The sequence below is a fragment of the Mesoplodon bidens genome (genome assembly GCF_964165515.1).
Source record: "Mesoplodon bidens genome assembly, contig: HAP1_SCAFFOLD_523, whole genome shotgun sequence".
In the NCBI taxonomy this organism is placed as follows: domain Eukaryota; kingdom Metazoa; phylum Chordata; class Mammalia; order Artiodactyla; family Ziphiidae; genus Mesoplodon; species Mesoplodon bidens.
In genome coordinates this window covers 49,066-176,828 of record NW_027672342.1, presented here as the reverse complement: position 1 = coordinate 176,828, position 127,763 = coordinate 49,066, and the positions used below count along the sequence as shown (strand labels likewise).

The 127,763-nt window shown below is 42.0% G+C and overlaps 2 protein-coding genes across 2 annotated transcripts; both read right to left on the bottom strand.

Annotated features, from left to right (window-relative positions):
* Nucleotides 1-11,659: 11,659 nt before the first annotated feature.
* Nucleotides 11,660-73,112, bottom strand: LOC308610337 (putative helicase senataxin). Its single transcript, XM_081259511.1, has 24 exons — nucleotides 72,678-73,112; nucleotides 71,233-71,443; nucleotides 69,152-69,261; nucleotides 65,417-65,636; nucleotides 64,524-64,643; nucleotides 61,691-61,862; nucleotides 61,469-61,556; nucleotides 57,808-60,972; nucleotides 48,193-48,292; nucleotides 41,287-41,460; nucleotides 38,737-38,969; nucleotides 37,509-37,676; nucleotides 36,676-36,826; nucleotides 31,404-31,505; nucleotides 31,099-31,214; nucleotides 29,829-29,900; nucleotides 27,981-28,130; nucleotides 26,698-26,805; nucleotides 23,247-23,434; nucleotides 22,533-22,625; nucleotides 20,681-20,845; nucleotides 17,125-17,223; nucleotides 16,433-16,520; nucleotides 11,660-12,436 (listed from the first exon to the last, which is right to left on the bottom strand). Exons 1-24 carry the CDS (start codon nucleotides 72,852-72,854, stop codon nucleotides 11,684-11,686), a joined length of 7,023 nt encoding a protein of 2,340 aa, XP_081115637.1. The 5' UTR covers nucleotides 72,855-73,112; the 3' UTR covers nucleotides 11,660-11,683.
* A 9,480-nt stretch (nucleotides 73,113-82,592) lies between these two features.
* LOC308610338 (transcription termination factor 1-like) lies at nucleotides 82,593-118,400 on the bottom strand (the record flags this gene model as incomplete). The annotated part of the gene is given in 16 exon segments (XM_081259512.1): nucleotides 82,593-82,857; nucleotides 83,028-83,067; nucleotides 90,171-90,320; nucleotides 91,202-91,287; nucleotides 95,505-95,570; nucleotides 97,164-97,253; nucleotides 99,983-100,215; nucleotides 103,277-103,406; nucleotides 106,690-106,768; nucleotides 107,705-107,890; nucleotides 109,004-109,049; nucleotides 109,053-109,230; nucleotides 110,560-111,068; nucleotides 111,070-111,233; nucleotides 115,558-115,762; nucleotides 118,230-118,400. Coding segments are annotated over 16 exon segments (2,598 nt in total).
* Between the last annotated feature and the right edge of the window lie 9,363 nt (nucleotides 118,401-127,763).

The following is a 127,763-nucleotide window of genomic DNA, read 5'->3' as shown; positions in this document are numbered from 1 at the left end:
CTGCAAAGTCACGCCAGATTTGGACACCACAGGCCAGACCTGCATCCATATGCCTCCATCCCCACGGCCTGAGAGAGGCAGAGCTACTGAATCAGTGGCTCCTTTAACCCTGTCCTGTCTGAGCAAAGAACAGACACCCTCAGGCAAGCTACATGCAGAGGCAGGGCCAAATTCATAGTGGAAACACAGGAGCTGTGCGAGCAAAGAAGAGAAAGGGGGCTTCTCTGGTGGCACAATCATTGAGAATCCGCCTGCTAATGCAGGTAACACGGGTTCGAGCCCTGGTCTGGGAAGATCCCACATGCCACGTGGAGCAACTAGGCCCGTGAGCCACAACTACTGACCCTGCACGTCTGGAGCCTATGCTCCACAACAAGAGAGGACACGACAGTGAGAGGCCTGCACACTGTAATGAAGAGTGGCCACTGCTTGCCAAAACTAGATAAAGCCCTCACACAGAAATGAAAACCCAGTACAGTTAAAAATAAATAAATAAATGAAAGTACACTTAATTAAAAAATATATTTTTAAAAGATATTTCACACCAGGGTCAAAAACAAAAACAAACAACAAAACACAGACAACAAAAACAAAAAAAGATAAAGGGAGATCTCTCCCAGCAGCCTCAGGAGCAGCGGACTAATTCTCCACAATCAACTTCATGTACCCTGCATCAGTGGAATACCTGAATAGACAATGGTTCATCCCATATTGACGGGTGGACTTTGTGAGCAAGATATATTATTTATTCCTCTTTTCCTCTTTTTGTGAGTGTGTATGTGTATGCTTCTGTGTGAGATTTTGTTTGTATAGCTTTGCTTTCACAATTTGTCCTATGGTTCTGTCTGTCAATTTTTTTTTTTTTTTTTTTTTTTTTTTTTTTTTTGCGGTAGGCGGGCCTCTCACTGTTGTGGCCTCTCCCCTTGCAGAGCACAGGCTCCGGATGCGCAGGCCCAGCAGCCATGGCTCACGGGCCTAGCCGCTCTGCGGCATGTGGGATCTTCCCAGACCGGGGCACGAACCCGTGTCCCCTGCATCGGCAGGCGGACTCTCAACCACTGCGCCACCAGGGAAGCCCTGTCAATTTTTTTTTTACTTATAAAATATTTCTTTCCTTAATAATTATTTTCTATTTTTGTTTTAATAACTTTTTAAATTTTATCTATCTTTTCTTTTTTCTTGCTTTCTTTCCTTCCTTCCTTCTTTCTTTCCTTCTTTCTACTTTTTCTCCCTTTTATTCTGAGCCATGTGGATGAAAGGCTCTTGGTGCTCCAGCCAGGAGTCAGTGCTGTGCCTCTGAGGTGGGGAAGCCAAATTCAGGACACTGGCCCACAAGAGACCTCCCAGCTGCACATAATATCAAATGGTGAAAATCTCCCAGAGATCTCCGTCTCAATGTCAAGACCCAGCTTCACTCAACAACCAACAAGCTATGGTGTTGGACACCATATGCCAAACAACTAGCAAGACAGGAACACAACACCACCCATTAGCAGAGAGGCTGCCTGAAATCATAATAAGGCCACAGACACCCTAGAACACAACACTAGACCTGGAAGTTTTCACCAGAAAGACAAGATCCAACTGCATCCACCAGAACACAGGCACCAGAGTCCCCTCCACCAGGAAGCCTACACAACCCATTGAATGAACTTTAGCCACTGGAGACAGACACCAAAAACAATGGGAACTACGGACCTGCAGCCTGCAAAAAGGAGACCCCAAACACAGAAAGATGAGCAAAATGAGAAGACAGAAAAACACACAGCAGATGACGGAGCAAGGTAAAAACCCACCAGACCTAATAAATGAAGAGCAAATAGGCAGTCTACCTGAAAAAGAATTCAGAATAATGATAGTGAAGATGATCCAAAATCTGTGAAATAGAATAGAGAAAATGCAAGAAACATTTCACAAGACCTAGAACAAGTAAAGAAGAAACAAGTAATGATGAACAGCACAATAAATGAAACTAAAAATACTGTAGAATGGATCAGCAGCAGAATAACTGAGGCAGAAAAAATGGATAAGTGACCTGGAAGTAAAATAATGGAAATAAAACTGCAGAGCAGAATAAGGAGAAAAGAATGAAAAGAACTGCAGACAGTCTCACATACCTCTTGGACAATATTAAATGAACCACATTCGAATCATATGTGTCCCAGAAGAAGAAGAGAAAACGAAAGGGACTGAGAAAATATTTGAAGAGATTATAGTTCAAAATATCCGTAATATGGGAAAGGAAAAATTTAATCAAATCCAGGAAGCACAGAGTCCCATGCAGGATAAATCCAAGGAGAAACACGCCAAGACACATATTAATCAAACTATCAAAAATTAAATACAAAGAAAACATATTAAAAGCAGCAGGGGAAAACAAACAAACAAACAAACAACACAAAAGAGATTCCCCATAAGGTTAACGGTGGATCTTTCAGCAGAAACCCTGCAAGCCAGAAGGGAGTGGCAGGACATATTTAAAGTGATGAAGGAGAAAAATCTACAACCCAGATTACACTACCCAACAAGGATCTCATTCACATTTGATGGGGAAATTAAAAACTTTAACGACAAGCAAAAGCTGAGAGACTTCAGCACCACCAAACTAACTTTACAGCAAATGCTAAAGGAACTTTTCTAGGCAAGAAACACAAGAGAAGAAAAAGATCTACAAAAACAAATACAAAATAATTAAGAAGTGGGAAGGGGAACATACATATTGATAATTACTTTAAAGGTAAATGGGTTAAATGCTCCGACCAAAAGACACAGACGAGCTGAATGGATACAAATCCAAGACCCATATATATGCTGTGTACAAGAGACCCACTTCAGACCGAGGGACACATACAGAATGAAAGTGAGGGGATGGAAAATGGTATTCCATGCAAATGGAATTCAAAAGAAAGCTGGGGTAGAAATTCTCATATCAGAAAAAAATAGAATTTAAAATAAAGACTATTACAAGAGACAAAGAAGGACACTACATAATGATCAAGGGATCGATCCAAGAGGAAGATATGACAATTGTAAATATTTATGCACCCAACATAGGGGCACCTCAGTACATAAAACAAATACTAACAGCCATAAAAGGGGAAATCGACAATAACATATTCATAGTAGGGGACTTTAACACCCCACTTTCACCAATGGACAGATCATCCAAAATGAAAATAAATAAGGAAACACAAGCTTTATGTGATACATTAAAAAAGGTGGACCTAATTGATATTTATAGGGCATTCCATCCAAAAACAACAGAATACACATTTTTCTCAAATGCACATGGAACGTTCTCCAAGATAGATCATATCTTGGGTCACAAATCAAGCCTTGGTAAATTTAAGAAAATTGAAACTCTATCAAGTATCTTTTCCGACCACAATGCTATGAGACTAGATAGCAATTTCAGGAAAAGATCTGTAAAAAAATACAAACGCATGGAGGCTAAACACTACACTACTTAATAACGAAGTGATCACTGAAGAAATCAAAGAGGAAATCAAAAAATACCTAGCAACACATGACAATGGAGACATGACGACCAAAAACCTATGGGATGTAGCAAAAGCAGTTCTAAGAGGGAAGTTTATAGCAATACAATCCTACCTTAAGGAACAGGAAACATCTCAAATAAACAACCTAACCTTGCACCTAAAGCAATAAGAGAAAGAAGAACAAAAAACCCCCAAGGTTCGCAGAAGGAAAGAAATCAAAAACATCAGATGAGTAATAAATGAAAAAGAAATGAAGGAAACAACAGCAAATATCAAGAAAACCAAAAGCTGGTTCTTTGGGAAGATAAACAAAATTGATAAACCATTAGCCAGATTCATCAAGAAAAAAAGGGAGAAGACTCAAATCAATAGAATTAGAAATGAAAAAGGAGAAGTAACAACTGACACTGCAGAAATACAAAAGATCATGAGAGATTGCTACAAGCAACTCTATGCCAATAAATTGGACAATCTGGAAGAAATGGAAAACTTCTTAGAAATGCACAACCTGCCAAGACTGAATCAGGAAGAAATAGAAAATATGAACAGACCAATCACAAGCACTGAAATCGAAACTGTGATTAAACGTCTTCCAACAAACAAAGCCCAAGACGAGACGGCTTCACAGGCGAACTCTATCAAACAACTAGTGAAGAGCTAACACCTATTCTTTTCAAAGTCTTCCAAAATATAGCAGAGGGAGGAACACTCCCAAACACATTTTAGGAGGCCAACATCACCGTGATACCAAAACCAGACAAGGATGTCACAAAGAAAGAAAACTACAGGCCAATGTCACTGATGAACATAGATGCAAAAATCCTCCACAAAATACTAGCAAAGAGAATGCAACAGCACATTAAAAGGATTCATTTAACCATTGATAAACAATGACATAGTTAATGACTATGCCTTGCATATTTTAGGTAAATATTAATACAGTGAACAAGGGAGTGCAAATATCTCAGTAAAGTAACTAATTTCATTTCCTTCAAATATGTATATTCAGAAATGGAATTGCTAGGTTATATGGTGGTACTGTTTTTACTATTTTGAGGAACATCCAAATTATTTTCCATAGTGGTTGTACTAAGTTACATTCCCACCAACAGTCTGTAAGTGTTCTCTTTTTTTCTACATGCTTGACTACACTTTTATGTCTTGTCTTTTTCATAATGACCACTATAAAATGTGTGAGTCGATATCTTTTGGTGGTTTTATGTTGCATTTCTCTTACTAGTACAGAACTTGAGCAAATTTTCATGTGTCTGTTGGTCATTCATAGGTCTCCTATGAGAGGAATATATCTGCTAAAGTGTTCAGCCAACTTTTTAATTAGATTATTCAGCTTTTGTTTTAATTGTGTCCTTTTATGTTTGGACATTAGTCCCTTAGCTGTCATGTAGTTGGCAAATCTTTTCTCCCATTCCATAGAATTCCTATGCTTCCTGTTCCATTGCCTCTTTACTCTGTTCAAATATACGCACACACACACACATATATACACGTATACAGAAAAAAAAAACTATAACCCCCACCTAACCATAACATTGTGGACAGTTCCCAGCTACCGGGATCTATTTACATCTGGCGCTGAAACTCTGCCCCAGAGAGGTGGGTGTAATTCCAACATCGCTAGGACCACAGGATGTGTCTCTAGACCCCTAACTACCTTAGATTGCTAGGTAAGGAATACTCCAATCAAGGCACTTATGTTACTAAGAATGGAACCCACAAAGTCTGGCTCCTGTGACCAAGGGGTTTACTGGTGGGATAAGGGGATTATGATGCAAAGGGCGGGGCTCCAATCAGTCCCCATCTGGCATGCAGTCCTCCTGGCTTGCTTCCTGGGGAAGGGAGCATCTGACCGTGCTGCTGTCTGGAGCTCTGATGTCACAGCCTCAAGCCCAGAAACATCCACGTCTGGGTGCTCTGGAGTGCCTTCCTGTCCTGTGTCCCTACGTGACAAAGGTCTGAGCACTGCCTGGGAAAACTCTTCTACGTGGGTACCAGAGGAATGTGACAGGAAAAGCAGTAACAACCCCAAAGTCCATCAGAGTAGAACGGGCTAACTGGGGTGTGTTCCTAAAATGGAATACTACCCTCCACCCAAAAAGAGTGGATAACGGCTAGTCATCTCAGAAATATAAGGATGAGGGGGAGAAAAGTCAGCTCCAGAATACCCATTGTATATAACACATAAACTTCAAAATTAAGTAAATATAATTTGGGGGTGTGCAGTGAAACTTTATACAAACTACAGAATTCAGAATTCGGGTTACAACTAGGTGGAAGGGGGTGGTGGGGCGGAGTGTCTGGAAGAAACATGGAGTGACCTTTCCAGGTGTCAGCAGTGCCGTTACTTACGATGGGGTGTGGGGTACACGAGTGTCTATTTTATTATGTCTTTCCTTTTACATCACTTATATACACTCTGATGTGTATGATTTATTTCACAAAAGTTTTAAGAGCCAGGTCTGTGCCAATCAGTGGTCTGAGAATCACTGTGGACATACACCATTCCCAGGTCACATATTTGTTTTTTAACTTGCTTGGGATGCCAACCTTAATTCACGCAGGAAGATAAAAACTTCCCTTAGTGGCTGCTTTCTAACTTTGTAAAGACTGAAAATTAAATCTGAGATGATGTAGTAAATTAAAACGATAGTGATGTTTTTAGATCAAATTGTATGTGTTAAAGTGTATTTGATGGCTCGTTTTTAACATTGAAGAGAATTTGGCATATTCATCTCAGATTAGTTTTGTTATTTCAATTAGAAACCTACTAAATAACTCAGTTTAGGATTAAATGGAAAATTTAAGAACATTGTATTAAATGATATTTATTTGTTTTATTATTATTATTTTTTGATGTGAGGAAAAGAAACCTCAGGTTTTCTGGTTTCTTTTTTTATATTGTGAATTTTATTTTACTTTTTTATACAGCAGGTTCTTATTAGTTATCCATTTTATACATATTAGTGTACGTATGTAAATGGTATTTTTAAAAGAACTAGAGATTCACCGTGTTTATGAGTTTATTAGATTCACTAGATCAGGTTAAATATTAGAAGAGGTGGCAATTAAAGGGCTTAAAAAGAAAATTAGGGAACAGTTCTCAGAGCTTTCTGAGATGCTCTTCCTGGGTTAGAATCCTCAAATTCGGCTCAAATAAAATTTTCTAATTTTTTCTTTAAAAAAGTTTAATTTAAAAAAATAAAAGATTTAATTTATAAATGCACTTAAAAAAAACAGTGATGCCCTTATGCCTTTTTATGGCAGTAGACTATAAAGAAAAGATCAGAATTAACTATTTCAGATACTTGCAATGACCAGGGTGGGTATTTGGTAAAGGAAGCAGCAGCAATGTTTTGTAGTTTTCTGGAGGACCAGGAAAAGAGGCCCGTGTGAGCGGGGACTGTGGGAAAATCCTCACAGAAAACCCATCCCTCTGACCAGAGGAACCCAAATAAGATGTCCCTGTGACCTGAATGGTGGCAGTGTGGTTTTTGTTTTGTGTTTTTTTAAATAATTTTTATGGGAGTATAGTTGATTTTAAATGTTGTGTTAGTTTTTGCTGTACAGCAAAACAAATCAGTTATACATCCACATTTATCCATTCTTTTTTAGATTCTTTTCCCATAGAGGCCGTTACAGACTAACAAGAAGCGTTCCCTGTGCTATACAGTAGGTCCTTACTAGTTACCTATTTTATACATAGTAGTGTGTACATGTCAATCCCAATCTCCCAATTTATCCCTCCTCCTCCCCTTCCCACCGGTAACCATGTTTGTTTTCTACATCTATGACTCTATTTCTGTTTTGTAAATAAGTTCATTGGTACCATTTTTTTAGATTCCACATATAAGTGACATCATATGATATTTGTCTCTGACTTACTTCACTCAGTATGACCATCTCTAGGTCCACGCATGTTGCTGCAAATGGCATTATTTTGTTCTTTTTTATGGCCGAGTAATATCCCATTGTATATATGTACCACATCTTCTTTATCCATTCCTCTGGGGATGGACATTTAGGTTGCTTGGCTATCGTAAATAGTGCTGCAATAAACATCAGGGTGCACGTATCTTTTCAAATTATGGTTTTCTCTGGATACATTCCCCGACCTCCTTCCCCAGCCCCACTCTGCAGCCCTTGGGAATCTCCTTCTGAACAAAAGCAGAGATGGCCAGATGGTTTTTGGTGGCGGGCCTCGCCCCACTCAGGGCCCGTGGGGGGACCATTACTGAGGAAGGCACACGTGACCCCGATGGGCCCCAAGGCTGCTCCCCCTCCCTCCTGAACCCTTAGGAGCCAGGCCGCAAGGCTGGCCACTCGACGGAAACACCTGAGAGTGAGTTTAAGCTTAAGTTTAAAAAAGGAAAAGGCGACAAGTACTTGCCCCCAGACCCATGAAATCAGGAATTCTACAGTAGGGCCCGGGAGTGGGAATTTTTCTGAAGTTCCCCCAGGTGACTCCAAAGTGCACCTCCCAGGCTGAAAACTACTAACAATTTGATTTGCAGCAATACTCCTTAGACCAAAGGCAACAGTGTCCACCAGCACGGCTGGGCCCAAGCTCTAATGAAGAGAGCACAAAGGCAGCTCCTGTGGTTCCGAGCACCTTCCAACTGCAGACACCATTTATGCCATTTGACTTGGCAAATGCCTTCTGTACAGCAGGACAGGGTGATGATAACTCAGGTCCTTTCAGAGTTATGGAGGGACCCCCTGTGTACAGAACCAGCCTTCACGGTGCTGCAGAACATTGGGAATTCTATTTAAGCTGAAGCTAAATTTTAGTTTCCTCCCTGAATTATTTATTCCTCAAAAAATAAATGGTGAACCCCAGGAGATGGTGGTGACAGTGCGTGTTGCTCAGGAGGGACTTTAAAAATCACTGCTCCAGCTGCTGCAGTAACAAATTCCACAAATAAAATGGCCATCGCAGAGCGCTCACCTCCCATCAGGTCACTTGGCAAGCTGACCTCGCCCCAGAACACGTATGTCACTTTACGCTCGTGGGTGGTTGGTGCCTCCATCCGGAATGAGTGGGAGGCACAGCGAAGCTGATGGTGCCCATGTCCTGGCGGAGCACAGCACATCTGACTGCACCCCCTGAAGCCACTGCTTTTATAAAACGAGTTGTACTTTTGTAACCAGCAGTGGTGACCCCCAACTTGGCCATCTATTCCCTGCGCCCCCATTGGCGCCCCGGGAGCTCCTTTCGTGGGTCACTGTTCATCCATCCCTCCTCTCTCACCCGCTCCCCAATCTTAGCCTGGAGGTGAGCGTGCGTTTCTGGACCAAACGTCAACGTGTAACTGACACCACAACTAGCCACAGTGCACCCTGCAACCTTACGGGTAAGATTCCAAGAACAGCTGAGAAGCAAGGAGAGCTGGGGTTGTGGACTGGATGAGAAACCTGAATAAAACAAATCCCCACCAGATAACTGTGGCATAAAATAAATCTAATGGCAGACTAAATGGAGTATCTGGGAAGTACCTTGAACCTTCATTCAAAAACACATAACTCCTAAACCACGTCAGTTTTCTTGTTTCCACTTTTAATTCTGCCATTTTCCCTTAATGTTCAGGTTTTAACAAAGACAACAGGGCTATTGCTTGCCAAATCCCAGCTAGGAATTCAGAGCATAGAACAAATCAAAACTACAGCAAAAAAATTATCAATCTGTACAACTAACTTTAGAAAATAGTTTAGTACAATTTTGTTGTAAAACTCATTTGCAGGAGGTTAATCACATGTACTTATCAAATTTCCTCCTGATAATACATGAAAACAAAAACTCAATAAACTATGCATAGTAAATCCAAAGCAAATTATATAAAAAGAAGCAAAACAAATTTTTAAGTACAATATATGCATGTTCAAAGAACTAAGACTGAAAGAAGGCCACTTTCTTTAACGCCAGGGCAAGGACGAAACTAACAGCTGCATTTTTCATCTGCAGTAAGGTTAACCACCAATCAACAACACTGCTATGACAGCCACATCAGGAAAGGCCACACTGTACATATGAAATGCTTCATGCAAATACATACATCAACAGGAACCACCAATCGATTCCAATGCAATGTCAGGTATGACTGTTTCCTGCTGGGAGAGGCTGTCAGGACACAGGCTTGCTCATTACCAGAGATGATGCACTAATTCTCACGTTGCCAGACCAGGTGGAAGGTGGACCAAAAGTGAACACAACGTGTGAGAACAGGCACCAAACTTAACTGGAAATAACATCGTTTGGGTGGGGCAGCAAAGTACGTACGGTGGGGAGCACTTACTTCACGTGTTGTGTGAGCGGAGTGGGAGAAGTTCCTGACCCCAGCTCTTTCCAGCATGCCTCTTCTCTAAGCTTACAGGTTTTAGATTCTCTACATTGTCACTGCAAGTGTCTGCTAAATGAAGCATTTTACCAAGATAGCAGGAAAGTAAACTTAAAGAAACAATGAGCTTTCTTGCCAAAGGCCAGGCAGGAAGCTTACGAAGCCCCTACCCAGAGTGGGGCTCAGCCCGCCTCTGTCAACAGGGAGCAGGGGCTAACTGTGGGGACAGAGCACGTGCTCCCCGAGTGACAGGAGTGTTCAATCCCATCAGCAGAGGTCTGGAAACCAGAGGGAGGGACAAGGGTAACAAAGAAGTAGCATGCTTAAACCTTTGGCAACCAAATGTTTTTTTTTGAAAGCTCTTAATAACCTGCTTCAGTAGAATTCCTGATGAACACAAAGCCCTTTTTGCTTAAAAAGCAGATGACTGAAAAAGTTTCAAATGCTGCACATTCGTCTTCAGGAATGCATGCTTTCTCCCCCAAATTAACTAGGGCTGCAAAGCATTCACTACAAACCGCTAGTTCAAACAATGGTCAACTGTTACTAACACAGATTCTCAGTCTGTGATACCTCAACATCAGTGTGTGTGCGCTTGGAAAACTGGACTTTGACATTAGGCAGCCCTGCCCTCCATCAAGTCTCTCAAATCACCACCCACCATGGCCACCTCCTTTCACAGAAGCACAACCCCTCTAACCAGATCTTCCACCACAGCGGTGTATTTGTGTCACTTACGATGGTTTCCAAGGATGACAGGCAATCTGTCAACTCTCTCCCTGTTCTCAACTCCCAAGCATTTGCACTCCTCTCCCATCCTTCGCTTTTTAGAGGATGTTTCTCTCCTGCCTAAAATATTGTATCTGGTCTGCCCTAACTGGTTCTCAAGCTGCCTGGTGACCAGTATCCCTTGGGAAGATGTTAAACATCCAGATTTTCATGAGTTGGATTCTCTTGGTGATCCCCAGGCTTCCACAAGCCACCCCAGCACTGCTCCAATACTTGGCAACCACTGGATTTGTAACCCACCAGTTGCAGGAAATTCACAATATGCTGGGGGGATCTGAATGACATTTCAAGAATTATTCTTTCATTTCACATTCTTCTATCTCACGAAGAATGAGAATTTTAGCTAGAGAACTACGTGCTGACTACAATGGGCAGACAAACTCATCACAGAAATGTAACATCCTGTGCCAAGGTGCCTCGTCTAAAAAGGTGCATGAGTGGAACTTCACCTAACAGAGCTCTGCTTCCCAGGGTCTTGCCCAGGACACTCCAGTTGGTTTAACAGGACTCTGACCCAACGCATTGACTCACTTCTCTCAGGCCACCTGGGCTGTTAAAAACGTCTGTTTGCTACAACAATCTCTGAAAGGAACTGCCCTGCTCCCATCTTTTTTTTTTTTAAATATAAGGTTGGTTCCGTTGAAAATGATTAACATTTTAAGCAGGGGAAAGAAAAGCTGTCTACCAGATTAAATTTTAAGAGGATTCTGTTATTTGCTATACAAATATACATTCCAACTTTTACAGCATCCTCTTAAAATCCTCCAGTCTGACCTTTCCTACAGAAGAACAAGAGATCAACATTTTAAGTCTTCGACTTCAAGGACATTATTACTGATACACAAATGCCTTCTGAAAGCTTTTGCAACTGACAAAATGTACTGAAGATGACCAAGAGGCCCATGTGTTAGGATACATTTTCTGTTTTCCAACAGCACACAAACTCCTTTAAGGAAAAAAAAATAATCTTATCTGGACAGTCCTACTAGCTGGTCATCTGAAATGTGCAGTAATGCTTGTGGCTGACAGTCTCATTTGGCTCCACTACAAAAGCTTCCTCTTCTTCAAGCTACTGTCCTCCTCCTCCAGTCCCCTCTCGTCCCAGCCTGAGTTCCTCTTTGTGTGGTGGCTCAGAGAGCCACGCCTCTCCTGATCCCCCTTGGTGAAGGCCCTGGTCTCCCTCCTGTGGCTGAGTGCCTCCCCTTCCTGGGCACATCTTCTCTCACTCGTGGAAGTATTGGTACTAGCAGCTGGAGGATCACACTGCATATGAGGTCTGTGGTTGTTCACAGCAGCTCCCTTGGCGGGGGCCTGCTGCCTGATACTGGTCACATCCTGGTGACTTCCGGGGGAGCCTGGCTCTCCAGAGGGAGGCGTTGCTCCAGGATACCGGGGGCTCGAGGGCTGCAGCTCACAGAGGCACTTCCCTTTGGCTTCACAGCCCAAGCCCATCCTCCTAAGCAGTCGTGGGTCCCGAAGCCAGTCCTGAAGGGGTGGCCTTTCAGGGTCCTTTGCAGTAACAGTGACAGTGGCTTCTTTGGACTCAGAGGGTGAGGGGTACAGGGAAGAAGCAAGAGACATCTTGGCAAATTCACTGTCTAGCTTGTTGCTGGGCACTCTGCCCTGGGGTCTGGACACCTCTGGGGTGATAGCAGGAGGGTGAGTCAGACTTCTCTGCAGTACGGGCCTGCGTTTCAGAATCTTCATTGCATCGTGTCTATAGTTTTTGTTGCAAGTCTTAATAATGGCACCACGCTTCTGCGCATCCTGAATCAGGTGGTTCCAATGCTGGTTTTCCTTGAAACAAAGAGAAGGAAGAAAATTACATCCCAAAGAAACACTCATATGCTTGGGAAGCAGAGGTTCCAGCTTTCACTTCTGAACAAATAGTAAGTATACTTTCGTGAACAGATTCTCAAGAATCCATTACTTTTCAGACAAGGCTGAAAGGAAAAATAAGGTCGAATACAAAACTATAAAGCCATGCTGCTAGAACAGAACACTGGGAACCACTTCTAAGAAAGTACTTCCATCATTTTACCACTGATACTCAGGCCACGTGGTGAATTAGCTGTCATGCAAATCTGTACCAACTGCCAGTAGCCTCATGTAGCTCTTTAATCTTCAATTAAATAAAATTAAAAATTCATTTCCTCAGTTGCACCAGCCACATTTCAAGTGCTCAGCAGACACATGTGACTAGGTTTAGTATCCTGGACAACACAGACACAGAAGGGCTCCGTCATCCCACCAAGTTCCCTTTGACACTGCTGACCCTAGAGTCTTGCCTGTCTCCGGCCAAGGCTAACATTCTGGAAGAGGAAGGCTTGGTTTCAGAAAGCTCTAACTCTTGAGTGCATGCTGACTGTTCTAGAAAGAGGACCACAGCTTGCATCAAATTCCCAAAGGCTTCCCAAACTCCCAAGGGCTAAACCATCTTAATCTGCTGAGATAACTATTCCAAAGATGTCGTCTCACTTGTGTCTCTTTTCTAGAAGAGCTTAAATTATGAAAAGCACATCTAAACGGAAAAACAAAACAAAAACCCAACTCACGCATCTCTCCTCTCTTCCTTTTAGAGTTTCCTCAGCAATAAATTGCTTCTTTACAACCATCAGAACTTGGGCCTCTTTAGACAGAAGAAAGAGAGAGTATGAGGGAAGAAAAAAAGACAGAGACTGAAGGAAAGAGAAGGAAAGGATAGCTCCCCTCATGGGGGCTCCTGCACTATTCATGAAGGTGGGTAAGGGTATAGCAGTGAAGCTGCATACATAGTACTGACCTGCTGTGTGACCTTGGTCAAATCACTTGACCTCTCTGAGCCTGTTTCCTCACTGTAAGGTATGAATAGTATTTTATTTAAATGACTCTAAAATGTGCGTTGAAATAAAATAAAATAAATAAAATGCACTTTATTTTCACATTTTACCATTTCTGACTTTAGGGTGCCTCTAGGCCAGACAGCAGTTTCCATGTATGTAATCCTGGAGGAATTCATGGCTGGGCGACTACAACCGCTTGACTTTTAGTCAACAAACCACTTCTACAAAGAATGAGTCCTGGCTCTTGCCTGAAAAATCTTTCCACAGACATCCTCTGATAAGACAAGAAAGTACCAGCACTACAACTTGGAGAATGGAGATCAGAAGTTGGAAAAAACCCCGGGACCACAGTGGGGCCCTCTCATGACATGCCTCTGACTGCACAGGGAATGGTTCGAGCATCAGCAAGGGTACATGGGATGGTGAATGGGGACGACCAGAGTGTTAGTCTGAGAGTGAGATGCTTTCAGGGGTATCTTAGTCTACCTATTTTGCTGTTTTTCCTAGGTATGAACAAGAGTGATATGACACTGGGTTGGCCAAAAAGTTCATTCAGATGCTACAGAAAAGAAACAAATGAACCTTCTGGCCAACCCAATAAAAATCTGTCTAAAGTCTAAAAGAGTTCTTTCAGTCACTATAAGACAAAAATTCTAAGTGAAAATAAAGTGTCACAGTTCAATAGTGGAGCATAAAATAATGACGCACATTATATAACTATTGGCTTCTTGGATTTGATAAACTATGGTGGCAATGCAGACCTCACAGGGCCTTTTAAAGTAAGTCACGTAAATCAAGTGCACGGTACGGTGACCGCATGCATCAGGAAGGTGCGTGTAAGCACCAGGCTCAGATCTCCCTGACTCAGGAGAGCTCTTGAGAGTCCTACCCTGTGGCTGGAAAGCAGATGTAAAGCAGATGGCCTTGCTGCTATTTCTGCCAATTCTACTGCACCTAAACTTGCTGTTTAATCCAATCCCTAGATCACAAAAACAGTTCTGAGAAGGGGCTATTAGTCTTGATTTCTCAGAGGAAACCGAGTGCCTTAATCACTGATTCTATCTCCATAAGGGAAACTTGGCTGAAAAACCAAAAAAAAAAAAAAAAAGAGGCTAGGGAAGGGGGAAGCCCAAGGACAAATACGCAAGTTGGATTGCGAAGTCCAAATGATAAACTGGAAGTTTTTCTACTCTGTTCTGTCGGTCTCTTTTTGCCACACTGGCTTCCCAGAGTGAAGATAATAACGTCTATACTGCAGCTAGACGTCAGTGGTCTTCAAATCTGCGTGACGGTGACTCTGGGGCTCACAGAGACTTACTCGGGGGGATGTGAGCACGTTTTCTGGGAATCAATTTCCAAACCTCAGCTTCCAAACCCCAGTTCCCTATGTCCTCCTGGGGCTTTTCTGCCCTTCCACTCCATCCTTCACAACCACAAGTCTCACCTGTCCCAAATCTGACCACAGGGCACACAGCTAGGGGAGGTAAACACGCCTGGGTGTCAAATAGAGGGGGTGGTAAACAGAGGGGTGCCCATGAAGGCTCCTGCAATCAGGGCATCTAAGAGACACAACTCTATAAACATTTTACTTTTCGGGTTTGAACATTATCAAAATTCAACTGTGTGAAAAGAGTAATTGTTAATATGTTACTCAACTGACAAGATATCATTTGTTAATACTCAGATCCTTATGGTCACAGGAAAAATATATTTTTTTAAAAAAACTCTTCGAGGTAACTATACATTCATAGGAAGTTACCAAAACAGTCCAGAGGTTCCACACACCCTTCACACAGTTTCCCCAAATCGTTATGAAAACCAATTCTTTAAATTTTCAAATTTACATGTAAAGTTTTTGTGGCAGAAAAGCCTAATAGTCATATTAACAGAAAGCCTTTTAATTATGAAAATATATAAACTACCCCCACTGAATTTTATCCTAAACAGTATAAATGGCAATTCAATTTTAAAGAGCAGAAAGAATAGCACTGCTCTCTATTCCACTGGATATATTTAAGAGTGGCATAATGGATTTATTTTTAATAGCTTTCTTTTAAAATGTCAAATATTTACAATACATTAGAAACAAAATCTTTATCAACACTTAACGATGAAACATTTTCAATATAAACTTAAAAGCGGAGGATACACAGCTTTTAAACATTCTTTCAAGGGGGTACACAAACAACAAAGGTTGAAGACCACAAATCTAGGTAAGAGCTGAATGAGAAAGACTGTATTTGGGCGCCCTCTGGTGGAACTAACCAAAACAGGGGAAAATCCTACTGAGTTGGCACCTCTCCTGAGATAAAACAATGACTCTGTTAAATACAGAAATTAGAGAAACTGAGTTATTACACCTAATGAGGCAGGCAAATACATGCTTTATCTAGCTGTGGTTCACCAAATTAAGCTGTACTATTACTATTTGTCGACTACACATGTAAACTTGCCCCTCCTTCTACAGGAGTATCTGTACGCATGGATGAGCTCTGATGCCACTCACCCCTCAAGGGAAACAGCAAGCAGTGCTGCTCTAAGTGCCAAGACAGAAATGAAGATCCAAGCACTTTCCTGCAAATTCCCCCTCTCTCTGGCATTAAGCTAGGCTAATAGCCACATTTACTGAGTGTTTACTAAGTGCTAACCAATCTTCTAGCACTTTACATATATGGGTTTACATGTCTTCTTAACAATTCTACGATGTAGATACAATTTTTTTAAAGCTCATCTTGAGAGTACACTACGGATACCTGGGTCTTGGGCTAAGAAAGGGTGAGCGGTTTAGGCATTATAAAAGCTCCCAGGAAGAAGCTGCTGGAGGACAAAACAACCAGTGGGAAGAGGCTCATTATTGTTTGTAGCCTCAAAATCATTTCCACTTTGATGAAAAATAAAAACAAAACCTCAACCCGGTATCAGTCATCATGAGCAAACTCTGGAGTTCCCCGGTCCTCTAGAATGTACCTACCATCAGGGTCCTCAAATGTCCCAGGATGAAGAGGCTGTACTTGGCTCGTGTGATGGTGACATTCAATCTCTGCAAACTTGCCAGAAACCTAAGCAATAGAAGGAAAAAAAAAGAGTTACTTCTTTCTTCAGAAAGACTCGGCATGTCAGTGTAGGTGAGACACAGGCATTTCAGACAGCTTTTCTTGGGCTCCTGCTTTAAGCTCGTGGTGCAGGATCCGACACAGAAGCAATTCCCATTAAGGACAGCAAACAAACAAGAGGCCCAGTGCTTTCCTTCAAAGTGATGCATCTGTCTGTCGATTTCCTATTTTGACTTGGATGAGATATTGGAAATTTTAATGGTATGATTTTTAAGCCTTCAAAGATCCTAAAAATATGATAGTAGATCAATTATGACACATACCATGGAGAGGAGCATGCCCCTGCAAAATATACTGGATTCAATAATCTGTTTCACTCTTATCAAGTGAAACAACAGATTCACACTGTGACATGGGTTAATACACAAGGTACCAAGAGAAGCAGACCTAACAGTGGATCAACTTCACAACTTAAAAAAGAAACCTTCATGATATTACTCAATTTTTTATATAAGAAAATAGAGCAAACGATGGTATTCTCTAACAGTGATTAAAAAGATCTAACTCTGGATCATAAACAAGCAAAGAATCAATGATGACAGTTACCCACCCAATTGAGCCTTGCATGGCATTTGCTCTGACACATGTAACAATAATACAGTCTTTCTCACGACCCTGGAAGGCATCCACGGTATCTACTTCTGCTGGCCTATTTACGAAGAGAGAAACATATTTGCTGAAAAAAGATAATTATTAAATATACATATTTATACAGTAGTATTTCTTACTTTTGTAGTGCTATCTTTTAAAACTGGAGTAGAATTCACATAACACAGAATTCACCATTTTAAAGCACACCATTTGGTGGTGTTGAGTCCATTCACTACAGTGTGCAGTCATCACCGCTATCTAATTTCATAGCATGTCCATCACCCAGGAGAGAAGCCCTGTGCCTATCAGCCATCAGTCTCTATCTCCCCCTCCCCAGGCCCTGGCAACCACTAATCTACTGTCTGTCTCTATGGACTTTTCTACATGGGAAATTTCATATAAATGGAATCATAAAATATGGGACCTTTTGTGTTGGGCTTCCTTCACCTAGCATAATGTTTTCAAGGTTCATCCGTGTCGTAGACTGGTAACAGTACTTCATTCCTTCCACGACTGACTATTCGCTTGTACAGATACACAATTTACTTCTTACCTATGTACCATTTTGGGACATTTGGGTTGTTTCCACTTTTTGACTATCATGAATAATGCTGCTACGAACATTCATGTACAAGCTTTTGTGTGAACCCTTTCTCAATTCTTTCAGGTATGTACCTAGGAGTGGAATTGCTGGGTCACGTGGTAATTCTATGTTCAACTTTAGGAGGAACTGCCAAACTGTTTTCTGCAGTTTCTCATCAGCAATGTGTAAGTATTCTAATTTCTCCACATCCCTTCCAAAACTTGTTATTGTTTTTTTTTTTTTTTTTTGTAATGATAGTCATCTTGGTGGGTGTGAAATGATATCTCCTCACTGTGGTTTTGATCTGCATTTCCCTCATGACAAATGATGTGGAGCAGCTTTTCATGTGCCTGTTGGATTTCTGTTTATCTTCTTTTGAGAAATGCTCTTCACATCCGTTGCCCGCTTAAAAAGTTAGATTATCATTTTATTAAGTTGTATGAGTTCTTTATATATGCTGGATATGACTTGTCAGATAAATATTTTGCAAGTATTTTCTCCCACTCTGTGTGTTGTCTTTTCACTCTTTTGATAGTGTGTCCTTTGAAACACATAAGTTTTTAATTTTTATGAAGGCCAATTTACTTCTCCTTTGGTTACTGGTGCCTGGGTATCATATCTAAGAATCTGTTGCCTAATCTGAGGTCATATAAATTTACCTTTGTTTCCTTGTAAGTTTTATAGTTTTGTCTCTTAGACTCAGAGCACTCATTCATTTTGAGTTAATTACTCTATACAGTGTGAGACAGGGGTCTAAATTCATTCTTTTGCGGGTGGATATCCAGTTATTCCAGCACCATTTGTTGAAAAACTATTATTTCCCCAATGAGTAGGCTTGGCACCCTTGTTGAGTATCAACTGGCCATGAATGTATGGACTGATTTCTGGAATCTCACTTCTATTCTATTGGTCTATATATGTCTACCCTTATGACAGTACCAGTGTTGATAGCTTTGTAGTAAATTTTGAAAGAGGGAAGTGTGAGCCCTCCAACACTGTTCTCTGTCAAGCTATTTAGGGTCTCTTGCACTTCCATGTGAATTTTAGAATAAGCTTGTCCATTTCTGTAAAAGAAGGTAGCTGGAATTTTGACAGAGGTAACAATGAATCTGTAGATCAACCTGGGGAATGGTGCCATCTTAACAATATTAAGTCTTCCGATCCATGGACATGAAATGCCTTTACATTTATCTAGTACTTTAAATTCTTTCAACAACGTTTTGTCCTTCTGTGTATGAGCTCACACTTCTTTGGTTACATTTACTCCGAAGTATTTTGTTCTTTATGATGCTAGTGTAAATGGAATTTTAAGAAATTTTCCTTTTCAGACTTCTCTAGAGTGTAAAGAAATACAACTGATTTTTGTATACTGATCTTGTACCTTACAACTCTGCTGAACTTGTTTATAAGGACCAGTAGTTTGCATAGATTTTTTTAGGTTTTTCTAGATGTAAGAGTATGCCGTTTGTTTTTTGTTGTTATTGTTGTTAGCTTTTTGCGTGTGTTTTTTTGTTTGTTTGTTTGTTTTTGGATTTTTTGTGGCCACACAGCATGCAGGATCTTAGTTCCCTGACCAGGGATCAAACCCATGCCCCCTGCGGTGGAAGCATGGTGTCTTAAGCACTGGACCACCAGGCAAGTCCCAGATTATGCCATTTGTTAAGAGACACTTTTACTTCTTCTTTTCCAATATGGATGCCATTTATTTCCTTTTCTTGCTTAATTGCTCTGCATAGAACTTCTAATACAGTGCTGCACAGAAGTAGTGCAAGTAGAGAGAGTAGAGAGTGGCATCCTTCCTCATCATAGGGGGAAAGCTTTCAATCTTAGCATCAAGTATGATGTGTTAGCTGTGGGTTTTTCATAGATGCTCTTTATTAGGTTGAGGAAGTTCCCTTCTCTTCCTAGTTTGTTGAGTATCTTTATCATGAAAGGTTGCTGCATTCAGTCACATGTCTTTTCCACATTTATTCAGATGATCACCATCATGTGGGGTTTCCCCCTTTAATACGGTATATCACACTGACTGATTTTCATATGTTGAACCAACCTTGCATTCCTGAGATAAATTCCACTTGGCTGTGGTAAATAATCCTTTTAATATGCTGCTGAGTTCAGCTGCCATTATTTTGTTGAGAACTTCTGCATCCATATTCATAAAGGATATTGGTCCATAGTTTTCTTTTCTGGTGATGTCTCCATGGCTTTGGTATCAGGGTAATAATGGCCCCATAAAATGAGTTAGAAAGTGTTCCCTTCTATTTTTTGGAAGCATTTGCATAGGACAGGTGCTAATTCTTAATGTTGGACAGAATTCACCTGTGAAGCCTGATCCTCTGTTTTTCTCTGTTGGAAAGTGATTACTAACTCACTCTTTTTACATTTAATAGGTCTATCCAAAGTTTCTGGCTTTTCCTAGAGTCAATTTTGGTACTTTGTGTGCTTCTAGGTGCAGAAACTTTTGAGTTAATGGATTTCTAATATTTAATTTTTTTATTTTACTGTTGAGGTATAAAGGAGACAAAAACATGATCTTCACCCTATACATGAAGGCACTAAAAGGGTTAAATAATTTATTGTAAGGGAAAATGTGAATACATGATTCTCAGTAGAGTTAGAATTCAGATAACAAGTCATCCAACTAAAGGTAAAGGCCTGAAGAATTTCTCAGTCACTTCCATTGTCAAGTGTAACGGTGATGACATTTGAACTGGCAGGAGGCACTCCATCTGCAGGGGCGACACGTGTAACCACACTCCCTCCCAGCACAAGTCTATGGAGCCAGGGTCCTAGTCTCCTTGTTCTATACTACCAGGGTCTAAGACCACTCCCTAGAGTTAAGTTTCCTTTGCTTCTTTCCTTCTATCCCCTCTTTCTTCTTTTTAATTCAACAGAAAAACTCAAAATCTCTGTAAAAATAGAGATGCCTCACCCTTTTCTATCAAACTCTTTGTCCAAATCCTTCTGAATCATCGTCTTCTGAGCCTTGTAATGGGTTATTATGCCAATGTTTCGGAAAGTAACATCCCTTCTTCTGTCTTTCATAAGTTTAATTATTTCCATTACCAGTTTTATTTCTTGAACATTTACATATGAGCTAAATAAGATGAAAACAAAAAAATACAACACATCAAAACTAATAGCAGCCCAATTGCTAAGTTAAGTTCCACTTTGTTTTCCACTACAGTAAAGGGTACATAGGTAGGTTTCATCTTTATTCAGTCAGCAGTGATTCAAAGAGGCTGTTATAATGACCATTAATATTGTACATATGAATAAATATAAAAATAACTGCCCAGTGAAACACAAAGTTGTAGGAGAGAAAAGTGGTTCGAGTTACGTGATGTTAAGGCACCAGTTTCTTCACTTATTAAAACAGGGATAGCCACAGTGAGAACGAAAGTATTCATAATAATAATGAAGATATGACTAATGAATAGCTAACATTAAGGATTGACTATCTTCCCCACACTGAGAAAAGTGCTTCAGATGTACTACCTTCCTGCATTCCCCACCACAGGTCATGCAGATCATGCACCACATGACCGAGAGGATGGCAGCCACACGGACTAAATGTGACCCGGCTCCCAGAGATGAACAAACATGGGGCCCTACAGCAGGATCACGTCCTCTGTCCTTGCTGGCCTCATCCTGCACTCCCAACTCATCTCCTGAACTACAATGCGTTCCCTCATCACCATACCAAATGCAACATGTGTGCACACTGGGGGATGCCCTGCACGCGCAACTTTATTCCCGAGGCTACCTTATCTGTCTCACTTTAAAGCCTTAAATATTCACTATTCTAATTTCAAGACTTACTATACGGACAAGCCAGTCAGCTAGCTTTCTTTTCCATACCTGAAAGCTTTATTTGGTCACCTCTCAGGCCAACTCTCTTCCCGTGACCATCCATCTCCATAATACTTATGCGGTAAACTCTCAATCCCCTGCTCCATTCCAACAGACCCCACTACAACTTCCACAGTCCCTCTGGAATAGCAACCCCCCAGCCAACTGCTCCGTATTTCTGACTTCTTCACTGAGGGGCCCCTCCTTCCACCACTATTAACTAATATCTTATTCTCATGGAGGACACCACTTGCTTTGCAGCTCTCTCTTGACACAGAGGTGGAATTTCTATTTCTTCATATGTCATGATGCAGGGGTGGCATTTCTATCTGTGCTAACAAATGCAGCCTCCGGGCTCCTCCTCCTTTATTCTCTCACCAGAAGCCCCGGCTCCTCTGAGATGCTTGCTAATTAGCAACCACTGCTCCTTTTGTGCTGTCATTCACAAACCACCTGATTCACAATCCAACATGCTGGAAGTATTGTCCACCCTCTGCCTCACACCTTGATTCAACTGTATCTGTACTTATCCGTCACAATACTTAACCCAACTGGAACCATTAATCACCACGGTGATGGCCTGGTTAATGTCTGTCTCGCCTGTTGGACCACAGCAGCCTTGCACTGGGGCCACGTCTGTTTTACTCACAGCTGGGATCTCAGCATGGATCTACTGAAGTGCTGACCGCATTTTAGGTAACATAACCCCCATTACCCAGTTAAGAAAAAAAAAATCAAGACTGAAATATATAAAGACATCAGTAATTTATGATTGAAAAGGTGAAGTTATCAACCCAGCTAAAAGAAAATGATTGTGCACTGGCACTAGGCAGAGAGATTTATATGGAAAGTATTTTGAATTTAAATATGAACAGAAACAATACAAAAATTCTGGGACCATCAGTGGGGACTGAAGAAAAAGGAGAACTTACTCATTATCCCGCTTTTCTGAACCATCTTCAACATCAAACACGAGGTAGGGTTGAAATGGCCAGTCAGATGAACACCGAATGGTCTCTGTCATTCTACAAAAGAGCAGCCACCATTTAGAATGCAAGTCAAATTACAAGAGAAAATGTTTTAGAATTATTATTACTATTTGTTCTTTCTGTGGAAGAGAGCAAGGGAAAGTTAAGAGGACAAGAAGGACCTTCTTTTTAAGTAAAATTAAATACTTGTAAATAACATATTTTAGTGAGAGGTAGCAGGTGAATTTCATTTCTATTCTAGTACTAGGGAGAATGACCCATGTAAATTAAAATATAACAATCATGATTGGAAAGTTACTCATAATACAGTAAGTGAAAAATGCATGCTACAGTATACTATGTAGAGCATGGTGTGCTTTTTTCCTCCAAAAAAAGGAGAAAAAGTAAAAAAAAAAAGATGTGCATAGTACAAGGACTGGAAGTAGATATAACAAAATGTTACCAGTGATTACTTCTGGGTAGTATCAATAGGGGTTGGGTTTATCCCTTTCTTTTCATTTATCTGCATTTGCTACAATCAATAGGACTTTTGTAATTAAAATTATTAAACCTTTGTGTTTTTAATAACAAGACCTAAAAGCACAACAAAAGAGCTATTCTTCCTAAGCAGCCAAACCTACAAATAAAACAGGTGAACATGCAATGAACAGAGCTCACCTATTTGTTTTCAAGTTCCTGTTATAAATGTAATTAGAAGGGAAGAGACATATGTCTGGGTGCATCCTGTACTGAATGGTGAGCTGTAAGACAGGCAGCCTGCCAATCACGTTGTGCTCCACGTTCTCTTCCAGAAGGTTGTAGAAGCGGGCCATCATCGACTGGTCATAGCCATACTCCTGGGCCTTCTGAAAGGAGGAAAACAAAACAATAATCTGCAAGAATTCATGTGTACTTTTCCCACTATTAAAAAACAAAACAAAACAATCACTGAGCTCTCAAATGTACAAGGTATTACCAACAACCAAAGATTCAGAGAGAGAAGATATTTCCGACTCCAGCCCTAGAAAAGCCATGTAGCTTGACTACAAAAGTTAAGGTATTTTCCCCTTATTTAGAAAACCCACATACTGCTTATGAACGAGATGTGATCTTGTGAATGACCACAACTGTCGCTATTTTATAGGTGCTAACAGGGGTCACCTGAAAGAATCAATGATAAAAGCAGCAAAGAACTGTAACCCAGATTTTAACAATTATTTCTGGGCTATGCTATCACAACTAGAAATAATGAATGCCATTGTAAATAAGCCTCTGAAAGACCACTTTCTTCATCCATCCATCATATACCAAGCAGCTAAAATTTGGGGTGCTGACAGTCTACAGTGAAGATCAAATGTCACAGAGCTTACATTCTAGTGGAGGACACAGGCAACTAAGTTGATTTCATAAATCCAAGAAAGGGTTACAAACCTGTGATCTGAAACACAGTGACTTAATTGACAAACGAAGAAAACTGTCTTAATGTTATCACGGTCGTGCCTTGGGATATACTTTTCAATGGTAGCATCATATCAAGATTCAAAAAGTATTACGTCTTAAATAATCTAGAAGCAAAAAATGTGCTCTGGAAAACCCACTAGGATGATGCAATCTTTATGAGTGACGTTGACAATATGAGCGTTGAAGATGTATGTGCAAAGTTTTAATAAACCTGTTTCACAAACTAGCAGAGTGGAGAAAACAGGCGTTACTTCTTATTTATACTAGTTATATATGTGATTATTTACATATGTGATATTAAATAGGTTTGTATAATTAAAGAGAATATTTTTAGTAGACATTTGGCAATTTCATCTATACCCCCCAAAGTTTATCTATTCAAGTTAGCTAAAAAACCTCATTTATTTCACTCTGTGAAAAAAGAAAGAGGTTTATATGAGGTAACACATCTACTTCCAGAAAAAAAAACTGAGTCCATCCTACAAAATGATGGAGATTTTTATGTTTTGACATGAACATATATCCCTGATCTATTTACTGACTGGAAAAAAAGGTAATTTGGTACAGACTGATTCTTCCACCTTTAAACAAGGTCAAAACCTACATACAGGGCTTCCCTGGTGGCACAGTGGTTGAGAGTCTGCCTGCCAATGCAGGACCCAAGGGTTCGAGCCCTGGTCTGGGAAGATCCCACATGCCACGGAGCAGCTGGCCCCATGAGCCACAATTACTGAGCCTGCGCGTCTGGAGCCTGTGCTCCGCAACAAGAGAGGCCGCGATAGTGAAAGGCCCGCGCACCGTGATGTGGAGTGGCCCACACTTGCCACAACTAGAGAAAGCCCTCACACAGAAACGAAGATCCAACACAGCCATAAATTAAAAAAAAAAACCTACATACATATACACAAATTTATACATTCCCTATAGCCATCTGACATTCTGAATCTAGTAACTTATTTACTGTCTGTTACCCACTAGAATGTCAGCTTCATGAGGGCGAGGATTTTTTTTCTCTTTGTGGTATGCGGGCCTCTCACTGTTGTGGCCTCTCCCGCTGCGGAGCACAGGCTCCGCACACGCAGCCTCAGCAGTCATGGCTCAGCCGCTCCGTGGCTTGTGGGATCTTCCCGGACTGGGACACGAACCCGTGTCCCCTGCATCGGCAGGCGGACTCTCAACCACTGTGCCACCAGGGAAGCCAGAGGTCAGGGATTTTTGTCAATTTTCGTCACTGTCATGACGCCAGAACTTAAAAACAGTGCTTGAATTAGCCTGGCACTCAATGAACACAGACTGAAAAAAAGTCAACACACACATGCCCACAAACTGTTCAAATACTCACTAAACTGTTCATAGTACTTATCCCTAGGGTTAGAAAGGCATGCTGAGAAAATTAACTTTGTAATTATTTTCTGAATCTTCTCAATAAGCCTCTATTATTTTTGCAACAATAAGAAAAGCCCAAATGGATTTTTCTCATTTCTGCTGTTTTTAATCAATCACCAAAGGAGACAGTGAAGTTGAGGCCTATCGACAACCCTTTTCACTAACCACGTGCTAAGGCCCTTCAGGAAGTTAAATCAGTAGGTTTCTGAAATACTGCAACTATTCAAGGAATGCAGGGCAGAGCTGGCTCCTCCTAGGTCTCCACAAGCAGAACCCCCCACAGCAGCTCTGTCCTATGGACAAGGTTTTCACTCAGGGACATGGGCGCTCCTAGGCTACTCCCTTGAACAGTCACGCACGAGTGTTCAGACGTCAAAGAACTGCACTATCATTTTGATGATTCCAAAGTCAAAAACAATACTAACCAAAAAAACCTGCTTTCTTTCCATAACGTAACAGAAATGCTGTGAAAATGGTCTGTTCTCTGGGACAGTTTATGCAGCCACTACTCTATATTTGTACAAATAATCTATGTATCAGTAAAATGCTCAAATTTCATTAAACTTCAAAACCGTCATCTAGACCTATGAAGATTACCCAAAACATCTGAATCCTGATTCTGCTGTGCATTTCTAGGAGCCATCTTTAGTGAGATTTAAGAAACGAAGTGAAGGGAACCACAACTTTGGTGCTCATCTTCCCACAAGCACAGCCCACAACCTCTTTCCTTTCACCACCTTCCCTTTCAGAGGATGTGAGGGACACCGGCATTTTCCTGTGCTATAGGATACAGAATCCTAAAATTGAAAACGTTACTGTAAGAATAATTTCTCTTTATACTGTTTTCCTCAAATTTGCACATATTGAAAGATAAATCAGGAGGTTGGATTCTATTCCCTGCTTTTAAAGTTTTTCTATTATTATTGTTTTGGTGTTTATGTTACTAAAATAAATCAGATACAGCCCTTAGAACAGCTGCACACTGCCTTTCCCAAAGGAACAGCCCACTGCACATGGGACATCCTCCTCCTAAACTTCTGGTCTGTGACACTCACACTGCTCCTGTCACACACACATAAGCACATTATGAACAAAGGAACATTTCCGGAGACTTTCACTATGAAGGCTCTCAACAGTGGTTCTCTTTTCTCAGCCATTCCCTATTTATCCTTGCAAATAAGAGATGATGATCCAAGAAAGACCGCCCCGCCGCCCAAAAAAAAAAAAAAAACCCAAACAAGCCCCTACCACTTTAAAGCAACACGAATGTGAAAAAACATACCATAGAAATGACTGTGGGAGGGAGCTGCTTAGGATCTCCTACAAGGATGAGCTTGTTGCAACGATGTATGAGTGGAGTAAGAGTTTCAACTTCACAAGACTGTCCGGCCTTGGTAAGAGAGTACAGAATGGAGACATAATCAGAATTATCTCTATTATTTATTTATCCATATACAGTCTATCCAATTCACAAGTGTCCTAACCATTCAGAAACATACACTTTCTCCTTCTGCACCAAAGATCAAAAATAAGAACTTCCTTTGGTTAGAAAACAAAACAACAAAAACATTCTAAATGCCGAAGCGGGGGAAAAAGACCCACACACGTTTTGAAGTCAGCCACCACTCAGGTGCCACTACCACCTGGGAAGCAGCCCATAAGCAAGAAGGGCCATGTCATGTCCCCAGTTTGTCTTCTTTGTCCCTGCTGGGCACATGCCTGGGGGGGCTGTGTGTCTGTGTGCCCCACCCCCTCTCTCTTCCTTGCTCCTCAGTAGGCCGCTTCAGTTGCAAGACTCAAGCTTCTTTTCAATTCAATGGCATTTCCTTCAATTATTTCATCACTTCCACCTTTTCTATTCCTTCGTTTTGGTGAATACTGGATCTTGGATCTCCTGGATGGGTTCTCTGTACCTCATTTTCCATCTCTTTTGTCTTCTGGCTCTACATTCTGGCAAACAGTAGGTACCCAATAAATGTTTGCTCAATGAATGAAGTAGAAATAAAGATGTTAGCTGAAAATACGGTGGCTCAGAGCTGTCCAGAGTTATATTAAAAATGCTTCAAAAGGTCACCAGAGGGCTTCCCTGGTGGCGCAGTGGTTGAGAGTCCGCCTGCCGATGCAGGGGACACGGGCTCGTGCCCTGGTCCGGGAAGATCCCACATGCCGCGGAGCAGCTGGGCCCATGAGCCATGGCCGCTGAGCCTGTGCGTCCAGAGACTGTGCACCACAACGGGAGAGGCCACAACAGTGAGAGGGCCACGTACCACAAAAAAAAAAAAAAAAAAAGGTAACCAGAGATATCCCAAGCAGGAGCTAGAATAATCCTTGGGAGGGATTTTATGAAGAACAATCAGGAATCTCTAAGACTACAGTCCCGATACTGAAAAAGCAATTTTCATCGTGGTGGGTCATTAGCAGCGTATTTCAACATAAGAGAATACATATGTAATGGCAGGTCAAAATCAGATGCAAAGACCACTTTGTCAACATCTCGGCAGCCACTCTTCATCTAAGACTTACTCCTTACTCCTAGCAAAGCTGTATGGCCGACTGCTTACTGACCTCATCAACAATGACACAACTAAAGGGGACACCCCCTTGCCCACGGAAAGCAGCCTCGAGCAGCAAACCACCACTCGTGCTCAGTGTGCAGCAGATGATGTGGGACTCTAAGATGATGATGTTCTGTGTCTTTTGTGGGCATCCTTGAACCTAAGAGAATAAAAGTTCATCAACATTCAGTTGTATATAAATTCTTAACTACACTTATTATGTGGCAGAATAATGTCTAGTAAATGTTAGGTAGGAACCTCAAGCCTAGAAAAGAGAAGAAACATTCAAGATAATCAGAAGCCACCAGAAAGAACACTTTGCAGTGGAGTCTAATCTCAGAACATGAGTTAATAATAAGCACATTAAGAAAAATTTATTCAGGTTTAATTTGGTCGAAGTGGATTACAATTCTTACAGCCTGACGTATGAGGGAAGGTATCAGAATAAGCAAAGATTAAGTAATTCTACTGAGTTGTGAAGCAATTATCTGAGTAAAACCAGGATCAGAACTAAGCCTGAACATACACTTTGCTGTTAGTTTTTAAGTATGTAATATTGTTCTTTTATAAGGGATAGTACCAACAAAAACGCCTGTGAAACTGACAAGCATTCTAGTTCCACAGTGGAATCCAACAACCTTGGTCCAGACTATAATGGAATAAACTGTGATGGAGACTAACAGTATGAATGACACCTCACAATGCATATCATTCAGTGTTCAAATTAATAAACTAGTACTCTCATCATAGATTCAGGTAGCCTATCTCCCCTCCTGAAAAAGCTGTCGTGAATCATCCCTGAACATGTGATAGATTCAACCATGGAGGCCAAGGCATGTATGTGAAGAGAGGGTGGCAACTGTGGCCTTCTGGTGCTCACATGTTAACTGTCACATACCTCTCCTCTCAGCTATCTAATGAGTAAAACTGCCAAGGACAATTAATTTAATGGCCCACAGAACAATGTGATCAGCGGCAAAAACCATAATACAGGTAAACATGGACTTCATCCTTAAATGTGGGAAGATTAATTTTGGGCTCAGCTTAAAGTTTTAATAAAAAGCTTTCCACATAACTTTTGATTTAAATAAACAAACTGCTAGTGGAAATACACATTAAGTTCAATTATATTTATTTAGCCACACAGAGAAGGTCAATAATACATTCAAGAGGAAAACCACAGCTCAAAAATACAAATACCATTACCGGTTGAGTATTACCCTCTCTTTCCCTGACCGCCAATTCATTTCATTAAGGGCTGCATGCTGGTGATGGGGTACACACCTGGCTCATTCTAGCTTTGACCAATATAAATGTTAGTTGATATTTTTATATCCAAAGAAAACTGGGAAAAGTTATACATGTTATAGAAGGATTTTTTGTGATCAGAAACAAGTAAAAGGAGTGTATGCTTTCAGCCAAAAACTGAGAAAAAAGGTGCTTATATTTCTTGGGCCACATCCCAGCCACTGTCACTCTACCTGAATTCAGATGTGTATTTTTTTTTTCCTGTATCTTCAAATAGTTACTTATTTATTTATTTATTTGGCTACGCTGGGTCTTAGTTGTGGCATGTGGGATCTTCCCGGCAGCGTGTGGGATCTTTTAGTTGCAGCATGAGGGATCTTTTAGTTGTAGCATGCGGGCTCTTAGTTGCAGCACATGGGATCTAGTTCCCTGACCAGGAATCACACCCACACCCCCTGCAATGGAAGCAGAGTCCTAACCACTGGACAGCCAGGGAATTCCCCCAAATTTTTAAATGTAATTGAGAAAAGACCACAGGTTGTCTGAACTATTTCATAATTTTAAAAAAGAAAAAGTAATACCAGTAAAGTGCTACACGTGAACAACTTACCTCTTTAATTTTAGAAGAAAGCTCCTGCCTTTCTTGTGAAACTTTGGCCATTTTTTCATCTAATTCTTGCCTCTGGAAAAAATCAGAATGCCATCATTAAAATTAAATTAAGCATTTTAAAATGCTTTCCAATGGACTGCCTCACATTTCAAAAGGGTGAGCCAGTACTTTACCAATGAAAAACTGATTCACCCAGTGTGTTTTCTCTATACCAGTCTTTCTGTATTGCTGTGTGTCAGAGTTTAGCTAAGCTACTCCATGGTACTGATGCCCTGGCATCCATTTTGTTTGGCCAAGCAGCCTGCAGAGACCCCAAACTAACACTAGGCCCCTTCACACACATGCACGCCCTAGATGGCAGCCCGTGGAGTCACCGGCCCACCAGCCAACATAAGCTCTTGTGATCAACAGTCTCCTCTGCCATCCAGTGCCTTCCCCTTATATGCCCTTTAGATAAGAGACCCTCTAAGCTACTTACCAAAACCCTGCTCTTTCAGTTAAAATTGGCCAATCCAGCCCTAGCCTGGGAACCCCAAAGTACTCCACGCATGGACTCTGATCATGACATGTGCGCCAGGGCCTGCCTCTCTCTGTCTGCACTCTCCCTTGACCTGCCTGTCATGCCCCACGAGACATGCCTTATACCTCCCTCAAGACCTGTGAAAATAAACTTCTCTATTTCGCTTTCTCTTGTGGTCTGTTTTTAAACATCAGCTCATTGTCCAGCAACCCGACAACCAGCACCCCATGCTTCAATCAGTAGGTGCTAATTTGATAAATTCTTTTATTTTTTGTGGCCACCCTGTGCAGCATGAGGGATGCTCATGAGGAACTAGGGTTCCCTGAGCAGGGATCGAACCTGAGCTCCCTTCAGTGTAAGTGCAGATTCTTAACCACTGGACCACCAGGGAAGTCCAATAAATTCTTAATAGTGTGTATGATTCAGTTCTGTTCAGAGTACTGCAGGTACGCTTTCTGCTTAAGCAGGCCAACCCTTGGGGCATCACTTACGTGTTATCTACTCTGCCTTCATGCTATTAACAGTGGCGTTCAGTGGCTAAAACAGACTGCACGTGGCCTGCAAAGTCTGAAATATTTACTATCTTGTTCTTTTAAAAAAAGTTTAACCCCTAATGTAAGGCATACCATCTCTGTGTACATTTTTGTACACAAATTATGCTATTCCACAATGAAAGAATGGCATCAAATACTCACCAACTAGTTTATCTATGAGCTTTTAAAAAACACTGATCAAGACATGTTTAGATACCTGTAGTTCCCTTCCACCTCGGCATAAAGCACGCTGGCGAGAAAGTTCAGCTAGTTGATGATCTAGAAATTCCTTTCTTCTGTGAATCTCATGAATATGAGAAGGTAAGTCTTTTTCTTTAAAAAAAAGATAAAAAGCTGTTGATTCTAACAAATACACACATATGCATACAAATGAGAAGAAAAACTAGCTTTCAAAACTAGACTACTTCTAGGGTCTCCAAATTACCTTTAATGCCCATGCCATTTTCTACCATACAAAAAGAAACAGAAATCAATTTATATATACCTTTATTCAGTACTTACTCATTCTGTGGTTAACTTGGCTCTCCAAACTGAATTTTAGGACCTCAGTATTAATACACTTTTCTGGACCTAGACGTACTAAATTTATATCTCCACAGTTTCCTGTTGATAGAAGTCACACGTAGAGGTTAATAAGAATGCTGTCAATTTCTGTGCATAATAATTATTTCTAAGCAAATATATTAACAATCAGAGAAAGGAGCTAACATGAACTATTAATCAACCAAATACCTGGAACTGCGCTAGAGGTTCCACACACATTCTTTTAGATTTGCTTCATAAGAATCCTATAAGGCAAGAATTTATTTCCACCTAATAAAAGCTACTGAGGTTGCACAAGCAGTACACTGCAGAGTTGAGATTCTATTACACTAATGCTTCTCAAACTATGTTCTATACATCACTCCATGGTAAAATGTATTTGGGAAATGGCGAGTGAAAATAAAACAAATTTCTTGACCATAGGATATTTCGAAGATGAAGACTTTTCTCTATTAATGCAGGTCTGAATTCCCCAAACAGAATCTTACAGGACCATCAAATGCTTTTCTGCAGAATACTGAGAACCACGGTTTTGAAACACTGTTCCACATCACAATGCCACTCCAGGATCTAAGGGACACAAGATGCTGGAAATTCTGGAATATGGTAATTCCAAAAACTGTCAGCATCATTTAACTGGTTTATTAACCACATTTTAATTTTAGGTTAGCACATTTCAGATATTATTTAATCTAAAAGTCTCCCACTGCTTCACTGAACTACTAAACTATAGCAATCATGCAGCGTTTATTAGCACTTATCCCAATCTGACACATCACATACTTGTTTGCTATCTCCTTCCACTGAATCCAAGTCCCATAAGAACCAGGTTTTGTTTTGGTCACAGCCTAGAACCGCAGCTGGCACGTAAGTACAATAAACATACACTGAATGAATAAATGAACTCATTATACAGCTGTTCACACATATTTTTGTTCCTAGTTCAGCTCATTCTTCTAAAATTTGAAGCCATCTTCTCTGACCAACATTTACTTGAAGGTGTCAAAATTGCTAACTTGTGTTTCTACCAGAAAGGTGGATGAGATTTATAGCCACTATAAGCATCTAAAAATGCTCCAGAAATTAAAACAGACATCCTTTAAATTGCAGGGTGAGCTCAGAAGGATGTAAGAGAAATTCCTAGGGGCCAAAAACAAAGAGAAAGGTGAAAAACAGAGGTGAAAGCCCCTGAGCTGCTGTGGCTTCCCTGGAGGGAACAGGGTGAGGGCTGGTCACTCTCTAGATGCTTAGGTGTTTGTTTTTTCATTTACATACAATCAAATGCAGAGATTTAAAAATCCTTAGTTCTACAGAGTTTGACAAATATCTACATCAGCAAAACTACCATTCCAATCAACATATAGAAATTGTATAATGGGGGCTTGGATTTTAACGTCCACTAGAAAGCAAGAGGGCATGGAAGAGGTGGAGGGATGAAAACGACATGAATCTATCTTGGCCTGGGCTTAGCTGGGAAAAAAAACTCTCTTCTAGGACTTTCCAACTATAGGCCCATGCCACATGTGGACTTAGAGCCTAAACACATAATACAGAGAATGACAAAGGTGACCCAACCAAAATACAGTTGAGATTTTAAAAATGAGAATACAGTGAACAATGTTATACCAATATATTTGAAAACCTAAGGTGAAGTGGAGATTTTTCTTGAATAATATGAATTAGCAAAACTCACTCAAATGTAGAAAACTTGAATAAACCAACAATTAAAGACATTCAGCACACAGAAACTTACCCATCTGTCAAAAAACAGACAAAAAACAAACAAACAAGAAGCCCCCCAAAAAACAACACTAAAAACAAATTAACCTTCAAGTAACAGGTAATTCCCTGTCATATATGAAACATCCCAAATAAATGTCTGTATAAATTCTTTTTTTTTTTTTTTTTTTTTTTTTGTGGTTCACGGGCCTCTTACTGCTCTGGCCTCTCCCATTGTGGAGCACAGGCTCCAGACGCACAGGCTCAGCCGCCATGGCTTATGGGCCCAGCCTCTCTGTGGCACGTGGGATCCTCCCGGACCAGGGCACGAACACATGTCCTCTGCATCGGCAGGCAGACTCTCAACCACTACGGCACCAGGGAAGCCCTGTATAACTTCATTTTTAAAGTCTGTATAACTTCAATACTAAAACCAAAGATATGACAAAGAAAAATTATAGGCTGCCGTCAGTTAAAAAAATCAATAGCAATCCAGCAATGTGGTAAAAAAATAATAGTACACAACCAAGCAGACCTTATTCTAGGAATCAAAGGTATTTTCAAATTAGTAAAGCATTGTAGGGAATTCCCTGGCAGTCCAGTGGTTAGGACTCGGCACTTTCACTGCCATGGGCCTGGTTTCAAACCCTGGTCGGGGAACTCAGATCCCTTAAGCCTCGGGGTATGGAAAGAAAGAAGAAAAGAAAGAAAAGAAAAGGGGCTTCCCTGGTTGCGCAGTGGTTGAGAGTCTGCCTGCCGATGCAGGGGACAGAGGTTTGTGCCCCAGTCCGGGAAGATCCCATATGCCGTGGAGCGGCTAGGCCCGGGAGCCATGGCCACTGAGCCTGCGCGTCCAGACCCTGTGCTCCGCAACGGGAGAGGCCACAACAGTGAGAGGCCAGCGTACCACACACAAAAAAAAAAAAAAGGAAAGGAAAAGAAAGAAAAGAAAGAATGAAAGAAAGAAAGAAAAGAAAAGCAGAATTCCCTGGTTAGGACTCTGTGCTTGCACTGCCATATGGTGAGAGGGAGGGGTATATGAAGGAAAAAATACTGCATGCAGTAAAATTCAACACCCATTCATTAAAAAACTCTAATTAGGTGGGGACTTTTTTAACCTGACAAAAGCGTATATACCAAACCCCAGGAACAAACATCACACTTAATGGTGAGATGTCCAAGGTATTTCTGTAAAGGACACCCAGGACCACTGGACATAGTGAAAAGAAGCAAAAATGAAAGTACTGAATAAGAAGAAAAAAGCCGTCTTTACTGACAAGAGATGTCATTTTCTCTCTAACAAAAATATTAAAAATCCAACCTAGACACTACACTTGTGCCACCTTCGTCCCAGCCTTCTCGTGTTGTCAGCCCACACCTGAAAAAGGGCTTATTACCCTCCCTCAGGGAAAGGAAAGTGAAAACCACACGGGAACTGTTCTCGGTTGTATAATTTGATACAACTACTTTGGAGCAGAACCGGGCACTATCTAGAATCAGCACAAATCCTTCAACCCAGCATTCTCATTTCTAGGTATATATACACTAGACCAGTGTTTTTATAAACTCTTTTGACCGTGATCTATAGTATGAGGTACACTTCACATTGAAAGCCAGTACACTCATACCTCACCAATAAAACAGGTTTCACAAAACAATACTTTACCCCTCACTACCTACACTCTAATCTTTTCTGTTCTCTTCTGTTCTATCTTATCTTGTGTAAGTATGCTGGTTCTGATCTCCCTAAACTGATTTCACAATCCACTAACTGGTCACAAGCCACAGTGTGAAAGCACTGCCCTAGCAGCCTGTATGAATACTCAGGAGACGTGAGTAAGAACACAGTACTCCAGTGTACTCCCTTCAGCTGCTGTACAGTACAACACAATACAACTCAGTCACGGCAGTAAACGTTTTCATCCTGCACTGGAGAAACAGGCACAAGTACAGGAATTAAGTTTGAAATAACAAAAAAAAAAAAGGGAAAGAACTTACATTTCTATCAATGGATAACGAATGAACTGTGCACTCATAGATGAGACACCCTATAGCAGTTAACATGAATGACCGTATCCATATACAGCGATACATAAAGTCATAGTTCTCACAAACATAATGGTGAGTAGAAAAGTTGCCGTTCACAATGCATTTTCAGTTTTAAAGGCAAATGACCTCTAGATGTAGCTAATACATGTGCAATAAAAGGGGAAATATGTGTGATCCCTGCGAAGACAGACGACACATCCTGGCTGCTCCTGCAGCTGGTGTGGCCACGGGACTGAGTTCTGGCCAAAAGGAAATAAGCAGAGGTGCTACTGGCAGCGTCTCAGAACTTTCCTTAAAGCACAGCTAGTATATCTGTCCCTTTTTCCTTGCACTTGCTAGATGGGACTACTGGTGCTGGAGCAGCTGTTTCTGACCATGAGGTGCACTAAGGAGTGGGGGGGTCCCACGTAGTGCAGCAACAAGGTAGAAAGACCCTAGGTCTCTGAAGACTCGGAAGTAGAGTCATCACGCCAGTATCATCCCTCAGCTGCCCATCTCTGGGCTTCTGAGTAAGCAGGAAATAAACTTCTATCATAGTTAAGCCACTGTAGTTGGAGTGTCTATTATTTGAAGCCTAATTGAATCTTAACTGATTTAGGTCACTGCCAGGTAACATCAAGGAAAATAAAATTTGCTTAGGGAAGACGAGATACATGTGCTTAGAAGAGCAGCCCGACCCAGAGCCATAACCACGCCACTCAGGATGGCTGGTGTGAGAGGAGGTGTTAAGGTTAAGGGCACAGAAATGACTTTACACATTCGCTCAAGCATTCCGAATCCTCGGTGGCAATGCTCTTCAATCTGTCAACTGTACTGAAAAGACTTGTCCCTGTGGTATACTTTACATCTCAACTCCTCAGCTTCTCCGCCTATAAAATGTAGATAGGTTATTTATTGCATGGCTCAGAGGATTACTCTGAGTACTGACACATAGTGAGCACTCGGTAACCATAAGTGATGACTGCTCTAGCTTTTGTGTCACTAAACATCTACTAAGTCCCAACTGAGTGCCAGGCACTGTTCCAGGCACGGGGGTTACTACAATGAACACATTTTTAAAAGCCCTTGCCTTGGTGGACCTCGTTATATTCTAGCTAGACTGAACCATCCACGGTTCTCTGGCTTCTGGTCCTTTTTATGTACAGTAAGTTCCACCAGAGTCCTCTCCCCACTTCACTTCCTCATTGCTCTTCCAAGTTTCATCTTAGATATCATTTCCTCTAAAAGTCTTCCCTAACCCCTACACAACTGAATCAAGGGCTGCTCTAAGGTGTTTCAAACGGCACAGGGCCTGGCACAGAATAAATGCTCCAAAATATTCAGTAAACAAAGCAGTAAGTACACATGGGCCACAGCCTCAAGTAGAAAAAATGACCAGAACTGGCTTGCTCTTTGTCATTCAAAGTTACCACACTAAACACTGAAAACAAAAACAAATGAAAAGCCCACATAAGTATCATACCTAAAGGATTCTTCTTGTCTTTACACTTCTCGTTGAATTCAAGCATAATTTTTTTCGTAAGTTCATCAACAGCTGTATTGGAAGGTGCACACACAAGGACACGGTTTTGTTTGATTTTGGCATTGGAGTTCTCATCTGAATGCCCCCTCTTCTGGTTCGACAATTTGCAACAAATAAACAAACAAACAAAAAAAAAACAAACAATACTGATAAGCTCTATTGTGCAGTGTTATAGTTCTTCTCTACTGTCACATATATTTGAAAGTTCCCCTAATAAATAGTTAAAAGTAAATAAAAGCACCTACATCTTACACTGATGTTAAAAAATTACTCTGGCCGGGAATTCCCTGGCCAACGAGTGGTTAGGACGCAGTGCTCTTACTGCCAAGGGCCCAGGTTTGATCCCTGGTCGGGGAACTAAGATCCCACATGCCGCATGGTGTGCCCGAAAAAAAAAAAAAAATTACTCTGGCATAAAATCTAACTTCTCTGAGCCTTACCTTACTATCCACTTATTTTATTCAATGTTCAATCCAAAATGTAACCCAGGAATACATTCAAGATTGTCTCCTGGGATTAGCCGTGACCTATAATAAAGCCCGAAGACCACTATTCTAGCCCATAGAATTAGTTTCACACAAGATAACATTTTCTGTTCCTTTTATTTCTTATAACCTTCTCTACCTCTGCTACCGCTTTATCTGATATAGTTCCACACAGTATCAAAAAGATACACAGAAGTGAAGGGAAAAACACACTTTAGTACTTATTTACACGTTAAAGTAAAACAACATACTCAATTAAGGGCACAGATGCCCTCGTGCACACTCTACCTCTGTCAGTAGGCGGTACAGGAGGCCCACAATGGTTTTTGATTTTCCTGTCCCGGGTGGTCCATGAATCAGACAGATCTTGGCAACTGCTGGGGAGTGTTTCACCATGGCATATGCAGTTTCTATCGCTTTCTTTTGGTCTTCATTGAAATCTTTTAGGTAGGCAATCTATACAAAAGACACTAGTGAGAACGAGCGGTTCTTCCTGGGATGGCACAGGAGAGCGAGAGAGTGGAAGACATCTGTTTGAACTGCTGCTGACCTTTGTCAGACAGAAGCTTTGGTGATGATCAGGCAAAACCCCAAAATGACCCTTAATCTAAGAACCACTTTCACTACTGGAAAGAGCTACTGATGAGTCTACAGGCCTCAGTCCACCTACAACCACAACAACTATATTTTTATTTGTGATTCTTATAAAGATGATCACAATAAACTGTTTTGTACTTTTCTTCTTTTTATTCCGTGGTTCTTCCCATTTTAGTCAATCCTCTCTTTAGACAGTAAAAACATTCCAAGACTTCCTTTCCTAACACAAGTGATACAGTCAAAACAACAGGGATTTGGGGTCAGATCTGAGTCTACACCTCAGTTTCACTCAAACGCTAGGTCTCTAAACTCCTAACCTCTCTGGGCTTCAGGCTTTGACAATCATTAAATCTGGGATTCCTTAGAGGGTGGGAACTGACTGAGAAAATGCATATGAAAGTCCTAACACAAGACAGGGGTTCAAATAACATTCCTTTCCTTCCGCCTGTCTCTGTGTTAATTTCCTGGAACTTACACCCAACTCTTACAACAATGAGAAATATGTGTTCACACAAAAATCACAACTTCGTCGTCACACTGACAACAGTACCAGTCAATGCTCCACTGATCATTCAAATGCAAAAGTCATTCCATTAAACCTCCTCTTACTCCTGTATTTAATTACCTAACAAACAGTTAAGTAGGATGTTCACCTCACATTTTAATGCTGCTCTGCAAGCATGTTTTCAATTCCTTTTTGGACTCTACCTTTTTTCCTGAGGTAAGCTGACTAACTTAACGCAAAGAACTACTTTGCAATATTAAAGAAAACTAAGCACTAAAAACGTCACTGGGCACACATGGTGACTATGTCTTTGTTGTAGACAACAGGGAATGTGTGACAGATAAAAATAACATGCTTTAACATCTTGACATGAAATGTTCTGACTTTCCCTGTTATCAAATGACTGTCACTCACAATTCTCTCAGATGCTGTAGTTAGTAAATCTTTTGTACAGAAGTCCATGGGGTTTGGATTCAGAACGGCTCTGGCCAGTTGGTTCCGACCACTCAGCAAAGACATGGCTTTCAACTTCCTCTGTGTAGTCACCAGAGAGCTGATTACAAGACATTTCACGAATTCATTTAAATTGACTGGTAAATTATGTTGAGTCTGGATGGAAAGGGAACACTCAGATTTCCCATTACGCACTATTATCAAGATGGAGAAAAAGCAATTTCAGTTACCAGTGAATAACAGTGTCCAGTTAAAAAGGTTATTCAGAACAAGGTGTTTTGTAACTTTTTTTTTTGTGGTATGCAGCCCTCTCTCAATGTTGTGGCCTCTCCCGTTGCAGAGCACAGGCTCCGGACACGCAGGCTCAGCGGCCATGGCTCACGGGCCTAGCCGCTCTGTGGCACGTGGGGTCTTCTCAGACCGGGGCACGAACCCACGTCCCCTGCATCGGCAGGCGGACTCTCAACTGCTGCGCCACCAGGGAAGCCCTGTAACATGTTTTTTATACATCATTTAAATAATTTTCTCAGTAAGTATCTACTGACTGCCTCCTAAGAACCAGGCAACATTCCTGTCCTCTGGAGGCTTATTTTTTAGAAGAAGGGGGCAGATAAGCAAATAAACATGTCAGGTGATGGTAAGTGCTAGGAAGAAAGCCGAGAAGGGGGATGAGGAAGTGATGAGGGTTGTGAGGGAGTGTTGTTGTAGACAGGAGAGTCAGGGGAGGTTTTCCTGATATGATATTTGAGCAGAGCCATGGCATTAAGTGAGTGAGCCATGCCCGTAACCGGGGAAAGTGGGTTACAGGCAGAGAATCAGCAACTGCAAAGACAATGGGGCAGCAAGGTGCCTGGATTATTTTCACAACAGGGAGAAGTCCAGAATGGCTAGAAGGAAAAGCAGGGAGAAGCGAGCTAGAAGACCAAGATGGTAAATGCAGCTACACTTCAGAGGGCTCTGCAGTTAACCACTCTGAACATGACTCTGAGTCAGGTCAAGAGCACGGGACAGCTCCGCGCAGGTAAGTGACACACGCTAAGTCACACATTAAAAGAATCACTTATCGCGAATGAAGAATAAACTGCAATGGAAAAAGCACAAGAAGACAACTTAAGAGGCTAAAATCTAGGTAAAAGTGAATGGTCACGTGGGCCAGGAGGCAGCAGGAGAGGTGGCACTTGGATGTAGGATATATGGCCAAGGAAGATCCGACAGGACTTCCTGATGCATTAGATGGAGCGTGCGAGGGAAAGCAGGACTCGAGGATGACTCTGAGGTTTTGGGCTGAGCAACTGGAAGAATGGGATGGAGGTCCCACATGCTGAGTGGGGAAAAACCAGAGCAACAGCAGATGTCAGGCAGTAAATCAAGTGCTTCCTTTTGGAGTAGGTTTGAAATGTCTAATAATCTCCAAATGGAGATGTCAGGTAGTTGGATGCATGAGGAGTTCCGGGAAGGAGACAGAAACCATTGCTAAATCTTAGAAACAGAACTTTGGCAAATGTAACCACTTGTAAGAGTTGAAAGCACAGATGAAGCTAGATATCCCTGGTGCTCAACGCATCTTGCACAAAGAACTGAGCTCTGACCACACAATAGTGGACATGGCACACCAGTTAGGATGCGGCACAATGTTAAACTCTAAGAGCTTTGTTGCTATTTTTAAGGTATGATACAAAAAGGGGAAGGAATAATGATCACATATTCTCTTCCCGTAACAGAGACTAAGAGAGCAGCAATGTCAAAAAGGCAGCTTGGCATATATCAAGCATGTGGACTTCGTAGTCAAACAAAATTAGGTTTCAATTCTGGACCGAGTGTTTAATAGTAAGGATGCCTTTGGATATGTTACTTAACATCCCTGAACTCTGATTTCCCAATGAGCAGGGAACAAACCATTCTGCTTTGCAGGGCTCTGGGAAAAGATGATAAATGTGTACAGGAAGGACAGGGCACACTGGCTGGCACACAGTCAGTAGTCCTTAAATTCAAGCTAACATTATTTTTGTTATGCTACCTTAGGGAGAGAAGTCCCTACACCACAATGGATGGGAGTGATGAAACAGTAAACCCCTCCAGTTGCCTTACAATTAGTTCTGTGTTTGGTCTGCTCATCAATAATTAGCCCCCAAACCAAGGCTGGAATGTGATTTAACAAACAGATGGTTTGCAAACTGTCTGTTTTATAACAAACACACTGACAGATGAAGGAATTTACTAGAAGGAGAAGACATTACAAAAGAAAGCTTTAAAATCCTAAGTCTAAAGCAATACGTGCTGGGCCTTTTCCAGCTGAGTCTAGAAAAACTAAAAGAGGACTCTGAATGGTAAGTAATCAACCTAGCAAATACAGTCTGGTAAACATAGAGCAAACATACATCTGGTAAATGGACAGCAAATAGAGGGCTGGTAAATGTATAGCAAATACATGGCTAGTAAAGCCTAATTTAGAGGGAGATGAAAAGATGAGCTGCTGACAGATTTCTCTTCCATGTCTCATTAGGTACTTACTGACTGAAGTGCGGCGGAACGTATGAACATAGCCACAGTAATGTTCACGGGGAACTTGCAGGCGATGTCTCTCTATATCCTTCTTCTCTCCATTTACTCTTTCAGGAACCAAAAACACCAAATCATTTTCCTTTGGATGAAGCTGTTTAGCTAGTTCACATTCCTCAAGATAAACTATAACACAAGAAGAAGCCAGCATTTATTCTAACAGAATTATTTTACATGAGATTAAAGGATATTAAACGCTTGTACTAAGTTCAAGCAAGTATACAGCACTAGCGGACTTTGTACATACTTCAAAATGATAGTCTAAGCTAGTCAGCATTGACAAATATTGATCACATAGCATTATAAAAGTCTTCTTAAAACCTGCTACAAAGCCAAAATAGATGAAGTCATAATATTCAAAAGTAGCTAATACATTTCTTTTCCTTGAAGTTTACCTTAGTTTTTAATCAAGGAATTTTCACTTTTGTGCCCTGCTTTCAAAATCCCGAGAGAAAATCTGGAAACAGATCCATGTACACGTAAGAATTTTGAGCCTACTAGTGGCATTTCAAACAAGGGGGAAAGGACAGTAGTAAAATAAATGGGGCTGGGAAAACAGAGCAAGCTCTAAAATTAAAAAAAGTTCAGTACCAACTGCCAAATCCAGCAGCAACATACTGAACCAAAGCACGAAGTACTAGGATTAAGTAGACTGAACTACTAAGTCAAAAAAGAATTTTAAAAATGCATCATGTAAGAAATGTCTATTTGAAGGCATCAGAGAGCAAATACAACAATGAAGAATCACTCTGTTGAGATCCAGAAGAAGGTGGAGATCCGTAAGGGTCAGCCCAGTATTTTCCCTAGAAACATCTGAACTCTTCAGGGAGTGGCAGCCAGGAATTTGAGCAGTACCTGGGATAGCCTTGTACAAAAAAAAGAGACAAAAACTGGAGTCCAGGGCCTGCATAGATAAAGTAGGCATCCTGGTAGCCCTCAAGCTTCAGGTAGGGACCATGAAGGACTACACCCAACAATGAAGGCAGCTTCAATTCACCCGAGTACTTCAGGAAAGCTCAATCCTTTAAGCCGGATTAAGATGATCCCACATTGCTAGTACTCCCAGAATCCTGGCAGAAGCAAAGAAAAATCCTCTCTGGAAGAGGACATCCTATCATCCTAGGCCCCTGATTATTTTTTAAATAGCTTTCCAAAGACAATGACCAACATATTAGAAATAAGCAAAGCACCAGGAGAGAATACATGAACTACTAGAATCAACAAACAAACAAAAAAGGGCTGCACAAGGCACTACACAGAGTACAGTCCTTGAATTGGTTCTAGGACACCCGCAGGCACCAAAACCCTCAGATGCTCATGTCCCTTATGTAAAACGGCATAGTATTTGCATATAACCCACGCACATCCTCCAGTACACTTTAAATCATCTCTAGATTACTTATAATACCTAATCCAATGCAAACGCTATGGACATAGTTGTAAATCCAACATAAGTGGTATGTAAATAGGTGCTGGTGCATAGCAAACATGTTTTTCTGGAATTTTTTTTCCCTGAATATTTTCAATCCACGCTTGAATCCGATGACGCAAATCCCGCAAATACAGAGGACCAACTGTATGTATAACACAGTTTAAAATATAGAGTTAAAATACGTAACAATAATAATATACAAAGTGGAACAGATAAACAGGGTTAAAGTTTTTTAAGATTTTGCCTTATCTATGGAGACACTTAAAGTATCAATGAAATCTGTAAACTTTGAATCATGTACGCTCTAAGTTTTCACCTAAACTACTAAATGGCAAAAGAGGTACAAGTTGACGTATAATTTCCAAACTAAAAGAAAAGAAAAAATGAATGGTTCAAAGGTCTCACATATATGTAAAGAGTACACTCTAGTTCTATCAGTTTTTTCTTTATATATGTTATTAGGTATTCAAAATGGTCCTATCTTCTGTTCACTGAACTTGCTATCATTGTGAAATACTCGCTTTTAATCTCAAATAATGCTCTTCTGCCGTAAAGTCTATTTAGTCTGGTATTAACAGAGCAAAACAAGTTTCTTTTAGTTGGGTTTGCATGAGTAGCTTTCTCCAATCTTCCTCTTCTAACCTTTCTGTATCCTTATGTTTACATGTATTACTTGTAAACAGCATATAACATGCCAATACTGATCTTGAAATAACTTTTTCTACCCAAAGATACTACGGCTACTTAGAAAATTGAAAGCTCACATACAGGATAAAACATATAGATGGTATCGGTTATATCAGGTAGCAAGAAAGCTCTCAAAGACTAGCCTGTCTAAAGGGCTCAGGAGCCAACTTGAAGAAACCAATTACAAAGACTTGAAACAAGTGTATTTAAGTCCATGTGTTCATAACGAGAAAACATTTTTTTAAAGTTCACTGGTCAACCCAGCACTTGCAGAGAATTAAGTCATTAGTTTGAAAACTGGTCAGGAGTCAAGTATCAATACTTATTCTACCCTTCTTTATAAAGTATACTACTGAGTAATCAAATAAAATGGAGCACTTTTTCTTTACAGAACTACAATAGCAAATAAATGAAGAAATGATCAAATAAAAATATCACCATTTTGTATCCTTTAGTAAAATAATTAATCTAGGCATTAAGGATCAACGGTTATAAGTATTACAAAAAGAGAAATTAGAGATCAAGCACCTCCTGATAAAGGAACACACCAACCTCAGCTATGAACTAGTTTTGCCAAAAATATTAGGTCAAATGAAACTGATCAAGCCTCTAGATCCAACTATCAATTTACAAAAAGTACAAAGGACTGAAAAACATACTAAACACCACCAGGGGGATGCTATCAGCAAGACACAGACACAGACCCTGTAATTCTACAGGGTCAACAACACAATTTCTTCAAAAAATAAATTACAAAGCGGGAGGGATCCATGAAGGAGACAATTGTAATTGAAGAAGACATATTAACAATGTCAGTGAGTGGACCTAACTTGGATCTTAATTCAAGCAGGCTGAAATAAATTGTTCTTTATGAGGAAACGGAAAACTTGAACACTGTCTAGCTATCTAATATTAAGAAATCATGGTTCATACTTTAGCAACAAAATAATGAATTATCAGCAAAAATACTATGAATTTTTAGGTCCATCTCTATTAGAGATAGTCACTTAAATAATTATGACACCAAAAGAAAAAAAATCTAACCAATGATGATCTGCAAAACCTCTCCCTAGAAAACTGTAAAACATTACTGAAAGTAAACCTAAATAACTGACAGTATGTATCGTATTCAAATCAGTATTAGAAAGATGTCAATTCTTAACAAATGTCCACATCTTTTTTTTCTCTAAAACTTACATGGTAATGCAAAGGGACAAGAATAGCCAACGTACTCTTAAGGCCAAACAAGGTAAGCAGACTTGCTCATTAATGTTTATAATAAAGCTTAATTAAGTAAAATTAAGCAATGTGATATGGGCAGAAAGGTAGGCAAATGATCCAACAAAGAAGAAAGGAGTCCAGAAAAAGGCGAGTGCATTAAATGGACATTAGATTTGTAACAAATATGACACTGCAGACCATGGAGAAAGGATAATCTTTTCAATAAACACTACTGGGGTAATTACATCTCCATTAGGGAAAAAAAAAATGAAACATGGCCCCTACATCTTACTCGTGTACAAAATCCATTCCAGGTCGGCAAAACAGTGAAGCCTCTAGAAAAGGGATTGGCAAACTTTCTGTAAAGAGCCAGATTTTTCTTTGCAGGCTACACATGGTGTCTGTTGCATATTCATCATCATCTTTTCTTCAAAAGCTTAAAAAAATGTAAGAACCTTACTCTTGGGCAGTATAAAAACAGGATACAGGGTAGATCTGCAAGCTGTGGTTTGCTGACACCTGTTCTAGATGTTAAGATAATATATTTATGACCTGCAGCAGGGAAAGGTCTCTTAAACCTTTGGCACAGACCATTAACCATAAAAAATACACAGATGCATTTGTTATGTTAAAAAATAAAGTCTAAACAAGAATAAAATAAGAATTTTAAAGACATCACTAAGAGAGACATAATGCAAGCCAAAGTGGGAGGATGGTTTATATCCAGATTGCATAAAGAACTTGCTACAAATCAGTAAGGAAAAGACAACTAACAGAAAATGAACAAGAGTCTTTAATAGGTGCTTCCCTAGAGAGGTTACTTGAGCATCTACTAAATATATGAGAAGGTGCTCAATCTCACTGATAGCCAGGATATTACAAAATAAAACCACAAATGGCCATCAATACACACACACTACAATGGCTAAAATGAACAGCACAATCAACACAAATGTGTTGGCAGAGACATGGAGCAACGTGACTTCCATACGCTGGTGGGGTGTGTCATTCTGCATGACTAGCTTGGCATTATCTACTCATGTTAAGCTCATGCATAATACCCTGAGACTCTGAGACCCACTTCAGGAGACAGACTCCACAAAAATGCCCTCGCATAACACGAAGAGACACATGAATGACCATAGTAGCATTATTCATAAAATGCTGTGTGTAGAAGAAGGCCTGAGGCTGCTCTCATTACAAAGGCCTGCTTACAAGGTTGGCCCCCTTGGAATCTGGGAACTTGGTTTTCCAGACAGCTCTCATCATTTGCTGATGACAATGGCTCACTGTACCTTACCTGTTTGCCAATTTTTTTCTCTACAGCTTATGTCAAACACCCACTTTACTTGTGAAAGTCATGAATGTGGGCTAGGCAGAGGGTGTTTTAGGCACTGGGTCTCTAAGCTTCCCTGGTAGATAATGTGTCACATGGGTTGTCGCAGCCCACTACTGGGAAAATTAAGTGTGTCCTGTGTGACTTCGCTGGGAAATGACTCTTGGAAACTTGCTCCTGGTTTCCTTTTTCCCTTTGCTGATTTTGCTTTGTATCCTTTTGCCATAGTAAGTCACAGCCATGAGCATGAATATAATTCCTGTGAGTCCTCCTAGCGAATCACTGAACTTGGGCATGGACTTGGAGAGCCCTGACACACAGGCCTAAACTGCTGAAAAAATGTCCATTAACGGGAGTTCTCTGGCGATCCAGTGGTTAGGACTCGGCGCTTTCACTGCTGTGGCCCGGGTTCAATCCCTGGTCGGGGAACTAAGATCCCACAAGCTGCATGGCACTGACAAAAAAAACTTCTTTAAAATAATAATCATAAAAATGTCCATCAACAGTAAAATTGTGACACAGTCACATATTGAAATACCACCACAGCAATGAAAAAAATACCAAAGATGCACACAAAATTGATGAATTACGAAGACATGTTACGTGAAAGAAGTCAGACACAAGAGTAAATGCTATGTGATTCTATCATACCATCAAGATAAATGGATGATAAACCAGTGATTTAAATATTAGAAAGAAATATAAAACTACTACAAGAAAATATGGAAGTATTTATCTGATTTCTAAAACCAACTGAACAGTAAAGAAATAAATACGGTATTTTTGAACATGTGAAGATAAAAATTGTCTGCCTCAAAAAGTGCATGTGAAACTGAACAGCAAATAATGAAATTGAAAAAAAATTAACAATGCATACAAGTAAGAAAATAACCTCCCTAAGAGATAAAAAAAGGACAAAAGGCATGAACAGACAATTATCCGCCCCCCCCCAAGAATATAAAAGACCAATAAAGATTTGAGGACAAAAACTACAACTTCAAATGAGATACATGTTCCATATAAAACTGAGGGATAAGTTTAAACTAGCAAATGAGAAGAGATACATTCTTACATTCTTATGTCAGAAGTGAAAATGGTATTCTTTTTGGTAGACAGAGGCAATATGAACCGAAAGTCTTAAAATGCACACACTGTTTGATCTAGCAAAGGGATTTATTCAGTGTAACAGTAAAAAATCATAAGTAATGTACATGTCTAACTAGAAATTACTGGTTAAAGAGAACTATGGAATACACTTACAATGGAATAACTACAAACACTAAACATGCTCTTATTATTTATCTCTGAAAAGACATTTATAATAGACTAAATGAAAATAAGTCAAATGTAAGCTTCACGAAGGTGGAATTTTATGTTTTCATCACAGCTACATACCTAGCATCTAGAATCATACACTATCAGGTAGTATAAAGTCAGTAAATATTTGCTGAATAAATACATGAAAAAAGTCACTTAGGTAAAATAACCCTACCCACCCACCCTTCACTCAGATGAATAGGAAGTCTAGCAGTAAGATATACAATACTATGTTCATAAGATGATCTCTGAATGATGGGAACTGTGAGTGATGTTTATTTTACTATTGGCTAATATTATCTGAATAATCTACAGTGAACATATAATACCTTCCCCCCCAAATATATGTACACGCTTTTTTTCTTAAGTGAATCTATGGAGTGGGATGGACTGCAAGGGGGAAGGAGACAGACGGAGAATTTATACTTTTTATTTTAAAGGGTTCTAAATGCTTGGTTTATTTATAACTAAGACATAACTGTGACACCTGCTCCAGACAACTCATGAAGTGAGAGCAGAGACGGCAGAGAGATTTACTCAGAATCTGTACGCACGATCATGTCAACACCCCCTCCGCCCCCGCCAATCAAACTCCCTCACTCACCTTCTCTCTCCCTTGCCCAGCATCTAGGGACACTTTGGCCTGTGGTATTCTGCTAGCACAATGGTTAAAACCATGAATTTTATAACTGTCCCAGTAATTATCCTCATTAAGTAAAGACTTTAAACATACTCTTTGTAAGAGCTTACAAATTCACCTCAGGAAACCTATATCCCAGAAAATGCAAGCACTTATTATGTTCCCTCAAATAGCAATCTCCAATTATTATATGATAGAGCCCAAGTTACATAAGAAAGAACTCACCCACAAACTCCCAGTATTTTTTATAATCAGCAGGAAATTTTCGTAAATGCAACTGATGGAATTTCTCTTTGTTTGGAGAGCTGTTCCATTCCTGTGCCACCTACGCAAAGCAAAAAAAGCAACTTAAGAAAGCAAAAACATCTGAAAAGCCAATGTTAAACGGCAAAATTTTCCAAAGTAAGCAACCATAAAATCCAGAACCTAGAACTCCTGTGTGACACAAACATTAAAAATTAATTTGGGACTTCTGGTTTCCAGCTTGGCATGTAAGGAACTTAGAAGTCGCCACTCCATCCTAACAAGTAAAAAGAGACAAAAAGGTGGATACAGAAAATCACAACTTGCCAGCGCAGAAAACTCTTAAGTAGAAACCTCCATGCCAGGAGGAAATCCTGAACTGGATGCGACAAACTGTTGGAGGCTCAGCATGACCTCTCTTAAAAACTCTAGGGGGACCCAGTCATAAAAGGGACTCCACACTTTGGTGAGTCTTACCTCTAGGAGCTCGAACAGGCCCTCACAGTGAACACTGGAGAAAATTCCCTGTGTGCTTCCAGCGGGGGTGGGGGGTTGGTGGGGACTGGGGTAAAGGAACCATTGTGTAATACACCAGAGCATTCCTGACCTTCTTAACAAGGCCTGATCTATGAGATGCTATTTTACCGGAGTCAAAGTTGCTGGGATTTTATCAGAGCTTAAACTACTTGAGGGAAGAAAACCAGCTCCAGCCCATTCTAACCATCCTGTCGCACCCAAGGAGGTGGGGGGAAACTAAGAAGCATGTGGTGTAAAGTTCTTAGTCCAGAGGCAAAGGCTCACTAAAAGAGTGACACCTTATCATAGGACTATGGAATGGTCTTCCTTCCCCCATACCTCATTTCTATATCACTAAAGGCCTATTTACTGCTGTTCCTTTTATTTAGTAGATTACGTCTGCCTTGCAACAAAAAATTACAAGGCATACTCAAAGGCAAAAAACACAGTTTGCACAGAATAAAGAAGCACTAAAACCTGTCAGATATGGCAGGAATACTGGAATTATCAGACCAGGATTTTTTTTTTTTAAACTATAGTTAATATACTAAGAGTTTAATGAAAAAAGGAGGCCATGAAATAATAGATGGGTAATGTAATGAATGAGATGTAAAGTAGAAAGAATCAAAAGGTAATGCCAGAGATCAAAAACACTGTAACAGAAATGAAGGATGCCTCTGATGGCCTCATTACTACACTGGACATTGCTGAGGAAACAATCTCTGAGCTTGAGGCTACAGCAATAGAAGCTACCAAAGCTGAAAAGCAAGGAGAAAAAAATGGGTAAAAAAAAACACACCCCAGAATATCCAAGACTGTGAGATAATGACAAAAGATGCAGCATACACATAATGGAGATACGAGAAGAAGAGAGAGCGAAAAAGAAGCAGTATTTGAGGTATAATGACCCAGAGTTTTCCAAAATTAACATCAGACACCAAACCACAGATCCAGGAAGCTCCAAGACCAAGCAGAATAAATGCCAGAAACTACACCTAGGCATATCATATTCAACCTTCAGGAATATGAAATATCAAAGATAAAGGAAAAAAAAATCATGAAAGAAGCCTGTGGGAATAAACACCTTATTTATAGAGGAGGAAGGATAAGAATTACATCTAACTTCTCCTCAGAAACCATGCAAGCAAGGAGAGAGTAGTGAAATATTTAGACTGTTGAAAGAAAAAATCCTACCAATCTAGAATTCGGAATGCTGAAAAATTATCCTTTAAAAGTGAAGGAGAAGGGCTTCTCTGGTGGCACAGTGGTTAAGAATCTGCCTGCCAACACAGGGGACACAGGTTCGATCCCTGGTCCAGGAAGATCTCACATGCCACAGAGCAACTAAGCCCGTGAGCCACAACTACTGAGCCCGCATGCCACAACCACTGAAGCCCACATGCCTAGAGCCCGTGCTCCATAACAAGAGAAGCCACTGCAATGAGAAGCCCGCACACCGCAAAGAGTAGCCCCTGCTCGCTGCAACTAGAGGAAGCCTGTGCACAGCAATGAAGACCCAATGCAGCCAAAAATAAATAAACTAAATTTATTTAAAAAAGAAAAAAATAACTCAACAGTAAGAAAACAGACAACCTGATGAAAAAGATGTGCAAAAGGCCTGGACAGACACCTCACAAAAGTAGATATACAGACCGTAAATTAGTATATGAAAAAATGCTCCATATCTTATGTCATCAAAGGAATGCAAATTAAAACAACAAGATACTATTACACACGTATTAGAATGGCCAAAATCTGGAGCACTGACAGGACCAAATGCTGACGGGGATGTGGAACAGTAGGAACTCTCATTTATTGCTCGTGGGAATGTAATGGCACCATCACCTTTTTTTTTTTTTCTTTTTTTTTGCTGAGCCACGTGGCTTGTGGGATTTAGTTCCCTGACCGGGGATCGAACCTGTGCCCCCTGCAAGTGGAAGTGCAGAGTCCTAACCACTGGACCACCAGGAAATTCCCAAGATGGTACCACCACTTTGGAAGACTGTTCGGTGGTTTCCTATGAAACTAAACATATTCTTACTGTAGGATCCAGCAATAGTGCCCTCACTATTTATCCAAATGAACTGAAAACTTATATTTACGTTAAAAACCTGCACATGGATATTTATAGCAGCTTTATTCATAACTGCCTAAACTTGGAAGCAACCAAGATGCCCTTCAGTGGGTGAACGGATAAACCAACTATGGTACAACCAGACAATGGAATATTATTTAGTGCTAAAAAGAAATGAGCTATGAAGCCATGAAAAGACACAGAAGGACCTGAAATGCACATTACTAAGTGAAAGAAGACAATCTGGAAAGGCTACATACTGTGTGATTCCAACTATTTGACATGCTGGAGAAAGCAAACTATGGAGACAGTAAAAGGATGAGTGATTGCCAGGGTTGAGACTGTGGAGGGGTGAACAGGCAGAGCAGAGAGGATTTTTAGGGCAGTGAAAGTACGCTGATATTAAAGGACTGATACATGTCATTATACGTTTGTCCAAACCCTTAGAATATACAAATCAAGCGTGAACCCTAATGAAAACTATGGACTCTGGGTGGTAATGACGTGTCAATGTAGGTTCATCAGTTGTACAAATGTACTACATTGGTAGGGGATGTTGATAATGGGGGATGCTATGCAGAGGTTCTCTAGCTCGCTGCAACTAGAGAAAGCCTGTGTGCATCAACCAAGACCCAACCCAGCCAAAAATGAATCACATAAATTTCTATATATATTTAAAAAAGATAAGTACTGAGTACTATCTCCAAAATTTACGCCCAATGAATTCACTTCTCTTTATTTCCATAGCTACCACCTAGATCAAGCTACCATCATCTTTCTCCTGGGCTATTATAATAGCCCCCGACAGGTCTACTGCATCTATGCTTACCTTTCTACAGTTATTCTCTAATGAGCAACTAAGAATGTTTTCTTTAAAACAAAAAAGTAAACTATTACATATTGCTACTCCCCCAGCCTAAACACCAACCAACTAAAAATCCTCCAACATCTTCTCACTGTACTGAGAATGAAACCCCAACCTGCACTTACAGGGTTGTATACCATCCAGCTCTTGACTGATTTCTGCAATCTTACTTCATTTCCCTTTACCTCTAAGTTACCTCACTCCAGTCACATCAGCCTAATCTCTTTGCTCACATATGCTCAGTTAGGCCTACTTCAAAGCATTATAGTCTTGACCCTCCCCCCTCCTCTGCACAAAACCCTCCTCTCCTGGCTCTCAGCCCGATCTCAAAAGCAGCCTCCCAATGTCGCTCATCATATCAACCTGTTTTGTTTCCTTCACAGAACAAATTATAACAGGAAATTAGCTAAAAATGGTGCACTCTCCCTATAAGGGGTGTGGGCACTAAGAATCACAGCTGGTACTCCAGAAGGGCCCCCTTTCTGCCTGCTCCTTGTCTACACAACCTAAAAAGCAGCTGCCAATTACACTCTGCATACACGTGCACGCACACACAGGTAACCGAAGGGGACTGCAGACAGAGCCAGCAAACCAAAACTTTAAGAAAATAGAGTATTTGCCAAAACTGACCAAAACAATTGGTCCCTGTCAAAATAGTGCACATTTATCTAATATTTTTGTGTGTTAAACGTAAGGATTAAAAACTAATATATCCTCTATCAGTCACATCAGTGCACAAAAGACTCATATTTCTTTTTTCCCCCCACACACTGTATTTTATTTTTACAAGAGATAAATAAACTGACACCAAGCATTGCAAATGGATGACCACAACAAAAGCAACAATGATTGCAATTACCAAACACGAAACAGACTCATACTATGTCATAATATTGACATTCAGTCCAGGAATCCTCCACTGTAACAGCTCCTTTACTTTGCTGTGAAAATTGACTTGTATACTTTTTGCCTCTGAGTCCTGTGGGATTTTTTTTTTATTCAAGAGACTCATATTTCTAAAAGTTGAATTTGCTCGTTTGCCCTTTGGGGCAAGGGATAATTCTACGCAATGTCATTGCATTCCACCTGCAATAAGACATAAGAACTGGATAACCAAACACTGCGTTTCATGTCCTAAATAGGATACCAACCACATTTCTGTCAAAGGACTCTAAACACACTTCAGCATTCCATTAACAAACAATATTATGAAGTCAAATTACATCCAAATGAGGATAAGAAGCCTTGGCCCAAGACTGTGGTTGATGCCACAGTCTCTGGCTTATAAGAAAGAATAAACATTAAAAGTAATCAAGGTATCTGAGAATTCTCTGGCAGTTCAGTTGTTAGTGCTTTCACTGCTGAGGGCCCAGGTTCAATCCCTGGTCAGGCAACTAAGATCCCACAAGCCACACGTTACAGTGGGAAAAAAAAAAAAGGAATCAAGGTATATTAATAATACCATTAATAAATGTTGGCCTATATAAACTAGAAATGCTAAAACAATGCTGTTTCACTACATGGTTAAAGAAAAAGAACAAGATTGCAAAAATAAGAAAAAAAGAACAAGATAAAACTTCATGGTAAAGATGACAGATTGAACACAGGCATTTCCTTTCATTCCCCTGAAACCCCACTAAAACACCCAAGGGATTTTTCACAACAGGATTAATTCATTAGGATGAAGAGAACAGAAGACGAGGCAAGAGTATCAAAATCTGGGAAGCTGGTAAGCAGATGGATGAATGGTTAACTAACTCAGCAAGTCCAAGAAGCTGAACTCTAAGAAGGAAGTGTCTGACATACACCTCTAGGAGGAGGAGGGCTGAAGGGAGACTGCCCATCCCTGTTCCTAGCAAAAAGCTAGAGTGGTTTCACTTCTATAAAGTGTGACCGTCTCTTCCTGTGGGGCAGCAGATAGAGAGGGGATACTGTACTTAAAAAAAAAAAAAAAAAAAGGTGGGGGGGGCGTCCCTGGTGGTACAGTGGTTAGGCATCTGCCTGCCAATGCAGGGGCCACGGGTTCTATCCCTGGTCTGGGAAGATCCCACGTGCCGTGGAGCAACTAAGCCCATGCACTACAACTACTGAGCCTGCGCTCTGGAGTCTTTGAGCCACAACTACTGAAGCCCTCGCCACAACTAGGGAAAAGCCCACGTGCAGCAACGAAGACCCAACACAGCCAAAAATAAATAAAATAATTTTAAAAATAAAATAAAATAATTTTTAAACAGGGAATTAAGCAAATATTTAGATACTGAATGCCTGGACCTTTCCCTCTGCCCCCACCCTCACCCCACAGTCAGCTCCCCATCAAGCCTATGCTTTCCAGGCAGTCGATCTGAAGATTCTTCTTGGGGAAATCTGACCTCACTAAGAGGGGAAAAGAAAAGACTAAAAACAGTGACATGAGGGTGGGGATGAGGCTTCCCAATAAAATGCCAAATGGTCAACAAGCCTATCCCTTTCACTCAGAGCTTCTAATCGGTTTTAAAATATTACATGTAACAAAATATATATTATAACTATACCTAAGCATGTAATCTTAATATAAAGAATGAAACTAATTTGGATTTCACCATGTGATGGTGTCCTTCAGATCACATTTGACTTCCACAGTGCAAATAATAAAGGACCATTTTAGTAAAAGTATCTCTTTTCCTAAGCATCTCTTTTGACCTGTCATTATTTAAATGCATCCTCTTTTCTTATAGCATTAAAAAGTTGAGATATAGTTCACAATATAAAATTCACCACTTTAAAGTGTGCACACTACAGTGTGTTTTTAGTACATTCACTATTTTGTGTAACCATCACCATTATCTAATTCCAGAACATTCCCACCATCCCCAAACAAGCCTTATACCTATTAGCAGTCAGTCCTAATTCCCACACCCCTCCCTCACCCATCCCCTGGCGACTACTAATCCACTTTCTGTCTCTACGGATGTGCCTATTCTGGAAAATTCATATAAATGGAATTACACAATGTGTGGCCTTCTGTACCTGGCTTCTTTCACTTAGCATAATATTTTCCAGGCTCATCAAAGAACAGGTAAAAGTACATAGAACGGGTCATTCCTTTTAATAGTAGACTAATATTCCACTGTAGGCATATACCATGTTTTGTTTACCCATTCATCTCCTGATGGACATCTCGGCTGTTTACAACTTTTGGCTATTATGAACAATGCTCCCATCTGCTTGTTAGTATCCTGTTCTTAAATGTGAGTAAACCAACAAAAATCATTAGACATGTGAAGAAAGGAGTTAACATGAAAGGTCTGTAGACACTAAAATGAATAGGAAAAAAGCAACTGGGAAAACAGGGACAATGAAAAGAGAAGAAAACTTTCAACTAACTTTAAACTTATCATTAATTAACTTCAGGTAGTAAAAAATACTGTGCACATGAAGAAAGCACACAATCCTATAAAAAGGAATAATGAGAGGACAAGAGTACTGTGAAACTAAAAATATGCTCAAAATTTTTTTCAATAGACTTGGACGCTGAGAAAGTCTCCAAGGAAGGAGAATGACGATGACAACAACAAAGACAGAGATGGCAAAATAGAAAGAAATTTTAAGACATGCAAAGTTTCAAAATTTATCTCCTACACATTCTTTTCTCAGGAAGCTTGAAGGATGTGCCTTACTAAAATGAGAGGGTGACAAAAACAGACAACCCTGGGTACAGGAGACAAAGATCCAACACAGGAAAGAAGGAAATGCAAGCCCTAGGATGAGGATGGTGAGCATTTCAGGTTAACCATCCTAAACCAAGAAGATGAAATTTATCAACTATCTGATGTGCCTGATCATACTGAGAGGCCTAAACATCCAAGAGACAGCCTGAAGCTAAATTAGTAATACGTACATAGAAAATTAAGTAAACAATAAATCCAGAGAAAGCAAAGAGTCGGAAACGAAAAGTAGTTACAACTACCACATGACTTAGTCGCGGACACTTTTGTTTTTAATTCAAAGACCTTATTCTCTTTTGTTTAAATTAATTTATTTTTGCTGTGTTGGGTCTTCGTTTCTGTGCGAGGGCTTTCTCTAGTTGCGGCAAGCGGGGGCTACTCTTCATCGCAGTGCGTGGGCCTCTCACTATCGCAGCCTCTCTAGTTGGGGAGCACAGGCTCCAGACACGCAGGCTCAGTACTTGTGGCTCACGGGCATAGCTGCTCCACGGCACATGGGATCCTCCCAGACCAGGGCTCGAACCTGTGACCCCTGCATTAGCAGGCAGATTCTCAACCACTGCGCCACCAGGGAAGCCCAGTGGACACCTTTTATATCGTCAAAATAATAACAAATACTGACCTAAAAATTACAAGACTACTCCATAGTGAGGATGGGAAAACAGGAGAGGTGTGTGTGAACACAGGGCTGGGAAGAGAGGGTACTTCCTGTAGTGGGTAATTACAGAAAATGTCTAGTACTGAAAAATTAACAAGTCAAAATAGTGGCATGTTATTTAGAAATATGGAAGTAAATAACAAAAGGATCCCTCAAGGATCAAAAATAATTACTTGGGGAGGTGAGAGTGGCTGATTTTTTTTTTTTAATAATGGGCCTTCCACAAGTATTTGACTATCTTAAACTTTGTGTATATACAAACGGAACTTGTGCTCATTCTGTTTTGAAAAGGTTCTGGCTACAGAAATGTCCTGAAGGAAGAAATCTTAAAGATAAACATATAAATACTTCTGAACTAAGGGAAAAATAAAATCACAAATGTGTCCTAAATTTAAGGGCTATGAATGGCCTCTAAGCAATTTAGTGTTTTCTGGAAAGGATAAACGTTCAAGAAAAAAATAAGCTCCAAGATGAAGAAAATCTCTGTATATTCCCCAGCTTATTTAACTGTATACACTGTTCACTGAACTAACGATTTTGTAAGGTAAGAAAATCATTCTTGTAATACTATTTCACATTGTTCTTAAGGAGAGAGACTGAAGAGCCTTTATCAGTTAGTTGTTTCTAATGGTTCTGAAACACTAGTAAAATAATTCTTACGACAATGGCTGAAATTTAGGGCATAAATTGACACCAACTTGCCTCTTTGTGCAGTACATCTCCTTTGCCTTTAACAATTCTAAGCTGGATCTTTGCAGTCTCTCTGCCTGCGATATACTTCCTATGGCCAACTCCTTCTGCTCACTCTGGTCTCGGTGTGAATACCATCGCTCACAGAGGCCGTCTCACCTTTCAGTCTCAAGTGCCTGCTCCCTTTTGTTCTAGATCATTCTAGAGCACTCTAGAGTCTTTTGTCCCGATCTGAAATGATCATTCCCAGAAGGCAGAGGCCTTGTCTGTCGTGTTCACCACTTTACCCCCGCCAGGTCTGTGATAATACTGGGCAAGTATCAGGCACCCGAGGATCTGCTGACTGAATACGTGGGTATTTACCTCAGTGCTCTTGGTTTTGAAGAGTCTTGTTGCACACTCACCTTTTGGGTTTTTGTTTTTTAACCAATTTGAAAAAAAGGAAAAATCGACCTGCTGTGAGAACACCAAAAACATCCTTCAAAGTGCAGGTGGATGTTTACACTAAAGAATTACTGTTTTTCTGAGGTTCAAATTTAACTGGGAATCCTATATTTTTCTTGGCAATCCCAGTCAGGCAGTAAGAAAGAGAGAAGAACCAGAATGGGATGTGTTGGGGTAGGGGGGCAGCTAAAGGCTGCTATGAGGCCTAAGAAGTTGGGAAGACAGATGAGAAATTTGGGATTTACTGCTTTGTGCTGACCAGTGTAACTTGCCCTTTGCTACCTCCTCAAGAAAACTTCAGTAAAGGTTTACACTACTTTTCAAAAAAATAAACGCAGATGAGAGACTATGTCCTCTGAGAAGTCTTCCCTTATTTTACACCGAAAAACGTTTCCTCCTCCTGTGCCACCTCTGGACTTGGTAAACTAGCACTCTGAATTGTGTCTGTAAGCTCCAGAAGGGCAGAGTTTAAGGGTTTCCTCTGTATCACCGGCATCTAGAACAGTGTGGGGCACAATGTCTGTTCAACATGAAATCTACAAGCTACATCTAAATCAAAATGCGATCAGTTATTTTAGCCGTACTCAGCATGGTAAAGAAAGGTAATTTCAAAGTCTGAAGGTATACGATTAGAACATATACTTACAGTTTCAAAAGTATTCAGGATCATCAAAGGGAAAAACACATTAAAATAATCTCTACCATCTTGAAATCTCACAGGCACAGGTCTTGTGATGGACTGACAAAGAGTTGAAGGGGGTCCGCACTGATCAAAGTCCACAAACATTGCGTATTTCCATTTTAAGACCTCTTTAACGAAGGTGTCAGAGATGGACTGTGCTGACAAGAAAACGTTTACCGGAGAGGAAGGTGAAAAAGATCTGTTTTCACAAAATGGAACTTTGTAGCCTTGCCTGTTGGAATTATTTGGAGTATGACACTGGAGAACGTTGCACAAACCCTTCATTTCAGCCACTGGCTTCTGAGACACCACAGAGACTGGCTGTGGTACTTTCAAAGCAGATTGTACCCCACTTGACTTATTTTGCAGAGTTGGTAAGAGCGCTGACGTATTTACCAAAGACTTGTAAAGACCAGCAATTCGTGAAGTACTACTGGAGGTAAATATCTTAGCAGTGGGAGGTCTCGAAGGTTTAGATGAAGAGAGAGGCAAGCCAGGTCTACGAAATGTATCTTCATCTGCTGCTTTAGCTTCAGAGTGTTTGGAACAGTATTCACCCTGGTTTTCCAGTGTTTCCACACAATCTTTGTATTTACATTTTGTGCTACTCCAAGATTCCAACTGAGGCCGACTCACAGAATCTTCTTCTACCTGGACTGTATCTTTTCCATGAACTACTTCAATGAGTTCATCATTCTCTTTCTCCATTTGTGAACATAAATCCATATCTTCTGGATCACATTGTGTTAAAAATATATTATCCTCCTCTATGTCACTGTTGGATTCAGGTTCTCCCTCCTTCAAAGCTGCCTCTGCTGCTTTTTTAATGACCTCTTCAGGTACATAAGCTGGACCATAACCCCAATCATCTGTGATATCCTCTACATGAGTCAAGCACGAATTCTCTTCATTCTCTTGAACTGAATTCTTGTTGTCTGGTCTCTGATCTTGCCGAACTGAAAACACTTCACATGGACTTTCAAACTCAAAAAAATGAGAATCCGATTCCTCAAACCGCAAAAGGGACCTTGTATTTTCTTCCTTTATTACATTCTGTTCCACATTTGTGTTAGCTATTGAAGTATGATGCTCTGGACATCCTTTCTCAATGCATGTCTTACCCTGTTTAATGTGTTTCTTAAAACCCACAATTCTTTCATCATCATCATCATCTTCATCAGATTCTGAAATAATAATGACGTGTCCAGAGCAGGTTTCCCTGACACTATTTTGGTTGGCTGTCAAACATCTTCTATCATCTTTAACTTTTCTTTGTAGCTGGGATAAACTTCTTTGGGTTGAACCTGATGGGAACTTAATAACACTGGCTTGAACTATTAAAGATAATATGTGGAGGTCTCTGTCTATCTGAGAATCTGTTAAAGGGTCAGACTTAGGACTGATGCTAAGGACCTGTTCTCTTAAATCAGAAGAAAACTCAACAGTACTCTTGCTAATTCCCATATCTCTTGATTCAAGTCCAGTCACAGGATCTTTAAAGGGAGGTGTTTTCTCCACAAAAATATTGGTCATTTCTGTGAATGAGACCAAATCTTTATTACCAACATGACATTCTAGTATTTGACAACTGATATCAGGGGTGGAGAAAATGCCCAACTCTTCTTCCTGTACTTGTTTCTTTTTCAGCAGTAAACTGTTTTCAGGTTTTTGTTGTCCATTTTTATCATCCAGAACACCATTAGGGCCTAAAGAGAGATTGTGTATGAAGCCATCTCCTTTCTGAGCTCCTGTATCTTTCTTTGAACAGAAACTTTCAATGCTAGATACAGTCAGGTTTTCCTCTAAAGTGGTACTTTTCCTGTCTTGCTTTTTCATTACATGCAATAACTTAGCACAGATTTCATCTTTATGTGCCTTAGTTTTTGCTTTTGAGGTTTTGCCAAGAGCATCATCCTTTAAAGATAAATCCTCATCTGATGTGGACACTTTTTCCAGAGAGTCATTGCTAGAATCAGTCAACAAACCTGTTGATGTGATTATTCCTCTGTCAAATACCTTTTCTGGACCATTTCTTGAAGTACAATTCTGTGGGGTATATGAGGAATTCTCTTTTACAGACATATGCTTCCCTGTACTTATTTTAACTTGGCCTCGAGCTCTTTCATTCACAAGCCTTTTACTACTCGGCTTCAAGCACAACTCAGCTGAGAGATGGTCTTTGAGTTTCAAATCTTTTAGATAAGTTTGCTCATTATCCTCTTCTATGGCATTATGTGCCTTGCTGAAAATACTCTCTTTCACTTCACATGCATCAGCTTTCATCGGTTCTTTAGAGAATGTTGGGCTGGAGTTTTCCAGACAGTGCCTTTGTTTTTTAGACTTCTTCCCTGTTTGTTCACTTTCTTCTTTATTGTAAGATGCAGGAGGTGTTTTACATGGAGGAGTCAGATCCACAGAAGTGCTACACTGAGGCACTTTGAATTTTATGTTTCTAATAATTTGCTTTAAACAAGTTTGTAACTCATGGGTTTCCTGACTAGTCAACTGCCAACCTAAAGATATATTTCCTCGTAGGTATAAGTTGAGCTTATCCCAGAATCGCTTACAAAGAGTCTGCTGCCCAAGCTGATAGCCTTCTTTAAGGAGACTTCTGATCAGCTGCACACAAGCAAGTTGTACAGAGTTAGATGGCACTGAATGCAGTGACAGAGATATCATTGTTGTGCCTTTGGAGCAGTTTCCAGATGACTTCTCAGAACTCCGAGCAAACGCGGTGGTGGGAAGCTTGGCACATTTTACGATGGCTTCCACCCACTGCTGGGAACTAACCCACAGCAAATGCAAACACTTTTTATTTCTATGCAGTTCAATCACTGACACCAAAATCAGAAGGAAAAACTCAGTGACTGTGTCACACACGGCGTCCGTCTGGTTGAGGACGTCTTTGACTTCAGAATGCAGATGATGAATAACCTCCACTATATAAGCCACACCCAGATCCTTAAGATCCATGAGGGACTGCACAAAGGGGATGAACCACAGAAACGTGCTGTTATGAACACGCATGTCTTGACCGATATCTGACTGAAGCACATTAGCTAATGTTTCCATTTCTTCATACATGTTAGGACAATAATCTGGGCAAATGGCTGATCTCCACCCTGAATCCTAAAATGAAAGAGATACTGACATTCAGATAAACAAGCACCATTCATGACAGGTTTAACACAAAAGTTGCCAACAAGAAAATACACTGCTCAACTTTCCTGTGTTGATGTACATATATGGACCCCCAAGAAATTGAAAACAGTCCAATTTTGAGGTGAAGCTTTCATGAAAAGGTTAAATTTACAAAACCTCCATGTACTCTGGACCTCTTTCCTTCAGTTGGTTTCGATTTCTAGTCATGTGATTTATCTCCCTCATGCCATAATGTTCTACCCTTCCAAAATGTACTTAAAAATTAATCTCTCAAACTGTGCATGCTCTCATTACAGACCATTTTTCCTCATGAGCTACTGTTCAATCAGAAACTGTTTTATGCAACAGTTGATTCAGAATAGCTACATATCATAAAATCAGCAATGCAACTAACCACGTAAAACACTGACTATACAATATAAAGGCAATACAATATCATCTGAATTCTCAAAATGTTTTATACCTTTTTGGTCTTTTCAGGGTTATAATTGTATACCATCTGGCTGCAAGTCACCATATCATCTAAATATGACTCCGGTTCTGACTTGGTCCTTAAATATTAAGAACAAATAGAAATTACTGAAATGAAGGGTAAAAAGAAGAGAAAAATCCTACTGTTAAAGTCAATTATAGTAGACTTCCTCATACAGATTGTTGGAAATCCTGACACAGGAACTGAACGAACCTCACAGAGCTGTTCCGTATGTTCTGGATCTCTTTCCTGTAGCTCACATTGTTGATAATGGTTTGAAATGCCTCAATAGGATCAATCAGTTGACCCCAGACCTTAGATCCAAGACGATCCAGAATCACCATGAAACAGTGTAACGCTGGCCAGAAAGGATCCACACTATCATCTGAAACACAATGGAGTAATTTGCCAAATTACAACACAATTAGAGAAAGGGACTAAAATATATTGAGAATTAAGCATTCTTTACCTGGGTAGCAACAAAACTGAAAGCAAAGCAGGAAGTAATTTAAAGTAAAGTGTTGTCAACTACAGGTTTTAGAAACCTGGCAAACTTTTAAATAATGTCTGCATTTTTTTTTTTAAAGCAATACACCTCTGTTAAGAAATCTTGTTGTGTGGAACAAACTGAGATAGTCCAGATAAACTCAACTTTCTCACCCTATTTGCCAACCTGAAAGAATCGTTCCTCCTCTGCTTCTTCCAGACCTTTATACTCCCATCCTTCAATAAATAACAGAGGTAAAGTAGAAAAAAAAAAGGGAGAGAAAGAAAAACTTGGTATTTTCAGATCTAAACAAAGTCCATGATATGAGAAATCCTGAATTGTGTGTGTCATTCAGTTGGAATAAAGGACTGAACCCCTCATCCACTGGATAAGCAGAGATACATACTCTTTATCCATCCATTCTCAACAAGGCTTTGTTGTTATCTCCATTCCATCCAACTGGCAGGAATTCCCATTACTCACACACTCTTATGCCCGGTCCTTCCCCTCTTCTCTACATGCAGGGGCAAAACACTGCCCTGCTCAAAGACCTTCACTTGCTCCTTAATGTCTTCTAAGGAAATTAGAAGCCCTCAGTCAAGCATCTGTAAGATCTTACTCTTTCTTTCCAGATTTATTTTTGACACTCACATAAAGATACACCACCTACAGAAAAAAACAGATAGCTGGCTTTTTCCAAGTGAGAACCAGAATGGCTTCACTGTTAGCACCACCTGTCATCTTCCGCAGTATTCTTAGGAGGCAAGTGCTCTAACTCACCCAATTACTGTCAACCTTAGAACTTTCTGCTTTATTTCCCTCAGGGCTCTTAGAGTCTACTTTTTTTTTTTTTATCATAGTCGTTCGTGTAGAACTGCTCATATACTTTTTTATCCTCTACTGAAGCTGTCTTATGTCTAGGAAGCTCTCAAATAAGGAAGAAAGTCATTAGTTAGGTGAAGACAATTATGGAATGTTTCTTAAAGAGGGGACTTCCCTGGTGGTGAAGTGGTAAAGAATCCGCCTGCCACAACATAGGCAGAACACTCTATGACATAAAAGACCCTTTTTGACCCACCGCCTAGAGACATGGAAATAAAAACAAACAAATGAGACCTAATGAAACTTCAAAGCTTTTGCACAGCAATGGAAAATATAAACAAGATGAAAAGACAACCCTCAGAATGGGAGAAAATATTTGCAAATGAAGCAACAGACAAATGATTAATCTCCAAAATTTACAAGCAGCTCATGCACCTCAATATCAAAAAAATAAACAACCCCATCCAAAAATGGGCAGAAGCCCTAAACAGACATTTCTCCAAAGAAGATATACAGTTTGCCAACAAACACATGAAAGGATGCTCAACACCACTAATCATTAGAGCAGTGCAAATCAAAACTACAATGAGGTGTCACCTCACACCAGTCAGAATGGCCATCACCAAAAAATCTACAAACAACAAATGCTGGCGATGGTGTGGAGAAAAGGGAGCCCTCTTGCACTATTGGTAGGAATGTAAATTGATACAGCCACTATGGAGAGCAGTATGGAGGTTCCTTAAGAAACTAAAAATAGAACTACCATACGACCCAGAAATTCCACTCCTGGGCATATACCCTGAGAAAACCATAATCCAAAAACAGTCATGTACCACAATGTTCACTGCAGCTTTATTTACAAGAGCCAGGACATGGAAGCAACCCAAGTGTCCATCGACAGATGAATAGATAAAGATGTGGCTATACATACAATGGAATATTACTCAGCCATAAAAAAGAAACGAAATCGAGTTATTTGTAGTGAGGTAGGTGGACCTAGAGTCTGTGGTACAGAGTGAAGTAAGTCAGAAAGAGAAAAACAAATACTGTACGCTAACACTTACATATGGAATTTAAAAAAAAAGTTCTGAAGAACCTAGGGGTAGGACAGGAATAAAGATGCAGACATAGAGAATGGACGTGAGGACACGGGGAGAGGGAAGGGTAAGCTGGGACGAAGTGAGAGAGTGGCATGGACTACCACATGTAAAATAGCTAGTGGGAAGAAGCCACAGAGCACAGGGAGATCCGCTTGGTGCTCTGTGACCACCTAGATGGGTGGGATGGGGGTGTGGAAGGGAGACGCAAGAGGGAGGGGACATGGGGATATATGTATATGTGTAGCTGATTCACTTTGTTATACAGCAGAAACTAGCAAACCATTGTAAAGAAATTATACTCCAATAAAGATGTTAAAGAAGGAATCTGTAGACTCCACTCGCTGCAACTAGAGAAAGCCCATGCACAGCAACAAAGACACAACACAGCCAAAAATTAATTAATTATTTTTTTCAAAAGTAAGTTAACTTCCTTGGGCTTCAGTTTCTTCTTTTATGAAAGTAACGTGCTGAGTTAAACTCTAAAGGTCCTTTCCAATTAAAAATTCTGACTCTGTGACCAAAACCATAAAACGGTCATTCTTTCTTTCCTCCACATCATACACCCAAGTTCTTACAGTGACACTAGTATTTTCAAAGTGCACCATCATCACAATAGTCAGCAAATAAAGTTTATTACCATCTGATTGCCTCTCCATGGCGTGAAGTATTGATTGCATAAAATCATTCTGTTTGTTTGAGCCCAACAACAGTGAATCCATGGTTTGCTCCTCAAGAATGGTCAGCAACATGCAGATACCTGTAAGATCACGTATAGTTTTCTTGAATTGATTAAATAAAACTGTTCTAATGTCTTCTCCAGTTTAGTTGGCAAAAAGAATAACAAGACAGTAAGATGAAACCAAACAGTATCCAGTGCCTCAGACATTGAAGTCTGAGATATTCATATACAACTCCTCCTCCTAAGAACAGAACTTTAGACTGAATAAAAAGGGAGAATGGCACGAACCTGGTTAGAAAACCATTTCCAAAATGACTACCACACAATTTGCATCTCATAATATCAAAGACCCCTTAAATTTTAAGATCACTATATTTCAAGTACCAGTCACTGCCAAATATACACATGACTGTAAGACTCTGAATCAATGAAGTAGGACAGAACTACTTTAAGTCAATATACAACTTGATGAAAACCAAAGTTAGTATCGCTTTCTCCCAGGAAATATTTTACAGATGGGAAAAGAGGTATTAAACCTCTGTTTCAAGAGATCAAAACCCTATTAAGTTCAGCTGCTGTGCTAATACGGTAACATCTAATACTGCCTTAAATAAAAGATCTATTTGCCATACTTGAAAATGTACCTCTTACACAGATGATTTCTAGGATAAGAAATGTTTAAAGACAAGATGTTGTAATAGTCAATTTAATGACAGAACAAGAATTGTGAACTATGAAATCCTTTATTTAGCAATTTTGATCAGATTACCAGAAGAGATCCCTTCCCTTGCAGGATAATCGTAAGAAATATTGGAAAATACTAATTATATGTGTGTAGGAACAATACTCACCTAACCAATAGTTTTTGTAGTTGGCAGTATCATACATGTGTGAAGGCAGAAGAATCAGTTTACCCTTCTCAAGGACAGAAGAAGTATCAATGTCTGGACTTTCGAAAAGCCCCAACTCAATAACTTTAAAAAGGCAAGTCAAAACCTCCTGTAAGTCATAATAATCATCTCTGTTCACTTTCCCCAAGTTTCTTGCTGTCAGGATAGCCCAACGTGAAACCTAAAAGTTTAGCACATTCATTACTTCATTTAACACACAATTGTCTACAGAAAGAATACAGTTAAAATAGGATTCTCTACAGATTACAGAGGACACAAGATACATCAAATACTTTAAAAAAATCATTGCACCGTATATCTTAAACTTATACAGTGCTGTATGTCAATTATACCTCAATAAAACTGGAAGAAAAAAACTATCATATAGAATAAAGTACTTTAGGAAAAATACATGATTTTCAGACATTTAAAGGAAATAAACCAAAAGGTCCATGATGACAGAAAAAAAAAAAGACGGAAGATACTAATTACAATTGAACTTTGAACAACACACAAGGGTTAGGGGCACCTACCCTCTGCGTAGTTGAATACACTAATATAATTCGAATATAACATAGTTGGCAGCCCTCCATATCCTGGTTCTGCATCATGGATTCAACTAACCTCGAACTGTGTAGTACTATACTACATGCTATTAAAAAGGATCTGTGTATAAGAGGACCCATGCAGTTCAAACCCCTGTTGCTCAAGGGTCAACTGGAATGCGACATGTGAACCTTACTTGATCCTGATTTGATCTAACCCTGATAAAGCATTTTTGAGAGAGTAACTTCCACTCAAATACTGACTAGAAATATATTATTATTATTATTATAAGTGTGTCGATGTAATTGTTCTTTTTAAAGAGCACTTACCTTTTTGATACACGAACTAAAGTATTTTATGGATGAAATGCTCTGATGTCTAAGATTTGCGGTAACTAAACAGGAGTAGAATATTGACCACATATTGATAACAGATGAAGCACAGTGATGGATATATGGGGGTTCACTACACCAATCTATTTTTGTATGTTTGTAATGTTCCATAATAGAAAGTTAAAAAAGGAAAAATGAAAAGAGAAACCTCAGAAGAAATCAAAGGTCACCTCTACATGGCGATATAGCATAGGGAAGTGATTTTAAATTTATTCTGCACTACAAACTGAATTTAGTGATCACAACCAACCTTAAAAACTAAATAAATTTTTTTTAAAAAAATCAGTGGGCTTCCTTCATAGTAACAGTAAGTACTGTTTTGTGAAATGTTTAGGTCACGTATGTCTATATGTGTGTGAACTCGATGAAGAATATTTTTACTTAGGTTATGGGCAGAAAAGTTTGCAAAACATAGAACTAGTGGACAAAAGAATGGGCTCTATGCCAACATAATTAAGTAATGGATTTTAAGCTATCGAAAAAAAATACAAAGGAATCAATGAGTCTATAACTTATGATAAACAGATGAATAAATGAAGAGCAGGGAAAATGGCTCTTGATTATAGTATAATCAATGTCAAGTGCTGACTGGTAAACGTGTAAAGTGCTGGGGTTGAAACTATTTTGCAATCTTAGAAAAACTGGCTCAGGGAAGAACCATCAGGTAATGCTAAATTTAGGAGAACATTTTGGTGAGGAGTAAGGTATTTATGTGATCTTAGAGTACTTAAGAAATAGACATTGTACAGTGAAGAAACTGGACAACACCTCAACTAGATGATCAAAATTAACATCACCATGAGAGGCCGGATGATATGGCATGCCGTATATCTGACAGCCTGAGAAGGACATAACATCCTTCACTTATGTAGTTTTCCAGTTGGAACGTATAACCGAAGCCTAACCATGCGCAAGCATCAGACAAACCCAAAATGAAAAGCATTCTATTTTTTGTAAATGGGAGGGAGGCAGAAATGACTATTCTTCAGAAATGTAATTGTCATAAAAGACAAAGATAGGCTGCGGAAATGTTACAGATTAAGGGAGACTAATGTAACACAACTACATGTAAATCCTGATCCTGGTCTGGATACTGGAGTACAGGGGGAAAATGCTACAAAGTACACTGGATCACACGACACAACTGGAAAACAGACCTTACTGTGTCAATGTTAAAGTCACTGAAGTTTATAATATTGTGAGAATATACTTATTCTTAGGAAATATACACTGAAGTATTTAGGGGCAAAAGGCTATGATACATGCAACCTACTCTCAAATGGTCAGAAAACAAACAGCTTTGTAGTTAACTGAAAGCAAATGATAGAACAAATGGAGTGAAACATTAGTAATTGGTGAATACAGCTAAAGAATATACAGGTGTTTTCTACTTTTTTTATTTTTGAGAATTTTCTGAAAATTTTAAAGTATTTTCAAATAAAAACTTTAAAAAAAGCATTAGGGCTCTGGATCAGGCTGCCTATATACAAATCCCAGTCACCATACTAGCCTGTGTAACTGTGGTTAAGTCTCCTGACTCAGTTTCCTCACCTACAAAAACACATATATAATGAAGAATACAGTCATTCCTGGCCCTGCAGACCCAGTCACCCAGTCTGCAAGTTCTTGGCCCAGGTCCTGGTTGCTCAGCTGGACCTGCTTCCTCTACTGCTTTGCAGCTTTAAGAAAGCCAGTCCCGGAGAGCAGCTGGCTGTACTTTCTGTCAGTCTTCTTTCACAGGCAGGAAAGCCCCACCCTTATTTTAAGCACAGGCCTCGACTCTGGTTCTACCCTTGCCTGGAGTAGACTTGTAATTCTTATTATCATGCACAAACTCAGTCCCCTGCTACCTACAGCCACCCAGGCCGACATACAGGTTTCCACCATGTATCACTTTGTATTTCTGTTCCATTACTGGTCCAAAGAAACATTTACCCTTTAAAAAGTGGGACTATACCTTTTAGAATTCCACTTTTTGAATTCTTTTCTATCATTGTTTGGGTTTGGCACAAAGGAGACAGAAATTCACCACCATTCTGACTGGAAACCCCATTACCGTGTTCTTTCTTCGCCACTTAAAAAAAAAAGCCTCTTTACTATCCTTCTATTGGCAGAGCAACCCTTCGTGGCTATTGTCTTAACGTTGTAACTCAGTTCTAGAGGCCAATGTGCACAGGTCCTACTGCACACGCTGCCTCGCCACATGATGTTAAGTCCTCAAACTCGAGCAATCAGCTCAAAGTCAGGTTCCAAGCCTCTGGTGTTGCTCTCTGCTTCTGTCTACCTACTGTTCTGATTCACATGTTCCTCTTCCTGTTTGGCACCTAAGAACTGAATCTCCTTGTTCTCCCCTCTACCCCATCACCTGTTAAAAATCTCATCTATTAGCAAAATAATTATTTCAAGTGTTTTAACTGGTATTTCCATGTGCTTGGAGCGGGGCAGGCAAGCAAGAAAAGCAAGAGAGAACTCTCCTTCTTCGTTAGTTCAGGTCAACACACTGAAAGTTCAGATTATTCCCTCATTTGTCTTTTAAACTGAAGCATCACCTGTCAGAACTGTTTCCCTACTCTTTTAACCCTCTTCTTTGAGCCCCCCAGCACCCCCTCCTGAACTACAGTAATGTTACAACAACAAGAGAATAACTTTGGCAAATATTTTAAACAAAGTACACATCAAAAACCTCTATTATAGTTATCTGTAATATAGGTGCAAAAATAAAATATCCCCTCTTCCACTGCCTAACACTCACACTCACCATTTCATTGGGATGGACCAAAAACAAATAGATCCCTGGATGTTTGTCAAAAACCTGAAAGGAGCAGTTAGCTTGTTCCATCCGGCAAAGTGCTTCAACGCATAATTCATCTAAATAGAAAAAATAAGGCAGTAAACATAAGACATAAATCTTATCAACGTATCAAGATTCCCTAAATTTGGCTCCTTCAGTTGCTCTGTAAGTAAATGAAAAGTTGCTCCTTTTTTTTTTAAACTGAGGCATAAAATTGCTGTAAATGTAGGAATGATATTTAGCTGCTGAAAGACCGGTAGGTTGATCATAGTGTGTGCCTATGAATTGCTCTGACTTTCCTAGTACAAACATCTTTTTTCACACTGGGCATAATTATCTCCAGAGAGCACCTTCTTAGAAGTATGGCTATAGGTCCAATTCCATTAGCATTTTACATTTTGATCCATGAGGACTTTATCTTGTACCCCAGGGATAAAATCAGCTTTGCCCCACAAATGGCTATTTTGTCCTACTCTCAGTTACTGAGTAATCCATTTTCTCCAGTGGTTTGAAATGCTATCATCAGCAAAGAGTAAATTCCCCAAATATATTCGGTTTACTTCTGGAGTCTCTACACTGCTCCATGAGTCTATCTGTACCAGCACTATCTTAATCCCTGTTGCTTCATGGAAATTTCTTCATCACTCTTTCAAAAGTATACTGAATAGACTCATACGTTTACCATATCAGATGAATCAACTTTATTTTGTCAAGCTTCAAAGAATATTGTAGTGACAGTGGTTAGCTTTGGGAAGGAGGGACAATGACTGGAAAAGTAAGAGGAGAGCTTCTGGTGTGTTGATGATGATTTGTTTCTGACCTGGGTGCCAGCTACACAAGTATGCTTAGTTTATGAAAAATCAAGCTTATATAGTTTTCTGGATATGGTACTCTTTAATAAATGTTTGAAAAATGACTTGTTCGAATTTAAAAATCTAGTTATTTTGAATTTATTTAGAAAGAACTGATTTATCTAATAAATCTTTAGATATACTTTTCAATTTACTGAAAATACAGAGGATAGAGAAACAAGTCAAATAACATGACAAGGAAGAAATCAGAAAAGTCCAGGAAGCACATTATTCTTTAGGGCAACCATCTGGTCTCAGCAAGTCAAAGTTATGACAAAAAAAAAATCTATCTATCTATCTATCCATCTATCTATTTATCTAACTATATCTATACCTGTGCACACATACGTAAAAGTAAACTATTCTGGATTAAAAGAGATGTAAGAAATATGGAACCAAATGGAACCAAATGCACAGTCCCTGATTGGACTCTAATTTAAATAAATCATCCAAAAAACACATTTTGCAACTACTGGGAAAATCTGAATGTGGACTAGATACAGTAGTGGGTGCCTTAAAGGTACTGTTATTTCGTTAGATTTGACAGATCAGGAAAATGTCTTCAAGAGATTCATATTAAGAAATGCAAATATAAATGGCCAAAATCTAGGCAGACATAATATGCTATGCCATTGTGATTACTGAAAACTACTACAGACCAGTGGTTCTCAACCTGGCGATTTTGTCCCCCACTGGCCCTGACCCCCAACTCCCAAGGGACGTTTGGCAATATCTGGAGACAATTTTGCTTGTCACAACTAGGGTAATGGGGAGAGCAAGTCACTACCAGCATCTAGTGGAGAGAGGGCAGGGATGCTGCTAAACATCCTACAATAAACAGCATGTCCCTCACACACCAAGATTTATCCAGTCCAAAATGTCAACAGTTCCAAGTATGAAAAACCCTGCTACAGACAAATTCCAAGAATGAAAATTAATTGAATGGATAGAAGAATAAATATGTGATGAAGCAAATACAGCAAGATATCAGCAGCTGTACAATCTATGTGGTGTGTATATGGTATTCACTGTGTAATTCACTTTTCTAGGTTTGGAAATGCTCAAAATAAAACGTTTGGAAAAAAAAGTATCCTAAGTATATGTTTAAGAAACAGATTTTCAATATAGATAAACCCAAATTCTTACAATTCTTAAAATATAAAAATGATACAACTGTGAAACACCCAAGATACTCACTAACACGCTCATGTAAAAGCAAATAAGGATATTTCAGTATTTCAAGAAGAGCAACTCGAAGCTTATTTTTAAAGTCTTGGCCAGTAAGGTCAAACAGCTGTGCCTCTCCATTGTTGTCTACTATATGTAACTCGTCATCGTCTCCAATTTCTCCCTTCATGGCCTTTTCAAAGTGATTTATGAGACGTGAGGTTTCTAATTCCCATAAAACCTACAGGAAAAGAAAAACGGGCAGTGTGCTTTATATCTTATTAGCAACAAAATATACTGGATGTGACGATCCTTCTAGAAAGCCTTTTCCTAAGCATAAAAATTCAGAAGTTTAAAGAAGTACCAGGGCTTCCCTGGTGGCACAGCGGTTGAGAGTCCGCTTGCCGATGCAGGGGACACGGGTTCGTGCCCCGGTCCGGGAAGATGCCACATGCCGCAAAGCTGCTGGGCCCGTGAGACGTGGCTGCTGAGCCTGCGCGTCCGGAGCCTGTGCTCAGCAACGGGAGAGGCCACAACAGTGAGAGGCCTGCGTACCAAAAAAAAAAAAAAAAAAATTATATTAGATTTAAAGAAAACAGTCACTGAACATAAAAGTGGCTTTTATGATACATGAACATGAGTACATAGAGCATGAGATGTTTACAACATTGCTCTTGCAGAGTTTTGTTATCAACAGCACTGTCAACTATACTCTATTGAAAAGGAAATGAGAAGTTGGAGCTTCTTTACACAAGCTGGGCCTTCTCTGACTTCCCTCCTATGTTCCAGCCATAGGTAATTACCTTGAAACATCAGCTTTAGCATAAAGGCATTGGTTAGCTTCATCGCTAGGCAACTTTGTAAACGTAAAGTTTTCCTCAAAATGTTCATAACTTATCATCCCCTCCTCTCTTCTATATTATTATACGTAACTCTATGGTCTGTATTCCATTTCTCACCAGATAAATATAATAAACCAATATTCAAAGCCACATATTTAAAATTATATGTTTCACTTTGGTTCCTGTGAATGAAAAAAATGTTTGTCTTTATTGATTTATAGCACTTAACATTAAAAAATGAAGAGAGGGGAAAAAGAGAACTATTAGCCAATAAAAGAATAACCCAAGCCATTCAGATACCTGGTTGTTAAGAAAGTCAAACACAACGACATTAAAACATGAACCCAAAAATACCCCATACGTCACTTCATTTCATGAAACTGTTTCACATCAAAATGTCTAAAAGTGGAGGATTATAAAATTCTGCTTTAGATTTCAATTCAATTCCATCAATCAATAAGCATTTATTCAGCACCTACTATCTACCAGGCTATGAGTTACATACTACACGTATATTAGCATTCACAGTTTAAATCACGTTTTCAGTTCCCTGAATGCTTCCAACAGAGTTTAAATTTATTCTCTTCCTAGTTATCAAGCTCTGAAAAATACTGCCCAATTAATGTAAAGTACCTTATGTAAGAATGGCAATTCATCCCTTGCTTTGTGGTATTCCGCCACACATTCTAAGCAGTAGCAGAGGTCTTCATCAGCTGTTTGAAATTCACTGGAGTGGGTCTTGGATGCACAGCGTTGCAGGAAGTCAATGGTGGAAATACCACCTGGTGTACACCAACAACATGTGCTCATTCTGTACCTGTATCCAGAAAAGAAGACATGGAAAGACTAAAGAAAAAAAAAAAAAACACACAACACTTCAGGCCTATTCTGGTGGAGAATGGGTACATTTCCTACTAATGATCATGTCTTCAACTTACAATGTGCCTCGACCACATCCAGAACATTCTGCTGGCCAGCTTATCAATCACTGGCTAAACTCAATCTGAGCTTACTCGTAAAAACTTTACCTGTGACACATGAAAAATAATGAAATGAAAGCAGTTAGTAATAAACATCATAAGGCAACATACAGCTGTGTTATAAAGCCGGCTCAAAACTATACAGTACTGATGGGAAATTATATACAGAGACATAGAATTATCAATGTTTTCAAAGTACAGAGTTTGGAGTGTTCTAATCATGTACTGGAGTCAAGTGAAAAGTTCAGGAAACCTTTCACATTCCCTGAGGCCCTGCTCCCGAAATCCCTGGAAACCTTAGAAATCCCCAAATATTAGTCCATACCAATAACAAAAACTCATATAGAGAAGAATTTTCTCTTGGTTTGGAAGTATATATACACATGAATTTGCACATGTGTGTATGAACTGCTGCCCATAACTCACTGCTCGTCAAGGCAGTATAAACTGTAATGGCTGCAAAGATAATAGCTACAAAACTATTCCTACTAAGTTTGAAACTTACAGTTTTCAACTGTCTCCAATTTGGGGTTTTATACTACCATCAGAGCCTCCACCATCCAAACTCAAGTAAAAAGGGTTAAATGAAATTAATTTCAGAGATTGGTTCAAGATGGCGGAGTACAGGATGTGCACTCACTCCCTCTTGCGAGAGCACCGGAACCACAACTAACTGCTGAACAATCATCAACCGGAAGACACTAGAACTCACCAAAAAAGATACCCCACATCCAAAGACAAAGGAGAAGCTGCAATGACGAGGGGTGCAATCACAATAAAATCAAATACCATAATTGCTGGGCTGGTGACTCACAAACTGGAGAACACTTATACCACAAAGTCCACCCACTAGAGTGAAGGTTCTGAGCCCAATGTCAGGCTTCCCAACCTGGGGGTCCGGCAACGGGAGGAAGAATTCCTGAAGAATCAGACTTTGAAGGCTAGCAGGATTTGATTGCAGGAATTTGACAGGACTAGGGGAAACAGAGACTCCACTCTTGCAGGGCACACACAAAGTAGTGTGAGCACTGGGACCCAGGGGAAGGAGCAGTGACCCCATAGGAGACTGAACCAGACCTGCCTGCTAGTGTTGGAGGGTCTCCTGCAGAGGCAGGAGGGGCGGTGGCTGTGGCTCACCGTGGGGACAAGGACGCTGGTGGCAGAAGTTCTGGGAAGTACTCCTCGGTGGGAGCCCTTCCAGAGTCCGCCATTAGCCCCACCAAAGAGCCAGGTAGGCTCCAGTGCTAGGTCGCCTAAGGCCAAACAACCAGCAGGGAGGGAACACAACCCCACCCATCAGCAGATAAGCAGATTAAAGTTTGACTGAGCTCTGCCCACCAGAGCAACACCCAGCTCTACCCACCACCTGTCCCTCCCATGAGGAAGCCTGCACAAGCCTCTTAGGTAGCCTCAGCCACCAGAGGGCAGACAGCAGAAGCAAGGAGAACTACAATTCTGCAGCCTGGGGAAGGAAAACCCTATTCACAGAAAGACAGACAAAATGAAAAGGCAGAGAGTGCTTTGTACCAGATGAAGGAACAAAATAAAACCCCAGAAAAACAACTAAATGAAGTGCAGATAGGCAACCTTCCAGAAAAAGAATTCAGGAAAATGACAGTGAAGATGACCCAGGACCTTGGAAAAAGAATGGAGGCAAAGATCGAGAAGATGCAAGAAAGGTTTAACAAAGCCCTACAAGAATTAAAGAAAAAACACCTAGAAGAATTAAAGAACAAACAGAGATGAACAATACAATAACTGAAATGAAAAATACACTAGAAGGAATCAACAGCAGAGTAACTGAGTCAGAAGAACGGATAGGTGATCTGGAAGACAGAACGGTAGAATTCACCTGCTGTGGAACAGAATAAAGAAAAAAAGAATGAAAAGAAATGATGACAGCCTAAGAGACCTCTGGGACAACATTAAATGCAACACCATTCACATTATAGGGGTCCCAGAAGGAGAAGAGAGAGAGAAAGGACCCAAGGAAATATTTGAAGAGATGATGGACGAAAACTTCCCTAACATAGGAAAGGAAATAGCCACCCAAGTCCAGGAAGCGCAGAGAATCCCAGGCAGGATAAACCCAAGGACAAACACGCCAAGACACACAGTACTCAAATTGACAAAAAATTAAAGACAAAGAAACATTACTGAAAACAACAAGGGAAAAACGACACGTAACATACAAGGGAAGTCCCATAAGGTTAACAGCTGATTTCTCAGCAGAAACTCTACAAGCCAGAAGGGAGTGGCACGGTATATTTAAAGTGATGAAAGGGAAGAACCTACAACCAAGATTACTCTACCTGGCAAGGAGCTCATTCACATTCAACGGAGAAATCAAAAGCTTTACATACAAGCAAAAGCAAAGAGAATTCAGCACCACCAAACCAGCTCTACAACAAATGCTAAAGAAACTTCTCTAAGTGGGAAACACAAAAGAAAACGACCTACAAAAACAAACCCATACCCATTAAGAAAATGGTAATAGGAACATACATATCAATAATTACCTTGAACATGAATGGATTAAATGCTCCAACCAAAAGACACAGGCTCGCTGAATGCATACGAAAACAAGACCCATATATATGCTGCCTACAAGAGACCCACTTCAGACCTAGGAACAGTTACAGACTGAAAGTGAGGGGATGGAAAAAGATATTCCAGGCAAACGGAAATCAAAAGAAAGCTGGAGCACCAATACTCATATCAGATAAAATAGACTTTAAAATAAAGAATGTTACAAGAGACAAGGAAGGATGCTACACAATGATCAAGGGATCAACCCAAGAAGAAGATATAACAATTATAAATATATATGCACCCAAAATAGGAGCACCTCAATATGTAAGGCAACTGCTAACAGCTATAAAAGCGGAAATCAACAGTAACACAATAATAGTGGGGGACTTTTTTTAATGTTAATTTATTTATTTTTGGCTGTGTTGGGTCTTCGTTGCTGCGTGCTGGCTTTCTCCAGCTGCAGCAAGCAGAGGCCACTCTTTGTTGTGGCGTGTGGGCTTCTCATTGCGGTGGCCTCTCTCGTGGAGTACGGGCTCTAGGTGCGTGGGCCTCAGTAGTTGTGGCATGCGGTCTCAGTAGTTGTGGCTCTCAGGCTCTAGAGCACAGGCTCAGTAGTTGTGGCCTGCAGGCTCTGTAGCGCAGGCTCAGTAGTTGTGGCGCACAGGCCCAGTTGCTCCACAGCATGTGGGATCTTCCAGGACCAGGGCTCGAACCCGTGTCCCCTGCACTGGCAGGCAGACTCTCAACCACTGAGCCACCAGGGAAGCCCGGAACAGAAACAAAGTGCACAAAACACAAAAGGATGGGGGCATGTCAAAGGGACATAATAGACACCAACCTGAAGAGCTCCCAGCGGCCAAAGCTGAAACAATCTGAGTAACAAAATAATGTAATATTGGATTATAACCCACAGTATAAATATACATGAATCCATACTGATACAAATGAATGAATAAACAAATGTGGGGGAAGGAACAAACTTTCCTTATGGAAGAATTGCAAATAATATATACAGATACTCCCCATTCCAGGAAGTGGAGCTTAATCCCACCCTATCTTGAGCGAGGGCTGGACTTGGTGAAACACTTCCAAATAAGAAAGGATGCAAAGTGAAAATCACACTTATGGTGGAGACACCTGGCAAACACAACCTCAAACCAAGTGATCAAGGTTAACATCACCAGTGGTTAAGTCGTGTTGGTAACCCCTGACACAATGTGATGAGGCAGGAACTTCAACTCTGCAGTATGCTTCCCCAAACCCACAACCCCAGTCTATTCATGCGAGAAACATCAGACAAACTCAATGTATTAGCCAAACAGCTATTAGCCAGTCTTTGACAAAAATGGAGAAAACCACACCCAAGGGAAATCAAACCAAGTGTTCTATCGTATGGAAACATTTTATTGGGAATTGGGCCAGGAAATTACCCAACAAAACCGGTCTTGAAAACTTGACCTTCATTATCTAATGAATGTATATCAGCCTGATGGGAAAAAAGTTACAAACCCAACTGTAAACCCAATGAAGTTCATTGCCTAACTGGATGATCCTAATCCATGCATTCTCATCAGGAGTGACATCATCCTCAAGGAGATGAAAACTGGTTAGTGGAACACATCCTACTCTTTTTACATATAAAGCACAGGTATATGGACATTACGTAAAGAAGTATATAATATATATTGGTGGGATTAAAATTCATGGCAAATTCATAGGAAAGAAATGTCTTAAACGTTTCCTTTCAGAGAGGGAGAAGGGACAATAAAAGGTTAAGAAACATGACCCAAGTCATTGAATACTTGGGTACAGAAACTTGACAATGTTACATTTTTGAATGCATTACCACCCAAAAATTCAGACTGCATAATAAGCTCTGCTAATGGGACACTGATCACATCTTGACAGTATTTATAGTTTCTGTACAATCAAAAACATGGATTTGTCTTGTGAACTGATTTTTAAAATTTATTAAATATTAACTGTATACTTTCTTCAGGCTTCTGAAAAGAATGCAGGGCAGCTTTCAACATTAAAGTATAAAGAAAAAGACATTTTAGAAGGCAATTTAGAAAGGGAGAGAAATCAAAACTTATGTACAAGAAATTTAATTTCAATAAGGCCTAATTTAGGAGCTTCCTGAAAAGTAGAGCAGAAAAATAGCATGAGTTACACAGTCCTTGTGTGAAAAATTTAAAAAGTAATATGCTAGTTCAGCTGGAGGGTCCTGCCCTTTCCTAACACTAATTCTAATTCAATTACATTTTTTAAGGGTGCTGCAAACTAGGAAATATGAAGTAACAGAATAGACACTATGTTTCTGCAGAATATAAATTTCACTCAAAGAACTTCTCATACTTGAAAAACCAGTAATATAATACCAGGAAGTTAAAAGTCTGCAGAAGCTGTGTTTTTCCAGTGATGTAATCTAATTCAACAAGTTTCACCCTTCTAGACAATGCAAGGACAGAAAATGAAACTCAGGGAAGATTTCTCAAACATCAGTTGTTTCAAGCTTGACTTGAGCAGGAAACAAGACTGCAGTCAACTGCAACTTTGAAAAAATCAAGGTACTGAAGTACAAATAAAATGTTGTATACATTTTTTTTTTTCTTTTTGCGGTACACGGGCCTCTCACTGCTGTGGCCTCTCTCGTCGCAGAGCACAGGCTCCGGACGCGCAGGCTCAGCGGCCATGGCTCACGGGCCTAGCCGCTCCGTGCAGCATGTGGGATCTTCCAGGACTGGGGCACGAACCAGTGTCCCCTGCGTCGGCAGGTGGACTCTCAACCACTGCGCCTCCGGGGAAGCCCAAAATGTTGTATACTTTAAAATAATTATTAACAGAGAAGTTAGTTAGCAAAATAAACTTTCTAGTAAAAAAAAAAATTATGGAGGCTGCTTTTTATTTCACTCACTCAGAGAGCTGGCTTACTTCCACATTCCAGAAAGCAAACTAAATGTTCTCAAAGTAGATAGGAGGTACTGCCATATAACAGATAAGTGCCATGGAATTTAGAAAACAGAGAGAACAGTGCTACAGCAAATCAACAATAGAAACATGTTTCCATAGTTCCTCTCAAAGGCCATAAGTGGGTGTGGTTATGTTCCTAAAACTAAAATCATCATTGGCCTGATAGCTAAGCCCAAAAAAATCTGAACAGGGTATACTGAAATTTTTCTTTTAAGGGAAAACTGCTGGTAGATGACTATGAATCTTGCAAATTTTTGTACAATTCAGTTCTTCTGGAGGACAGTTTTGTTAAGTTCATCAGTGTTTTTACTGCTTGGAATCATTACTGAACCACAAATGGGGGAGTCCAGGGAATCCTCAAGCTGCATGACAGAAGTAAGAGCGGCTCCTGTGCATCAGAGAGACAGTATTTTTGCCAATAACATAGGATGCTTCACCAGAGGTATAACTGTAATTTTCTATTGACTTATCCAGGGGATATCATTTATCAATAATAGCTGGACAGAAACTTCAAATAACAATCACTTTCTTCTATCCTTCCTAGCTAAACTTTTTGAAAATTTATTTATTTTAAACTTCTTCACAATTGCTTTTATTTATTTTTTTCCTCGGCCACGCTGAGCGACTCGAGGGATCTTAGTTTAGATCCCTGACAAGGGATTGAACCCGGGCCACGGCTGTGAAAGCGCCGAGTCCTAACCACTGGACCACCAGGGAACTCCCCTTGAAAAAATAATTTAGATTCACTTCTTTAGCTCCTTTGCACTCTGGCTTCTACCTTATGTTTCACTGTATGTTTTCACAAAAGTCCCTAATAATCTCTTTAATACCAAATCCAGTAGGTTCTTTAATGGACTCCTCTAAAGCATATGAAACTGCTAAGCATGTATTCCTTAGCTACGACAACACAGCATTCTTCTCTCACTTCCTCTACCCAGCCCCCATAATCATCTGTTCCTTTTCCCCCTGCTTCATATCAACATTTCCAAAGGTTTGTCCTCAGGACTCTAACCCTTCATTCAATATCCTCTTTGTGGGTGACAATTCAACCTATTTCTTCAACTACTATTTATAATGAAGCTTCCCCAAAGACTGAGAACGTAGGTAAAACTCAATGCCATGTTTGTGTTTCAGCTACTCAATAAATGATAGCCTAGCCTAGAATTCCACAAAGATATACAGCTGCCCTTCAGTTTCTGCAGGGGATTGGTTCCAGGAGTACCCCCCATGCACACCAAAATCTGCAGATGCTCAAGTCCCTTCCATAAAATAGTGGAGTACAGGGAACACAGTTGGCCCTCTATATCCACACATGGGAAACCCAAAGATATGGAAGGCTGACCGTACTCAATATCCAACTGTACAGTGAATCTATACTCACTTGACAGTTGCCTCAAAGTAAACAGGACCAGAACAGAACAAAGTCCTTCCCGTCAATGTGTTATCTGTCCTGTATTCTCTGTATCCACGGTATTACCATGACTTCACTTTTCAAACCAGTAACCTGTGAATTCTCCTATGCTATCCTCCCTTAGCCCCCATCTCTACAAGTTCCATAGAGTCTACCACCTTGATTACCTCTGTACTTTACTCTCAGTGAGACTGCCATTTCCTTAGTTCAATACATTTTCATTATTTGTCTGGATTACAGAAGAAACCTAAATGATCTGCCTCTTGTTTGATCCACCATCAATTCTTCCTCCAAAGTGCTGCCAAAGGCCAAAGCCAAAACCAGACTCTAAAAGCACAAATGACTCCTCTACCTTTGGCCGATAAAATTAAAATTTCTGACCTCACCACACAAGGCTCTCCATGACCTGGCTTCAGCATCATCTCTTGACATTCCCCCTCACTTGCACTTCCTAAAATGCTTCCTGGTGTTTGGCATTACCTGCCTTTATGGAAGCTCTTCCATCTGCCTTGGACACCTACTCTTCATACCTTTGCCTGCTTCTTAACCCTGGATGTGCCTCAGACTCACCAAAGGAACTTGGCAAAAAAAATTAGCAAAGGCACATGGTGAGATACCACTGAGAAAATTCAGATGCGTTCTAAAAAAGACTCCACCAGTACGTCTGATAAAAAGCCAGATTTGGGGGACATCCCTGGTGGTCCAGGGGGTAAGACTCTGCACTCCCAATGCAGTGGGCCGGGGTTCGAGCCCTGGACTGGGAACTAGATCCCACATGCATGCCGCCACTGAGAGTTCGCAAGCCACAACTAAGACCCAGCACAGCCAAAATAAATAAATAAGTAAATATTTCGGGGGCGGGGGTGGGAGGAGCCAGATTTGAGAACTACCTCTGAGCATCATCATGCCTGGAGGCTTGTCTGACTCATTCCCTACCTTCCAATCTGTCTTTGATGACTTTTTTCTCCATCCCCTCAGGACTTTGTACATGGTCTCTATCACTGCATTTACCATGTTAGGCTGAGCTGTTTACTTATCTGTCTCCCACCTACAAGCTCCATCCTCAGCAATTCTGCGTGTGTTAGGGGGCAAGGATCCGTTCTGTATTTTTTTTTCTTTTGTCTTACTTCTCAGTGCTTGGCACATAATAAGTGCCTGAAAAAAAAAGTCTTAAGTGTCTATTTAACAAATAACTGCCGACACTTCCCTGGTGGCACACTGGTTAAGACTCCGCGCTGCCAATGCAGGGGGCCCAGGTTCGATCCCTGGGTCTGGGAACTAGATCCAACATGCATGCCACAACTAAGAGTTCGCATGCCACAACTAAGGAGCCCGCCTGCTGCAACTAAGACCCAATGCAAACAAATAAATAATAAAACATGTAAACATTTAAAATTAAAAAAAAAAAACAACAAATAATTACCTGGGGTAATGGCCTACAGCGAAGCCATCCTTTCAGTCGAGATTCCTGGGTTTATTTGAGAATGGGTGAGGATCTGCATTCATATATAACCAGACTCTGGCCCCCAACATTTCTGAAAAAGCAAAACAAAACAAAACTGAGGAAGTGGTTTTTAGACTCGCTCTCTCACCTGGGCTTCACATCAATCCTTATAAAGAACCACCAAATATTACCATTTGATGACAGGGCTCAAGCTCCCAGAGGTTAGACAACATGCCTGTGGATCTAACAAGGAATGAAGAAACAGTGCAACTGCCATTCTGACTCCACAGGGGGAGTGGCTCCACGGGGGACCTCGTCCCCACGCTGGGGACAGCGAGGCACTTTGTCATTAAGTCCCGCAATTAGCAGGTGAGTTCAGCCCTACGATCGTCAGTAGCTAACATCTCTGCCGCTTTGACTGACCAGCCAAGGGCTCTTCTTCCTTCGAGCCTCGGGCCCGATTCCTTCTGGGCCACACAGGTCTTGCCACATCGTCGCTCCTGGAAGGTGGGGAGGACGGCAAAGGGCCCTCTGGCTGGCTGTCAGCGCTCCATCGCCTTCAGGTGGGGCAGGGAGGGCTCAGGTGGCCACTCGGGAGGGGCACACTCTCCAAAGGCACGAACCCCAGCAGGAGAAAGCAGGGGGCGCCGAGCGGACAGAGACTTTCTGTAGTGAGACACCCCACTCACTCCCACAGAAACTACGCAGCGCCCAGACTCAGAAGAGCTCACACGGGACGGCACTGCAGACGACGCGAAGGGAGAGGACCGGAGGGCGCCCCAATGGGCGCCGCAACTGTCCTGAGGGACGCGGCCGAGCTCACGCCGCCCCTACCCCACCCGCCCGGGCCTCACACGCTGCGACGGTTACACCGTGCGCACTCCCACGCTCACCGGGCCAGCAGCCGTGAGTTCAACGCTCTCCTCACCCGTCTCGGCCTCCCCCCGGCCGCTAACCAGCCTCCGCCTCCATGCCTCAACTCAACAGTCGGCCGAGAACGGAAGTGCGGGCCTGCGATCAGTCGCCAACATCCGTAACCGACCACCCAACCGAAGAAGCCCCGAGCGCAGGACCCGCCCTCTGCGTGGCGTCGGCCGTCCGCAGGCCCCGCCCCGGCCGTCGCTTTCTTGTTTTGGTGCCCCGAGGGGCGGGGCGTGGGAAGAGACACGCCCGGGCTCCGCCTGGAGGCCGGGAAGCCCGGCGCGGCGTCACTTCCGGGCTCCCAGGGCCGCCCAATCAGGAGCGACCGTGAGGGGCGGGGTCTGGGGGAAAGCTTGAGGCCGAGGTTCCACCGCGGCCTTGACCCGGATTTCTCCAGGTAGCGGCCGCCCACCGATGCGCCCACCCCGGGCGACCTGGACGCTTACCCTGCTGTCTTTTCCGCCCAGTCCTTTTTCTTCCCTTTTAGACGCCTCAGGAGTTTCAGCAGGGGTGTTACGGGTTGCGAAGGAATTGTTTTTCTCTTTCGATTTCCTTTAAAGACCTAAAATATAATATGTAATCAACACGTACTTTGGGGGAAGTATATACTTTGTATCATAGAAAAGGGATACATTAAGTATTGGAAAGAGGAAAAACAGTACAGAATATAACAGTAAAACCCCCTGGGAAGCCTACCCATTTTTTTTTCTTTTAACGCTTACTGCTGACTTCGACGATGAGGCGTCACCACTAGCTTATACTCTAATAGAGGAGACAGAAAAACAAATAATTACTAGTTCTGATCAAGGCTCTAAAGGAAAGCAGAGGCTGAGTTAGGCCCGATCCAGACCGGTCAGCCAGCGACGATCTTACTGAGCAGAAAACCCTAACCAAAGAATGAGAAGGGGTGAGCCAGGGAAGAAGTGGGCAGGGTCCTGCTGAAGAACATTCCAGAAAGAGGGCGTGGCTTATCGGAAAGCCCCGATGCCTGTTATGGAAATTTAACAATCCCAGCGGGAGGCAAAGACTGTTATTCTCGTTTCTAGATTTTTCTCTGTCAGGCAGACTGTTGGCCAAATTCAAATCCAGTGTTCAAATACGAAAGTTACAAAACTGTGCGGAACTATATTGCACTATAAATTGCGTAGGTATCCTTTTTAAAATAATATTAATACTTTTGTAAAATAGGGATCTGGCTGGCTATTAAAAAAAAAAAAAAAAAAAAAAATTTTCTGAAAGAGAAGATGGAAAAAAAAATCACCGGAATCTCTATTTCCCTGAGATAACCATTTTAATGTGTATCCTTGAAGAATGTATTACATACGTTTTTATTAAAGTAGCCATGAAAGGATATTTATAAAATGCTAAGCTACTCACCACAGTGTAAGAAACGGAATATTACCGTGAATCCTGAACAGAGGGGCTCCTCCATTTTATAGGGTAGCTTGGGCTAGGGACACACAGAAATGTTTTAACTTCTTATAAAATCAGAAAAACAAGTGGAATATTACGTTGAAGAAAATCTTTTAATATTTACCATTTATTTGTCTTTATACCAATACAGTCATAAAATATAAATTTTGGTATTTTTAAGGAGGAGAGTGCCCCTGAAGGCAAAAAGTGCCTAGGGCCACTGAAGCCATAATTTCATCCTGCTTTGGAGCCCGCTGTGGGTCTTTCCTTATGATATTACCACGTTTGTCTTTAATCTGTAAACATATGAAGCTTAGCGTGTTTTTGAGCTTTATCAAATTAGACTGAATGCATTTTTCCGTGAATTGCTTTTTATACTCAGAGATTCATTGACCCAAGGTATGCTCAGGAGTTGTAGAGCAAAAAGTTTACAAAACTTGAGGGGTGTCTTTAATATTTATTTGAAATGAATAGCACAAATTACAAATTTTTTAAATGGACAAACCCCACAAATACTAAAAATTCAGAAAAAAAAAATATTTAAGCTGCAAACACAACTCTATAAAAGTTATATATTTGGGCTTCATACACTTTTATCTCAGCAATGAAGTTGAAGATCATTTTCTATACAAGGAACACAAATGTAATTCAGTCTCTTTTCTAGTAAGATTGATGAAATTTTATGGTGTTTATGAACATTTCAAATTAATAATTCGTTTGATAATATGCACATTTTAGGATTGTCAAGTTTAAAAAATTTGGATCAAGCCTTTTTTCACAGATAAGCTGTAAGAATTCAGAACACATAAAGTTTCTGGTGTAATGATTGAACCTAAGTACTTGGAATTGATAACACATTACTACTAGGTTGTCATAGATTTTCTCATTTTTAGATACAGATTGTGAGTTTTATATGTCAGTATTTTATGTCAAATTTTCAGTACTTTTTCCAGTTTGATCATTTGACTCATTACTCATCATTATTTGGATCATCAACAATCCAAGAACATGTTACACATTATTTCTATTTGAAATGGATCTGTTCTTAATGAATTACTAAAATATTTGTTATATTATAATTTCTATTGACTTCATCAACATTAACCTTCATTGTAGCCTCTTAGTCCATTATTCTGTCAACTTTATATAATTTATATACAATTATACACAATAAGTACACATTTTAGGTGTATGGTTGAGAGATTTTAACAACTCCATAATTTCATGTAACCATCTCTAATCATGATATAAAACATTTTCTTCCTGCCAGAAAAGTGCCCTTGGGACACTTGGCAGAAAATCTTCTCCCCATTCACCCAATGGAAACATTGATTTGACTTCTATCAACATATCTATCATCATAGATTAATTTAGACTATTCTAGAACTCTATCAATGGAATTATACACTATGCATTCTTTTGACCATCTGCTTTTGTTCAACAGGAAGTGTATGAAGTCCACAGATGTTACTGTATGTATCAGCAATTCATTTTTATTGCAGAGAAGGGTATCATTCAATGAATACACCACAATTGGGTTTTTTTCTTTTAGTCATCTACTGATGAATATTGGGTGGTTTCAAGTTTTCCACTGTTAATAGATAAAGCTGTTGTGAACACTACTGTACAAGTCTTTTTTTTTTTTTTTTTTTTTTTTTTTAGAAATTTTTATTTATTTATTTATTTATTTATTTATTTATTTATTTATTTATGGCTGTGTTGGCTCTTCGTTTCTGTACGAGGGCTTTCTCTAGTTGTGGCAAGTGGGGGCCACTCCTCATCGCGGTGCGCAGGCCTCTCACTATCGCGGCCTCTCTTGTTGCAGAGCACAGGCTCTAGACGCGCAGGCTCAGTAATTGTGGCTCACGGGGCTAGTTGCTCCGCGGCATGTGGGATCTTCCCAGACCAGGGCTCGAACCCATGTCCCCTGCATTGGCAGGCAGATTCTCAACCACTGCGCCACCAGGGAAGCCCTGTACAAGTCTTTTTATGCTCATATGTTTTCATTTAACATGGATAAATATGCAGGAGTGGAATTGCTGGGTTACAGGGTAGGTGTGCCTTTAACATTACAAGAATTTACAAGCCATTTCCAAAGTGATTTTACCATCTTCAATTACCATAAACAAAGTATAAGACTGCCATTTGCTCCACATCCTTGTCAATACTACCCCTATTGTAAGTATTTTAAATTTCAGTCATCCCAATGGGTTAAAATGGTGCCTCATTTGTATTTCCCTAATGAATAATGATGTAGAACATCTTTTCTTTTCTTTTCTTTTGTGGAATGCGGGCCTCTCACTGTTGCGGCCTCTCCTGTTGCGGAGCACAGGCTCCGGAAGCACAGGCTCAGCGGCCATGGCTCACGGGCCCAGCTGGTCCGCAGCATGTGGGATCTTCCAGGACTGGGGCACGAACCCGTGTCCCCTGAATCGGCAGAAGGACTCTCAACCACTGCGCCACGGGGGAAGCCCTAGAACACCTATTCATGTGCAGATTGAGAATTAGTGTATCTTCTTTGTGAACTGACTGAGCTTTCAGGCAGAGCACAGAGGATTTTTAGGGCAGTGAAAGTACTCTGATATTAAAGGACTGATACAGGTCAGTATACATTTGTCCAAATCCATAGAATGTACATATCAAGAGTGAACCCTAATGAAAACTATGGACTCTGGGTGATAATGACGTGTCACCGCAGGTTCCTCAGTCGTAACAAATGTACTACACTGGTAGGGAATGTTGGTAATGGGGGATACTATGCATATGGCGGGGGGCAGCAGCGGGTATATCAGAAATCTCTGTAGCTTCCTCTGAATTTTGCTGTGAACCTAAAACTGCTCTGAGAAACTAAAGTCCTTTTTAACCTTATGGTCAAACAGCTCAGACGTTTGAATGGAAATGGCAGGTAGGTAGATTAATATTTTAGCCTGGAGTTTGGGGGAGAATCTGACCTATAACTACACATTTGGGAGCCATCAGCACATAGATGTTATTTCGAGGCACCGGGAGAATGTGAAGAGTCCAAAAAGTCTCGAGGAACATGAGCATTTAGAAGTTGGGGGCAGTTGGGGGAGTGTAGCAGAAAGTGGTAATTGATTCTACCTGTATAGAATCAAAGATAGCTAATACTGGGCTTCCCTGGTGGCACAGTGGTTGGGGGTCCGCTTGCCAGTGCAGGGGGTGTGGGTCCGTGCCCCCGTCCGGGAGGATCCCGCATGCCGCGGAGCACCTGGGCCTGTGGGCCATGGCCGCTGGGCCTGCGCGTCCGCAGCCTGTGCTCTGCGGCGGGAGGGTCCGCAGCGTTGAGGGGCCCACGTACCACAAAAAAAAAAAAAATAAATAAAAAAGATAGCTAACACCATGGCTTGTTTGTATGGTGATAACAATGCAGAATAGAGATGACAATTAGGAACAATTGTCCACAGGGGTATTTACCCTTTCAGCCATTTAAGGAAGGTTGAGCTAAATCCGAGCTCCAGACATGAGCCCAGATGGGTTGAAGACCATCCTATTTTTTGTGGCTACAGTGATGGCTCAGAGTTGGGCACAAGCTCTAATTTGGGCACTGGGAACGAAACCCAGGACTTAAGCAAGAGCTATTGTTCTCTTCTCTGAATGGCATCCTCTATTTAAGTAATAATAAGGATGCTATAACATGGGGCTCTATGAAGGCACCCCTCAGGACCAAGGGGCCCCTTGTGTGGATTGAAGATGAAGTGGACTCTGGAGAAGGGAGAGCTGAGAATCAGCAAGAAAACACATTTTGGGGACTCCGAGTAGCTGGATCCATCCTCTCCCTCTGGATTTTCAGTCTGAGAGTCCCCGGATTCCTTTGAGCTATCTGAGTCTCATTTTCTGGCACTTGCAAGTCAAGACTTCTAACCTATAAACTCACAATCCCACTCCCCGGAGAGAACCACTGTCAACACTTTGGGTTTAATTCCTCCGTTACTCTGTAATGCAACTCTATTTACACATTTTTTTTTCTTTTTTGGCTGCACCACGCGGCATGTGGGATATTAGTTCCCCCAACAGGGATCGAACCTGTGCCCCCTGAATTGGAAGCAAGGTGTCTTAACCACTGGACCACCAGGAAGTCCCTATTTTTTTTTTACTGTTACAAAATTAAGAAGATAATATGTACACTTCTGAATGAAAAACAGTATATATTTTAGTTGATGATACTGTTTACCTTGTATGTTAAACAAATCTATCACTATCATTATTTTTTTTAATTTATCTATTTATTCATGTCTGTGTTGGGTCTTTGTTGTCATGCGTGGGCTTTCTCTAGCTGCTGCGAGCAGAGGCTGCTCTTTGTTGTGGTGCGTGGGCTTCTCATTGCAGTGGCTTCTCTTGTTGTGGAGCACGGGCTCTAGGAGCGTGGGCTTCGGTAGTTGTGACACACAGGCTCAGTAGTTGTGGCCTGCGGGCTCTAGAGCGCAGGCTCAGTAGTTGCGGTGCATGGGCTTAGTTGCTCTGTGGCATGTGGGATCTTCCCAGACCGGGGATTGAACCCATGTCCCCTGCATTGGCAGGCAGATTCTTAACCACTGCATCACCCGGGAAGTCCCTCATTATCATTCTTTAATTACTGCCTAATATTCCATTCTAGGAATACACCATCATATATAGTAAATTTCCTATGAAAGAACATTCATTTTTTCTAGTTTCCATATTATAAATGTGCCATTCTTTTACACTAGTTCTATTATTTCTTTAGGTCCTAGAAGTGAAATTGCTGGACCTCAGAATATGTACATTCTTAAGGCTTTGATGTATTCTACCCGATTGTCCTCCAAAAGGAACATGTAATTTATATTCCCATCAGCCTGAAGATTGGTATGTTTGACAGATAGAAGGAGGTGACTAAAGGCAAGATGCTTATTAAAAAGAAAATATTCATTTGTTCTGGGACTTCCCTGGTGGCGCAGTGGTTAAGAGTCCGCCTGCCAATGCAGGGGACATGGGTTCACCTCCTGGTCCAGGAAGATCCCACATCCTGCGGAGCAGCTAAGCCTGTGCACCACAACTAATGAGCCCATGGGCCACAACTACTGAAGCCCACATACCTATAGCCCGTGCTCCACAACAAGAGAAGCAACCAGAGTGAGAAGCCCGTGCACTGCAATGAAGAGTAGCCCCTGCTCTCCGCAACCAGAGAAAGCCTCTGCAGCAACGGAGACCCAACACAGCCAAAAATAAAGTAATTAATTAACTTTTAAAAAGAAAATACTCATTTGTGCCCTGAATATTTATCGAGTGTCTATTATTTGCACAACACCATGATAGGTGCTGTGGATATACTGGTGAATGAGGACTCCTAAACTTGTTTCTCTCTATTCTTCCTTCTCTGATGACGGCAAGCTTGGAAACATGTCTAGCTTTGTGGATGAATTAACCAACATCACACAGCATGATGCTACACTCAGGAGACAAGGGTGCTGCACCTTGGCCCAGAGGGTGGCCTCACTGTATGGGATATTGCTCACCCACACCTTCCTTTCTATGTTCTCCCCTGTACAGATGAGGCTAGAAGCCTGGGCACTTTATTCCCCTTGCCAGCAAGGGAAGTCTAACAGAGGCAGTTTTTCCAGAAGCAATGGAAGAGACTGCTGGATTCTTTGATTTTTCCAGTTAAACACCAGAAGAATTCTGTGACTGGCTTTGAGAGGGCATCTTGTATGAAAAATACTTATCTTTGAACACTAGAATCACACTCGGGAAGATGAGATACGCACACCATGACAGGCACATGGGAACCGAAACCAGCTTCCAGGAACACAAACGTCCCTGTACCACTTACCTAATACGCACACACACTAAAATATACATCTAAACAACTGAAACACAGAAAAAAATGGCATGCATTATTAAAATTGTTAACATTCTCTGTTTTGCTGAATGCACGTATAGTTGAATCCACACCATGAAAATGTTCATTGGGGAATTCCCTGGCGGTCCAGGGGTTAGGACTCTGCGTTTTCACTGCCGAGGGCCTGGGTTCAATCCCCGGTGGGGAACTAAGATCCCATAAGCTATGTGGCACAGCCATAAAAAAAAAAAAAAAAAAAGAAAATGTTCCTTGGACATGACTACCCTCTGCTGCCATTAGAGGGACTTGGGATCCTGTTGTTGTATGAAAACCATTAGTTGTAAGTATTTTCAATATGATAATTTTCAATATAATAGCACAGAAAATATTAAATCAACTCATGTACTCGCCTTTCTTTTCACATTCAGACAAACTTGAATATGAAATGTGAATCAATTTTTAATGTTCCACAGTATGTTATTATTTTCATACCCTTCCTTTGGCTGTTGCACCTTCTTCAGTAAAATCAATAGTGGAAATAGCATTATTGACACGTACATAAACACAACCAGACCTAGAAAAATGGACAAGAGAGTATCAGCCGCTTAACATTGTTCATCTCCGTCTTCTCCCTCACTGTCATCGTCACAACAACAGATGTCTCGAAACAGGAAGACTGGCTTGGGGGTTGCCAGAGTCTGGATCTCAGTCCCGTTTTTCTCCATCTTCTTCTCTAATTTTTCTTTAAGCAACGGTAGACTAGTCTCATGAAGGTAGTCTATAATCTCTAAAGAAAAGAAACTGAATCTTGAGATGATCTGACAAAGCCTCTTCCCAAGGTCAAAGGACGGACGGCACAGATGATGACAATGCATTGTTACTGGCACTACTGTGTGCAAGACCTGGCTCTAACTGCTTTATTCATAGTCACTCATTCAATCCTCTCAAAAATGCTATGAGGTAGGCACTATTGTTCACCCGTGTTTCAAATGAGGCATAAAGACATGAAGCTCATCCAAAGTCATAGAGTCAGGAGGGCGAAGCCAGGATTCAAACCCAGGAAGTGCTGTCCGCTGAAAGCAAGGAGCATTTTGTCACACACTGCAGGGTGCAGTGTTACCCGAACCAGTGGTTCCCAAACAATGATGCTGGGCAGGCCACTGGCGACTCATCTGTGAGCTTGTTAGAGAAAAATCTAGCCTCTGGACCCAGACTAGAGACTAGGATCGACTGGGTCTGGGATGAGACCCAGGTATGTATCTTTTTTCCCAAGTTCCCCACCTGACTCCGATAGTCCAGGTTTGGGAATTACATATGTAAACCACCTACAAATGGCTGCAGAGAAGAAACTGTACCTCCAGTTTTTTGTGCATCAGTGTGTGTGCAGGCATGTGGTGTGAGCATGTGTGCTGTGCAATCCAGAAGCACTCGCAGCTCCTCACCCAGTGCTTGCTAAACGCCCGGCGGCCTGGTGACCACACTTCTCAAGCTCATTATCTCATTTAGTACTTTTGAAAGTCCTGTCAGGTAGGGGTTATAATTTGCCAATTTTTACCATTTTCCATTTGAAGAATCTGAGGTTCCCAAAAGTCACTACCCACGGTCACACTACCAGCATGTGTCCCCATATGCTGCGTTTTTAACTATTCAGATATCGAAAATACTGACCTGGAAAAGTCTTCTTCTGCCAAAACGGAACACAGGAAGCTTTCAGCTTATAAAATTTACTTTGGACATAAGATGGAGGAACACCCCTTTAGAAAGGAAAAGGTGTCAAAAAGTTAGTGGCAGTTTAAAAATTAATCATTTCAGTCCTGTGTACTAAGTGCATTGATTGAGGGGTGGTCTACAGACCTAAGCAGCTTTCTTAATCCTCATGTCTACACATGTGAGAAAAATAAGACACGTATGAAAGGCTATTGTTCATCTGGTTGAACACACACACACAAAAGGAAGAAAAACAGAAGTACAACAACACGGATTCTGTCTAAACTAGAATAATCTAAACTACCAGTTGAGAAGACAAGGTGTAACACTAGATCACAGGGGCTGATGCTAACATTGTCTTCAGCCCCACCCTGAGGGCTCTCCGCAGAGCAACAAATAACCCTCACGACCACTCTGTGTGGGGCCTCCTATGCTTATCCCTCGTTTTGGAGATGGGGAACCCAAGAGAAGATGCCCAAGATCTTACAGTGAATAGGGGGGAAGGGCTGGGACTTCAATTGGGTCCACTCCAAATTCTACTTTTTTCTTTCTTTTTTTTTTGATATCAGTGTTTTTTAATGGAAGTATAGTTAATTTATAACGCTGTGTTACTTTCAAGGGTACAGCAGAAAGATTCAGTTGTACATATATATATATATATATATATATATAATTTTTTCAGATTTTTTTTCCATTATAGATTATTACAAGATATTGAGTATAGTTCCCTGTGCTATACAGTAGGTCCTTATTGTTTATGTATTTTACATACTGTAGTGTGTATATGTTAATCCAAGCCTCCTAAGTTATCCCCCTACCTCCCGCCCGCTAACCCTTTGGTAACCATAAGTCTGTTCTCTATGTCTGTGAGTCTATTTGTGTTTTGTAAGTAAGTTCATTTGTATCAGTTTTTTAAAGATTCCACATATAATTGATATCCTATGCTATTTGTCTTTCTCTGTGTGGCTTATTTCACTTAGTATGATCATCTCTAGGTCCATCCGTGTTGCTGCCAATGGCAACATTTCACAAATCCTACACTCTTAACCACTACCTTCAGGCTAACTATATATTTGTCACAATGCAAAGGCAGGGGTCTGGATTTTTTACTTTACAAAGCTAAATAAAGTGGATGCTTACGATATTCTGGTGAGTCAAATCCACTTTTCATTTACAATAAGTAGGACAGAAACAACCACATCTTAAATATTTTTTTAAAGTGAAAATCACTAACTTCACTTCCTGGGCACTCACTTCCTAAGCCACAAAAGCGTGGCATATTTGTTTCAGTAATTAATTAATCTAGTTGTTATATGATTAGTGGGAATAACTGGATCTGCTAGGTATGTGGAAGTACAAGATGGCTGGGCTCTGTCTGCCTCTTCATGGCAGCAGCTGCCCGCCGTGTGTGCATGGCATGACACGCACTGTCTCCTTGCTGTCGTCGTCATCACGGTGCTGTTACAACGCTGCACAGATGAGGAAACCGTTACGCAGAGGCAAGTGAGGGAATGACCTGCCCAAGGCTGGCTAAATTATGAGCAGAGTCCGAGGACTTGACGCCCGGTCCACCTGACTGCAAAGCCCAAGATCTAGGGCATCTATGCCTTCCCTCTTCCCACAGCGCCCCGCACCCAGGTTGTTCTGCAGATCAAAGCTCAGGCTTCAAGAAGTAACAATAACTGACCTGGACATTTTCAAACGAAGTAGGTGTTACACCTCATTAGGTGGAGATGCTTTCTTTAAAATCCTGCCTAAACAATTCACAAGGGAGGCTTAAAGAACCTGAAGAGACCGAACTTCTAATTTAATTATTTTCACTGTTTTAATTCGTTATTAAAACTTTGAGGATGTACTATTTCCAATGGTATTTGACTGGATGCCATGATGTCTGTTTTACAGTTTTGAGATTTCTAAACCTTAACCAGAACAATCAATATTTAAGTATATAATTCTACTTAAAATCATTAAAAACCCATTTTAATTTAAGAAATGTGATCTGTGGCAATGTCACAAGATACACAAACATTTATTGGAAAAGTCAGATTTTTCAAAAGGGGTTTGATATTACAAAGGGAGGGACCTATCGACATGAATACTTCTTAGGATGGGAGTTGGTGGGGTACACAGCAGGACAGCCTTCCTTCAAAGCCCCTAACACCCTCCCCTCTCAGGGACCCACACCCAAGAGCTGGTGCCCCACCCCTGAGACGAGCTAGAAGAGGAAAGGGTTTGGAACCGTGGGCATGTGTCTGTGACTCCCAACAGGGCCTGCCACGAAAAGATTCCAATTCTCCAAGTTAAAAAAAAAAGGACTGATTGTTCTTTGTCCATAATCCCAAGGTGTAAATAACTAACCAGCAGAACCAGTTTACACCCTTCCTAATGGATCAGTGACAACCTCACGCCAGCAGCCACGTTTCTGAAAGGCAGCCAGGTTGTGGCAGCCCTGTTCCCCTCAGCACCCTTCCCGAACTAAAGGCCAGACAGTCCCTCAATATCCCCACCTCCCAAAGCCCACCAACCCCTGAGCCCTGTGATGCTCAACAGTTTGCATTGCTTAGAGGGACTGTGCTTTGCCAGCCAGCTCTCTGTTGCTTGGCCAGCAGTGAACTCAGGTCTTCAGAGTGATGGCCTCTCCTCCAGTGGCAGGAACTGATTGAAAATGCAAGGACCATAGCAATGAAGACAGACAGTGACAACCGATGAAATCTCACTCCTCAGAGGAGAAATGCAAAGGAACAGCACACCGAAACCACTGAGGCAAATCCGAAGAGGAACAGGAGCTTGATGTGGTCTCAAAATATCTCCCCGTGGCCGTTTCTTTTCACCAAGAGAAAAACTTACTTTTCTACAGTGGGGCAGTGTGGCAGAGGCCGCCAGAGCCAGGGGATCAAAATCAGAACCACATGCCTCATGATGGGATGTGACATGGTGACACAAACACAGCCTCCCCCGTGACTGATTCCCGTGTAAAATACAAAACCCGAATCTAACAGTGAAGAAGCGTCTGACAAACTCCCCAGCTGAGGCAAGTTCTCCACAATGACTAGCCTGTATTTTCCCACAATTTCAACATCGTAGAAGACAAAGACATTAACAGATACACACTACTGTATATAGAATAGATAAACAACAAGGACCTAGTGTATAGCACAGGGGACTATATTCAATATCTTGTAATAACCTATAACGGAGGGACTTCCCTGGTGGTGCAGTGGCTAAGAATCTGCCTGCCACTGCAGGGGACATGGGTTCGAGCCCTGGTCCAGGAAGATCCCACATGCCGCAGAGCAACTAAGCCTGTGCACCACAACTACTGAGCCTGTGCTCTAGAGCCCACGAGCCACAACTACTGAGCCCACACGCCTAGAACCCGTGCTCCTCAACAAGAGAAGCCACCGTAATGAAAAGCCCGCGAGCCGCAATGAAGAGTAGCCCCTGCTCGCCCCAACTAGAGAAAGCCCACGCGCAGCAATGAAGACCCATCACAGCCAAAATTAAATAAATAAGATAATAAATATATTTTAAAAAATCTATAACAGAAATCATTTTGCTGTACACCTGAAACATTGTAAATCAACTATACTCCAATAATTAAAAAAAAGAAAAGAAAAGGCAGAACAACTCTGCTGTTTAGAAGACTCTAAGGAGACAGATCCTGGACTGGATCTTAAATCAGGGGGAAAGTGTTATAAAGGACAGGACTGGGACGCTGGGTGAAATTTGCATGGGGGCTGTGTTTTAGACAATAGTAGTGCATCAGTGTCAGGTGCCCTCAGTACGATCACTGTGCTGATGCAGAATAACAGCCTTGCTGAGGACATGGCGTCCACCACTAACACTGAAACGGTTAAGGGAAAGAATTCTATTCCCTTGTAGAAGGGAGCGGGAAAGGGAGGGATGATAAAGTCAATGTGGCAAATGGTAAAAGGCTAATTATGGGCAAAAGGACCATGGGTTCTTCATCACAGTCATAGCTGGTGTGCTCCATGAAGCTTTTAAGAGACTCTGCACACATTTCATTCACTCTTCTCAGGTGTCTTGGGGTGGAGGTGGTGGTTGGAGCGGAGGGAGGACTGGTCTGATTTACCTGGTCTGGTACGTAGACAGGGTGTTCCCAATACATATATACACAAATACAATTTATAGATGAGTTCCATAAGCAGCAGGAATCTCAGTCCTGTTCTTCAAATCTGAGAGGCATTTATTAGAACTCCTCTCTGATTTTTTCATTAGATTAATATTAAACAAATGGCCTTACCCTATGGTGCTAGCAAGATCTTCCCAGTCTATTTCATTAACATCTTCCACATTTATTTCATTCAACCTATGAGAAAAAATAAAAATTAAGTTTTCAAGCCAAAAATCAACAGGATCCACATCTTCATGGGCTCACAGAATATTAAGAGCTGGAAGGCCTCAGCGTGTTCACCCCTGCTCCAGCTCCCCTGTTACACAGGCCCAGTGTCACTGGCATGCTAACCCAAGGTCAGCCCAAGGTCTTGGGCTGAGCTACAGACCAAAAAATCACCCTTCCTCCTCCTGAGCCCTTTGCATCTCCCACCAAGCCTAGTAAAAAACACAACTTCACAAGGAACTATATTAAATATGCTGTGATAAACCATAATAGAAAAGAATGAAATATGAAAAAGAATATATATATGTATAACTGAGTCACTTTGCTGTATAGCAAAGGTTAAACACAACATTGTAAATCAACTATACTTCAATTAAAAAAAAAAAAAACACAGGGACTTCCCTGGTGGCACAGTGGTTAAGACTCCACACTCCCAATGCAGGGCGCACGGGTTCGATCCCTGGTCAGGGAACTAGATCCCACATGTATGCCACAACTAAGAGTCTGCATGCCACAACTAATGAACCTGCCTGCTGCAACTAAGACACGGCACAACCAAATAAATAAATACAATATTAAAAACCAACCAACCAAACAAACAAAAACACAACTTCACCATTCAATGTAGACACACAAGAGTAGTATACATGTGTACTCAGCACTTACTAAGTGACAAACACTGGGTTAAGACCTTGATACCCACTAATCCATTTACCCTCAACACCACCTGATGAAGCTAGGGGATTATGTCCTTTCCACAGGCCAGGAATCAGGGTTGAGAGCTCGGGTCATTGGCTCAAGGTTTCATGACTCATAGGTGGTACCCACATTGGAACCCAGGCCTGCCTGACGTGAGATGCCCTCCTTGGCTCTGCTAGTCTCTGCTGTCTCTGGTAGAGGAGAAAAACCCCAGCCAGGCCAGCGTGGAGAACGAGGAAGCCCACCAATGAAGGAGAAGCAGGCTTCCTGACAGAGCGCAAGAATAATGAAGCTGGACAGGGCGGCCAGAATCCAAAGGTTTCTTCTGCTCTTTGCTGTTCCTCATTGGACATGAGGCCAGGTCCACTAGACTCGCAGTCTTTGTAAAACAGTTCTGTGTCTCCCTGTCGATCAGGGGAGGGAGGACTCTGCACGGACCAGGAACTCAAAGACAAAAGTAAAGACCAAGCAGCAGTGACGCCAACTAATGCATGCTAGAGAGCAGTAGGGCTCGGCCTGAAGTATTTACCTCCATTTTCCAATGGACAGAAGTAAGCAATGTCTATGTGAAAGCCTTAAAGACTCAAAGAGCTATGTTTATTGAGTGCATGCTACGTTTTGCATGCATTATTTCATTTCTTCGGCCAATAACACTAAGAGGCAGGTACTGTTATTATCATCCTCATTTAAGATGAACAAACCAAGAACTAGAAAGGCAGGAAACACATCCAAGGTCATGCACGTAGAAAGTGCTGGAACAGGAATATGAACCGTGGTAATCTTACTGCAGATTCTGCTGTTTAACAATTACTCTTTGGCTAGAGAGGAAAACGGGTAAAATATCGTCACTTTCTATTTCTGTACCTTTCAATGAGGTTGATCTTGGCCTGTAGGGCATTAAGTCCCCGGTATACGTCCCGACCATTTGTCCTCTTCTTGGTTAGAATTTCCGTCCTACATTGAAAGAAAGAAAAACAGTTTATTTTCGGGGTAAAGTTTCCATTAAAATGTCCTTTGTTTTCCTCATTTAAATTGTCCTTATTCAGAACCACTTTATAACTTTTGCAACTCATCACAGCTAAGATTTACCACCATCAAGAATATACCTTTTTAAAAGTTTTTTAAAGTGGGAGAGGGTAAATAAAGAGATAGAAAGTTGATGGTTATTGAAAATGAGTGATGGATACAAGGAGTTCTAAGTTGGTGTGTGTTACACAATTTCCATAATAAACAGTATAATAAAAGGGAGAAAAAAGAAGAATAAGCCTGCTTGCAGGTGCTAAAGGATGCTGTGTAGACTCAATTTATTTTTGCTTGTTTATCAAACAGAGAGATATTGCTCTTATTACCATTATAGCTGCTGAAACACCAAACTACACAGATTTACTAAAGTGATCAATGACTCCATGATTCCTCTAAGGCCCCAAGTTCAAGGCTGAGGGAAAGGGTTCCCTGAAGTTCCTAATGAGAGAAGCAGCCCAATTAAAAATATTTAAAAAGTGCTTCTCTTGAAGAGTGAAATCTGTCACAATCTGATGGACAGATCATGAGCTGTGACATTTACTTTCTTGAGCAGGGAGGTACATGAGGCACACACAGAGAAACTGAGAGTTTTTACTAATAGCCGCCCATGTTCACTGGTTTGAAATGTACCCGCTGATGCCATTTCAATGTTTCATGAAGTAAACCTATGCTCAGCATTCAAGTTTCCTACTTTTTTCTTCAAATTAAAAAAGAACCCTTGCATGTTATTTAATTATGCTGATTCTGAAGCACGGCTCCCCTTCATCATTTCCTTTTTAAGACACTGACATATCATCTTCCAACCGAGGCTTTATAACCCACTCCTTTTTTAAAAGTAATTAATTAATTAATTAATTATTTTTGGCTGTGTTGGGTCTTCATTGCTGAACGTGGGCTTTCTTTAGTTGTGGCGAGCAGGGGCTACTCTTCATTGCGGTGCATGGGCTTCTCATTGCAGTGGCCTCTCTTGTCGCAGAGCACGGGCTCTAGGCAGGTGGGCTTCAGTAGTTGTGGCACACAGGCTCAGTAGTTATGGCTCACAGGCTCTAGAGTGCAGGCTCAGTAGTTGTGGCACACGGGCTTAGTTGCTCCACGGCATGTGGGATCTTACCAGGCCAGGGATCGAACCCGTGTCCCCTCCATTGGCAGGCGGATTCTTAACCACTGCACCACCAGGGAAGCCCCCACTCCTTTTTTTTTTTTTTTTTTTTTTTTCGGTACGCAGGCCTCTCACTGTTGTGGCCTCTCCCGTTGCAGAGCACAGGTTCTGGATGCACAGGCTCAGCAGCCATGGCTCACAGGCCTAGCCGCTCCGCGGCATGTGGGATCTTCCTGGACCAGGGCACGAACCCATGTCCCCTGCATCGGCAGGCAAACTCTCAACCACTGCACCACCAGAGAAGTCCCCACTCCTTTTTTTAAGCCTAAGATATAGGGGTAGAAAGGGCTCTGGTTCCTCCATATTACACACTTCCCCCCCAAAACATTATCTGTCCTTATTTCCTGAGGGTAGTCTTCTAGTAAGATAAATATTCTACAGCAGAACTGTAAGGTATATAAACAATACTCAGTATAATCTAGCAGTTTGCTTTTAACGTACAACATGCCCACTCTGGATTTCATTCTTCTTTAATGGTCAAGATGACGGAGCCCCCTTTATGCAGGATGATGGAGCCCCGTTTATACAGGAGACCTGGGTCGTGGGCTGTAGAACCACTGCTTCAAGCTGTCATGTTGCAGCTGAAAGTTAGCTCGGAATCCCTCCAGGGCTGGGAAAAGCTAGGTTGGGCAAAGAACATGCAGCAGCATCTGGACCGAAACTACTTCTTCATGACGGATGTACCTAAAGATGTTCTAGGATGAAAGAGTATGACTGCCCTGCTTTGGATGAAGACAGAGGAACTGCTGAATTAGAAAGCACAAGTAAAAAGGTGGAGGTATTACTGATCACTACACTTGTGATTTCCCTCCTAAATATCCAGACGTTAATTTTGTATTTCTTTCATGCTATAAATAGGTAACAATCTTGTTTTATGAAGAAAGGGACAGAGTGAAGAAATCAGAAGTCAATATTCAATATTAAAAAGATTCAAGTTCTGTTTACAAAACAGAAACAGACTCACAGATACAGAAAACAAACTTATGGTTACCAAAGGGGAAAGGGGGCAGGAATAAATTTGAAATTGCAGATTAGCAGATACAAACTACTATATATAAAATAGATAAACAACAAGGTCCTACTGTACAGCACAGGAAACTGTATTCACTATCTTGTAATAAGTTACATTGGAAAAGAATCAAAAAAAATAATATATATGCACAACTGAATCACTTAGTACACCAGAAACTAACACAACATTGTAAATCAACTCTACTTCAATTAAATAAATAAATAAATAGAATAAAAAGGTCCAAGTTCTTTATGAAGAAGCCACACAATGAATCAGGGGTGGTTAAATGCTAACTTAAATCAACTTTCGATATTGAAGTGCTTGGAGCAGCGGATTAGAGAGGATCATTCTTGACCTACTGTGAGGCTTTCCACGTGGTCGTTACAGATATTCTTAGTAACCTCAGCAGTCCACCCCTCTCCGGAAGTTGCTGAGAGAGGGGCAGGGAATGCTTCTTGTTGAAATTTATGTAAGAAGCCTCAAACTTACCACTTACTTTGACACTGCATCCAATTCCTGGTTTCCACTTTTGCCTCCACTTCTACCCAGGATATGCCTTTGTACAGTTTTTCCCAAACAACTGACAGGCGACCTTCAGGATTCTCTTGGAGTTTAGAATCCATCTCGTTTAGCTCCTGGGGAGACATTTCCTTTAGAATCACTTCTTCAACAGCCTTGATTAGTTTCTGGGTGTCCGTCTTGCTCCAAGCACCATGATTTCTTTCTGTTGACATAAAAGGATGGTCTTGAAGTTGCTCATCTATTTGCTTTCAAACACAATATTAACAACAAAATGATGATGAGGGGTATCTGTCATTTGACATCTCTCCAAACCCACAGAAGCTACAACACCAAGAGTGAACCCTAATGTGGACTGTGGACTCTGGGGGGTTAAGATGTGTCAAGGTAGCTTCACGGATTGTAACAAATGGACCACTCTGCTGGGGGGTGTTGAGAATGGGGGTGTGCCGTGCATGTGTAGGGCAGGAGATAAGTAGGAAGTCTTTGTACCTTCCTCTCACTTTACCTGTGAACCCAAAACTGCTCTAGAAAAATAGTCTTTTTTTTCCCTTAATTTATTTATTTTCTTTATTTTTTTTGGCTGTGTTGGGTCTTAGTTGCAGCACATGAGATCTTTGTTGAAGCACGTGGGATCTTTTGTTGCAGCGCAGGCTCTTTGTTATGGTGCACGGACTTCTCTCTAGTTGTGGCGTGTGAATTTTCTCCCTCTAGTTGTGGTGCATGGCCCCTGTAGTTTGTGGCATATGGGCTACAGGGTGCGTGAGCTCAGCAGCTGTGGAACACGGGCTTAGCTGCCCCGCGGTATGTGGGATCTTAGTTCCCCGACCAGCGTCCCCTGCATCTGAAGGAGGATTCTTTACCACTGGACCACCAGGGAAGGCCCAAAATAAAGCCTTTATAAACAAAAAGGTAAATCAGACACTTTTCAGAAGACAATGGGCAACATCTCAATTACACAAACATAAAACTATCAGTTATGCACTTCCCTGGTGGTGCAGTGGTTAAGAATCCGCCTGCCAGTTCAGGGGACACAGGTTCGAGCCCTGGTCCAGGAGGTTCCCACATGCCGGGGAGCAACTAAGCCCACGCGCCGCAACTATTAAGTCTGTGCTCTAGAGTCCGCGTGTCAGAACTACTGAGCCCTTATGCCACAACTACTGAAGCCTGCGCACCTAGAGCCCGTGCTCTGCAACAAGAGAAGCCACGGCAATGAGAAGTCCGTACGCCACAACAAAGAGTAACTCCCGCTCGCCACAACTAGAACAAGCTCGCGCGCAGCAATGAAGCCCCAACGCAGCCAAACAAAACAAAACAAAACCAAAAAAACTATCAGTTACATGCAAATCAAAATGAAACTACGAAAGTGGCCATAGTTTCCTTTTAAGGACCAATCACACTCACACACACATACACACACACACACACATACACAACCAACTGCAAAGAAAAAAAATCCTTTCTTAATGCAATCTTTTTTTTATCTTCGAGAAAGCTGTTCTTCCTGTTTCTAAGAGTAATACCTACTGCAAGAAATTGTGAGGTTCCCAAACATTTAGTGGAAAGAGAATAACCAAACGACTTTCATGTTATATAAATAACTCTCCCCAAGAGTTTCTGGAGTGAAATTAACAGCTACAATGGCGTCACCACAGTACTTGATGAAGGCACCTGTGAATTTCTTTTTTTCTTTCTTTTTTTTACATATTGCACTCATTAAGCTATTTTTTTTAATTAAAAAACATTATTTGGCTGTGTTCGGCCTTAGCTGCAGCACGTAGGACCTTCGTTGTGGCACACAGGTTTCTCTCTAGATGCAGAGTGTGGGCTTAGTTGCTCTGCAGCATGTGGGATCCTAGTTCCCTGACCAGGGATCAAACTCATGCCCTCTGAAGTGGAAAAGTGGATTCTTAACCACTGCACCACCAGGGAAGTCCCAGCACCTGTAAATTCCTAAAGCCAGTCCTTGGTGCAGGGCATCAAAAGCTTCTATGATTCGCTCTTCTTGTCTACATGCTCACAGTCATGCTAAGGAAGAGGCCGCAAGCTGGAAGGCTACAGATATCTTCGATCTGGCCTACAGAATGTTATTGTTACTATTTCCCCAATAACAATTTGGATGAATATTTAAAAATCAAGAGAATCCCAAGAGGGTTTTCCCTGGTAGGGCAGTGGTTAAGAATCCGCCTGCCAACGCAGGGGACACGGGCTCAATCCCTGGTCTGGGAAGATCCCACATGCCATGGAGCAACTAAGCCCATGCACCACAACTACTGAGCCTGCGCTCTAGAGCCCACGAGCCACAACTACTGAGCCCATGTGCCACATCTACTGAGCTTGCGCTCTAGAGTCTGTGCGCCACAACTACTGAAGCCAGCGCGCCTAGAGCCCATGCTCCACAGCAAGAGAAGCCACCACACTGAGAAGCCCGCACACTGCAACAAAGAGTAGCCCCTGCTCACCGCAACTAGAGAAACCCCGCTCACAGCAACGAAGACCCAACACAGCCATAAATAAATAAATAAATAAATAAATAAATTTATTTTAAAAAAGAGAGTCCCAAGAAAAAAAAGATCTTGATTTCACACACACGTGCAAATCCAGATGTTTGCTTTACTTCTTGGAAACTGGCAGAATTGGCTGTGCTGAGTCTTCGCGTGGCACCGGTGGCCAGAGTTGGTGGCACAAAAGGCGTGGTCTCCACCACCTCAGAGTTTACCACGTGCGGACATGCAGACGCCTTGCTGGGACCCGCTGCACGGCTCTGCCTGCAGGGCCGGAGCATGTGAGCCTCTGGGCTGAAGCTAACACCCACTAAGGACTGTCTTCTGAAAGCAACTGGGGACTTTTTAAGGTGAAGAATATAACCAAGGAAGCTTTTTATGAAAGAAGAGAACAGACAAGAGACGACTGACACTGGCTTTGGGAAACGTCCCTGACTAACAGGCCCTCCCTTTGATGGTTTCCCTGGTCACCTGGGGGAAAGGACCTTGGTGGCCCAGGTTCTCCTGCCCACCGGCTGAGTGGGTTTCAGTTTACCTGGCAGTTGGAGTCACACTGAAAGCTACTGACATAACGTGTGGCAGAAATCAGTCTGGTGAATAAAGGCTGCATCAATATGCATGAAGAAATAAATGAATCAGTAAGAGAATGGCTGAAAGAGTGATGACTCTCTCAGAAGACAGGCCTGCAGTGATGCCTGGGCCCTGGGCCACTGTGGGCTGATTTGTTCACCAAAGTGGGCTCTAGAGACCACGACTTACAACTGCTGATCTGGGAGAACTTCAGGGCCACAGAGAGGCTACTTCCAGACATCATCTCGCCAATCTTTCTCCAGTCGTTTCCATGGAGGGACTGGTATATCTTTAGCTTCTCGGTATCTCCTTTGCTATACCTTAGAGGAAGGGAAAACAGATCACAGCTAAGCGTTAACCACAAGCTTAAAACCACTATTCTCACTGCAGCACGCTGCGACGCTGGGAGAAGCTGTATAGGGCGGGCTGTCAGGAAACCTGCTCAGCGCAGTCCTACCAAGGTCCTGAGCCCAGATACTTCCTGTCTCGGCATCACAACCATGAGCATCCTGTAAGTCAGTCACCGCAGTCCCTGGCTCACTTACACAGAGGCCAGGACAAATAATCTGATCATGCTATTCCCCAGCCAAATCCATAAAGGCTTCACACAATAAAACCCAAACTTCTGACTGTGCCTGCAAAGCTCGGTGCTCCCTAAGTTCAACCCTATTGGCCTTATCGGCCTTTCTCACCTCGAAGCCTCTGGACCTGTGTTGGGAATGGCCTCCCTCCACCGCTGGAAAGCTCCTGCAAGCTCTTCAGAAGCAGCTTAAATGGTGCATCTTCAGAGAGGGCTTCCCTGACCACCTGGTTGGAGGTGTCCTGCTGTCCTCTCCCACAGGACACTCTGCTGCTCTCTCACTGCCCCCATCACCACTGGCAACTGTACGCTCGTGGCTTCCCTGGTTTATCTGACCCGTCGTCTAGGCCACCACTGGCCAATGGAAATATGAGCCACAGATGTCATTTAGAATTTTCTAGTGGTCAGGTGAAAATTAATTTTATTAATTTTTTTAAAGATAATTTATTGGCTCAGGCAATTGAAAAGTCCAGATACAAGTGGGCCCTAGGGTGAGCTTAATCCAGGAGCTCAGTCAAATCACCAAGGACCACTTTCCACCATTCCACTCTGCCTTCCATGTGTTTGGGGGTTTTATTTAGCGGCAGCATGCGGCATGTGGGATCTTAGTTCCCCAACCAAGGATCAAACCCACACCCCCTGCAGTGGAAGCACGGAGTCTTAACCACTGGACAACCAAGGAAGTCCCTAATTTTATTTAGTTTTAATGAATTAATAACATATCTTGTTTAACTCAATATACTAAAAATGCAGCCATTTCAACATGTAATCCGAACCTAAAAGTATGAATGAGATACTTTACACTCTCTTCTCCACACCAAGCCTTCTAAGTCCATTGTATACTTCACTCTTCAGCGCATCTCAGCTTGGACTAACCATAGTTCAAGTGCTCCATGGCCACATGAGGCTGGTGGTCACATGGATGGACAGCACAGCTCTGGAGGGGAAGTCCTCGGAGGGTGGGGACCCTGTCAGTTTTCTACACTTTGGAACCCGGTAATGCTTGACAGACAACAGATGCTCAATAAAGATGAGACAGGGACTTCCCTGGTGGCGCGGTGGTTAAGAACCTGCCTGCAAATGCAGGGGACATGGGTTCGATCCCTGGTCTGGGAAAATCCCACATGCTGTGGAGCAACTAAGCCTGTGCGCCACAACTACTGAGCCTGAGAGCCACAACTACTGAAGCCCGTGCGCCTAGAGCCCATGCTCCACAACAAGAGAAGCCACCGCCATGACAAGCCCACAAACTGCAACGAAGAGTAGGCCCTGCTCGCCACCACCAGAAAAAGCCCGTGCGCAACAACAAAGACCGAACACAGACAAAAATAAAAGATGTGACAGATGCCTTAGCACAAATCGGTCACAGTTTAAGGAAGTTAAGAGGCAGCAATCCCACATAAAAGCAAATACATTAAAAGAAAAGAACTAAAGTGCACTATAATATATGCAGATTTTGAGATTAAACATCTTAAATGTTTAAGGGGAAAAAAGCCATCATTATGACATTTTATAATTCCTTTTTGGTGGGAAGGAAGAGGGGTCAGAAGTGGTAGTTTATGTTATTACTAATGCAACACAAAAGCAGCCCTAATAAAATACTAACCATTTCTAATGAGGATGATCCACAACTACCGGGGGACAGTAAGATCCTAGCATTCTCAGAAATGGATCTAAAATGCAGAGCATGGTGAACAGAGATGCGAAATCCTTCACCATTAAGAATCAAGCTTTTTAGCAGTTTCCTTTATAAGGCAAGCAGGGTCTTCCTGAGATTTAAAACAAGACTTAAAAGTACCCTTGAAGCAACAAAAAAGAGGACATGAGAGAAAAACAGAGTGTACGAAAATGAGGAAACAGGTGTACTGACCTCCATGGCCCCTTGGAGCCTTACAATTCTTTGATTTTTGACTTTCTATGGTTTTTTCACTTAAGAGTTCCTTAAGTTGGAAACATACTTTAAGGGTAAATGGTCAGCACAACACAAGTAATATGGTACCAGTGAATGAACTTTATTATCAGAATGACAGACCTTCATTATTTGAAAAATGCCATTTCCCACAGTGATGTAACAGGTAGAAAAACAGGTTACCTCACTCATTTACCAAAAGCATCATTTTGGTCCCACTTAAAATGTCACCCTTAGTGAATTTCCTTAAAGTACATGGCGGGGGCTTGGGAAAAAGAGAGGGCAGGTTTCAGTCTGTGTGGAGGCGCCTTTCCTCTACTTCCGGTTTATTTCTTTTGGTAAAAATTTTTAAAAAGAAGCCGAGGTCATATCAATGTTACGTTCTGATAGTACCTATGTCCTGATTCAAGATCACGGCGCTCAGTAGGACCCAACTGGCCGTGACAGATTCACTCCATCTGCCTCCTGGAAGTGAGATCAGTAGTTGAGCCCTAGGTGGCTGTCTGGGCCCTCAAGGGTAGGAGCTGATGCTTTCTCCCTCATCCCTTTGTCCTTAAGCAGAGTGCTTACCCACCACTGACGCTCAGTCTACATTTGATTTATTTGGAATGTTGGAAACAGAACATAATTGGGTATTTTATTTAGGAAAAAAGGGAGGACAGAAAGGCTACCGCCACATGAAGCTCTGCATTGATGTTACCGAATCACACTTAAATGACCTCACACAAATGCTCACCCCCACCTTCAAATATTTACTGAAAACCCAAAGCACTGGGCTCAGTGCTGAAGGGCACACATCACACTGAGAAGGAACGTCTGGGTTCGCAAGGAGCTTACAACTTAGGAGACTGCCGAGAAAACTGCACAGGTGACGCTAAGAGGCAGCGCGTGGAGAATGCTACAATTGACAGCATAAAGTAAAAGCCAGGGATTTAGAAAGGGGAAGATGACAGAAGATTTATTCAAGAGGTGGAAACTGAAAGGGACTTTGGAGACATACACCTGACGGCACATCTGGTTTCACACACGAAACTCTTCACGATTTTGTTGTGTACGTTTTGATTTACAGTATCAGCAAAGACTAGAGAAATGCTCTGCTCAAGTTTTTTCTTACCTGCCTTTGTAATTGTTGACATCAAACATCTTCTTTGCTCGACAGTATATGAGTTTCCAGGGCCAGGCAATGCCCTTACCTAAAGTCGGAAGAGAGGTGGTCAGAGGGACAACCGGAGCGTGGCATGAAACACAGTCGCAATTATAAAAGAAACCCAGAAGGGCCCCTTTTTACAGCACACGCTATCCTAGACCCCAGGTGGAGGGTGCGGTTTCCTATGTCCTGCAGAAAGCCGTCTTGGGGAGCAGATATACAAAATCCCCAGTTTCCGTGGCCATCTCTGGAAACTAGATGCTTAGTATGTAGGGGCTCTAGCTTCTGTTCTGCTAAATTCACGGAAAAGACCCTTATTAGGCAAAGAGCTTTTACCGTAATCTGGAGGTGGAGGACACACTCCAGCAGCTCCCCATAAGATAAACAAAAAAACTTTGCAATTGAATAAGCTTCTTCCTGCTTTGCCACTCTAAAGATGAAAGGATCCCCCAGCAGGGGCTCACTGTTCTGTTTTCCTTTGTGCATTTCACCTAAGAAATTATCCTCTTTAAATTCAAGAGAGATTTTTTTTCCAGTCCAAACCTACATTGCTTCGTGACCTTCTAACTTCCCCAGGATACCTCCAAGAGGAGGGTTCCAGCTCAAAGCGCAAAAATGGCTCTACTTAAAAAAACGTCTGAGACTCTGGTGTATACCAGAGTACTTTGTGCAGTGTATGCAAAAAATACACAATAGAGGTCAAGAAGAGAAACCAAAACCGTAATTGTTACCAAGTAGGAAAGCTGGAAGCTGATCATCTAATTTGTTAGAAAATCTGTAAAAGCACTATCCTTGGGAGACGTGAACACATTCCAAATCCCTGAACGTATAGGCTGGCAATAAAAATACTATTAACGTAGCAGCGGCTAACATGCACTGCATGTACTGGACGGGCCAGGCATTGTGTTCAATACTCACCATGGTTATCTGTGCAAGGCTGGAAGGCTGCAGATGGTCAAAGAGGCCACAGTTCTAAACTTACCAACGTGCAATCTAAACGAGTACTTTCTTTTTAAGTCGGTGATTAGAGATTTCTCCTCTGGGTATCTGTCTGTGTACAGCAGCTTGTCTGCATTCTCGATTCCTGTCAGAGACAGAAATTCTCGCACATTTTTCTCTAACTGCTTATTTTCCTTCACGGAAATCTTGCCAAATTTAATAGCGACACCTAGGATTTGGGGAAGGAGAAAAAGGTACACAACTGTCAACAATGAATGAAAGCGAACCACCGTTTTGTCTTTAGCAATCACAACAGCACCCGTCAGCTCCTCCCCACCTATCGGGGAGCAGCCCCTGCTTGTGCCCTTGACATTGGCTCTCCTGCAGAGTTCGGCCAAAGCCACACTGTCCTCCCAAAGTCTTCCCTGGCCATCCTACTCCAATGTGACCTTTCTTGTGTCATCAATTCCTTTTTACACAGTTATTTAAGAAATAAATTAACAGTAATAGATATTCATTAAAAATTCAAACAGTGTTGAAATAAAAGTTTAAAAGAAGCGCCCCCCCCCCCACTTCACTATCCTCTGCCCCTCCTCCCCCCAAGGCAGTGCTGGAAACTGGGTGGCACAAACATGAACATGTATATTCTCTACGAATATATGTTGGGGGGAGGTGGGGACAATGTCACTGCAATTTACGTTCTATTCCTCGTCATAACTCAAAGCACTCAAGTCTCCTTATTATTGACTGCATTACACAGTACATTTTCCTAATCTTAAACTTATTTTAAAAATCTTTTATCACTTGCAGTACACAACCTTACATTTGTAGTTCATTCTGAAACCCAATAAGCTTTCTGGGAGGTTCTTGTAACACAGTGAAATCAAGAAGGAGACCAAGCTGGGTGTTGCCTGAAGCCATGCCCACTACAACCAGCTCACCCTCAAATTAATATCCTTGAAATTACACCTCATCAAAGCTGATGATGTTGATATGCGTGTTTTAATTTGATTTCACTTGTGCCCCCCTCCCAGTGTCTCAACCACTTAACCTCCTCCCCCTCTTCTTCCGGGCTTGATCTTCTAGTCTGTGGATCACCTGGATCCATTAGTCCCGTTTTTCCTCGCCTCCCCTACCAGAAGTTGGGCACAGAGGAGGAAAACTAGTGCACTTCAGTTTGGTAATTTTACAGTGCAGATAATGATTCTGGAAGGAGATAAAGCTGAAAGTAGCTAAGGGATGCTCTTTGTGAATCTATAAATATGAACCACTCACAAAAGAAAGTCAGGGCTAGTTACGCATATAGAAAAGTTCAACAAATATTCAAGTCCCACAAGCTTACCCTGGGCTTTAAATTCTTTAAAGCGTCCCAAGTCATCCCGATATATTCACTTAATTGTAGTGGCAGCCCTCTCCTTGATATCAGGGAGGAACTCCTGGAGCTGCCTCACAGTGGAATCCAAATCCACGTCTGAATTATCTGAATCTCTCGAATCTTCAGATAAATATTTCGTTTCAGGATCTTTAGCCGACTCCAAATTGCTTTCTTCTTCATTTGTGGGTTCTAATCTAAGGAGAAAAACTGGATTGATTAACACTGACAGGTCACGTGCCCTAATGGCTTTCAGATTCTTTCCTTACAGTGACTCTCCCTTTGACTACGACAGCATTAAAGCTGGAAGGGATCTTGGAGTTGATTCCGTCTGTGATGTCTGAACTCTTTAATGTAGCTTTACTAACTTGGATACACCTCAGAGGCTGCCTGGAAGGTAAACATGTCGCCTTAAGCCCTATTTCCACCAGGCATTGCTTATGTTACTATTTCTCAACTGTATTGTTTCAGATATTGACTTCCTCATAAGCTCAGCCCTCTTCTACACCCATGGATACTCAAGACACCTCCCCCCCACCAGTGAGTCGTTTTATAATAATGGTTACTAATTAGTTAAGTCAATATTCAGGGTTTACATCGTTACAATTGCTTCCTTGCAGTTAACAATGGCCACATATTTTCCCCTTGGCAGTATAAAGAAAACATAGTCTTCTATGTATCTATCACTAATTCATTCCCACAGACTTTCTGCCAGATGTGCAAAGGTGTTCTTAGCCAAGGGCATCAGCTAACCACCCAGACAGGAAACTGAAACAAAACAAAAACAAAAACAAAACTGTACGCATTTGTCTGAGCAAAGGGTCAACAGCTTTCACAGGTCCACAGCCCCATACAAGTTAAGAACCACAGGCCGAGAACATTCCTGCATCATTATCAGTGATCTAAAAATGTCCCCAAAGAGAGGGCACAGAGGATGATGTGAGTTGGGCCCTCTGCCATTTAACTTCTATGTGAAACTATTTTAAGCCAGGACAATCTAGCAAATGTAAGAACGTCACAGAGTAGAAAAGGGGAGAAAACCTGTCCCAACTCCCAGGAACTGAAATAAAGTGCTTCAAAAAAATTCCTGCATCTACTCATCGGCCAGTATACTTAAATGATAATTATATAAAGAACGATATCTAAGTTTCTTTTATTAGGGAGAACCCTAAGTCAAGTTTTTTTCCTGTTCTGTGGCATTCTAAGTTCTCTGATCCTTTCTCCTCTCTCTGTACATATAGACAAGGTAATTGTGGGGTCTTAAAATTCTTTTTAAACTTATACATAGAATTTCAGGGCTGGAATAATTCTTAGTGAAAACAGACTGTAACTGCCTTATTTTGTACATGAAGAACGCAAAGTACCTGCCAAGTTACTCAGTTAAATGTGCACGACATCCTATACATTCGATGGTCTATCTCTTTATGATTTCTGCCACTTCCTATGGCCGTGCTGAACAAAGAGGTAACGGGCAGACTTCACACCCAAGACGCACACCATCAGAAGGCTCTACACCCACACGTTACCTCTGCACCTCTTCCGAACAGGCCTGGGGTTTCTCCTCTTGTGGCCTGGGTTTCACACTTTCTTCAATCAAGGTACCAGTACCTTCCACTGAATCAAAGCGCGTGTCCTCAGAGCTCGTCCTGAGCACTGAACACTCACCAGCAGGTGCCACGGCAGTATCAACAGAAGATCTTCTCTTCCTTTTCTTAGACTTTTTCTTAAGGCCACTGGACTCCTGATTGCCCCCTGCAGTCCCGACCTCACCAATCACTTGAGATCCCTCTGAGTATATGTTCTCAGCGCTCTCAGGCGCAGGCAAGGCCTCGAATTCCTGGTCACTTGGACGCTTCCTCTTTCTTGTCTTAGACTTGCTTTGATCTGCAGACACTGGTAGTTGTGCGATTTCACCTTCTTGGCCCATGGGAGGCTGGGGTTCCTGCTCTTGGGATTCTGATCTGGGCAGGGTGATGCTTGCACCCAGACTCTCCTGGACAGCATCACAGGACCTGACTTTCCTCCGATGTTTTTTTATGCTTTTTCCCCCGAACTTTATCATGCAGTTCTGACTCATTTTCACGTGACTTAGTAACTAAATGTGCTTCAGGCCCTTTTGTTGACTTTTGCCGCTTGCTTACATCAATGTAAATGACATCGACATGCTTTCTAAAATTCTTGGGTGTGTTCACAATGTTTTCTTTTTTTTTTTAATTCTGTCTCAATTATCCTTTATTTGTAGTTTACCTTGAATTACTCTGGTAACCTATTGAAGTTTTTTTTTTTCCTCCAATTCGCGCTGTCTCGGCGCACGTACGTGTCACCAGCTCTTTTTTTTTTTTTTTTTTTTAATTTATGGCTGTGTTGGGTTGGGTCTTCGTTTCTGTGAGAGGGCTTTCTCCAGTTGTGGCAAGTGGGGGCCACTCCTCATCGCGGTGCGCGGGCCTCTCACTATCGCGGCCTCTCCCGTTGCGGAGCACAGGCTCCAGACGCGCAGGCTCAGCAATTGCGGCTCACGGGGCCAGCCGCTCCGCGGCATGTGGGATCCTCCCAGACCAGGGCTCGAACCCATGTGTCTGGCATTGGCAGGCGGACGCTCAACCACTGCGCCACCAGGGAAGCCCCCACAATGTTTTCTTTATCCACCAGGATGTACACAATACCTGTTTCCTTATAGACTCCCAAAGCACATTTTCCTCTCTTTTTATTCTTTTTCGGTATAGAAGTGGTCTTTTCAGGCTCATCACACATTTCTGATTGTTTCAAAGCAGAAGAAACAAGATGCTGGGCATCCTTTCTCTTTTTTTTTTTACCCTTAGTTATGTCAGCCGGTTTCTTTGCCAGGGAGGAGTCTCTGAATCTTTCATGGGGATGCCTCCCATGTCTCTCCTTATGTACAGAATGCTTGATCTTTTTCTAGACGAAAACTGGAGTGTGGGTTTCCAATCTGCTTGATCCTCCTTCCATTTTACTCCTATAGGGAAACAGAACCACATGGTTTCTTTTTGCAGAGCATTTTAAACATTAGCCTCAGGAGGAAAAAAAAAATCACACAAAAACGAAACTGCAGGACAAATGGCAAGCCTGGAGTCATGATTATAAGTTTTCCATTATTCTAAATGTGTAGCAAGCTCACTGTAATTCACTTGTCTGGTTCCATTGCCTTTATGATATGGAAAAAATATAGTTAATTGAGAACAGTGCTCTGCCATGATCGGGCCCTTGTTCCCCCATGGCCTCATCTTCTACCTCTCCTCTCAAACTCTGTTGCTCCAGCTACACGGGACTATTTTTTTTTTTTTCGGTTCCCCAAACATGCTCCAATCCTTTCCCTGGCTTGAGGTCTTATAAATCACGACTCCCTCACTCTGGGCCGCTCTCCGCTGTCTCCTACCCCTCCCTGCCTCCTTTCATCCTTCAGAGCTTGGCTTGAGCATCGCTTCTTCCAGAAAGCTTTAAAAGAATATAAACATTATGATACCATGCATCCTGAGTTAAGACAATATAAATGTTATGATGACGTGTATATTGAGTTAAGAGAATACATACATGATGATGCCATGTATGTTACATTCAAAACACAAAATCGTTTCATGTATCTTTTCTGAATGGATACATATGTAGTAAAACTATGAATAGAGCACGGGGAATATAACTGGTAAATTCAGGGATTAGGGACAAGTAGAGAGCCAGTTACTCTTATATCTTCAATCTTTTATTTCTTAACTGGAGTAACGAGTACAGGGGTATTTGTTATATTTTTGTCTACTCTTATTTGTCTACTCTTTTAAAGTGAACTGAAATAGTTCACTTTCTAAAAAGCAAGGGGCAGAACAAGAATACAGACTCCTTTCACTGAAAAATAAGCATTAAGGACTTCCCTGGTGGCGCAGTGGTTAAGAATCCACCTGCCAGTGCAGGGGACACGGTTTCGAGCCCTAGTCCAGGAAGATGCCACGTGCCACAGAGCAACTAAGCCCTTGCACTACAACTACTGAGCCTCTGCTTTAGAGCCCATGCTCCACAACAAAGAGTAACCCCCCGCTCGCTGCAACTAGAGAAAGCCTGCGGGCAGCAACGTCGACCCCACACAGCCATAAATGGATCAATAAATTTATTTTTAAAAAATACAAGCGTAAAAACAAGCAACTGAAGGATGTAAACATACTGTTTCAAGTATTTACCAAAAAGAGAGAGAGAGAGAGAAAAGAAAGAAACCTTTCCTGACCCTTTGAGCTTGGTCCATTCCCCAAATGCTATACTTTCATAGCAAACTATTTTTCTTTTGTAGCATTTAGCCCAGCTGTGGTTCAGAGCGGGAACATCAAGTATCCACTGACCTCAAACTAGTAGATCGCATCTTTGAGAAAGAGGCTGAATGGGCCTTGTTAGTGTCCAACAAAATGTCCAAGTTCTGCAATAAGTTGGAATGAAGTTTAATAAGGCTCCAATGTCAATTCTTATACAGAGCACGTGCATCCTGGAGTTTAAGTACAGGAATAGAAATGTACTTCACAAAAGACATGGTTAAAAATATAATTTTACAAACACATCTTACAACTCTCCTTGCTCCGTATTGCTTCTGGGTTTCAATTTTTAAGATTTTATTTCTCTGCGACTAAAAGTAATACTAAAGGTAATACGTTTACATGGTTCAAACATCAAAATAATCTGCCCTTATTTTCCCTCCTTTCTCACAGAGAAGGCAGCATCTGTATATTCTGATCTGCATTTTGCTATTTTCACTTAACAACAGATCCTGGAGACCTCTCTGTGTCAGTGGTCTTTCAAGTCTGAATGCTTAAGCACCTTTTCTACCAGAAGGTACCTACTTTCTCCTCGGTAGTCAAGAAACTATAAGAATTGTCTAGCTGGAAGGATGGGGAATAACAAACATATGGACTGATACCTATAAGCCAAAACTACCAGCCTCAGGATCTCACCTCCAACGGAGGCAACAGGAGCTTTGGTTAAGGCCTTCCTACCTGGTGTCACCCAGAGATGCACAGAAACCCCTTCTTAACCCACTTCTTTGCAGCTTCCATCTCCAAGACACGCCCCCTGAGACTGCTCCAGTTAGAGTGCCTATGACCTTAGAGCCACTAAATTCAAGAGATACTTTCCTGGCCCATCTTTCAGGATCTCTCTCTCTCTATCTCTCTCTCTCTCTCTTTGGCTGCACCACGTGGCTTGGCGGAATCTTAGTTCCCTGACCAGGGATCGAACCCGTGCCCCCTGCAGTGGAAGCACAGAGTCCTAACCAATGGACCACCAGGGAATTCCCTCAGGATCTCTCAATAACAATGAACAGAGCAGATAATTCCTTTTAGTATTTTTACCTTCCATTAGTTTCTTTCTTTCTTTTTGTAAATACCTTCTATGCTTCTCCTTCTGGTCTCTTGAACTCAGCACCACGTTTTAAATATATAGTCACGTCCCACTAAAACCTTCTTATGGCTTCTCCATTATTCTTTGTAAGTTTATTTATTTTATTTTATTTATTTTTGGCTGTGCTGGGGCTTCGTTGCTGTCTGTGGGCTTTCTCTAGTTGCCGCGAGCGGGGGCTACTCTTCATTGTGGTGTGCAGGCTTCTCATTGCCATGGCTTCTCCTGTGGCAGAGCACGGGCTCTAGGAGCGCAGGCTTCAGTAGTTGTGGCGCACAGGCTTAGCTGTTCTGAGGCATGTGGGATCTTCCCGGGCCAGGGCTCGGACCCGTGTCCCCTACACCGGCAGGTGGATTCTTAACCATTGCACCACCAGGGAAGTCCCTCCATTATTCTTAAAATAAAGTTCCAAATCCTTACAGACCTACCATGCCCTTCATGAGCTAGTCTAGTCCATGCCTACCCCTCCACCGCTCATTTCTCCCTGGGTTTCAGACATCCTGTCTTCTTTCCGTTCCCAGAATACACCGTGATCCTTCTCGTTATCAGGGACTTTACAAAAGCATCTCATTTCCCCAGGAATGCCTTTCCTCCGTTACCTTTCTGCGCTATAACTGGTCTAAGTTTGAAACTCACTTTCTCTCATCACTTCTGGGTCCCGCCTTCTCGTTACAATGTTTCTCAACAATCCAGCTGCTTGCCTACTGCACTTCGCTCCGTTGGGACAGAACCGGCCTCCTAAGGGCTGGGATCTTCTCGTCCGTCTGGCTCCCAAATGATTCCCCGGCATTCGATATGTATGGATATACATTTACTCACACTTATTCGGAACATACCACTTCCCGCCTTTCAGGGACGTGCCCAAGCCTGGTCCCGATCCCCTCCCCACTTTGGGGTGCCCTGGAGACCCTGCTCTGCCCCGAGGTGGGCGTTCCGGGGCTGAGAGGGAGGAACGAACGAGAGGTTCCCGAGTGGAGGGGCCTGGAGCGGCTGCGGAGAAAACAGGCGCCACCCTCATCCCTGGGGACCTGGGCCAAAGGCGGGCCTCCGGGGAGGTGAAGACAGCAGCCACACACCTCTCGGCTCAGACACGCCAACTGGGAAAAAAGCCGGAGCAACTATAAGGCGCTTTCACTTACCTTCCGAACGCGTGGCCACCTGCCTTCCAATCCGGAAGTGCTGGTGTGGCGAAGGCGGAAGTGGGTGTGTCACTTCCGGCCCGCCCCCTTCGGCATCGCCCTGCCGTAGCAGCTCGCTGGCTGTGGGGCTGTGACTCGCGTCGTTTTCTGCCCAATTTGCTCCCGGGCTTGTTGCGAGTGGGGTGGGACAGGGTAGAGCGGGATCCTAAAACTAAGAAAGTGGGACAGAGCCCTTCCGCCGACTTGCTTATTCGTGCATGCATGCCATTTATTCAACAGTTTTTTTTGCTGAGGTCCGTCTGCAGTCTAGGAGTGAACAAGATGCTGAGGGCTAACCTGAGGAAGACAGAAAACAAACTAATCAACCAAGATAATTTCAGATTATCCTCTAAGGAAAATAGATCAGAGTAATGTGATAGGGAGCGACTAGGGACAGTGAGAGCTAGGTTAGATAGTAAGGAAGGCCCTTGGACGAGTGACCGTTGAGTTCTAAATGAAAAGGGTGAACAAAAATCGATGGAAGAGTGTTCCAGGCTGGGAGCAAATCCAGGGGCCCTGAACTTGGTTGCTGCAGGAACTGAAAGAAGGCCAGGGTAGCGGGAGCACCGTGAGTGACGGGGACAGAGGTAAGGGGTGAAGTCAGGGGATGGCAGGGGGTCAGCGGTGTGGAGTCTAATGCATATTGAACTTAGGTGGAGGTTAGAGGTAGAAGAAACCTTGAAGATCTATTCCGATTCTCCCATTTCCACTGAGTCCTGAAGAAACTTAGCTTATGATTAAAAGTAAAGCTTTAAGCAGGCCATCAAGTCGAGGCCAGTATACATGCCACCCAAACTTTTAGTCTTACTGCATAGTGAAGACAATCACACCAGCAAAGAGATTTCTCATGGAATCCTATAACAACCCCCTGTTTTAGGAAATCTTTATTAGGTAATATCAGCCTTACTTTGTGGATGAGAAAACTAGGGCTTCATGTAACTTGTCACAGGGGAACTTATGTGGCCCCAGCTAGGATTCAAACCTGTGATCTTCCTACTACTGCAGTATCCTGCGCCTTGCTGCACCACCTGACTTCCTCTGTGTGAGCTGCCAAGCAGCTTTGATTAAAAAGTGCACAACACGCACTTATGTGAAAGTCTGAAAGTGAAGCAGACTAGAGAAACCATAAAGCGTACATCATACACCTGTCACCACCCAAGGGCCTCTTCAGGCCTTGGATGGACAGTCGGAAGTCTGTCTGATTTGCTCTGGAAAGGCAGTGCTGCTGTTGTCCACTGTTGCTGTGCAAGGCCGTGCAGTGAAGGTTTGTTGTCTGTGCAACTTCTCTGTGGTGAACCCTTTACCCAGAGCCTTGTGGATATTTGCACATTTAATGAAGATGATAATGATGGGTGAATGACGGCACTAAAGGCTGGAACTAGAAGGCAGACTAGGGATCATCCAGGCTAGTGGTTCCCAAAACACTGCACCAATCACTCGGGAAGCTCTTAAAAAGTGCAGATTTCCCACTTTGCATACAGACTGCATACCAGGCACCATTATTGTGACATTGAAATCCATAGACATAATAGCATTGTAGTTCTGTGTGAGACTGTCCTTGTTCTTGGCAGGTACATGTATTTAGGGTCAGATATGATGCTGTCTGCAGATCTTTTCAAAATGGTTTAGCAGTGTGTGTGTGTGCATGTTCACACACACACACAGAAAGTAAACGTGGCAAATACTAAGGACCAGTCAATCTAGGTGAAGTCTATATGGGTTTTCCTTGTACTCTTCTTTCAAAGTTTCCATAGCTTTGAACTTAAAAAAAAAAATCCAAAGGGGAAGAAGGATTAAAATACAGATTCTCAGATCCCATTTCCAGATATTCTGATTCAGTGAATCTGTATTTTTCAACTTCCCTTTTTTCTGTTGCACAAAGTTGGGTACCATTGATTTCATTCAACTCTAGACTTTCCCCCCCTACACATTTCACAGAAGAAAATACCGAGGACCCAAAAGGTGACTAATTTGAGATCACACAGTGGTTTAGCAGTAACATCAGGCTTGGCATGCGGATTTCTATTTCATTCTGAAACACGTAACGCTCTGCCCCGGTGTGTGTGTGTGTGTGTGTGTGTGTGTGTGTGTGTGTGTGTGTGTGTGTGTGTGTGTGTCGCTGGGAGAAGTGGGAAGGGGCGGCGAGAGGGGTCGTGGTGAGTGGGGGGGTGTATGTGTCTTTGACTTGGAAGTCAAGTGTAGCTGGCCTTCTAGAACTCCGTCGCTTTTAACACAGCCCAGTGGTGATTCTTGGGTTTTTCTCAGGTCTACTTAAGAAAACTCAAAACACGTCCACTGAGGTGGCCGCCAAAAAGTTTCCTGAAAGTAAATCGACCAGCCCTGTTCCAGTGCCATTGGTCTCCTGTCACCATGGAAACGGACGGTTCCATTCTTCCTCAAGGGGTGGTCGTGATTTTCTCTCCTTTTCGAATCCACAGCGCAGAGCCCAGAAGGCGCTCTCAGGAGCCAGAGGGGCTTTTGTAGGTCTTAGTGCTCCTTGCAACGAGGGGGCGGCGCGAGGTGGGCGTGCCTCGCTCCGGAGGGAGCCCGGCGTCTGGTGTCCACCCCGGCGTCCGGGTGGTATGTCCCGGGACTGGCGGAGGGCCCCTCCGAGTTCCGCACCAGCCCCCTACCTGGGAAGGCCGCTCGATCCAGCCGGCTGGTCGACTCGCCACGATCCCCAGGATGCCAGAGGCCAGGACCTCCTGCCACGACCTCACGCGACGGAAGAAGAAGCAGCCGGTGCGCCACACCGTCAGCCAGATCTGCCTGCCCCCGCGGCGGCCCCTGACCGTGGCCGACATCCAACCGGCCATGGAGAATGAGAGGCTGGGGGTCGTGCGGGATTCCATGTTTCAGAACCCGCTCGCTCATCGTCAAGGTGAGCCGCCCCCACGCCCTTCACCCTCTTGCACTCGTCCCCTCACTGGGCACCCACGCGGCCGGGGGTTTCCACCCATCCTGCCCCAGCCCCACCGCCCCGCTCCAAGCCTGGCACTGGGAGCTCCAGCTGTGGTCCAGACAGACCTGGACCCCCAGGCGGTCATGGGCAGGCCGCATCACCTCGCTGAGCCTCAGTTTCCTCATCCTCAAAGTGGGAGGATAATGGCACTCATTAAAGGGAGTGACTGGGAAGATTGTATAAGGTAATCCCTGTGAGATCCCTGACACGTGGTAAGTGCTCCACGTTGGCGGCTATTTGCATATGTATTCACGCAGGGTGAACCCCCAGGGTGACAGACAGGTAGCAGCACCCTTACCACCAGCCAGCCCTCGCAGGGTGCAGGCCGCCTGTCCCGATTCCCCTGAATGCCTGGGCTGCTGTTATGTAGCCAGTGTTCTGTACGCCCCTTGGAAGCATCACATCACACGCTAATTTCCACCCAATCATACTCTTAACCAGAATTACGACCCTAAGAGACAAAAAGCGCGAATCTCTGCCCCAGGAGTCCCACAGACACAAACGAGCGAGGGAGCCGCCGTTTCCAACTAGGTCGCCGCCTCTTTGATCGCACGCTCCCTTACATTAGTCACGTTTCGGGAATGGTGATCACCCAACGCTGGCGTGGCATCAACGCTCCTTTCCGGGGCCTCAGGGAAGGTCAAGTTGAAGTTTGGCGCTTGGGAAGCTGGTCATGGAGCAATTTTACCTTGCGCCACTGGAGGGCAGTGTGCCTTTAAAAATGTGCGCAGTTCCCCAGATTCCGGGGGTGGACGGCGCAGGTGATAACCGTGGATTCAGTAACAATTATTTATCTGAACGCCAGGAGCTGTTTAGAGCCCAGAGGTTTTGGTTGTTGTTAGTTTTTTGTTTGTTTCGTACAGGGAACCTGGGCTTTCTTAACATCGTGGTAGAATTAGCTGAGTTAACTGGCTCCTGTGAAAACATGGATTCTCTGCTCTTGCCCTACCCAAACTGTTTCCTGGACCAGCAGCTGGGAGAAGCTGGCTTATCACACTAGGCACCCTTCCATCTAACACCTCCCCTTCCTAGGCCTCCCAAAGTGGAGCAAAATCCTTCACTTATTTATAGGTGAGAAGAGCCACTCTCAGAGGACAGATGGCACAGACAGATGGGGTTCACCACTCTGGGATCAAGGGGAGAATCAATTTCCTCACCTCTGATCATTGCTTTTACTCAAGCAGTTACTGGGGGACCAACGCCTTCCTAGTGAAATACAAAATGGACAGTGTAATGGAGTTATTCTCCATGGTGAATTAAGTGTGATGCACACCCCAAGCTATAACATAGCCATAGAGACACATACATACATATAGGTATATGCATAGATATATACACCTTGTATATACACATATGTATGCACACATACACACATGTGTATGTACAATATACATGTGTTTAACATGTATAACATACATCTCTAAGTAAACATTTCCCCTCCCATTTTTCCTTTTGCTCGTGCTGCATATCAAGAAAGACAGTATTTGGCCTCTGGATGGCACTAGCTGAACAGCTTCCAGATGAATTCAGTCCTAATTCCTGAACTTGAACTTTGGGTTGGAAAACGTGCGGGAGACACTGACCCACCACCGAGGGTTCTGTCTTCAGAGCATGTGACACAGAGCAGGGCTGCCCCGTCAGCGGTGACTCGGCTCAAGCAGCAGGGGGCGCCCTGGTGATCGTGCCCAGCTTGTCTCCTGTCAGGAAAGCAGGTGTTTCCTTCTTACTTTTCTCCCTCCAGTTCTTGATGGGCCGTAAGGTAGTTTCAGTAGCAGTGAAGATTATGTCCACATTTCAATACTGACCACCACCACCAGATTTTTCTACTAAAATCTGGCCTAAGTAAAAGCTGCAGAAACATTGAGAGCAAGGAGTAACCTTGATTATTACCTTCTTCAGACCCCTCCTTACACTGGCGACGCTGAGGAGGTCTGTGGTGGGTTCTTTGTGCCAGGTTCTGGCAGAGCCAGGGGTATAAGCTTCGTTCACTGGCTCCCAGCCCAGCTTTACTTTTACCACTCCAAAAAGCTTCCTCTATTTTAAAGGAAATTTAAATTATGAAAAAAAAACTTTGAGGTTTTCAGCTCTCAAGAAAAGAAGATTGAAAGTATCCAAGATGGTGGAGCCTTTAAAAAAATCTTTTTAAACAATAATGTATTGCTGAAATTTCTGTTGAGGCATGGCTTGTGGATTTCTTGACTGTGGCATGTCAGTTTCACAATCCCAGATTTTCAAACCCTTGTTTCTGTGCGAGTTCTCATTGTGTGCAGCAGAGGTGGGAGTGCCCTCTGCCTGGGGTGTCTGCAGGAGAATGATTGGAACTGAAGTATATTTTGGTTTTGTCTCCGTCTGAATCTGAACGTTGCATCTGTATTGGGGGAACATAGCACCTGAGAAAGAGTCATTGACTCCCCCATGTTGGGAGGTTGTTGCTCAGATTGTTTTCTCCAGTGAATAGGATTGCAATTTTCTTTTTCATTTAAAATGCAGACACACTGCCTGAACGAACACAACACTGCTGTTTCACACCCATGGAATTTACCGGGACGTACACACATCAGTTATTCAAGAACATGTCTGCCAGATGTCACCGTAACCAAGTGAAAAGTGAAAACCTCAGACATCCAAGCAGATATTTTATCAGCAAGAGCTCAACAACTCTTTGCCTCATTTAAAACCAAGCCAGCTGGCTATTGAGTGGGGCTGATTGAAACAACTGCATGTTTTAATGTGGCCACAAGAAGATGCAGGTGTTTTCCATTAGAAAGGGCATCTATTCTATTGTATAAAGTGACGTGTGGTTAGCCAGTTTTCCTTCAAATGTGACTCTCTGGGAAGAATAAAATTAAATAGAGAAAGAGCCAGGCTTCTCCCTGCTTGATTCTCATTTCCCCAGAACTCTGTGACTCAACAGAGGATCCTGCAACAATAGCCTTCAAGGCTCCTTTACAGAACCTGTCAGGGTGCACCCTTCCTGCCATCAGAACTCGACTGATATCCTGTCAATACAATTATGGGGAGAGACTGTTTGGTTTGCTCCACTGACAGCCTTGAATCTTCTGTTGCCCTGGAGAGGCAGGCTAGGTACAGGGGTGGAATTTATTGAATTGAGCATCCTTAGAGTGTGCAAATGATCACGGCACCCGATGTTTTTCATAATTTCTCACCGACTCTGTTTTTCGGTGGGGCTTTGTGTCACAAACAAGAAGCGTGTACATTTGTAGATAGAGCTATAGAATCACGTCATTCTGGGGTTGGAAGGAAGCTTACAGCCATCTAGTCCAATTCCTTTTTTGAGGCTATTAAGACCCAGAGAGGGGAAGAGACTCACCCAAGGCACTACCCTGACCTGGTCACAGAAGTGGGGTGAGATTTATGTCACCTGACTTCCAGACCCATGCTCTTTGGCCGCGATACACAATTAGTTAATGAATGACAAGCCAGATTGGTTATATCTCTACATCAGGCAGTCAAAAAAATGTTCATTGCTGAGTCCGGTTCCATTATTGTTTCACTCAACATTCCTTCCAGAGTGAACTCTGCTAATTTCTTGGGATTGGTTGACAGCCAAGAAATATTTATTGAATGTTTACTGAGTACTCTGCACCAACCTAAGCTCTCTTGGGGGCATAGAACCAAGTTCAGAACTTAGCTCTTTCCCATAAGGAATTAATTATCTAGTTGGGGAGACAGAATATCTATCTATATCATTATATATATGTATTTCATATGTATGACATATATATTGCTTTGCATAGCCCCTGCATCAAAGAAAGCTCTCAGGAAACATTAGCTCTTACTCTTGTGCATGCGCGTGCGCACACACACACACACACACACACACAGAGATAAGACAAACAATGTCATGGGTCACGCCCCTGTAAGTTTCAAGTTTCTGCACTACCCAGAAAGGTTCAGATTTGTGGGGAGGAAACCCTGAGCACGACTCAGGAGGCTTTATAAAGGAACAGTCCTGAAACTGGACCTTGAAGGGTGAAAATGTAGACTCTGATCAGGAATGGAGATTGGGAGAAACTCAGCCCTCTGGGGCCAGATGACTCGCCCCTCCTTAGATCCTAAGGTTTCATAGACTTTCACCCCAACCCGAGTTCTATTTCCTAAGACTCAGCACCGCTGCTGGGATTCTTATCATCGTCTTCACGGGGAAGAATTTATTTAGAGCCAGTGTGTCCAAATTGGATGCTCTACAAAATTAGGCAACCACACTCAACCACACTAAGAGCCTAACATCTCTAATAAATATTGAGGCTGGTGAACATTGGCACATAGGTAGAGACAAATGCAAAGAAGGTGGGCAGACAAACACACAGTCGGGCAAACAATCCATCGTAGGTCAGTAATTTTTTTTTTTTTTTTTTGGCTGTACGTGGGCCTCTCACCGTTGTGGCCTCTCCCGTTGCAGAGCACAGGCTCCGGACACGCAGGCTCAGTGGCCATGGCTCACGGGCCTAGCTGCTCTGTGGCACGTGGGATCTTCCCAGACCGGGGCATGAACCCGCGTCACCTCCATCGGTAGGCAGGCGGACACTCAACCACTGCACCACCAGGGAAGCCTCCGTTGGTCAGTATTTTTATCATGTTTGAATGAAATGGGAAAACGTTATATTCCGCTATGTATTGCAGAGAATATGCCTTTGATTGCTCAGATCCTTTTATGTTCAATTTACAATGTAACTGGAGAAGGTAAAACACAAGGAAGGGGGGCTGAAACTGAGCTACCCACCTTAACGACCCAGTCTTGGCAGGCTGGTGGGCAGTTTTCATTTTTCTAGGGAAAGCTATGTGGTTGTCGATCCCTGCAACTCTTTCTCTCTCGGTCCATTTTTTTTTTTTTTTCTTTTTTCGTCTTTTTAAATGAAAGCTTCCAGCTTCCTGGCGCCTTGGCACATCCTTCGGTGAGCAAGGGTGAGCAAGCAGGGGCTGCAGCAGTGCCCAGCCCTGTGGTCGGTTCAGAAAGGAGACCTGCTCCCTCCCATGCTTTTTACCACTGGCCCGGGTCGGGGGGTGGGAAAGATCTGCTGGAGGAGGGGCCCACCTTCCTCTTTGTTTCTCTAAAAAAGGGGGGCTTTGGCTTTGCAACGTTAATGAAGACCACAGAATGTGGGTTCCTGGGGGATGAGCTCAGCCCCCTTTTGAACACTCCTCACAGATCAGTGGTGGGAAAGCCGTTCCTCCAGGAAGAATTCTGAGTTCTGGATGAACAAGTCGGCAGTGGCTTCCAGACCTTCCAGAATCTTCCAGGCTCAAGTGCTGCTCATAGTAGAATTTAGGCCCCTTTTCCTGTATTTGAAAGACAAAGTTTTCTTGCTTTATGACTGGGCCTGCGGACAAAATTTCAACCCCCTAGTTCTTTCTCTTTTAAAAGAAAGTATTTATTTATTTATTTTTGGCTGCATTGGGTCTGTGTTGCCGCGTGCGGGCTTTCTCTAGTTGTGGCGAGCCAGGGCTACTCTTTGTTGCTGCGCACGCGCTTCTCATTGTGGTGGCTTCTCTTGTTGCAGAACACGGGCATGCCGTGTTATAGGCATGCTGGCTTCCACAGTTGTGGCACACGGGCTCTAGAATGCAGGCTCAGTAGTTGTGGCATGTGGGCTCAGTAGTTGTGGCTCACAGGCTCTAGAGCACAGCCTCAGTAGTTGTGGAGCACAGGCTTAGTTGCTCCACGGCATGTGGGGTTTCCCTGGAGCAGGGCTCAAACCCGTGTGTCCCCTGCATTGGCAGGTGGACTGCTAACCACTGCACCATCAGGGAAGTCCTTGATATTATCTTTAAAGCGATGAGGAGTTTCATGGAAGGGGTGTCATGACAGAATTTGTGTTTACAAGACACTCTGGCCACAGTGTGGAAGACAGAGTCAAGGGGACTGGAGTAGAGAGGAGGAGCCAGTTGGGAGGCAGTTGGAGTAGTGCAGGTGGGAGGTGATGGCTATTTGGAGTACGGTGTGTTGGTGGAGAGAGGGGGCAGTGAAAGGATTTGAGAGCCACGGGGATGGGTTCACAAGGAAGAGAGGACGAGGGGTCAAGGATAAGCTTTGGTTTCTAATTATGCAGCTGGATGCATAATGGCCCATTTACGAGTCAGGGAACAAAGAACCAACAAGAAAATCATGGCTTTAATTTTGGACTTACTGACTTTGACATATTATTGACAAACAGGCAAGGAGAGAAGTGGCTTGAGATACACATTCCTGTGTCACCTGCATTGAGGTGGTAATGACGGTGCTGAGGGAGAAAGCGGAGGGTGGCAAGAGGAGAGGGGCTAGCCTTGAGCTTAGTGATTCTCGAAAGCTTAAAGGCCTTGTAGAGGAGGGTGAACCTGCAAAGGAGGCGGAGGGGCAGGAGGAAAACCAGGACGATGCTGTATATCACGAAAGGGAAGAGAGCGCTTTCAGATGAAGGGACTGTTCAAGAGCATCAGATGCCATTGAGCGGCCAAGCGAGGCGTGACTGAAAACTGCTCATTGTGTTGAGCAGCGTGAAGGTCATTGGTAATGTGAGAGAGCTGCTTTGTGGAGTGGAGGGATTGGAAGGCAGATGGTGGAGGAGGGTAAGAATAAGTGGGCAGTGGGGATTCCCTTCTGGCACAGTGGTTAAGAATCCGCCTGCCAATGCAGGGCACACGGGTTCGAGCCCTGGTCCGGGAAGATCCCACATGCCGCGGAGCAATTAAGCCCGTGTGCCACCACTACTGAGCCTGCGCTCTAGAGCCCACGAGCCACCACTACTGAAGCCCATGTGCCACAACTACTGAGCCCACGTGCCTAGAACCCGTGCTCCACAAGAAGAGCCCGTGCTCCTCAACAAGAGCCCGTGCTCTGCAATGAGAGGCCCACTCACCACAATGAAGTGTAGTCCCTGCTCGCCACAACTAGAGAAAGCCCACGCACAATAACAAAGACCCAACACATCCAAAAATAAATAAAATAAATGAATTTATATAAAAAAAGAGTAAGTGGGCAGTGACCATGTAAAGACAGAAGGATGGATAACTCCTTTGGGAATTTTGGCTGTGAAGGGCAGGGGAGAGACAGCAATGGGTAGAAGAAGGAGGACTGAATAAAGTGATTTAGTTTTGCTGTTGTTTTAATGGGAAAGACTTGAGCATGGTTCAGAGTCAATGGAGAGCCTCCAGTCAGCACTGAATGCACAGAAGAGAGGACGAAACTGTATTGTTTAGATCCCGGGAAGGGCCGAATGGAAGTGTTCCTAATAGAGGTGGACAGAACAGCCTTTGACAGGAGGAGAAACACCACATCTGGCCCTTCGGGGGAGGGCGTGGATAAGACATGTGCCTATGGAGGAAGTTTTGTACTTGGTGTCAGGAGGGCGGGGGAGTGTAAGTGGATGACTTGAGATGTTATCAGTAACTTATAAAACAAGAGTGCCTAGTGAGAGTGAGGTTTGAGGGCAGCACTGAGATTTGGAGAGGCCTGAAGGAGCTTTGAAATAGTCATTGTGAATCATGAGAGCGAGAAAACTGTTGGAGACTACTAAGGGGATCCCAGGCAATTTGGGAGTAGGTCATCATGAGTTTAGAGTTAAGCCACAAAAGCTGTTTTGTGATTTTCTCCAGTTACACTTGATTACCACCTAAAATATGGGGTCAGCCACTTCAGTTTGCTAGGGCTGCTGTAACACAGTACCACAGATTGAGTGGCTTAAACAACAGAAATTTGTTTTCTCTCATTCTGGAGGCTGGAAGTCCAAGATCAAGGTGTCAGCGGGGTCGGTTCCTTCTGAGTTCTGTGAGGGAGGGAGGTGTTCCAGGCCTCTCCCCTTGGCTTCTAGATGGCTGACTTCTCCCTGTGTCTACACGTCTTCCCTCTGTATGTGTCTGTGACAAATTTCCTGTTCTTACAAGGACACCCGTCATATTGGATTAGGGCCCACCCTAGTCATCTAATTGTAACCTAATCACCTCTGTAAAGACACTATCTCCATATGTGGTTCCATTCTGTGGTACTGGGGGTGTAGGATTTAGCATATGAATTTCTCTGCAGGGGGGTTCAATTCAGCCCATAATATAAACACGTACACTCAAGTTTTCAGCTAAGAATATAAAAAGTAAAATTGTACCGGTGTTAATAAAGGGAAGGAAGCTGAGAAAGGGAGTCAGTTTATGAGGGAAAGGTGAAAGGAAAGAAGGGAATCAACTGTTTATGTCCAGGATGAGATGTCCAAATGACCTATTTGTTGACTGGCTACTAATACTGCAGATTTGGAAGAAGATAATGCCATGGGAAACACACCACACTTACAATGATAGAATAGCCAGGAAACTCTATCCTGAACTTTATGGTGACATGATTTATCATGGTCTCCAGTCTTTATTGTATGAGGAAGATCAGAGAGAGACGCAGACAGAGACAGACTGACACACACCAACAGCAGTGTGGCCACACTTAGAACCCAATGGGCCAATTTTTACCCCATGCCGCTTCACTTTACCTTCGGTTTTACTTCTCTTTCAGTAGGCCTGGGATACAAATGAAGAATATCTCTTCAAAGTGATGGTGTCTTTCTCCATGAGAAGAGTTCCCAACAGAGAAGCAACTGAGTAAGTAAGCAATGAAAAGTCTAAATTGACTGTTTGCAGCATTATTTGAGACAGGACGTTCATTGAAAACTCAATCTTGAAAATAATGTATACCTCAAATTTTTAGGGACACACTTTTTAATTTAACATTAAAAAGAACCTTTATAATCTAGCTCAGCTTATAGTTTATATCATGTTCAAACAATGCTCTTCATTCAATAGGCACTATGAAGATAAATACAAAAATTTGTAGTTACATGTCATAAGCTTTCTACATTTATATATATATGTGTGTGTGTGTGTGTGTGTGTGTGTAATATATATATATATATATGTATTTTATATATATATATATATTATATATATATATATATATAATATATATATATATTTTTTTTCTTGCAGATAGATAGATAGATAGATAGATAAAGATAGAAAGAAAAGAGTTCGCTTCTCATTGTATTGGTCTGCTCTGGCTGCCATAACCAAATACCACAGACTGGGAGGCTTACACAACAGAAATTTATCACAACAGAAATTTATTTCTCACAGTTCTGGAGGCTGGGAACTTGAAGATTAAGATGCTGACAAGGTAGGTTTCATTCTGGGGCCTCTTCTTTCAGCTTGTAGGCAACACCAAATCTTTGTA

Coding starts and splice junctions, on each gene's coding strand:
- LOC308610337 (XM_081259511.1), bottom strand. CDS start 72,854: ATGAGCACATGTTGTTGGTGTACACCAGGTGGTATTTCCACCATTGAC. Junction 48,293..57,807: donor TCCTGAATACTTTTGAAACT/GTAAGTATATGT, acceptor TGCTTTGCGTAG/GTGGCACAGGAATGGAACAG. Junction 31,506..36,675: donor AGACAAGAAGAATCCTTTAG/GTATGATACTTA, acceptor TTCTATCAACAG/GAAACTGTGGAGATATAAAT.